General features: G+C 43.2%; 1 protein-coding gene and 1 pseudogene across 2 annotated transcripts; one reads left to right on the forward strand and one right to left on the reverse strand.

Annotated features, from left to right (window-relative positions):
• The first annotated feature begins 12,606 nt into the window (after positions 1-12,606).
• GRIN3A (glutamate ionotropic receptor NMDA type subunit 3A) lies at positions 12,607-98,469 on the forward strand. Its single transcript, XM_005533306.3, has 9 exons — positions 12,607-13,236; positions 37,691-38,295; positions 44,032-45,079; positions 70,868-71,013; positions 72,542-72,657; positions 74,777-74,928; positions 85,723-85,887; positions 86,607-86,680; positions 98,020-98,469. Exons 1-9 carry the CDS (start codon positions 12,622-12,624, stop codon positions 98,354-98,356), a joined length of 3,258 nt encoding a protein of 1,085 aa, XP_005533363.2. The 5' UTR covers positions 12,607-12,621; the 3' UTR covers positions 98,357-98,469.
• Positions 98,470-104,125: 5,656 nt separating this feature from the next.
• Positions 104,126-116,458, reverse strand: LOC102103160 (E3 ubiquitin-protein ligase BRE1A-like; annotated as a pseudogene). The gene is made up of 16 exons (XR_015772389.1): positions 116,285-116,458; positions 115,279-115,446; positions 115,017-115,164; positions 114,682-114,852; positions 113,683-114,158; positions 113,070-113,180; positions 112,741-112,875; positions 111,965-112,086; positions 111,263-111,654; positions 110,582-110,699; positions 109,120-109,269; positions 107,996-108,208; positions 106,558-106,683; positions 105,534-105,674; positions 105,107-105,208; positions 104,126-104,452 (listed from the first exon to the last, which is right to left on the reverse strand). The product of XR_015772389.1 is annotated as an E3 ubiquitin-protein ligase BRE1A-like (transcript).
• Positions 116,459-144,179: the final 27,721 nt, after the last annotated feature.

Below are 144,179 nucleotides of genomic sequence, written 5' to 3' on the forward strand. Positions count from 1 at the left end.
TAAGATTTTATCATTTATCTGATCAGATACTTCTTTTTTTGTTCTTATTTGTTCAGTGGGTAAATTCCTGCCATTTGTCTTCTCCCTTACTTCTACTCCTAGCCAAACCAAGTAGCTATGTATTCCCAGCTTACAGACCCATAAGAGATATCGCCAATGGCTGGGGACTTTGGGACATTTAAGTAACTTGTGTGGCTATATTATAGCTCTGCTGCCATCCTTACATATTTATTCAGGTTTAGTTCATGAACAACTTGTGTGTGTGTGTGTGTGTGTGGGAAACAATTCAGCTTGCAATTGAAGATGCCTCCTCCACACAAAAATGCCTCTGAGAATCTAGAACATCTTTCCCATTCATATTGAAATTCAGCAACTAAAATAATATCTTCCCGAATTATGTTCCCAAGGAGTTTCCTTCTGCCTGCAGAAAAAGTCTGAGGTAGGAGACCCTGAGTACTTAAATCTGATCTACATTCTGAACAGACTCCAAAATTTTTCTTTCTCTTCAGCCTTTGTCAGCTATAAAAATGCTTCTGCCATGAATTTAGGAGCCAATGCCCAGGTGGCCAGCTGTTAATGTCACTGACAGACTGCTTGCTCCTGTTGAGTGGTGCCTCACTCCACCCCTGCTGCCCCTGGGGTCAGTTTGCTGGGGGCAAGCAGTGCAAAAATTCAGTAGGATTTGGCCTTCAGTGGGAGTCTGAATCTTTTTATGAAAACTGAGTAAAGGACTCTTCTGGTTTCCTGCCCAACCAAAACTTTTATGTAATGTAGAAAGGGATAAAGGTCCTGCAGCACACATTAAAAAGATGCTGGGGAAAGCAGCCTGGGTTATTCCTGCCTCAGGCAAAGGCAAATCCATCTGTGGAATCCATTTTGCTCAAGGACCTGGTTGCACTTTGTGGGTAATTGGGAAGGATGGTGAATTCTGGTGTGTGCCTCAATGGGGTTGATTCTGGGTGAAAACTGGCTTCCTACACCAGCTTACATCTATCACCAGACCTGGCACCTGGCAGTACCCATCTCTTCTGCTCCACATTTGGGGATCTGAGCCCAACCATGTTGATGAGGAATGAGCTGTGACCAAACTGGACAAGTGCTGCAGCAATGGAATTGGGGCTGACTTCAGCACGTGCCAATACACTACACACCATCTCTCCTGCCCTGAAAGACTGTTTGAGCTTCCTAAGGGGAAGGTCTAAATCACAGAATGTTCTGAGTTAGAACGGACCCACAGGGATCATCAAGGCCAACTCTTGAGTGAATCCCCCACACAGGGATCAAACCCCCTGACTTGGTGTTATCAGCACTTGAGCCAATCTCAACCCATTAGCTTCCTTCCTGAGTAAAAAAAAATTTATTTCTTGCTGTAACAGCTGCCTCAGCCAGAAACAACAGCCTAAGAAGTGCATGGGGGAGGGTTGACTGTGTGAAATGTTTCCATCTCTGAAATGAAATACTGGTTACAATGAGACCCACAGCCAGTTTTAAAATGCCCTTTGTAGGCATATTTTTTACTTTCTGTTCCTTTATTTCTGTATTTGTGGAGATGGAGGACTCAGAACTGCACTAATGGGATGTTTGCATTCACCTTCCCCACTGTGAGTCCTAGTCGCCTTTCCATGCTCCACTCTTCCTGCGACCCCCACGTACTACCCAAAATCAGCCTTCTCCCACATGGTGGTGGGACCTGTTGGGTCACAACCTGGCCAAGAGAACCCCAGGTCTGGGGTTTTTAATGTGTTTTGTGAGTCTCTCTGCACACATTTTAAATTAATTTTAAACTAAATTAAATGCCCACTATGGTACAGCTTAAATTGGAAAACATGGAGCAGCCTAGCCTTGCCTCCTGTAATTTTGTCTTGGTACTGTACTGCAGAAAAAATCCTGTGTTCTTTTTTTTTTAGCTTTAAAACCAAAATAACCAAGACACCCATAACCTTTGTGCTTGGGGAATATCACAGAAATGGGCACTGGTAGATTTGAGGGCTGTTGAAGATGAGAAGGATTTAACAATTACACCAAGTGAAGTAATAAAATACTGGGTTTTTTTTTTACTGTGCTTTCTTAATTGTGCCTATGTCACTGTCAAGCTAAAACTGCACACTGTTCTGGGCATAAAGGAGGATTTTAAAAATAATTGGAAATCTGTATAAGTTCATTGCTGTGGCTAATAAGAGTTGTGAAAGTGTTGCCTTAGCCTGGAAAGCTAAAAATTTCATCTAATCTCCATATTGCATATATTTAAACCCAGATATATGTCACTTTTTGAGTGATTTACTGTGTTTAGGACTGGTTTTCAGTCTGAAAATTACAAGTTGTTGCATTCAGTCTGCCATAGCTAGACTTTCCCTGATCTGAAAAAAGCGTACTAAGTGTGAATTTTGCTTTGTGTAAAATAGCATGAAATGTGCTATAAACACAAGTTTACACCAAGGAATAACACTAAACTGGGGCCACTAGGAGAAAAAATAAGCCCTTGATTATCCTCTTACTATACAAATTCTGCACCTTACTCTTAGATTTTCAGGCTGGAGAGGCAACATTTTAATTACTCTAGACAGAATAAACATGAATAGGAATTAAATATTCCAGGCATTTTAAAATTAAACTTAGTGGACTTTTATAGGGATGGTCCATAGACAAAGGGAAGGATAGTTGTGAGAAAATCTATCAAAAGATCAGAAATGGTGCATTGGGAAGTGTGAGACCTGGCATGACCTACATGATGCATAAGGGGTGGACACTGTCCTGGTTTCAGTTATTAAATAGTTCTCATCTCAGTCCATGAGGTGTTGGGGTTTTTTTCCCTCCTCTTGCTCTCCTTCCCATAGTACAGGACAAGGAGTGAGCAAGTAGCTATTTGGTACTTAGCTGCTAGATGGAGTTAAAACACATCAAGTACAGACCATAATTTTGCTTCTCTAGAAGTGAGAGAAGCAGCTAAACTCAGGGCTGTAACCAGTATGCTGTAATCTTTTTATTCCTAGAGGCATGTAGCAGATTCCCGCTCTCAGCACAGTTACAGAAGCTGTTCTGCTGTGAAAATGACCAGGAAAACTGTTTTCTTCTGGAGGCCTGGCATCTAAACTGTCCATGGTCTTATCAACCCAACCAACTTCTCACATAAAAATCCTTTTAAAATACAGCGGACAAAAAAGGTGAGCTCATTCAAGAGCCTTATTTAATATTTAGACAATCACAGATTAGTTTGGGTTGGAAAGGACCTTTAAATGTCATGTGGTTCAATCTCCCTGCAGGGAGCAGGGACTGCTTTGTCTTCCTATTCAGTACCTCTAATAAAAAGAAAAAATGAAGGTTTTTCCCATAGCTTTTTGTCAAGGGATAGGAATACCCAAAGCTTCTGACAAACACACACAAAAACGTAAGCTAAATGTGTTATTATTATATCTTCATTTCTGATGCTTTGGGTGTTTCTCAAGAGATTCACACATTAGCATTGCCATCTATAAGAGTTACAGCTGACATTTAGCTTTTCTCCAGGTTTGCAAATAAGAGAGAAAAACCTTGACTTCCTTTTCATCACAGAGCTCTCAGGAACTTAAAGCAACTTGCCAAGAGGATGTTTGATTCAAGGTTCTCTGGTGCTCTGTTTTCTCAGAGGTGTTTAATCCCCAGTGACACTCTGTGATGGGCCAGAGGAGTGCTGCGCTCTGTATTTAACAGCAAGAAATGGAAACTCAGAAAAGACTGTGTAACAGACAGAAAGGAGTGTGTAACAGAGCTGGAAAGCACCATCACAATTTCAAAGCCCAGGATTACATCGTAAAGCCCGAGTTGTCTCTATTCTTTCTTTACACATGATATACCTATCCTCTGCTATCCAGCACCATGTAAAAATACATGAGCTTGCTCCAAGAGAGCACACTTGCACAATGGGAATGATTTGACACCAGCATTTGTACTTGGGAATTCTGTGAGCGTGCTGTTAAAGGGGACTTTTGTTTTCCAAAACAGACTTCATATAGATCAGGCTCCGTTTTCATTGGGCAGATTGTGTAAAAAAATTCTTCAGTTCTAAGGTTGCTTCTGGAGTATGACAAAAACCATTTGTCATATGTACATGTCTGGTTGGACATCATTATTATTATTGCTTCTCCTGCACCACCTTACCAGGAGAGCATCCAGCATCACATTATTTAAAGGCTCCCTGGAACAAAAGCCACATATCCAGTTCATCTATTTCCTCCTAAAACCACAAACCTGGGTGAGTGCCATTCTCACTTGTACTTTATCTCGTGTGTCAGCATTTTACAAACATTTTCCTTCTGCCAGTGTAATCTCCTATGTGAACCTAATCTTACCACGCTTCAGAATTATTTGCCCTTCTAAGACATTTTCTTTGTCACGTATGTTTTTCTGATACCAGTTTTAAGGGAATTTAGTTGTAATCTAGACCACAGCAGAAAAAACAAGTTATCAGAGAGATCAGCAGCCTGCTCCTCAATATTACAACCGTATAGGACTCAATCCACAGGTGTGGGTACCACACTTGGCTGGAGGCTGGAATGGACACACTGGGTTCAAGGAGGTATTTTCTGCTGTTGGGAGGCTGGGAAGGAGCTCTGCATAAGGTTTGAATCCTCACAGGGACTCACATTTCTTTCAGGGTGGCAGCCCTGGCAAGCTGCATTTTCTGCTCTGCAGCTCCAGACAGTGCCCAGAGACATGAGTGAGCCCACAGGCTTTCAAGAATGCAGCTGACTGCTGCCCAAATCCATTTTGCTTGTACCAGAAATCCTCATTAAAGCCAGTAATTTGGGTAAGGTCACCCCATCTGAATTAAGGAAGGGTTTACAAAGTCAGTTTCTGAAGCAGCAAAGAGAAGGGTTAAGCCTATGTTGCCTCTATAAGGGCAGAGGAGATGAGGCAATTTGCAAATTTTGCAGCCCTCAGTAAACTTGACAGAACTGTTTAGCTGGACAAATTGGGTGAATTATTTCTTATATACATGCTGTTGTGGCCTTTCCTGTAGCTTGCTTGTTCAGTCTTTTCCTGCTTTGTTTTTTTTTTTTTTCCACCATTCTTATAATTCAACTCTGATAAGCCCCTGTGATTTCTTACTCTTCCCCCCTGCTACATCCTTTTACCCCCACCACTAAGCAAGAGGGAGCAGGAGGGGATGAACAGTAAGAAGCCTGTGATCCTGCCAGAGTGATGCAGCAGTGGGGTGCCCTCCTAACCTTGTGAAAATTGAAGCCTTTCCCTGAAAGTTAAACAGTCTTTATTCATCTTTATTGAGTGTTTATACCAAGTGGCCTTTTGAAGCCAACTAAAGCAGTGCAAGGGTTGCACACAGCCTGTAATAATTTTATATTTGCCGCAGAATTTGGGGCAGGGGGGAGAGATAATGCAGAGGCACACGATGCCAGCAAAACAGTATTGATATTTTTTTCAAAACTCTGTGTTTGCTCCGTGAGTTGTCTGTCTGACCGCACTACTCAAATGACATTGATGCTGGTAACAATTTTGACACTGTCTTCAAACAGATTTTGGTTTTATTTTTCCTCTTCCCACCTCCCTGAATTTTCACAAGCACTAAAAAAACAGCTTGGAATAAAGAAGCAAAAACATACAGGGAAAGTTGCATTAAATAAAGTCTGGTCTCATGGAATGGCATCATGTTTTCATGAAGGATGTCCTGAGCAGGGCCATAATAGGGGATCTCCCAGTGGAACAAAAATTGGAGAAGCAATTTTTTTTGTGAGCCTGCCTGATAAAAAACATTCAGGTAAAAAAATCAGTGTATTCACAGCAAAGACACACACAAGCACACCACTCCATGAACAAGTTCCATGTTCTGGGTCAGGGTGTGCCAGCTCAGTGTATGAGCAGTGGGGATGGCTTTTCTTCTTCAACAACTCACTGTGGATACTGGGATAGCACTTTTCTGGCATGAAGCTGGTTCTTTTTTGTCTGGGCTCCGGCCTGATCTTTTCTGTACCTTCAGGTCTGGAACATCCAGACAGCTCTTTCCTGTACAGTTGGTTCCACAAGAATTCAAGACCCAAGAGAGAGCCTTTATGTCCAAGCAGGTCCTGGATTCCCAGATCACCAACTGCGTAAGACCACGACCTTCTAAAGGCTCTCTGTGCCATCCATCATGATGCTGTAAACAGTGCTGTGACCAATCCTATCTATTGGAGCTGTTTCCATTACTGTCATGAATAAACAAGACAGAAGATATGACATAATGGAATAGATTTAAAAGTAAAAATAACAAAAGGCACTGACAGTAACTTCACATAAAGGATCAGACGAAACCAGAGTAGAGAACTAAACCAGATCCTTACTAATCAAACAAGTCACTACAGTGGCTTCTCTTCCAGCTGTCCCTCTGCTCAGGATTAATGTACCTCCACGATGAAAACAACAGGGAGTATTAAGAATGACTGGCAAGGAGGAAAATATGACTAAGTGTAAAACTCAAAACACATGGCATGAACAAAATACACAGTAGCTGGGGATCTCAAGAGGGTTTTACAGCTACTTGTTTAGAAAAATATACACTGCTACCTCATATGGGGAGCAATAAAAACAATCGACTGGATCACTCACACTGACAGAACAACCCTGTCACATGCAGCTGAACACTTCCTCCCTCATTCTGGCAGTGGAAACAGGGCTCACAGAGTACATTTGTGTCTCCTTTTAGGCACATTTAGTCAGCCACAGTGGTAGAAAGAAGCTGTGACTGACTACCAGTGACTTTTTTTCTTTTTTCTTTTTTTTTTTTTTTTTTCTATTTATAGGTACTTGGAATGTATTGAGGTCTTCCCGTGGTAGCATTTTTAGGGAGGAGACTACCAAAGCCAGAGAGGGTGGTGGGCTCTGTGCCCCTTCCTGTCAATGTTACAAGGTCTCCTGCTGCTGTTCTATCCAAAAAGGACCACAAAGTGGTTGACTGCCTGTTTTCCTCACTCACTCCTTGAGCATCCTCTGACAGGATCAGTCTGTCTGGATTTATACTGTCAAAAGAAACAAAGTGGAAGTTTTGTTCAGGTAGCAAGAACTGTCTCAGGCTCTCTTGTGAGGCAGTAAAGTAGCACACAGCCTTCACTGATGACAATCTATTTGACTGCAAAGTAGTTGTTTGGATTTGATACCAGGACTGCCCACAGAAGGATATTTGCAGGCATTAAGTGTTAAGTGTAAGAATTTTGGCATAAAATATACTGTCTTGCATGTCAGAGGGGCTGGGTGTGCCTGGGCTTCAGTTCTGAAGAACTGAAGAACCAATTCAGCACCATGAGCCTAGTCACATTCAGTAGGAACAGTCCCAATCACAGTCACAAGTAGTGCAGTCTATTGAAAGAACAGAAATAAGAGATTCAGAATTGCCATGAACACACCAGCTGTGAGAAAACTCTAATAAAAAATAATAAAAAAATATTGTGTTAACCTTAGTAATAGTAATCCTACACAGAAGGTTACCAAGAAGGTGTCCTTCCCTGAGAGAAGGGAGAGCAGAGTAACCAGTCATCTGTCTCCATCTGTTTTTTGGGTCTTCCTCCTACCCAGGTGAAATTTCTACCCTCCTGATATACCGCCCAAACTTAACCTCCCCTCCCTCTTACAAACAGCAGGATCAAGGTGGACAGTTGAGTCATACAGTCATTGTATGTGTTAGCACATGCCTAATTAAGCTTATTAGCATGTCCTTGGAAGCAAACTTCAAAAATACAGGAAAAACTTTTTGGCTGTGCTGTCCTTCAAATTTTCAATCACATGACCTTGTTGCTCACTTCTTCACAGAACCTCCCCTCACAGCCATCTCAGCTGTTGTCAGCCATGCAGATCTCCATCTGCAAAGATAACACAGAATGAACATAGCATGTGCTTGCACACAGTAAGCCTTGGCCCTTCCCTGACTCCTTCAGGGATCACCATCCATCACACAGTAACTCTGGATCAGCCAGTGCACTGAAGATCCACCACAGCAAAGTGAAGGTTTTCAAACATAAACTCAACATCCTTAAAGCAGTTTTAGGTATCTGGAAGTGTTTTCAAATTCATTTTTTTCTGACTGGTAAAAGACTGTGGAGGACAGTAAGCAAGGAACATCCAGATGACTATATTTTTTTCCCTTCAAGTAGCAATTCAAATCAAAAACATAGCATTTTGAAATTTTGGAAACAGCATTTAGAAAAATTGGAGCATCTAAATAGAAACAAAACAGTCCATTCCTAGTAAATGAAAGGATTAACTTTATCTGAACAGTTTCTTTTTCTCTAAGTGTCATTTTCTAAATATGGTTATGAAAAGGGGTGGGGGGGACTCATTCCAGGCTTACCCAAAATAAGTCTCTCACCCACTCCAAGGCTAAAGAGACAGTGTGAGGCATCCTGCATCTCAGCTCGTGACTTGGGCCTTTTAGAAGGCATGAGCAGCTTAAAAAAGCGGCAGATGAACATGAATATAAGTAATACCATGCTTTGCAAGGCCTTGGGGTTTTTTCAGCAATGGGAGCGGAACAACACAGAGCTGGACAGAAGGACTGTGATAACCAATTTTCAAACAAGCCCAGTTGCTCAGAGGAAACAAGCTTTGTAGAAGGTCACTGTGATACACACAGGACAAATGTTCTGCAGTCCAGAAACTAAACAAACCAACCCTACTTCAAAGAAATGACAGTGAGCCAAGCAAGCAGAAAGAGCAGCAAGAGAAATACGAGTGGTGATTTAAACCACATTTCCCTGCTGTATTTTTCATTGCTGAAGGGCTTTTGCCAGCTCTAACTGTGATGCTCAGACATCGATCAAGGATGGATAACTTGTGTGGCCACACTTCGCCAGCAACCAATGCCACCAGCACTGCTCTGCTGGTGGTTACACAGGGTGACAACCAGCTCAGAGGAGATGCATCCACTTGCCTGGGTCTGCCTGGTCTTGTTTCAGTTGAATAACTAACACAAAAAAAGAGCAGAATGGACATTCCTATGGCAGCAACCACTGTGAGAAAGGGAGAAGGAGGGAGGACTGTTGAAGGCAGACAGCCCTTAGCATGAAGTTGAAAAAAGTCAACAACCCCATCAAAAATTATATTCTGTATTTTATTCAGCCCTGCAAGAGGGACTGCAGTATTTCTAAAAAGCAAGCTGCAACTGATAGCAGTCTCCAAGTACTTTTAGACTACAATAATTGTGCTCTTTTGCACATGAATATTTATGAAAAAAAACCAGAAAAATTAATGACACAGCTTTCCAAATATATAAACTTTGGTGGTATTTATATCCTTTCTTAAGGAACTTTCTGGAAATATTCCAGACTTTCACAGAGCAGTACTTAAGGACTACTTAATGTCTTCTTAAAAACAAAGGCTGTGTTCAGGCACTTTGTTATATCATGGATATTGCAGAGAACTTTATTAACAGAAATATTTGAGCAAAAAGTAAAAATAAACACAAATTTCAGAGAAGAGAAATTCATAATTTATTTATTGCTATAAATAATCAAGCTGAAAAGATACTTTCAAGATGTAGAGCCATTTGAGTCAAAAGTATTACAAATGAAAGTTTGACCATTCTGTACAGTTCAGGTTTCTAACAGTGACCACTTGCTATGACTTGCTCAAAACTGAGTGCAGAGCAGGAATTCCTTACAGCCATAATTCTCAGAGCAGCACTGATGACAAAAAATATCACATTGCAATCTGGTCATAAATTATCCACAAATGAAAAACAAACAAGAAAACAAAAACCCCAGTAAAACAAGACAAAACCAAACATAAACAAATTAAAAACTCAGGAAAATCACAAGCAAACAAGGAAAAAAAAGTAGATATTGAATTATTTCACTTTATTAATTGATTTCCAGTGTAATTTTCAGAGCTCTTTCAAGAATAAGGTTAATTATGTTTCCTGAAGCACTTGCTTTTTTAAATTAGTGTCTCCTGTGCCCAAAAGCCAGAAAAATATTTGCTTCTGTAATGAAGCTTTAAATGAATGACAATTTAGGGCTGTGTGTTAAGACACAGAAGAGTCACCATTTCTTATAGAAATAATTCCTACATGAAAACTAGTAATTATCAAACCACAGAGCAGAAAATTTATGTGCTTACCAGTTTTTTTCCAAACCTGACAAAAAGGATGCAGATAAAGACAATACCTCTGTAGCTGTACAAATCTCAAGTGATCCCTTTCTCACTACCTGAAAGGTAACTCCTGTGGTTCAGGGAAAAAGTTTTCTCTGCACTGTGTGAGATTTACTACATCCAAAGCCAGTTCTCCCAGCAGTAATTCCTTACTGCTAACAGAGCAGGCTTGGAACATCTGTGTTAACACAATCTACTCCTTCAAAGAAAGTGAGGAAAAGTGACAGGAAGAAGCCAGGCTGATCAGACAAGAAATAAAAATGTGATTACAAGACTAGAAAAAAAAAGGAAGAAGAAAAGAGGAAATAGGAAATTGTTGCTAACTCTTAGACATACTACTCATGCTCATGCTACTCACCTGTACACACAGAAAATGGTGCGGCCTTGGCCTGCAGACCACTGCTCTGCCATCTGTAGTTTTCCATGTTGGGAACCAATTTTGCAACCTTGTACCAATTTAGAGCAGTGTGAAAGAAACACTAGGTTTGCAGGACACTGGGAAGGTAACAGCAGGCAGGAGAAAAGGACAGACAAGACAGAGGAACTGCAGCATGGCTGCTAAAGACCCGGGTAAGACCTTGCCTTGAAGACTTTGTACACCTCTGGTGACGTTCACACAGGAAGGATGAATTTAAATCAGAAAACACACAGTTAAGACCTTTTGGGAGGCACTGACCTCCTCTTTTATGCAGCATGATGGGAAGTGTTTATTTCTACGCAGATTATGTGCATTCCAATGGAAGAAAAACCAAGGGATGTAAGAAAAGTTTTTTCAGCAAGGGTGGTCAAACATTGTCAGAGTTCATCCAGAGATGCAGTGACTACCCCATCCCTGGGAACAGTCAAGGTCAGGATGAACAGGGCTTTCAGCAACCTGATCTACTTGAAGATGTTCCACTTAATGCCAGGAGGGTTGGAGTAAATGGCCTTTAAAGGTCCTTTAAAACCCCAACCATGATTTTCCTTTTTGACATAAACTTCTCTGAAGATAAACCTCAAAGAAAGGGGAAAGAAGGCTAACATTCAGAGTAGAGCTTAAGTTAAAGGTAAGGGTGAACAGCTGGATGGGTTACCAAAAGACTTCTAAACACTCTAGGAGTGCATGTGTCAAACTATCCTTCCATGCAGGACAGCAGGACTCTGCACTGCACTCAGGACTCAGTCAAGGAGGGAAAGATGACAGGAGTCCCATGGCACAGAATATATCCAGGTGTACTCAAGCAGACAGCCTCCACCTCGCGGCTGGGGAAACCCGTGAGATGATTTTCCCCCGATAACCAGCGTGGCTGCAGAGAGAGATTCCTCTGAGATTCTGGCTATCCACCAAATAATGTGGAGCGTGTCAATGCCCTAATCATATTATTAGAGTCTCAGACCGGGCTCAGCACAGCTCCGACAGCTCAGGTTTAAACCCAACTAGCAAACCTAAGATAAGGACGGGGATTTCCCCTGGTCCTTTCAGACACGCACACAAATGCCCATCTCAGCTCTGCCCTGTTTTCCCTTACGGCTTTTAGGACAGAACACTCTTGTCCTGTTAGGCAGCGCCCCAGGCTTGCGGAATCAGGATCTCAGGTCCCACGTGTCGGAAAAGGGTTGCGTTTGAAGCAACAGCGCATGGGAAGGCATCGGGCTGCTTTCCACAACAAGCAGCAGCGGCAGACACGACTTCCCGGCCATCCGATGAGCTACAGAAGCCCCACCCTAGGCTCGCAGCTCTCGGGACACGGAAAACTGTTCCGCTGCTCGGGCGCGGTGAGGAGGGCTCCATCGGGGCTGTCCCGGGACGCTCCCCCGGCAGCGCAAAGGGGCGGTCCCCCCGAACCCCTTCCTCCCCTGGGCGGCCCGCGGGGGCGATTCCCGGGGGCCGGGGAGGAGCCGAGCGGGGCCGGCGCTCGCCGTCCCTCCAGGGGGGAGCGCGGCGCACCCCGGCGCCCGCCCGCAGGCGCACCGACACCTTTGCCCGGCTCCGGAGCCGGCGGGGAGCGCTCCGAGGGCTGCGAGGGGACGAGGAGAGGGGGCTGGCGCAGGGAGCCGGGCCGGGATTGCAGAGCGGAGACGCTGCAAGGCGGGGAGCGGAGCCGGGAGCGCGGAGCGGCGGCGGGGAGCGGGGCAGAGGCGCACCCGGCGGGCTGGGAGCAGGGAACGGAGCCGTGTAGAGCCCCGCCGGAGCCCGGGTTGCGGCGGAGCGGCCGGGCAGGGGGAGCCGGGCAGGGCAGCATCCCGCTCCGGGCTGGGTATCCGGGCGGAGCGAGTCCCGGGCGGGACTAGCAGCGGGGTCGCAGGGGCTGGTGCAGCCCCGGCCCTGCTGAACCGTGGGGGGCGGTCCGGGGGCTGAGCCTCCCCGCAGCCCGGGGGCGGGGGCGAGGCGGCGGCGGCGGCTCCATGGGCGGTGGCGGGGGCGTCTGCGCGGGGCTCGCCCACCGCGGCTGATGCCGCTGTCGCCTTCCCGCGGGGCGCTTGATGCGGGTGGTGGGACCGGGGGAGGCGGCGGGGGGGCTCCCGGCCATGTGCCGGCCGGGGGTGCGCGGGGTCCTGGGCCGGGCGTGCCTGCTGCTGCTGCCGCCCTGCGCCCTGGTGGTGGCGGCGGAGCCCGGCTTCGCGTCCCACCCGCAGCCCTGCCAGATCCTGCGGCGCAGGGGGCACACGGTGCGAGGGGGGGCCCCCCCCCTGCAGCCCCGGGCCCCCCCCGCCGCCGCCGCCTGGCCCGGAGAGGCTTCGGGCGGGCGCCCCGAGGAGCCGTGGGGCCGGCGGGCGGGGGGCGGCGGGGGACAGCGGCGGCCGCCCCCCTCGCCGCGGGACGCGCTGCTGCTGGCCGTGGCCAACCTGAACGGCGTGTCCGGGCTGCTGCCCTACAACCTGTCCCTGGAGGTGGTGATGGCGATGGAGGCGGGGCTGGGCGACCTGCCCCTCTTCCCCTTCTCTTCAGCTAGCGCATCCTGGAGCAACGACCCCGTCTCCTTCCTGCAGAGTCTTTGCCACACCGTAGTGGTACAGGGGGTCTCCGCCATCCTCGCCTTCCCGCAGAGCCGTGGGGAGATGCTGGAGCTGGACTTCATCTCGGCGGCGCTGCGCATCCCGGTGGTCAGCATCGTGCTGGGCGAGTTCCCCCGGCGGAGCCTGGTAAGGCGCTGGGGGCACAGGGAGGAAGCGGCGGGCAGGGAAGCGCCCTGGGGGCGCTGCCGGGAAGGATCGGGGGACGGGCGTCGGAGCCGGGCAGGGGTCGCGGCGGGAGGACTCTGACCGAGGGAGAAGCGCTCGGACCCCGGGCCGCCGGCGTCGCTCTTCGGTCCCTCCCTCCTTCAGCATCCCGTTTCGCTTTAGCCCCAGAGCCGCCGGGGACAAGCATCCTCTCTGTGCACAGGCAGAGAAGAGCTCGGCGGCACAAGCGAAGTTGTTAGCCCGAAGTCAGTCACTGCGATAAGCTGTAGAGCCGAGAGCAGAAGTGGAATCCAGGACACGCTTTGCATGTCAAGAGAAGGTTGCTAATGGGGGAAGGTAAAAAAAAAAAAAAACAAACGAAAAAAACCCCGGCTTTCAGAGTGTTTATTATTGGTCTTAATGCTGTGGTCTGTGTATGGGCACTGCAGGTTGTTCATCAGGTGACATTTCTTAGGGAAGTTGTCCAGTGTAACTTGACTTCGTATCAAGCTGAGCTAAAGACCCCAGATTTTCTGTAGTTGTTTCACTTGCAGTTCATACACTGACACTAGATGAGATTTTTGCTAATTCGAGTTTCCTAACTCCTCCTAAAGTAGTGGAAATTGCAGCCGATCCTGTTTGTTTGAATGTGTAGCTAAAATAGCAGAAACTGAATTTTTTGTGTTTGACAAAAGTCTTAGGCACAAGTAGAAGTAGCATCAGGAGCTAAACTTTCTATCATACAAAGGTGACAACTTAGTGTTACACACTCTGGAGAAAGGAAATAGGTCCAGTACTTTGAAATCATGTGTTTGATGCCAGGAATCATATTCAAGTAAAAGAGCTAGAAGAAAATGCTCTATTCTGTAAAGTCTGTGCAAGGGAAATAATAAGTTAAATGGTACAAACTGCCTTTTAAGTACAGGATAAATTGTGTATAAAAAGAGGTAGCTCAACTTTGCTCTCAAAATGTAATTAGAAAAAAGATTGCCAGTTGAATTTGCTTTGCAAAACCAAATATAGGCAACAGCCTGGATCTCTTTCTGCGGGCTTGGGGTTTTTTTCAGTTTTTCTGTGTTTGAATTGTGACAGAAGAGGTAGAAGAAGTCTGAGTTAGGTAGCTCCTAGTCTGTAACTGAAGATGTGACTGCTGTATGCTGGTCTGAATGACAGCATGGTTTGGGTCAGAAGGGACCTTAAAGATGATCTCATTACACCCCCTTCCATGGGCAGGGACACCTTCCACCAGACCAGGTTGCTCCAAGCCTCATCCAGCCTTGAGCACCTCCAGGGATGGGGCAGCCACAGCCTCTCTGGGCAACCTGTGCCAGGGCTTCCTCATCCTCATGGTCAAGGATTTCTTCCCAATATCCCTTTTAACCCTGCCCTCTGGTATTTTGAAGCTGCTGCCCCTCCTCCTGTCACTCCTGGTCAAACTGTCCTCTCCTTTGTTGCTCATTTATAGCACTTTTAATTCAGCTGGGCTTCTCTACCTCATCAAAACTCGTGTAACTCAGGTCTCTCTAGATTTAAGCAGAAACTCAGGGGTAATCAGTGCTACTGAATTCAGTAATTGGTGGTACCAGTAACATCTGAGTTTGCTGTTACATCTACCGGCCTTGCAGCTGCAGTCACAATGATGCTGGAGTCAGCAGACAGAGCTCCCCGAGGGCCAAATCCTGAACCCAGGATTTGCTCTGACTCTTAGCATTATTTTATCTTCCATCTCAGAGAAGGGTCTAAGTTCAGCCAAAGCTGCCTGAGTTCACAAGATGTGTTCAACACATGCAGCACAGTGTTAGATTTCATTGCTGCTTTCCACAGACTTCAAAGCTCCTGCTTAACTTTCAAATTGTTCTCAGCGGGGAGTCCAGTGGATCAGTCTGTCCAAATCAGGACTTAAGTCAGACTTTAACTGCCATTGTTTTCAGTGACAGTGAAACCAATGCCTGGCACTGCACCTGTGCTGAACAGACTGTTTTTCCTTCAGACTGTGCTTAAAAAAACTCCTTTTCAAGGACCTGTGGTTTTAAAAAAACAACTCAGTCTTAATCCAAGGCCAGCAGGTGTTGATCTTTCAAGATTGTCTTGGAGGGTCTGACATCTTTCTGAGCACTATTTTTTTCATACTTTCACTAAATACATACAATTTTTAGGCTAACACTGGAAGCAGTGCTTCAGCAGCCTTGCCTTGAATACTTCCTAGAGTTACAGGATCTCCCAGAGCATATTGGACCCAGGAGACCCTGGAGTTGTTGGCCTCAGCAGTCTCTCTTGCAGGCAGGGATTTTGTGTTGCTCACAGTCCCATTCCAGCACTGACATGAAATGAACACACCACAGACCTGTCTCTATAGACCTGGAGCTGCAGATTGGCCTCTTCTGCTGACTGGCTAGGAAGCAGTTGTAAATGACATCATTGTAGACAAGACAGATTTTGCTGATAGGCCCAGGATGCAGATTTCTAAACAAAAGAAGACTGATTTCTTCTGAATAGGCACCCCTGGGGTCACCCTTCCTACTGATGCTTGTACAGAGCATCTTCCCTCCCACAGAACCACTGCAGCATGCCCTTGGGAGTACCTGCAGGTATCTTTCTTCCATACAGGGACAGAAGAAGACCCAAAATTTGTTTGCCCTTGGAGAGCATTTTGCATTGTGTGCATGTGAAGACAGTGGCAAACATAACAAACCCAGTATTCACTAAATGGTGTGTCATACTGCTTCTCCTCAGCATTCAAATATTTTATCAGGGTGGTCTTAAGGAAGTAATGTTTAGTAAAGTCTCATTTTCCACACTACAGCAGGACAGGAACATATATATGCCATGTCTTGTACTGCTGCTGAATGTTAATGTCATTACTTCATGCAGAAATTTTTAACAGGCAAATGTTCACTGTAATTAAAAAACACGTTGAACTTGAAGCAAATCTTCTCTAACATGCCAAAAAGCAATGCTTAGAATGAAAGGGAAGGTAAAGATCCAGAAATTAAATATACTTCAGTAATACTGCCTGTTGTCTCTGTAGTATTTGATGATAGTAATACTTCAGATGTGTAACATGAGAGGAAATCCACAGCATCATAGATGGGCAGCTACAGTCAGGTAAGATACCTAGACTGTGTTTTCAAAAGTTTTGTGGTTGTTGAAGCATATTTAAAAATCTATTTCTCATTAAATTTTACCACACTGAAGATAACAAAAAAAAAAAAAAAGAGAGTAAACAGTCTTTCTCCACGACAAGACAACAGCCATCACAAGATGTGGTACTACATTTGTTCTCCCACAGGCAACGGGTTATTCTGGAGGTGCAGGAGTGTATTGGTTTCAAGGGAGGTCACACAGAGTAAAGTGTGACACACTTTTTTCATTTTATATCTGTGATTTAACTGTTAATGTACATTAACAGTAAATCCAAGTGCTGTTGTAACCCAACAAAATGCTGTTTACTTTTCCCACTTTACTATAATTTCAGTAAATTTTCACACTCAGTAAGCAAAAGTAACAATTTAACACCGTCATTCAGCAAGGAGAAAAAAACCACTGGATTTCTTCACTACTAACACAAATGCAAATTGCAGTGAAGCTTTGACAGCTCATTATTTTGGAGACAGCGGCTCACAAGCACTGATGCCACTGAGGCAAGGCTTGTCACCTTGTGTATGTTTGTATCAAGAAAAGCACTTTATTTTTTGATTCCAAGATTGTCAACATCATTAATAATTTTCCCATGGGATGGAACAGGGAACATGAACCATACATAAATAGAGTTGATGATGTTCTAGTAGTACAGCTCAGAGCTGAGAGTCTGGGAAGAATAGCCTGTAATATCTATTTTGTTGGTGATAGTATCAGAAACACAGAGGAGGTCATGTTTGCAGCGGTGCTCTCTGAATTTAAAGGAGTATTTTTAGTGGGTTTCAGATAAATCAAGGACCTCTGATGTCTGTTAACATGAAAAGGAATCTTCTCAGAACAGCTAAACTGAATAAAGTAAATGCAAATCATCAGTCCGTGCCAGTCTGTGCCTTAAATGGTTTCTTGAGGAACTAAAACTGCAGTGCTACTGATTGTTGCTATGACTTCAAGAAGGGGTCAAAAGAATAAGTAAACCAAATCAGAGTTCCAGGTTAATTTTCCAGTGAAATAGCAAGCTTAGCCTCAGAATACATGCTGTAAAAAGAAACAGCCTATAATAATTTAATTTTTTCATTTGTTTTTAAAGGAATTAAGCTTTTTTTTATTATTCTTTAACAGCTTCGTGATTTATAGCTATATATATCAGACCACCCTGGGTGAGGAATTACAGGTCTTTTTGGAAACAGAAAGGAATACCACTGTGAATACAGTGTCCTCAGAAATCATACTGAGCTGCAAGACACAGACCAGCTTCTGTCCAGCTAAATGCCCAGAGACACTTTGTTCTTTCCTCCTTGGAGCCAGAATTTCATTTTTGCAGAAAAATGGTTTTGATTGGCTGGGGAAAAAAGTTTCAATAACTCCATTTTCCAGGGTGAGAGTGCAGCACACACATATGGCTGCAGGGTTGGGTCATTCAAACTGTCACTGCTAATCTGTCTTAGTCCAGATATTGGAAGGTTGTACTATTTTCTGTGTAGATGAGGAATATGTGTTCAGTCTTTCCCTGTGGCCAGCAACCCTCCTCATCTCACACTGAGTAAACAATGTGATGGCAGTTGCTTTTTGTGTAATTCAGGAGGGTTTATGAGAGGGGCCTTGAGAGGAATCAAGGACAGAAATTGAGAGGATGTGCAAACAAATGCCCAGTTGCTTCTCTTTCAGCCAGAGACCTCAGTGATATTTCCTCTGTCAAAAATCTTTGCATGGAACAAAGAAAGTGGAAAAAAAGCCCAAAGTAGTCTCTTTGTTTGAGTTAGAGAGTTTAAAGAGGATCCAGTTAATCACAGCTGCAGAAAATCCCTTTTCAGAATGCAGAAAAGTGGTGAGAATGTTTTCACTTCAGTTCTCTCCTCTGGTTCCTTAATTTTAAAGTCCCTTGGAGATGGAAAGAGCCAGAAGTCTGTTGGGATAGCACTCATTCAGAGATGGCCAGTAGCAAGATATTCTCATTCCTCGTGCTATGCTGATCCTTTGATGCAGAAAAGCTGAGTTAACATCAAATTCAGTACCATACATGATGTTTGTTTTGGGTTTGGCTCTTTTTTTCTGTTCTGGGTGCTCACAATACAGTGTCTTCCTCGCTGCTAGGTCTTTTATAACGTATTGCACAAACTCCTGTCAGTGATGACTGATTAAAATATGACAGTGTTAAGTCATTGATTATTACTTTGCTGAAGAACAGGCATTATCAGAAGAAAGATCAAAGAATACTTGGCTTAATCCACTAAGTAAAAATTATCATTTTGCCTAGAACAGACAAATTTAAAGACAACGTGCTGTCAGATTCTGTATGAGTACATAAGTTACTGTACTGAACAGATTGTTAACAAAGAAAAGTAAGTTGGAGTATTCAATATAATTTCCCCCAAGAATTTGTCCATGAAAGCAAGTGGAAATAGACATATAGAAGCTAGAAATCAACAAAGGATCTTGTGATGTGTTATTCTAATTATTTCTTGTGATTAAATTCAAAGACTACTTACAAAAGTTCTCATTTAGCGTATATTTAATAAATTATTTACTATTTAAATCCATGAAATATTGAAAACACGTAATGTTCGGACTTTAGGCTGTGCTGCATCCAGTTACAGTTTTAAGCCCTCAAATAAAGTGTTTATATTGTGTTCTATTATTTCCTTCTCTGATTTCCAATTAATTTTTAAATATGAAAGACAACCAGAATAACATGGCTAGAATTTATGTATTTATTGTAATCAGCAGAAAACTGGAAAAAGCAGTTTCTTTTTAAATTTGCTTTCCAACAAAGTCTCATACTATAAATCCATGTTTCTGTATGTCTTACTGAAGGACTTTTAAAGAGTGAAAAAGTTGTCTTCTCAGTTTGAAGGAATGAGAGAATGCATCAGATCTCACTGCAATACAAATAGCTGTGCATTGCAAAGTTTGTTTTGAAGAGCTGAAAGCATCCAGAGAAAAAAGGAGGAAGAAAACAAGAAAAGGAAGCAAGAAAACTGGACACTGTGTCACATGTCAGTGACACAGGGGGAGAGAAGGAGAAAATAAGCTGAATTGAGAAGAGAAAGAAGAGGTGCCCTTCCTTATCTTTGCTTTTTGTGGTACTAGCAGCATAAAACAAGGGAACTGAATTTTGTAGTAAAGCACTGGACAAAGAGCTGGGATCACCAAGCACAGAGAAGAACAGCTTGCCCAAATCAGGGTTGAATCCACAGAGCTGTCTTGATCACTGGGTAAGAACAGTTACTTCCATTGAGCTGATGCTTACCCAAAAAAGCATTTTGCCAACCCCAAAATAAATTGTCTTCCCTGTAGACTTCTCAGGAAACTGATTAGACCATCTAGGAAGCAGTGATGTGAGCAGGGATTATGTCAAAGGTAGATAATGGTTTATTGCTGTTGCCAGAGGGTCTTGTAAAGGGTGTGAGGTCTTGGTGTAGTTGGGTGTGATTAATAGAAGCATTTTTTCAAACTTCATGCTGAGAATTAGGGTCAGAGTCCCTTGTGATGCTGTGGGACCCAGGGTCAGACATTTTCTGGTTAGGATTTCAGAGCACGAGGTTACTGGGATGTATGCAGCATCATACCAGTAGGTACCCAGAAGGGATTTCCTAATAAATGGGAGCAGGTTCAGGCACAGGAACATTAGGATTGAAACTTTGGACAGTGGTGAGTGTTCTTTACTTCTGGTCTGGCCCTGAAAGACTCCTCATTTTCCCCAAAACCCTGTCAGTCAGCCAAATAGGTTCTCACCACCACAGGGAAAGGATGTGCAGATGGTGGAAGTAGCAGGAGAGCTGGGAGAAGGATTTAAGCTTGAGTAGGCAGCACTGATAGATGATTCATATATTAAGGGAGTCACATTCAAGCAAAGCTGCTTGTTGAAGGGCTCCTCATCAGTGTGACTCAGAAGTTCACAGCCTGGCCCCAAGTGCTTTGCAGCTGTCACAGCAAGCTGATAACATTGGTCTTGGGAATTATGGACAACTCCATGAAGAACTCAGACAGATATATCACACCTATTTGTAACATTACATGCTGCCCTTGTGGGGCATTGCAACAAAATTTTTGTGTGCGGCTGGTGTTGAGACTTGGGTTTGACTGCAGAGTTCAAGAGCATCTCTCCATTCAGGCCTGTTGTTCAGCCCTCAGACCTGAGCTCTGTGTGTCATTTCTCTGCAGGGCAGGTCCATGCAGCCACTGGTGAGCATCTTGCATCCCTGGAGCACAGGAATATCCTGCTGGTACAGGCAGAAAGCAGGTGCCACCCCCATGCCAGCCAGTCACCCCTGTGCCTCTGTGAGCTCTGAGTGCCTTGTCAGTGAGTGGGGAGATGATGTTGAGCCTCTGGGATGCTCCCTGCTGCAGGAATGGTGAGCTGGGAGAGCCCTCAGAAGCTGATGGGAAGGTTTCCAGTTCACAGCAGTTTGGAAAGTTCTGGTGTGCAGTGTTAGTGCTGGATAATTAACTTGTATCTGAAATGTTTTGGCCTGGGTGGCTGCAGGCTGCAGAGGGGGGGTGAAGGTGGGCACAGGTGCATCCTCAGCTGACACTGAACCACAGCAAATGGGGAAATTACTGTGATCATTCAATTCTTATTATTCTACAGGAAAAATCAAATGTTGGGGAGCTCAGAAGAAGCAACCACAATTTTTTCCTCTTCTTTCTATGGTATTTTTATTACTCTTTCTTCACCTGCTTTCATCTGTGATGATAGTTTCCAAAGCCTGTTTTACAATGTGGAAAGTATTTGAAGTGGATTATAAAAATCTATGAATGTGCTGCACAGGCATATTTTAAACTCTTAGTATTTCCCTGAAGGCATGCTATCCCACTTCCAGCTTCTTTAAGACTGTGAAGGAAATGATTGCCCATGCCGTTCATATGACATTTTACAAGACTTTCTAACTTGAGACAGAGTTAAAAGACAAGACAGATCTTCAAGCATCAACTGAGATTTTAAAAATGAAGTTTTGCATTTGTTGCAAAGAAAGAGCTTTTAGACATAGCAAATAATAACCGGAAAGAGCAGCTGAATTACACACCAGCTTCTCTCAATGATGCTACTGATAAAGCAGTTGCATTACACTCAATTTAATAGCGTACTCACTCAAACTGGCTTGAAAAGATCTTTTTATTTTACAAATCAGATGAAAAGTCGGTATCATTGAGTTCACAGTTTGATAATTTTCTGGTGCTATTTTAGGTGAAAGCATAATTATTTATCACTTTCTGAGTGTGTTAGGCTCAATCTTATGTAACTGCTTTCTGTAAGACAGCAGTTGTTTTTAAGAATTTTATGTACTCGATATTAAGTATCAAAAGTGGGAAAAACAGATCTGAGGTCTACCTGGAGCTGCCTTCCTTTGAGAGCGTACTGAAAGCATTTTAGCTGTGATTTACATTGTTTTATTGTGCTAATACCATAGAGCTAATTTTACCCCTACCTTGAAAGGGCAACAAGATGAAGGGTTAATGTGCCTGGGTTTCTTCTGCTTAAATTTTTGTGTGTTAGGTGATAAACTACAGAGTTCCAAGGCAAAAAGAAGATACCCACTGACAGCATTGAGGCAAACACAGGTAAATAGTTACAGCAGAAAGCATTGGTATTTTTTGTTTAAGCATCAAGGTGTGAAAATTTCAGACGTCTCATCTTCTGTCCCTGGAAGTGTTGAAAGCCAGGTCAGATGGAGCTCTGAGGAGCCTTGTCTGGTGGAAGGTGTCCCTGCCCATGGCAGAGTGTTGAAATGGAATGGTCTTCAAGGTCACTCCCCACCCAGATCATTCTGTGATTCCATGATCTTTGAAAGTGTCTGCTGCAGAGTTCATAACCAGGGAAATGGTAAAACATGGCACAAGTGTTTCTTCCTCAGAGATAATGGGGAGAAAAAAAACACCTATTAATCACCTCTGTAAAAGTTCCTATCACAATGTTTCAGTATAAAAATATCCTGTATAGGCTGGTATGGTTGACAATACTCCTGTGGCGTCTTATTAGGAATCTTGCATCAGCAGTCAACACAGGGAAGCCAAAATGATGATTATTCAGTCATCCTTATGATCATCTTTTTATACACATGAATTATTTACATAATACAGGGTGCTGACAAGCTTGTTAATTAAAACCTCCTTTTTCACTTCAGTTATACCCCTAAGATTTCTTCAGAGCATGTCATCCTTCTAATGACTTTTATTTCATGTTCATTAAAGCTGTATTTTTTTTTAATGTTTCCTTCCGTTGTCTAAATTGAAAATCCCTTAGTGTGTGGAATACTCTTGGGAAAGGATTCCTTCACACTGAGAGTTTGTTTTAAGAGAGAGGGATGAGTGGTGGGTCTGTTTTGGATATTGATGCCCAGAATCCCCAGGATTATTTTTTCAGATGCTCTATCTACTCTTCCATTTTCAGTGTGGCATGCTCATTTCATCCTTTTTTTATCCTGCCCACTGGTCTTTGTTCTGAGGTCCTGTCTTCCACTGTAGGATACTACAGATCCTGAGCTTACAGAGTCTATAAACTGCAGAAAAAGACTTCAAGGTTCTATTGTGATACAAATGATCAGCAACATAAATTGCTCATCACTCACTGTTCATCTGCACTGAAGAGCACCAAAAATAAGGCACTTATTTATAAATAGCTCAGCCTGCTGGATTCCAGTGAAACACAGTTTTGTATCTTCCCACCATTTTGACAGTGCATATAAATATGTAACATGCAGTTATGTGGAAGTGAGCTGTGCCACGATGTCCACCTGGGGTGTTCACAACCGTTACAGGTTTTTAAGTGGCAAATTTAGACCCATGGTGGGATGCAGCAGTGCCGCATGATTAGCAGAAGAAAGAAGCTCTGTTTGACTGGGAATGGGAGCTTGTTGACCAGCTCATACTGCCCTTGTATTCCTCCCCAGAACTGTACTTTAAGAGGAAAATGAAGTGAGAACTCACAGTGAATAATACACATGATAATCACAGACATTTCTTTTCTCTGCCTGAAAACCACCTGAAATTTCTGGAACAAGCCAGAACAAAGGAATGGTAGCATCCCAGAGCCTTCCAAAACATCTATGGGAGTACTTGCTTTTATTTCATTGGCTTTGAGGAAGGACTGGTTTGAGATATGGTTTTGGTTGTTTAACTAAGCCCATGATATTTTTTCTTCCCCCCCAGTCCAATAAACACAGGAATTGGAGATATACATGGAGTCTGGAACTTGCAAATGTTCTAAGTGTTTGTTTTTGCTATGCATTTTCTATGAGCATTTGTCCTAGTGTAATTTGGTTACTGAAGTGTTCATGAAAAGAGGAGAATGTTCATGTTGAGGAGAGCAAGAACAGCTGAAGCAAATCTTTTCAGTTGTATGAGTGCCTGCATGCTGTTTCTGATGCAATTGACATCATTAAATAGAAGAAAAAAAAAACAAAACAAAAGTATTCAGACTTCATTTAAGTATGGTATTGTTTTGCTTTGAATGAGGAACTAGTCTAATAGGATCTGTGGTTTGTTGCTGTGATACTAAAAATATATTCATAGCAAACCTCAGACTTCTGTCAGCTCTAACCTTTAATATTACCTGAATTTAGCTTATTTTCACCAGGGAGTTCCCACTTTGCCTAAAAACCCATAGAAAGCTATTCACTTACTATGATCAAGAATAATTCAGACAATTAATCTTTTTGTGGATCCATATTATGCCAGCACTATGAGAGCAAATGCATGTCATCCAAGAGTCATACAAATTATTACAATTTTATTGGAGAATAATAAGCAGAAAAATGGCATATTATTGTCAGTAAGAGCAGGAGAAATGAGTCTAAAGTCTGACCCTTGAACAGGGGACTCAAATGGGAAAGTCAGTCCTCTTCAATACAGTTAAAACCAAGGAAAATACACTGGGCTTAGTACTAGAATAGTTGTTGGTCTACCAGTCCAGGCATGAAAAAGTCCAGATGTATTTCTGTGCTTTGTCAGAAGTCTCCTCTAGAAGATTTAAGTTGCCAGGGGATGTCAGACTTACCCATGACATATTGCCTGTCTCTAAACAGTGACTGCCCAGTGTGACAATGACATGCCTGCCACTGAAAACATGTGGTGCTGTGTCATTCTTTAACAGAAGATCCTGATTTCTGTGAGTCTCCCTTTGTTGCTTTTATTCTCACTGCTGCTGACCATTTCACTCCAGTTTGCCAGGTACCTCAAGGAGCACTTCTGGGGCATCAAAGCTTTATTGCAACAAAATTCAATTCAGCTTATAGTTTTTCACCTTCTTTAGTTCTATCCCAGGTCACTGAAGTCTGTGGAACTACAATTCTGTACATTGCTGTAATAACTGCAATACATTCCCCATCCCTGGAAGTGTTCAAGGGCAGGCTGGATGGAGTTCATAGCAAACTGATCTAGTGGATGGTGCCCCTGCCCTTGGCAGCAGGGTAAGTTGGGGTTTTCCAACCCAAACCATTCTAGTATTCTGTATCTTAGACTGACCAAGACTTGCACTCTAGTGCTAACATCATGTAAACAATGAAAACTGAAATATGGAAGGAAATAAAATCCTGATACCCCTCTGTGGGTCTTCAGGGAATACACTTTCTTTTTGTGGCTGTTTTTGCTGGAGGTTCTCTCTCACTGAAGCAGTACCATTTCCTGCAGAGAGAAAGATAGCAGTTTGCATGCTCTTGCCAAACTCTTAGGAGCGGTGATCTGTCATCCCTTCCTCTCAGGTTGTCTGGGGGAATTACATACTCCTCTGCAACACTCCCCCTTGTTTGGAGCGTTAAAAAGAATTGCAGTGCCAGAAATAAACGCGAATTCCTCGTCCCCATGCTTTGGTTCACCAGACTCTGCAGAGTCATCATGGATTATTTGCATGAGGATGGAGAGACGCAAACATCTTGCAGAGATTAGTGAGACATGATGCTCCTGTATTTTGTCGAAGGCACTTATCCGTGTTAAACTCTCAGGGTGAGCCTCATTTTCGCTGGTTCTTACCCTCTCCTTCAGGAGGATACAATCACCCACTCAAGGAGCAGAAATAGTGCATGACTAACTATGTCAGGGAACAAATGATTAACACTAAATAGTTTGTGCAAGCTGTTTGCAAACAATCCACGCGCCGACAATTACGCTGGAGCAATTTTGTGAATACCTAACTCAGTGTGTTTTGCATAACTCAAGACTGGCTCCCAGATCATTAAATTCATAACTTCTGTCTCATTTGCTAAATTCATGAATGTCATTATATCTTCTAGTCTGTAGAACTAGTAGTGTTAAGATTTGACGGTGTTAATTAGTCTTGGTAACACCGGAATGGCAAAGCTGTCGGAAGGATGGTGGCTCTGATGACTGAGGAGCTGTTTAAGAGGAGTCACAGCTGCTGTGTTTTTAGAGTTTCTAAGTCGCTTGCAAGTTAACTTAAAAGTTTTAAAGTGCTGAGTAGGGCAGGCTACACAGGCAGGTGCATTAATACATCTGGTGCTCTCAGATTCTGAGTGATGCAAATAAAGATGCTGTTTGCCCCAGCCGCACCCAGAAGACCCACAAACCCAACCACTTGCTGCCCCAGTGCATCAAAACACTGTTAAGAGTTCACTTCTGAGAGCTGAGAGCCTTTTTGTCAGCTGGAAGAGCTCATTAGCTGACTTCAGGGTCAAAAAGCTGACATGTAAGAGAGTACAGCATCTGTAGGCATCATCCCATGGATCAGGGTGGGGGAGAGCTGAGCCATGAGGAAGAAAGATCTTATACATCTGTAGGAAGCTCAAGCACAGGCTAGAGTTTATTTATTCATTTGGTTCATAATGTTTGGGAGCCTTTTGACTCATAGAAATGTGCAGCCCAAGCAGATGCTAAAGCTCTTAATAGATTAACTGGATGCCTACCGTGCTTGGGTAATTGGTGCTGTGCAATGAGTGTAGTGGCTTTTCAGTTGTCACAGAGTTTTTCAAACACTACATAATTCTAAGGAGGAGGTACACTAATTTTTAAGGGAGATTATAAGATATTATTTTATGATACAAGGATATGGAGGTAGTGAAAATTTAATGGAATTGCATCAAAGAAATAACCAGTATCAAAACTAGATTTTGTAGGCCTTTTTCATAATTTCCATGCTGCAAGGCATTCTTCCCATCACTAACATCCAGGCTATTAAATTGTTGTTGTTACTTTCATTATTTTCTCATAAACAAGGCCTACCCCTTTCAACCTTCCACAACAGTATTTTTTCCTTTCCCCTCAAGCAATGTAATCAGCACTAGTAAGTTTTTACATAAATAGGTAGCATCAAGAACTTTGTTTACAAAGAAGTCCAATTGGTATTTAATTACATCTCAACATTTTGTTCACCTCCTGACTATCTTTTTCTTATGAGTGTATTGATCTTCCCTACTGTGAAAGATCTTGCCTGGTAAGAGCAGTATGCTGAGTTGTTTATGGATGGACACATTGCTTAAAGCCTCAGTCACCACTGCTCCACTGAATCTAAACATGATTTAAAGGAGGGATTAATATGTATGATTCATATTTCATTGTGACTTAAAATTTTGTGCCTTCACTTCATTCTTGGTCCAAATGACTATGATAGGTGCAGAATTAAACCATACTTGTAGCAGTAGTTGTGCAAGTGTTTGTGTGTAGTAGGGAGGTCAAGGCATTTTGTATTTTCTGTCAGGCATTTAGATGAGCCCAGAAGATTGAGTCACAAGTAGGAGCTGTAAATGTTCACTTGATGATCTTGCACATTATGAATCCAACAGTGAGACAGAGATGGGTGACGATTTTTGACACATTCTCCCAAACCTCCCCATAATACTGGTAGTAGATCACTGAGGTACCTACTATAGCAAGGACTTGTTTCATGGCTGTATCCAGGACTCTTTTGGAATACAGTGGACAATTAGTAACTTGCTTATCCCTTAAAACTAATGAGGAAACCACTTTACCAAAATGTCCATAGACATGGGGTCCTGATGAGGGGATTTTCAGTGGGATGTTGGAAGGATATACCAGTGCACCAGAGCAGTGTAATGGTGTGAATACCCAAATCATTTAACAATGCTTGAAATAAATGGCTGTCACTTCCCATAGTTTTTATATATTGGGGCTGTTGTGTCTAGCACAACAAAGAAGTGGAGATTTGGGCCTTAGGTTCTGCATCTGGCAAAGGCTTGATATATTACTTAATCCCTTTTTCCCCACCCCCTTTTCCCTCTGAACCATGCCTGTGTAAAAGGCTGTGAAGTATTTATCTTGCTGTAAGCCTTAGGATGGGTGAGAAGCCTGGCGGTGATGTGTCCTCCTGGTGCACTGTGGAGGGGGTTAGCCCCATTTCACAGTGGGATTTGCCATCACTGAGATGAGGCAGGAATCTCAAACTTGCTCAGCTTCTATTTTCAACAGCCAGCCAGTGCCCCTCCTCCTCCTCTTCCTCCTCCTCCTCTGTGTGCCTGGTAATGGGCTCTGTGCACTCACACACTTTTGTGGGTTGCTGCTGCAATGCTTCATTGGAAACTTGAACGCTTCTGCCTTTGGGGGCAGGGGGTGGGTGCTTCCTCTTCACAGGATCTTGCCTGATTTTGTGGTTTGCGCACTCAGAAAAAGCAATTTCAAAACATGGCCACGGAACTTCTACGCAGTAGCTCATCTTTCATGTTTTTGTTTGTTTGTTTGTTAATGACAATGTTTTAAGTCAGTATTGGGAATTAAAAGTAGGGAGCAGTGGTAAAGGCATTTGCAGTGGGTACAAGGCTTTGGTGCATTTTCAAAAGTTCAGATTCCTGTCTTGTGTTGAAAGGTAGTAAACCTGCAGCTGAGAACCTTACAAACATCATAGCTCCCAGTTTATTTGGGTTTGCCCCTGCTGAGGAAGGGAGCATCACTGCCTGATTAGTGAAAGGTACCCAGCGAGCTGAGGATGCTCATGCAGAATGAGACCCTCTGACCCTGCCCAGCATTTTGGGCTTCAGCTGAGCAGCAAGAGGCATTTCAAGTCCACTCAGGACAGCACATTCCAGTGGCCCATCCTCTTTGTCAGCTGCCTGCATCCCATCACTTGCAGACTGTATTTGTTTTTAAAGGAGATGTTTGATTTTTTTTCCCCTGCTTATCCCCTGGCCTGATAGCAAATTTTAACTCTTTTTTTCTAATTTCCCATCTTTCTAATTAAATCCTTGGTGTATTAAATAAGGAACCTCAAGTGAAGCTGTTTAAATTCTAATCCTGGTTTTAAGCCAAGCCACGTACACCCAAGAATTCACCTTAGAGTCATGTTTTTAATGCCTAGCCTCAGAAAGATGAACTACTAACTTAATCTACCCTGGCCTCATTTAATAGAGTTAAGAGATCAGGCTTTGCAAGCTTAATTCTCAGCTTTCTTTCATACAAAAAAATCAATGTAGAACAAAATGCCTTGTAGCTAAAATTAATCCTGTGAAACATGCCTGGAGCAAGGCCCAGCAGAAGAGGATGCGATGATGAGCTGGTGCTGTCTTTCTGACGAATGGGAGGTGGGTCAGCATTAATTTCCCCTGCTGTATATTGCCATATACAGCTATCATTTCAGGGCTGCCCTGTGGATCACTGCATGAGTATTTCTTCAACAGGCAGAAGAAGAAGTAAACTTCTTTTTGGGGACAGAGCTGCTGAGGTTATGGGGAATGCAAATGCTCAGGAAGGGTTGAAAATACTTTCAAGCCATGCTGTAATTGCACTGGTAAGTGAAGACGGTGCTCCATCAGATTTTATTCCTTGCTGCAGGTGTTAATGGTGAATATAATCTAATTGGATTAAATGCTGTGTGCATACACCAGGTACATCTCAGAGAGGGCAATAGCTGCTTTTGTAAAATGGGATCAGACTCCTTTTACCAACACAGCATGAATCAGCCTTCTCCACACCCTCTCTCCTTTTATTCTACATTTCCTTCCAGAATTAATTTCTTCTTGTTCAGTCACTGTTTCGCTTGTGCCAAAAAAGTTAAGTCATACAGAAGGAATACTCACAGCCTGTTGTGCCTCTGTAAAAGCAGCATTTTCCTGCAATATGCTGCAGCATGTCCATCTTACTGATGGGAAGATGGAAGCTGCTGAAATAAGGCAAAGATGGGAGTGTTGATTCAAGAGCCCTTTATGCTGAGGAGCCTGGCAGGGATGGTGTGCCAAGGAGCCCAGTGTGGAGCAGTGCTTGGCAATGTGCATCATAATTACAGCCCTGGCTGCCAAGTTCCCTATCAGCTCTTGTGCTGTGTTAGCAGTGGTTCTCAAGAGCAAGGCATTGGAGCAAATATTGCACTCAATTAATGTGAGCTTTAGAAACCCTTTCTATGTGCAAAGCCAGGAATTCATTGTTAGCCTAATTGAGGTCTTAGCACTGTTAGCAAAGTGATACTGTTGGTCCCAATGATGCAGGGGAATTATGGAAGTGCCACAGCTCATAATCAGTAACAATGCAGTTCAAAATGTTGTAGTCAGAGTCCCTGTATCTTTGAGATCATCCTCTGGCTTCCCAGATCTTTAGAGACAGAGCATCTGTGCCTGTTTCGCAGGGCTGGGGTTGTGACTGGCAAGTAATCTGTGTTCCAGGATTTCTCAAGGCAGGAGCATTATATTGATTTTGGGAGTTTCTCCCAGGTTTGGTCTCTTCTATATATTCATTAATGCTTCCTGCATGCCTAGTATATTTACTTGTCCATTCCCCATTTGTTTGCAGTCGCACCTTATGACCACATTCGTGGTATGTGGTACGTTTAATACACTCGGGGTAGCTGTCCTTTGTTCTTTGTAAATCCTGTTTTAATCAGCTCACAAGGCTGTAATCTCCTAGTGGCCAGTATCTGACCACTGGTGAGTGGTGATTTTTAGCCCTGGCACCTCTTGGTGCCATTCTGTGCTGGCAGTGCTGTTTTTTGCAGTTACCTTGTGATTTCACTTCTGAGGATCTTCAATATAACCCTGTTTGGTTGGTTTTTTCATCAGCCTTCAAACTCTTATTTCTCAATAGTCCAACTCACATTTTATTCCTGCAGCCTGATCACACCTGTATCTTTGATCTGGGGTTGTTGGTAATCACTCTAAAAAGCTAATGAGAGTTCTTCCATTAGCTGATGCACACACAGAGTGTCCCTGTATCTGCTTTAATAGTTCTCTTCAAATTAAACCAGCAGCCCTGGTGTCTTATTGCGGCAGCGGCCTCAGGGGAGACAAAGAGTTACATTGTCCCACCCCAAACCCCTTGTGAAGGGCGGCCCAGGTGCTCTGATTGGGTTTGAGTCCCTGGGGGTTTCTCCCTTGGTGTGCTTCTACTGGTCCCTGACCCTGAACTCCACCCTCAAAGGTGGGGACCCTTGAGAGTTCTGTCCCTCAAAAACCCCTGCTGTGACTCTGTTCAGGGCTCTCTGTTCTGAACCTGACTTTGTTCCCATGCTGAATAAATGGTTTCATGAACGGAAGCCCGTCTCGTTGGTGTTTGATGCTGGTCCCCAGAATCCTGCTGCTTCCCTGGACGAGATCCTGAGGTTGCTGACTGCAACATTTTACCAAATTTCTTTACAACAATAGAGTCTTCCTCTATCACACCTCAGATGTGAGGAGCAAGGAGACAAATTTCAGAGAGCCCAAAGTACTTGTAGTATCTGTTTCAACGTCCTGCTGCTGTTTCAGCTCTGCTGCTATGAGAAGTTGGATTTCTTGAACCAAAAACTGGGGGGGAAAAAAGCCCCACCCCTGTGCAGTGCCTGAATAACACGTGGGAAAACTAAAGACTGCCTGCTTCAGAACTCTTTGAAATGGATCCCTTTGGACTGATAGTCAGGATGTGCAATGCACCAGTGCTTGTGAGGTGCTTCTCTACAGAAAAGCACTCAGACATCCCTAGACAGTCTGCTGAAGGCCTTTGCTTCAGTAGAATGCTCTTTCTTCTTAAAGGGAGGATTAAACTCTGCTAAACAAAATTATCCAGGCCCATAGTGACAATCAGAAGAAACCCCAAAGATGCTCTTAGTGGAACAGCCACTGTGTTTTGTGTTCTTTATAGGTATGGGAAGACTTGTTCTGGGGCAGCTCCTTCTGGCAAGTCCTCACCCACTTCAGTTGTCCATTCTGACCTCCACACACAGCAGCTCCTGGCAGCTTTTGCTCAAATGTTTGCAAGGACATTTTGGACACTGATGACAATCCTGTGGCATGTGGGTGTGAGCACCACAGACATAGACCCAGCCACCACTTCCTCCCATCCAAATTTTACAGAAATATCATGGAGAATTAGCACAGCTCTCCCTGGTCTATTTGCACAAGTGGCCATGGGCCCTTTTTTAAACTATAAAGGCAAATTTTAGGGAAGGGATAACTATTCTTCTTCTTGGTTTGGTGTGGAATGTTCTTTATTTAATTTTGAATGTTGGTTTTTTTTTTTCTTGCTGGAGCAAAGAACACCTTGAAGTTTTTGAAGTCATATTACTTAGGATAATTTTTAAGTGGCTATTCAGATAAACAGTGGACCCTACTTTCCAAGACCAGCTGAAAGTTCATATTTTACATTGCCTCTTTGACCTTGCAGAGAGCTGTACATATTCAGATTAGTTTGGAGTATTTTTGTGTAGCATTAGAGAAAGTGACCTCAAGTAATGTCTTTCTAGTCTAACAAAAGAAGTAATTTTCAAGACAAACTAAGTCAAGATTTAAATTAAGCTAACTCCTGTGGTATGGTGATTTTTAAAATCAGCAGTCAGTGCATTTTTAGGATTTGCATGTAAGCATTGCCTGGATGGATGCCAGGCTTCTTTGATGCCGGAATCAGGATTACTCTGGCTAGTCTAAGAAAGCTTTTATTTCCAAGCTTTTAAACCCAAAAGAATAGTCTTTAGTGTGGGGACCAAACCAATTTGAAATTATGGTCTTGGTCAAACAAGGGTGTATAAGGAGACAGGTGGACAAGACAAGGAAAAAAGGAATTTTTGGCATCATCTTACTTGTTTTTGGTCCAAAGCAGGTCTGGGATTTTCTTCCCCAGAGAACCAGAAGTCTGCATAGCAGAAGCAGCAAAGTGGTGCGGGCAGAGCAGGTTTTTTGCTGCAGCTGGAGCACACTTCCCCTCTGGAGCAGCCGGTGGGCTGGGCAGGGACTGGGATGTGGCGCAGTGGGGACACCTTGACAGCTGGTCAGGAGAGGGGGCTGGACTTCCCACAGTAGGTCAGCTGCCAGCACAAACTCCTTGAAGGAGTGCCATTTCAGCACAGGCACATTGGAAAGATAAAATAGCATTTCGTAGCACCTTTTCTTATCACATGAAGTGAGGAAGTGCCATAGACTTTAAGGAACTGGACTTTTGGCTCAAATTTTCTGATTTCAACCATGGAAAAAACAGTCTTCCCAGTTTTTGAATCTGTGGCATCAGCTTGCTCAGAGCTGTCGTTGAGCTGTGAGTCCCCACAGTGGCACTGCAAGCCAGGAGGGCTTTTTTCCTTCAGTGGATCTTTCTCTGATGTAATTACATGGTCTGTTTTCTCTTCTGTGTTTCTTATAAAAAATGTATATACTTGTACACACACACATAGGGAGATAGATAGATAGATAGATAGATAGATAGATAGATAGATAGATAGATAGATAGATAGATACATAGATGTAAGCACTGCCTTTGCTCGCAAAAGTCAGAGGGGAATAAAACTTTCTGTGTGTTGTTTATTTTTGCACAGTTAGCAAAACAATGTTCACGTCTATGCTTTTAACTCTGCTAATGAAGCTATTATAATGTCAAATAAAATGTCACTGTGACTATGCCTAATTAGCATTACAAATTCGGATGAATGGATAAATGACCAGATCCTTTGGGTGCAAGTCAGCCCAGCTCCAGGCACTTGTGCTTGCAAGATTTACAAGGATGGGTCTGCAAACTGATAAAATGGAGGCCTGGAAAATACTGCATCAATGAAATGCAAACCATCTTTCAGCTAAATGAACCTGCTCTCTAAGGTGTCACAGGCAATGGGAAAAACCTGTAAAAACCACTCTGGTTGGGATACAAAAAGCAAATCAGTAGTTACAGTGTCTGCTGATGGGCAGGAGAAGAGACACATCAGACCGTGTAAAGCTTAATATAACATGAATGGCTTGGTCCAGAGCCCACTGAAAGTTAATGGAAAGACTGTCAGCATCTGATCCAAAGGCAATTAGTCAGAAATTAAAGATTCGACACCTGTTCTTTACCAAGTAAACAGTGAATTCAGGTGCTCATGGCTGGTTTATAAAAGAGCTGGTGATGTTCAATAAAAAATTAAGCACTCGTGGACATAGAAGATGTTTCTGCTAGTGGCACTATGTAAACACATAGATAGTAAAAATAGATAACAATTAGCACTATTCAAATAAGGCTTAATTGTCTGTTTGTGTAGTTTGGAGAAAAACCAATGCAGATCACCAGTCTTCAATGGCAGCCTAAAGTCAAATTTAGACATTTGAACTGAATTTCCATGTGAGCTTTGTCATTTAAACTGAAATAGTCAAACTCTACTAATTTCAAAGGCAGGTAAAGAAGGAGTTTGCCCTAGAACTTTAATAAGGGTGATGAAATACACAGATGAAATATCATAAATCTCTGTTCCATGATTACTAAAATGTTGTACACATCAAAATTATAATTTCAGTTGTCAGAAGCCTTCACTATGAAATTACACTTTCTCAGCAATTACTACTGAGTGATTTAATAAATAATTTGTATAAGTTGCTCATTAAAAAGCAGTAATTGTTGACTTTAAAGAGAGACAAATCAACAAAAAATCTTTAAAAGCATTAAGAACACTGTAATATCAAAGGCTCCCTACTGAAAAATGGCTTCTGTGTGTTTTTCTTCAACTGCAACCTACATACAAATGGCAAATAAACTTTTCAAAATATAATTAGGAAGGCATTAAATTCAAACATTTCCTTGTTTGGAAGCATTCCCTTCCCTGAGTCCCAGTACAAAGGAAACATTGATTACATTTCCTTCCCAACACCTACAGCAGTGTTCTCATGCTGTGCGGAGACAATTAGCTGAAACTTAAGCAGAAGTAATGCCTGGTGACTAAATTTTATGTATGCCATTGTATCAGAAAGATTCTGAAGACAGGTTTGTAGTCCAGTACTCCTTAAAAGAGAAAAGAGACTCTGCTGCTTTTTCAGGGCTGAATGTTTATCCTTCAAGCACCTTAGGAGGGAATTTAGAAGATAATAAATCACAGTGGTGATAAGTGCTTGTGTCAGTGCATCTGTGGGCTCCTGAAGGTGATGTCTGAAGCACAGATAGTCTCAGTCTGAGGAGCACTTCCACATGCAGGCTCAGTCCAAGACAGGTTATCCCAAATAACGCCTTTGTTGAGTGAGGAGAAGTGTCTCACCCATAATCCTGTGGGTGTGGTTCTGTAGGAGAGTCCAGCCCTGCACCTGAGAACGCCCAGCCAGGTGGAAACTGCCTTCACCTGCATTTCTGGCTAAGATTACATCCATTTCTCTGGCCCTGAGGCAGTTTCAGGTTCGCTGGACCATGTGAGCCTGGGGAGCCCAGGATAATGCCCAGTGATCCTGGGTTTGGACATTCATCAGTTCAAAGTGTTCTAATACAGGAAGAATGGTTTTGTAGAGGAGCAGAAGCAGTCTTGCATTTGTGAAACTGCATGTGTGCTGGCTTTGGCATGAGGACATAGAGGTCTTCAAAGAGCTAAACCTGAGGGTGAGGTGGAGAGCCAGTGCTCACACAATTTTATGCCTACTGCAATATTCCTGGATATTCCTGGATACTCCTTCTCCCCAAATGTGCTGGGATCCTAACATCCAGTGCAGGGTATGAGAGAGCTTATTGTCAGCTACCAAAACCAGACCCAGGACAAGGTAAGCCATACAAAAGCTCCAGTTTGCTTTTTGTTTTCCGGGTGATTTGATGCAGCAGTATGGACACAGCTGTTACTGTAAACATCTGTCACTCTTAGATTGTTTTTCTGCATCTGGTAGATTTCTTTAGTTGATCCCTGAGCCTGTCCCATAATAGCCATAGTACTGTGCTTGGGATGTTACCCTTCTGAAATGCTGAAGTTGTTTGCTCCTCCTTGCATAGATATGGTCAGGTCGTGTGTTGTCCTGTGTATGTTCTGTGTATACTGAAAAACTCATTTCTTCATCACTCATATTAACACTCAAATTAACTAAAGCTTGTAGGGTTTTCCTGATGGGAGGTGGATCATTGTGTAAAAAATATTTGTACTTCTTACTCTTGGACAAAGAGGGCAAGGCTAGTAATTTCTACTCCCATCTATTTGCAGTAAGAGACAAACTGGAGTTAATTTACCTGATTATCTCATAACCTCAGAAAAAAAGTTTGTTGTGATTTAGTTTGCAAGGACTAGTTTATTCAAACCAGCTTCCCAAACCCACTATGCACAGTGCTTTATTTCCCTCCTGAACTAATCATGTGTTTTAATTAGTAGACAATGTTTTCCAGCTCAGAACTCAGAAGTTCTGCACAGGTTATCTCCTTGTGCACTGAGTAACTTGTCCTTTATCAAAGAGTCATCCCTCTTGTGTCTTGCTGGCAGTACATGATGTGCATCGATTGTGGATGGTGATGCATTTAATTAGCTTGTTCTTGTGTCTTGGTAAAATAAAAAAAAAAAAAGGGCCACAGGTACCAAACCCAAGAGAAAACAAAAAGAACTGAGAATATCTTCAATTACAGCATTTTTTTTAAATCAAGCTCTGAATTTAAACTATCTGGAAAACAGGCAGTGAGTTAGTGTAACTGCAAATTAACACAATGAGGGCTTGCTGCTCATAACCAGTACATAGCTCTTCGGGGTTTGGGGTTTTTTTTTTGCCATTTCACCCCTTACATCTGTGTTGGAGAGCTTGGGGTTTTATTTGGTAAAACTACTGTAAATTGACTCATTATTGTATTATTATGAATTCAGAATGCATTTCTAAGATCCATACAAACTGGAGCCTGTTATTATCAGTAAAATATTTTAAAGCAAAATGTCATTTTTTATCGACTTTGAAAAGGTTTGGTCCGTCATGTAGTACACATTAACTACTGAGGATGGACAAGAAGGATGTACAGACCTAAATAGTAGGTTTTACTAGTATAGTTTAGTAAAATATTGGATAAAAAGATAAAATCTAGGTGCCTGTGTAATACAATTTGAGTGGACATGAATTCAGACAAATGCTGACATAAAGTCACAAGGAAGATCTCACGGACCAAAAAATGCACTGGAACAGGCATGGCATTTTTTGGACAGTCTAATGGCTGGAATCAAATGCCAGTGTAAAGTGATACAACTTCTTTAGGAAAGCTGCAGGGAAGACTGTAAAATTCTCAACTAAAAGCAAAAGTTGGAGTAATACATAATATGATAGCTAAAAGCCTGGTAGAAACATTTTTAGTGCAGAGAATTATTTCATAGCAAATGTGAGAAATTTCTTGGATTCTTTAACTTCTTTCCTTTCTCATTAAAACTGTAAATAAAAATTTATTTTTAAGACCAGGGAAAGGAGAGGAATGAGAGTAATGGTAAAGAATGATCAAATAATGAGATCTACTCACCTTAAGAGAACAGAGGAGTTAGCCTCAAATCCTCCCTCCTTTTCTGAAAAAGATAAAATCAAGGCCAATGGTGTTGGGAAAGATAATGGGTTAAGTTCTATAATAGTATCAATGACATGGAAAAAATGAGTAAGGAATGCTTATTTATCAAATATTTTCTACCTCAGAAATCACAGTCTGCATATCTTAGCCTCTTGTGCATTCAGTAACTTGTCCTGTTTCATTGGCAGTACATGATGTGCTTTGATGGTAGATCCATTTTATTAGGTTACTCATATGTCTGTAAAAAATCCCCCAACTACACACACACACAAAAATAGCTATAATAAAAGGAATAGCTATAATAAAAGGTTTTGTGGGTTTTTTTCTTTATTGTTTACTAAAGAACTTTTCAGCATTAGTTTGTAAATAGGTCTGGCTGACCAAGAGCAGTAAGGAAATGTCTTCTCATATCCCTGTTAGGGGTGCAGGTAAATCTTTGCTTTAGAATGCTTCAAAAGGACAAATGGTAGAAAGAAAAACATATTCTCAGAAACAGGCTCATTAATGACTGCTGCAGTTGAGTCAAGCTAGCAGAGGAAGCCTATGAATCACAGTCCATTTAAACTAGGTGGGTATAAATTTTCCTGTTGCACACACAGTTCTACTGATTGGCTGGTGGTTACTTTGAACTAAAGGAGTGTATAAAAATTAATGAGACTCATTAGTTTGTGTCCAGTATACCTCTGATCATTGTCTTTCACTTTTTTAACCACAGAACCCCCTTCACCTGCAGATGAGTTTGGAAGACTCAATGAGTTCTGATGCTGACGTCACTTTCTCTATCCTTGCAATGAACAACTGGTATAATTTCAGCTTGATGCTATGCCAGGAGGAATGGAACATCACAGATTTCCTCTTCCTCACGCAACAAAGCTCCAAATTCCACCTGGGGTCCATTATAAACATAACAGCAAACCTCACTTCAGCCAGTGACCTTCTGAACTACTTGCAGTTTTACTTGGAGAGCATCAAAGACACAACGTCAACCATGGTGATGTTTGGGTGTGACATGGAGAAAACGCGGAGGATTTTTGAGATAACCACACAGTTTGGTGTGATGCTTCCAGAGCTGCACTGGATTATTGGGGATTCACAGAACGTGGAAGAGCTGAGGACAGAAGGTTTGCCCCTTGGTCTCATCGCTCATGGCAAGACAACTCAGTCAGTCTTCGAGCATTATGTGCAGGATGCCATGGAACTGGTAGCCAGGGCTGTGGCAGCAGCCACCATGATCCAGCCTGAACTGGCTCTCATTCCTAGTACAATGAACTGCATGGACACAGATGAAAGGAATATTACTTCAGGCCAGTATTTGTCAAAGTAAGTTTTACCTTTTTCTGGCCCCCTCCCCCCCCCCCGCCTTAGGTAATATTTGCTGTATTGCAAGAAAAATAACTTTCTTCCCCCCTACCCCCACCATTCTCCGTGGGTTAGCTATCATGCTGCTAACCCCACCCCCGTCACAAGCATGTTTCAGTATTTCCTCCTGCTTCTTTACTTCTGGGCAGAGAAAGAAATTTTAACTTTGACACAGTGGGAGAGAAGGCAGAGCTCAGAGATTCTGGTAGAAGAACACACTGTTCCACAGATATAGAGATCACATAGTAAACATAGGCTAGGTTACAGATAGTGCTCTGAAATTTGCATTTATATGTATTAATGTAAGGTGGGCTACTGTCAAATTCTCTGAGATTTTGAGTATACAAAACACTCAATATTCAACAGAGAGTATTTGTACTGTCTAAGCCCTCGGACAGTGTAGTAGCCCTTGATGGTATGCTGCCATGGAAAAAAGAGGAAAAAGATGCACCTTCATCTCTTCAGACGGTTTCTTTTGGTGAGGGCACTCTAAAGTACAAAGTGCTGTCTCAGCTGCATATTACTATATGGAAGTTATTCCCAAAACTACTTGGGTGTTCCTATCAAGTAATATTATCATTTTTAACATATGAGTGGAAAACTTGCATGGTTCTTTTTAAAAACAAGCAAAAATGTCTTGACTAAATACATGAATTCATCATTTAATCTATATCCAGCAACTGTTGCATGTTTTTCCCCCATTACATCTGGTTTCAAACTTAAAGATTTTGTTGGATGGAGTTAGAATAAAAGTTCTTGAGGCTTTTTGTGTTTCACTTTTTTTGAAAAACAAAACTTTTTCTTGGATATGTCTGCACAATAATGTATTAACAGCACTGCTCAAAACACAACCATTTGAGACCCCAACATTTCCTTAGTTCTTTTGTCCATTCAGAATCAAAAACTCTGTTTCCAAAGAGCAAAACAGGGCTTGGGAAATAAACACTGGACCAACTTGCAGTACCCCATTGACTTGTGATGTTTATTTTGCCTCATTATTCTGGATATTTTAACTAGATCATAACTGAAAAGTAAAAGTCAGCAGGAGGCTTTTTAGAGTAACAAGAGGACAGCAGTTTTAGGAATAGGCTTTTGAGGTTTGAAGAAGGATAAAGAAAAAGGAAAACAAAAGCAAAACACTTAAATATATGCATTAAAAATAATTCATCATCACTGCTCTCTATAGAGATCTACTAGATTTTGTTATATTTTAGGAGACAATATGCAATTTCACATCTGCGAAATTTCTTTTCATATTGGTGAAGGCATTGTGGAAGTGAAAGAAAGGATGGTGTGTTTTGCCTTGTTTTTTTCCCTATATGTTTGCTTGCGAACCCTATTAAAGAGAAAATAACAGGTTAGAGAAACCCTTGTCCTAAATCAGTGCAGCTGTTTTTGCAGTGTATGAGTGAGACAGGTACCTGATGGCCAGAACTGATGTATTTGCGTCAGCAGCATAGCTATTAACTCTGAGTGGTGCCATTAATTTCTCAGGTGTGACACACTGATAAGTGGCTTCACTGTGACCAACCTGGCCCATCTCACCAGAGCTTTTAGGCTTTTTTAGCCTCCAAAGATGAAACTTTTGTGCTGGTGCTAAAATGCTTGTTTACTAATGAGTGCATTTTCCTGTCTGAGTGAACTCATCTATCGTGGTGTGAAGCCTTGGAGCTGTCGTGGGTGGGGCTGGAGAAGGGGATGGAGCAGAGGCAGTGCGCAGACTTCCACCTCCCCTCTCTGCAAAGGGTGGATGAACAGCAGCCCCATTCTCTGGCACAGACAGTTTCTCCTGCCAGCACTGATCTCATACCTTGGCTGTGCAGACATTTAAGTGCACCCAGGAGAAGAATAATGAGCTAGTGCATGGCAAAGCATGCTTGTATCTGTGTGGTTATGGGTATAGATGTACAAACCCCTAAAGATTTTAGTGTTGTAAGTCACTGTCCATCATTCCTGTTAAAATGAGATTCCCTTATCTATTCTTGCCTGTTCATAGAAGCATCCTTGTTGATGGAACAAGGCATTAAAATTTCAAAGCCTCATCTTGTCTTATCACTTTAATTAGTCTTACAGCTTTAACTCACCTTCTTGGGTAATTTCATCGGCCTGCTATTTCATAGATCCATAAAATCACAGAATGGTTTGTGTTGGAAGGGACCCTAAGCATCACCTCATTCCATCCCCTCCTATGGATAGGGATACCTTACACTATCCCAAGTTGTTCCCAGTGCTGCCCAACCTGGTCTTGAACACTTCCAGGGATGGGCCAGCCACAGCTTCTCTGGGCAACCTGTGCCAGGGCCTCCCTACCCTCACAGAAAAGAATTTATTCCCAGTATCCCATCTAGCCCTGCTCTCTGGCACTTTGAAGCCATTCCATCTTGTCCTATCAGTAAGAAGTCTCTCCAGCTCTGCTAGAGTCCCTTTAGGTACTGCGAGGCCACTAAAAGTTCTCCCCAGAACCTTTTCTTTTAGCTGCCAATTCTAGTTCTTGCCTCCAGTAAGCTTCCCAAAAAGAGAGGTGGAATGACCCAGCCATCAAGCTTGAGAGAAAGTAATTTCATTGAGTCATTCTTAAATATACTACAAAGATACTGCTGCTGGAGAGTGATAGTACTGCTAAAGATGTAAGGAGCAGTTCTTGTAATGCACATGAGAAACAAAGCTGAAATGAGCAAGTGACACACTTTGGACTCATTGTTTAAACTGAAGTGACTCTGATAAAGCTTTGATACAGTTATCAGAGACTGTCAGTGTGAACATCAGCTCCCATATATTGACATAGCATCAAGAAAATTCATTCGGCTGTCAGATTTGAGGATCTGGCCCTTAACCTTCTGAAATCTGTGCAGGCTGTCTTTCCATACAGATCTGTCAGTAGCCCTTCTGAAACAGCGCTGCACAGATATTACCAGCATGTCTGTGCCATACCCAGCACTTGTAATTCCCAAAGATTCAAACTGGAGATTTCTAGCTTAAGAAGTGTAGACAGAGCCTCTTATCTGTTTCTTAAAGTTATCGAATAAAGTTTTCACTTGAACTTGCTGGCATGAGTTTCACTGGTGCTGCTCACAATGCATGCAAACGCTCAGCAGCCACAGCTGCCTGCATATAAAAAGAAGTGTTGTTAAAATGTTTCTTTAGCATGGTTCCCATCATTAATTTTGATTCATGTTCTGTCATTACAAAAAATACAGAATATGCAAATCAACTGCAAAGGTAAACCACTAACGCGATGATGTGGTGAAGTTCTACATTTAAATGCTGCTGAATCTCTCTCAGGTAGCCGTTCCTAACACAACAACAGGACTGGAACAGAGGGCTCATTCTGCCCTCCTGGGTGTGCTTACTTCTACTCTGACAGTCAGGGAACACTGTGCCTTAATTCCACAAGTCTCATTCCACCTTCAGAAAATGAACGTAATACATTATTCCATAGGTTCAGTTACTCCCAAAGCACCTGCTTTGCAGCATTCTCATGCCCAGGTCATGCGGTATTAGCAACATGGGGCCAAATTCATGAGAACTTTGCAAGCTTAATCCACCTGAGGACTTGTCTCGCTCAGTTTTTGGTATTTTTGTGAACTGCTAATAGTCTTTTCTGCACAACTCCTAAAAAAATTTTCATGCAGGCCCAACTACACACACAAAATTATTTTCCTGTTACTGTCACAATGATGGCTTCAGCCTTTACACCCAGAAAGGCTCATAAAGAAGTTGCACAATTTTTCACAGAGACTGAGGGAGATAAAAGTAAGAGGGAGATAAAACCCAAACAAGTTTATGGGCACATAAACCTTCCTTTAGTGCTAAAGATTGCTTGCTCCCGTAAACTTTGTCTTGATAGTGTTTACATACACAAACAGAGAAGTTACACCATCAGATAGGAAGCATGGATTAGGATGGAAAGAGTGGACAAACAGTGGCAGATACCACTGATTAGTGGAGCCATGGTGTCCTTTTACACTGGACTAAATGGTAAAGGATTTAAAAAATGAAAACTGCATTTATGGTTTATATACATTTATATTTCTAAACACCTGTCTGCCTTTTTAGGCATGATTTCCAGACCCAGGCTAACACATGTATAGATCATCTGCTTTTGAGAGTATTGTCTGTATCATTTCTCCAAACCCAACCTACTCAAAAGAGACTGAGCAAGAGCTGTGAAGCTGTCTCAAAGAACAATATCACACACACAATCACACTCAAATCTAAAGTATTTACTTCCGTAAATTTACCTTTGCAATTTTGATTTGATATGAGCTAAAATTGATATGAGCTTGAAATGTAAACAGTGCAGAGTTTTAACTGCTGAAACCCCATCAAAAGTCATCAAAACAAAGCATAGAGACCAGTCAAAAGTATGCATGTACACACATTTGCGTTTGGTTAATCCTTTTCAAATCAATCTAAGGTTATTTTTTTATCCTCTCTAACTATTGATAAACAGTTAATTCTACTTAAAAGTTTATATCTTCTTTATTGAGGCTGGAATGACAACCTTTATACTTCTTCCAACACTTGCTTTCATCCAATTCTCAGGACTAATGTGAAGTGCTATATTCTCCTACGACAGCTGAGTAGACTCTCCTGAATTCATCTTACTGAAAAAAATGCACATGACTTTCCTTGCACCATATAAGCAGCAATTTAATTCAGTTGTTTTGAATAGAACCGCTCTTGTAAGGCCTGTGCAGCCCTTGCCAGATGCATAGCAGCTTCGCTGTTAGCAGCGTGCAGTTCAGCTGCTCATGGTGCTCACACTAAAAGGATTTTCTACTTCAAACACTTAATTCCTGCTGAGTTCCCAGCTCCTTTATCCATGTCTTTTTTAGCCTCTTTGATGATGTCTTGCCAGAAGCTGAATTCAACAGGCAGGGAGGACAGCTACTAGCAAACACTGCCTTCCAGTACAAAGGAAATACACAACTTTACCATCAGTATCTGTAATAGTAAAAGCCCAGAATTCTCAATGCAAAATGCGAAGTGCAAAACTGGCACACTTCATGAGATCTGCTTCAATGGCAGCATTATGCTTTTAAGAGCATTACTTTTGCACTTTTTTTTTTTTTTTAACTGCTTTTTCGGGTATTTATTTTTGTAAGAATTAAAACTGACTGTCCTAGAGCACCCATCTTTCACTTTCTGCGCTTACTTTATTCTGAAGTGTCTAACAGTGGTTTACCAATGCCAAATCTGCATTTTTGAATCCAGATTGGTTCACTTGAGAATGCTTGAAAGCTGTTGACAGCACTTCAGTAGCCCTCTTATATAAGCTAGATCTTACTGAGATTATAGCATTTTTCTTGGAAGGACATTTCATACATAATTTCCACTCTTCCATTTTCATATGTATTTTTATCTAGGAAAGTGACAGCGGATCTGGTGAGTTCAGCTTAGAACTAACCTGTGTTTTATCAGAGGCAAAGATAACTGAAAAATTACTGTTCCTGTACTCATTTTTTCTAGTAAGTAAAAAAATGCATCTTTCCTGAGGAGTTTTCATTTACATTAGATATGTAGGGGAGTATCCCCATATAATTTAGTCATAAATTATGTGGCTGATTCATTGTGCCATAGGATCTATGTGTTATTAATGGTCCAGGTGCTCAAAAACATCCCATCTACTCTCTTCAACATAAATTCATGGTTCAGCTGTCTGCTTTTGATTACCCTGCTTTCTCCCTCCAACAGGTTTTTAGCCAACACGACTTTTGATGGTCTCAGTGGCCACATTAAGGTGAAGGGTTCATCCATTGTCAGCTCAGAAAATAATTTCTTCATCTGGAATCTGCAGCATGACCCTGTCGGGAACCCAATGTGGACGCGCCTGGGGAGCTGGCAAGAAGGGAAGATCGTCATGGACTATGGGATATGGCCAGAACAGGCACAGAGACATAAAAGTCACATGCAGCACCCCACCCGGCTGCATCTGAGGGTGGTGACTCTGATTGAGCATCCCTTTGTCTTCACAAGGGATGTAGATGATGAAGGTCTTTGCCCAGCAGGGCAGCTGTGCCTGGACCCGCTGACCAATGATGCAGGTGTGCTGGACAACCTGTTTGAAACCCTTCAAGGGGGCAATGACACCGTTCCCATTAAGCTGAAGAAGTGCTGCTATGGCTACTGTATTGACCTGCTGGAGAAGCTGGCTGAGGATATGAATTTTGACTTTGACTTGTACATTGTTGGGGATGGAAAATATGGTGCCTGGAAGAATGGTCACTGGACCGGGCTGGTGGGAGACCTTCTTGCTGGTACAGCTCACATGGCAGTGACATCATTCAGCATCAACACTGCCCGAAGCCAAGTGATTGATTTCACCAGCCCTTTCTTTTCAACCAGTTTGGGGATCCTTGTGAGGACCAAAGACACTGCAGCTCCTATTGGAGCCTTTATGTGGCCACTTCACTGGACTATGTGGCTGGGGATATTTGTTGCTCTTCACATCACAGCTATATTCCTCACTTTGTATGAGTGGAAAAGTCCTTTTGGAATGACCCCTAGGGGAAGGAACAGGAACAAAGTCTTTTCCTTCTCCTCTGCCCTCAATGTCTGCTACGCAATCCTCTTTGGAAGAACAGCTGCTATCAAACCCCCCAAGTGCTGGACTGGAAGATTTTTAATGAATCTCTGGGCTATTTTCTGCTTGTTTTGTCTGTCAACATACACAGCCAACCTAGCTGCTGTCATGGTGGGAGAGAAGATCTATGAGGAACTTTCTGGAATACATGACCCAAAGGTAAAGTATGTCTGTTGTTATTAACTCAGCCTTTCTTCACTCAGAATTCACTGCTGCTTAATTTATGGCTTCTAACAAAATCAGAAAGTGATCTTTGTGGAAAACAGTGTTTGCAATTACTTACAACCTGGTGGCATTTCAGGAAGAAAGTTCAGTGAGATAGGACTTTTAAACACCCTTAAGAGTGCAGGGGGAAGGATATAAAAGATTGACGGTGAGGAGAAATGTGAAGTATTCTGGTGTTCTCCACTGCAGAGAAGAATAGTAATTCTACATGCAGATTAAGGGTTTGAGTTCAGTTCCAAGGTCCCTTTGACAGGAGTTGTTTAACTCAGTTGGATGATTCAGATCATCCTCACATCTAGTCAAACAAAACAACTGCACAGAATAAGACAAAAACATTGGTCCTCTTCAGGTAGGATTTTTCAAGTATTTCACTGGTCATAACATTGCTGGCAAAGACACTGCTGGCAAAATTCCCCATGAAAGCTAAATAAAACACAGCGGAACTGAAATATTTTGAAAAATCCTGCCTTATGCTTCAAAACAGTGGAATTCACTTTACAAGTAGCCAGGTGTTTGATTTGCAGTGTTGTTTCTGCTGGTGAGCCATCATGGGAGGAGATGAGTGGTATTGTAGACAACCCATCTGCAAAGAGCTCAGACTTCCCAGAATTTCCTCCACCTGCTCTCTCCCCCTTCCCACAGGAAATTTAAGTCCAGCCCTTTTATAAGACTACTCTTAATTTATTTACCACTAAGTAGTGATCGGGACAGAATGGCTTGTAGAGACAATAGGTGGCTGCAGCTGACACCAGAGCATCCTCTGCACCAGACAGTCGCTCCAGGGGAAACAATGGCAACAGCAACAGTCCCTTGCTCATGCGGCACTTTCTGCAGTGAAGGTGTGATTGTATTACCCACAGTTTTGTACTCATGACCTAACTGCTGATACAGAAACCATCCACCATGTATTTGTCTCAAGGGACTGAACTGATAGATTATTGTGCCACTTGTAATTTTAATAACATGAGAACAGGGCATACATCTTGCTTTTGTGAACTATGTTAATAAATGTTACATATGTCCCTCCAGATAGCAAAGGCCAGGCTCCGTCTGTTACATTAGTGAAACCTTGCAGGCAGTCTAATGACCAGACAGTTTTGACTTTGTGACTGCAGTGCCTTACTCACTTCCTGCAATGTTAACTAGATGGTTCCTACCAAAAATGTTATAAACAAAGAACAACAGTTTTGTGGCTGACCTGAGGCGCTCTAAAATTGATTTATGGCTTAAAGCAAATCGCTTCTAATAATCTGCCATTTCCCTCCAAGCAAAAAGTATCATAAATATTACATTAACATCTTCATCAATATAAGGCACAAAAGTCCATTATATGTGATTTCTTCAAAGCATTCTGAAGAAGCAGATGAGATCGTTCAGCTGAATTTCCCCAGCTCCAGGGATATCTCTTATATCTCTTACACTCTTGTGTGAAGCCACAATGTCGATTCAAAAATGAGGTTAGCCCTCTACTCTTTGCATGGGCATCTCCTCATCCATCAAATCAAATTCCATCAGATTCCATCTTATTTTTCAGCATTATTATTGTGACCACATTGGGAGTTTTTAAAACAGATATTGGGAAATTCCTACAGCTCCAAAGAAAATTAAATTGTTCTGAAGCTGTGCTGTTGAAGCTTAGTGCAGAACATTGAAGCATGTCAGGTGCTGCAAACACAGATCTTGGTCCAGAACAGAAACACTGATCACTGCTGGTTAGTAACCTCAGTGATTCTATTACATCAGTGGGATTACTAGCCTTTCCTAAAAAAGCACTTCCCTGCTTCATGGAATAAATCTAAGCCTCTGAGTAGTTACCAGTTCCCATTGTGGGAATAAGACAACTCAGATTTTACGAAAGAGACTGCCTGCCATTATATGAGCTGCAGAATAGTTTTGTGTATGTCATTCATGCATTTGCCTCCAAAATCTTAGTCTGAAAGAGTAGTTGTAATAGAAAATGGCAATGGTTTAACCTTTGCTCACACAGGGCCTGAGCTGTGGCTATTCAAAGTTCTCTCTAAGAGTTAAAGCTTTGGTTTAGGAAATGTTTGGGTCACAACAGGTCACACATTTATAGGCAGCACATTTTATTTAGTTACTAAAAGCATTTTTTATGCGACTAAAAGATTTTATGCTTGGGTGTTTCTTCCCAGATATGTTTACCTCTTTCTTTTTAGTGGTGGAGACTGATTTCAAAAAGAAGGGAGGAGGAGGGAGAAATAACCTTTTTAATTTAAATATGCTTCTAAACATCCTTCTGCTGCTTTCAGTGTGCATGTGCCCTTTGTACTGTGCCTTTGAAATTTATTCTAAAAATAAAGCCCAAAATAGAGGAGCAGCCTTTTCGAGGTGATGTAAGACATGTAATTTCTTCAGGCTGTCAGCCATAAATGGCAAATCCCATCTGAGGTTGTGAACAGTCAGGAAGGACAGAATTAGAGCTATCTCAGTTGGACCTTTAAATGCACTAATGATATAGAAGAGAATATAGAAATATCATCAAGCTGCTGAAAGGAGGAGCAGCCAGTGAGACAGGAACCAGAGCAGAAGTATAGCAGTGAGAGGAAGGAGAATTAATTTACTGGACTATGTCTTGAATTTGGGGAACTTGCTATGTATTTTCTGTGTAAGACTCTTAACCAGGGCAGGTCACTAAAGCCACATTCCTGCAGTGTCCATCCAAGGTGGCTGCCCCCTTTCCAAGGATGTACAATAGGAGCCAGTAGGTTGTAGAGATCTTGAAGCAATGTCCTGCCACCTTAAAAGCTAATTCCTCTAAGAGAACAGGCAGTTTTGTGCCACAGATGCCCCTCCCCCCTCATTTTCCAACTGTACAGGTTTTAGACATCATCTCTTGCCAGTGGAAACTGACAAATACAGCTTTTGTGTCCACTGGAGCATGTTCAGCCTCCTGTTTAGCGACAAGGGGGTAGCTACAGGATGAATATGCTGGCTGCCCAGATGGAACATGCATCCATGTTCTAAATCCCTCTTAAGAAGCTCTCTACAATATATGGCAAAGAAGTTTAAAAGCTTGTCCACAGACAGAGGAGATAGAGTAAAAATATTGTATTCATGTCATCTACTTTTATCCCTGCTCTCATCTGAATCACAGAGGCTCATTTCATTTTTCTTCTGATGTCACCTCTTAGGTTGCACAAAATATTGCAATGTTACTCTTTGTCAGGGTGTCTGGCAGCCCAGGTACTCAACCAGAGCTGAGTTCTTTACAAGGTTCAGATATTCATCCTCCAGGCATGCAGACCAGGAGCATGCCTTGGGCATGTTCTGACCACAGAATCACAGAATGGTTTGGGTTGAAGGAGATGTTAAAAACCACCTGGTTCCACCCATCCCTTCATGGGCAGGGATACACTCCAGCAGGTTGCTCAGTTATATATAATTTACTTTTAGGTACAGCCATGCGTAAGTCCTAGGAAAAAAAACCCATTTTACTCTGCAAAACAACTTGTGGCAAATGATTCTGCAGGATCTCCCCAGAGACTGGAGTTTTTAGTGGCAAAGGGGACTTGAAACAGGTACTTGGCTTTCAGGTTTTTCATGCAAGAACACATATTAGAGATGCACCATGAATTCCTGAGTGTGTTGGGTAGTTCAGGTTATTTGAGACAAAAGAATTCTGGAAGCCCATAGGGCAGAAGAAATATTTCAAACATGCCAAGATGGAAGCAAACAGCAACAGAAGGAGAGGAGCTGTGCAGATTTTCCATACAGCAGTCCAACACCTGGCCTTTCTTTCTGCAAAAAGTGTTGTTCTTTCAACAATTTAATGAGCTTTTTGGGTTGTATCTGCCCATTGTGACTTTTGTGACAGCTGTCAGCTTTTCTTTCCTGTCTTTAGTACACACTTGAATAGCCATACCTGTTCCTTTACTCTGGTTATGTTTTTACTCCTCTGCATCACTTTAACTTCAAAAACACCCCTTGGCAATGGCAAAGTTCCTTTCTGCATTATATTTTGACATAAAATATTGAACCTATTTAGCTTCATTTAACAAAAATGGGCTACTCCTGTGGGTTCTATCAACAGCAATTTCACTTCATTGTCCCTCCCAACTTTACATGCCTGCAGTGAAGACATAATATATTATTTACTCAATCTACTATACCTTTACAGTTATAGTTTGTAGAAGCAGGCTGCTGTTAAGGCACTGGCTTCAGGACAAGATCACCTAAACCATTCCTTGGAAGTGCCTCCTTCTCTTTACCATGAATGATGGTGTTTTCAAAATTCACCAAAAAAACCCAAAAAAACCATGTGCCCCAAGGAATACACTGCAGACACCTACAGTTACTCTGGCAAGTTCCACCCAGCAAGTCCTTTAAAGAGCCTTGGTGTGCATAGGAATTAGTCCCCAGAAATCTCTGATCTTCTCCTAGTTCAGTGCCTGAAGTCTTGCTCTTATGAGATACCTATTTTCCTATCACAAAACTAAGGTGCTTTGAGTGATCCAGGCAAAGTATTTCTGAGGTTTTAATAATCAAGAATTCAGTATGTACAACCACCCAGATATTCATATCTAGATATATAAAACAGGAGGGTGCAAGCTCTCACTTCTGATTTATGAGCATCTCAGTTAATTGGGCATCTCAGTTAATTTAGAAGCCTTATGGCCCTTATTATATCTGTTGAATACTTTGTCTTACTTGTATTAAAACTTTCCAGAAATGAAACTGGCAAGTAATTGCAGATGAGCTTTGGCAACACCAAATCATAGAAGAGGAAAGGTCAAGCCACTGTATAGGCCTTTTTCATCCTTAAAGGCATGATTCAAATATTCCTTCTTTTAATGGTATTTTCCATCAAGTTCAGCAATTTTTAGAGTGAAGCCATAACTGTTGTGTGTTTATTGGTAAATTTTCTTGCTGAAAAAGGAATTTTTGTAGGAATTACACTGACAGAAATTACTGCTGTGGTCTTTCACTGCAGCAGCCTGAGATAAATCATTATAAGGGCCACCACTTGAACTGCTATGTGTTAAATAGATAATGAAGTAGCATCTATTTAAGTATGCATTAAATGCATTAAATTCTATACCAAAAAATCAAGTTACAAACTCAGTGGAATTTAAAGAAATCTCACTCCTGTCATGGGGTTTAGCATCTGTACAGGACCACAGGGTTCTTTTTATAATTAAAAGAAGAAACTACAGAGCATGTGTTTCTGTGAGGGAAGTTACTGGGCACAGGAAGGTCATGATTTACAACAGCTTGATAATTAATACATGGTGCTTTTCTGAGTATTAATGAGTCAGTGAAGGATTTGAACTCAAAAGATCATAGTGTCACAGAGAGCAAAGTGAAAATATTCTCAGACAAAGGCAAAATCGAGTATCAATCAATCTCTAGCCAGAATAAAGAATTGCAGAGCTGTCTCATACAGGAATAAAAAGCACCTGCAATTTATGGAGGTGAAATCTTGACTTCTTTAGCTTCCCCATGCAATTTATGGTGGTGAGCACTTGACTTGTTTAGCTTCCCCATCACCTCATTAGAGATTTCTTGTTAAAATTTCAGCTTTGGAGGTTCAGATTCTGTCCATCTCAGATCTGCGTCATTCTGATACCCATTTTATCAGATAATGCACTGCAGTGTTCTGCAAATCAAGTTTCCTTTCCCCACAAAATGTGCTTTTCTATGCCTTCTTGCCAACAATTATCTTTTTGTTATCTTTGCATATTAACCCTTAGTGCTTGAGGCCTTCACCTACACACATTGCTTCATGCTGTCACTGACTGCCCTCTGCCCACTCTTTACCTCCCCTCATTGTTTGATCCAAAGAATTTTGGGGTAGGTGTGGGAGAGAGGAAGTCCTGCTGTCTTCATTCCATGTGGTGCAGGTTGTGAAGGCTGTTCTTCAAGCATCAGAAGGAATTTATGTGTTTTAGGATTTTCGCATTTATGTGTGTGTTAGATTCTTACTCTCCAGCTAAATAACTAAATGCTTAAATGTCATAACATTTTTTGAAAAAAGGAAAGTGAGCCCACCACCAGAAATAGCAACTGCATCATAGGTGGGGCTCAGACCATTGCAAGAAATAATGCAAGTGGAGAATTACAAGAAATTGCTGAAGTAACTGGCAAAAAGTAACAGAGAACAGTGAAGGTGCATAAGCTGGTCCTACCACCTGACAGGTGGAAGGTCATTGTGTATCTGACTTAGCAGCATGGAGAATGTTTATTGTTGTTCACAAAAGTCACAGCCATTGTGATCTACAGAGACCAGAGTGCTAGTCTGGCTCTCCTTCCTGGAGACAGAAGTCCTGCACTGATCCACTGGATTTTAGGGATGAAAAGGGCCTTACTCTGGAAGAAATAGTGGTTTTCACTGAGTGCATTAAGATTTGACTGAACACCAGGTAAAGTCAAATATTAATGTCTGTATTTCACTGTGCAAGAGGCCAGGTTATCCAATATGGCCATAATATTTTGTTTACACTTCATGCTTAACACATTCCTCATTGATTCCGAAAAGGAAAAAAAATCTCTATCTGTTCCTATTTTGGATCTCTTGGTAACACAGGACTCCCTCTGATTTACCTTCATTTGATGCTCATGAACCCGAAGCAAATAGGAAATAACATGTTGAAGAAATGAGGGTTGTGCCAGTAGACAGTTCCACCACCTACAGTTGAAAACCTCTTCATCCTGGTAGCTCATCACCCCTTTACAACACAAACCTATTGTTTGTTCCATTTCTGGAAAGCACAGAGCACTTACGGGTTTGGGCAGAGGACTTTTTTCAGCCCTCGCAGCCAGGAAACAGCCAGGGACTAGGGGTAGGAGGGTAGGAGATGGGAGGACTTGACCTTCAACCAACAACAGCTGGAGCAGAAGAAATCTGTAAAAAAGAGAATTTTAAAGATGATGATTTTGAAGATGGTAAACTACCTACACTGGTGGCTTTCACATTAGGTTTCCTTCTTCAGCCCTCAGGTGCTTATAGAAGTCTGTGGTAGCTTTTCATCCAGAGACCAGAGACTCAGGATGGGAGGACAAGAGGAATTCTCTAACCAGAAATCTTCTTTAGTACTCTTCGGTAGCATGAACATGTTCTCAGTCACACAGCTCTCCTTCGCTTGCTTGTAGTTTGGAAAGGATTTCACCTGCCTGACAGTGCATTAGCCATGTTTTAGAGGGAGCAAGCAGAAGAACATCCTGGATGAAGTGACTTCATCTGGACCATCTTTACAGCTGCTTTGTGCTGCTGAAGTGGAATTGGAAGCAGTGATCTACTGCCTTTTGGGAATTACATCCCTTCTTTTCCCTCAGTCTACCCATTTTTCTTACAATATTTTACACTTTCTACCTTACTGTCCTCAGGTCTCCCAGAATAAATCACAGCTCAAATATCCCTCTGTCCAGAAAACTCAGAATGCTATTAAGAAACAGGGATAAACACACCTGCAAGTTCATATTCTCCAGAGTGCTCTTCCTATGCAATTTTTTACACTTCCCAGCACCAGGCAGCCCTCAGAAATTAACCACAGACCTGAGTCCCCAGTCTCATCCCTGAGCTGAACATCTTTTCCAGCATACAAAGGAGCAGAACAGGTCTTACATTTAGGTATCAGCACTCACACAGAGACCATGAACACTAAGATTCATATTCTTGAGCAGAGACCTAAGTCACAGTTTCCTTTCACTTATTGCAGTGTTGCAGTGAAGAGAGTGAGCTGTCAGCAGTGGACTGTGCACTTGTGTCCAGATTGCAGCTGCTCATTGACTTCATTGCAGCTGTCAGGTTTTATGCCAACTAATGTCCTCTTTGAGTAGGATTCAAAGTGGCAGAATTTTAAGGAAATCTGTCATTATCCTGGCAAGGAAAGAATCAGCTCCACCAACACTTTTCACAACAGAGAAGCAAAAGCGTTGATTCAAATGTATTCTGCAAACACCCTCTCCTGGAGGCCCTGGGAACATCTCGGCTACAGAAGCCTGAACACGTAGGACACTTCCTGATCAAAAGCTTCACTTCCAGAAGTTGAGCTGCGAATTTTCATCTGCTAAAATCTGAAATTCATGTGCTTCACTGTGAATAATTTTCTTTCATCTCCCTCTGCACCCCATAAATATTCACTAGTTAGTTTCATTAGTTAGTTTTCAAAAAACTTCTGATAGGCAATAAGAAGGGAAAGCCCATGAACAGTTTTATATTGGTTTGTGGTTGAGATTTTTTATTATAATTCTTATTTAATTTGTTTTGTTAATTTTCCCCTGTAATTTTGCTTAGCACTTCCAATTGCTTATATTTTCTCACTGGGCTATGGGAAATCTATTGGTGGCTGGGAAACTACCTGAATGCGTGGGTTACATTAGGCAAAGTAAAATACTGTTGCTCTATGTACAAGGGACACAAATGTCATTGTAAAACAGCAGATTTCTAAAACCACATCAGTTCTTCACCTAATGCTACCCTTCTCCAGTGATTAGCAGCTGAAACTGAGCAGATTTTCAAGATTCTGCAGCAATTGCCTGGCAGAGATCATGCTGGCAATTCTGCTGATACACAAGGTGCCCATTAAACACTGCACTTGTACCAGGTAACCAGCACTGTTGCGAAAGTGAGCCACTGAAACCTTTTGCACCATAGTTTTTCCTCAGAAGTTGTTGTAGAAGTTAGGAAAGTGTTTTCAGCTATGTTCCTCCTTACTATACTCTATTTAAATTAAAAGGAACCTTTATAGATTGTGGTAAAAGCTAAATCCACGTTAGCTCTGTCACTGAAGTGAGTGGTCATTGGCACTGCTCTCAGCTACACAGTGTGTTGCCTTTTTCTCATTTCTCTCAAAAAATAGTTCAATGGAGTTGAATTTGAGCACTGAAGAGGCCAACAGAATGAATGATGAAATGCTTCTTGTGAGTTGAGAGCATGATTAGAAATGGAGTTCCCAAAGCATTTTTCCTCCAGTCCGATTTCACAGTTCTGCTTCTGACCCAGACTCAGTGAGGCAGCTGCTGTACCCCATCAATCTGGGAAGGCATTTCCTAGATTTCAGTTATATCATTGCTTGTAGAAAATAGCCAAAATTTCCCTTCCCAATATAATTTTCCCTTCCAAGCTCTGTTCAGATGTTCTTTGTCTCATCACAGGTCCTAGCAAGCTCAAAGGTCCATGGGATCAGAAGGGAACATTGTATTGCCTACTTCTGTGGACCTGAGACCATAATTCTTCTGTACCTGAGGTTCTTACTGCAAAAATGGCAACTGAATTGGATGCAAACCTCAAAATGATACTAAACTAAACCAGGGCATTAAGGGGGGGGAGGGTTGGGGGGGCGAGGGGAAGTCCTTGAGACAAGTCATTTGGCTATGCAGCACTGAAACATCCTACAAAAGCCAGAACCTACTAGAAAGTCTTCAAAACCCCACAGTCACACAGCCTGGAGTGTGCCAAGGTCAACTGCTGCATTTTCACTTTTAAATCCTAACTGGTACTGGATATTTCTGGGCCTGTTTCATTTCAAGTTGGCATCTAGGTGTCATCCCCAGCTGACAGCATTGAGTGCAATGGCAGTGCATAAAATGGAATGTGCCAAGTTATGCAAAACCCCTGTCATTCAGGACTGTGTTTTCTTCTTTCTGCTGCTGGGGTTTCATCACATTGGTATTTATCACTGTGGTATTTTTATGCATAATTGGCACCCCAAGCCAGAGATGTATGCAGATGCCCAATTCATCTCAACATCTTCCCATATAAAACAAGTTCTCCACTTCCCACTAAGCAGATGTTTTAACAACATCAGACAGAAACCATGGAGATCTGGAAGCAAGGGGCCGAGGGAGCTGGTAGCTGCTGTGTTTGCTTTCAGCAGCAAGAAGCACAAACATCATTTGTCTGGGAGCACAATGTTATGCAAGGCACAGAAGACTCTCAGGAGTCCCAAAGCTTTTTCTGGCACTGTCAGAGAAGTTGGATGTAGAGCTCTTGTGTTTTCTTAAAAACTGCATGGCCTCCCTGCCTCAGGGCTCAAGTGACCCAACAGCCATTTCACCTCCTCAGCGCTTGGCAGCATTCATATTTCCCTTTGCTTCCTTACACAGTGCAAGAAAGCATTGCCTCTTGTTTGTTTCCTTGCCCATGGTATGTTTTCTTCAACAGTGAGACTCGTTCTTGGAAATGCTGGCCACAGTCCATGTGTCCTATGGTAGATACTGTTCTGAGAGGTCATAGGGACAGTGGTGTTCACAAGGGACGCCACTTCCAGAAACCAAGTCTCTTTAGCCTTTCTCCTGCACCTTCATCCTCTACTTCCCAGCAGCATATCCTAGTCCTTCCTCCCAAGATTACTGCCTTCACAGAATGTGGGACATCCTTCTGAGCCATCCATCCCTGTCCTGTGCAGCAAGATCTTCTGGTCATGGCATTCCACAGCCCTGAACCTGTGAAATCCAAGCACTCAGTGCACAAGACAGGTGCTCAGGCCCCTCTGGCTGCATGTCCCACTCATCTCTTGAGTCTGCCCCAAACACTAAACCAGGTCTAAATGGGGTATCACCATGTGCATCATCACAACTTCATGTGGAGGAGCTTCTTCACAGTAGAGTGTGGAGCTGGTTTGAAAACTGCAGGGTGCACCTAAAGAATGGCCTCATGGTATACACCATTGCTTCAGTTATGAGACTCAGTTCACTAATGTGAAATCCATGATCTCCAGTATTTGAGATGCAAAAACAATGCTGTTAGCTGCTAGAGCTGAGACCCTTTTTAGCAGAGCCACTAACCACAGCACTAAATAGGTTTTTAACCCCTTTTAGCTTTTAACAAATAAAATAATAAAATACATTGGCAGTTAATAGCTTTTAACATAGCTGCTCAATTGATATGTTCATACCCTTGCTGTTGGACTGCCCAGGCTGTTGGTGCTTCCCTGCTCAAGCTCACAGCCAGCTGCAGTTGGCTGTAGTGGCCTTGCCAGAGAACACTCAAAGGGCTGTTTGCTTGATAAATGCTTGTCTTGGTTCTAGAAGACAGGTGTCTGCTAGGGAGAGCAGGAGCCTCCCTTGGGATGAAAGAATGTAGACCCCCTCCCTCCGAATTATTATAATTTTGAAATCAAGGGGCTTTCAGGCAGAGATCTGGGGATAGGAATAACAGTTCTTTACTAGTATAACCAGGCAAACAAACAAACAATAACTACAGCAATAACAACAAAACAGAACCAGGGACCCCGGGACAGCTCTCTCAGCTGAGATGGGATGGAGGAGAGGTTTTGTTTTTCACAAACCCCTCGGGCAGTCAGTCCCGGTGCTCCTGCAGGGCTCCGAGGAACAGTCGGCTGGAAACAGCAGGGATGAGCTGAGATCCTGGGCCGGTGGATGAGGTGGATCAGCAGCTCCGCGGCGGTGCCTGGCACTGCCACACGTCCCGGCAGGGCAGGGGGTGCGAGGCCACCAGCCAAGAGGGGAGAAGGAGAAGAAGCAACTGCTCCGTCTGGGTGATGGCGAAATTCCCTTCTCTCCACCGCAGCAGCTCCGCGACCCAGCACACGAACGTCCTTCCCCGAAGCCGAAGAAAAGCCAGCTAAAAACTGTCCCCACCCTCCTTTTCTGCCCCCTTCCCCTCCCCCCTGGGCCCGGCTACTCTTTGTCCGTTGTCAATCACCCCTAAGTACCGGTAGTTAGGTTGCCCCAGCACATAATGGGTAAAAATTCCCCGGGCAGGCCAGAACGACAAAACAAAAAAAAAAGGACACCTAACCCTCAACAATGCTAAGGAGGCTTCAGAAGAGAGATCCAGGGAAAGTTTCTTCACCATAAGGGTTGACTGGCATTGGAACAGGCCCAGGGAAGTGACAAAGTCACAATCCCTAGAGAGGTTTAAAACCTGTAGATGTGGCTCTTGGGGACATAGTGATAGATTCAGCAGCGTTGGATTAATGGCTGGGGTCTGATCTTTAGGGTCTTTTAAGCCTAAATAATTCTGTGATTCAATGATCTGATAGTTAAAAAAATTCAAATCTTTGTATTTGACATACTGCTATTTTGCAATATCCATACCCAAGACAACCTTCACATCTTGTTCGTTGAATTGTCAAGCCAGGACAATTGTGGTGATGATTTTCTTGGGACAGAAAGTGCATAAACCCCACTTCACTGTTACCTCAGAGCCTTCCTCCAGGTCTGAACAAACCTTGTTCTTTCCACTTCTTACAACCATAGATGTCCAATTTTGGAGGCACTTTGTAAGGCTATCTAAGCCAAGTACCAAGAAAACTCATGTCTGGAAATGGATCTGCAGCTATTGCATTAATTTATTTTTAATTGTACTTCAGTCACCAGAAAACCTCCAGGTGTTCTGGATACAAAAAGTGTCAACATTTCCTAGTGCTCTAAACCTGCTTTGTGGTGGTTATTCACCTCTGACAGTGAGTGTTGAATGAAGAAACACAGTATATACACAGAAGCAGAGAATCCACATAGTAGAAATTATTCTAATTTCAACAGCTGTTTCTTCCAGTAAGCTGGTCTTTATATTTGCTGGCATATTAGTTTTTACTAATTACAATTGTAATTTTACAATTACAATTACTGGCATAAAAGTAAGTAACTGTGTCCCATGAATTATGAGTTTAAAAAAAAAAAAAATACCTTCTTGAGATACATTCAAGAATCCATTCTTAATGCTTCAAATGCTGATTTTTCAGACTTGATGATTTCTCTGAAGCCCTAGGCATTAACACTCCATTGTTGGTTTGTAGAAAACAGAAAGAACCTTTCAGTATAGGACTTTCAAAACATAAGAAACACAAAAGATTAGGGAAAAAAAAAAAAGGACAACTAATAGGGCAAGATTCACAGCAAGACTATGGCATTTACCTATCCTGTGAGGACACAGATATTTGTGGTTTCCATCTTGTCACATAATCTTGCCAGGAAAGGACTACAGAAGGTAAGAAAGCAGCGATGACAAGTGATGAGTCTTGTTTCCATCCTGAAGTTTTTATCTGCTGTTGAAGCAAGTTACCCTTAGCAATCAGCAAATCATCAGTGAAGAGCTTTTGGCAGTATTTTGTACTGTCAATCCACAGAGCTGCAAGCCGACTTTTTCCTCCCTGTGGATAAGCAGGAATAAGAAGAAAACAGAAGTCTTTGAAAGACACAGAGGATTAAAACAACTGTTAACATTTATTCTTCATAAAAGGAGTTGATCAAATACAAAGTTGAAAACACATAATGATGCTTAAGAAAAAGCAGTTTTAAAGAGCACTGGATACAAGGGATAGCTGAACAACTCCCTTATACAGACTTCCCAAGGCTTCCCACCAGACATAAGGGGTTGCTAGAGACAAGATATTAAGCCAGATGGACTTCTGATCTAATAAACATTCCAATGTTGTCATCATTTGGGGTGAAATTTGACAGCATGCCCAACACAAAGGCAAGTGTGAACAGTCCTCAGTAAAGGATTTAGGATATAAAATTGCATGGATGTGCAGTTTACTGTTTTTGTACCAGCCTTTCTCATTCAGGCTTAAAAGTTTAGCCAAATGCAGACATTGGTGAGAGTCTGAGTGAGAGATGCTTTCCAGTGAAGTCAGACTTTATCTGCAGATCAGATGTTGCACTGCAGTTGGCATCACTAGGTGGGCCACAAACTTCACAAGCAACACCTAAGCTGACTTGGAAGATGCCAGTGTGGTTCAGTGTTGGGTCTTAATGGGGTTTTTGGTCTCTTCACTGAAACTGCCAAGAAATAAAACCTAAAAAAAGCGGTCCTGACTGTGGTGATGATTTTCTTGGGACAGAGAGCGCATGAACCTCACTCCACTTCTTTTAGCAGGTTGTCTGCAGTGTCTCAAGATTGGGGCTGGCAGCATTGTGCTGGAAGTCTCCATGATGTATTGTCACAGCCCAACTCCTGTTATTTATGTCTTCTGGCACTTGAGTGCTGCTCCCACACTCCTAGGCCAGAACATTTCCCTCTGTGCCCACAGTCCTTCTGGCACAGCACTATGGCCAGCTCCAGATAGAGACACACCCTGCATTGCTTGTCCCACAGCCATCTACACCAGAACACATTAAAATTTTTTTTCCAGGACTCCCTCCATTCCCACAGACTTGGATTAGCTGCAGGTCTCATTCCTGGGTTGCAACACAGAGACCGGATCAGCAGATCACAAGGTGGTCACCACCTGCCCACTTCCATTTTCAATTTCAGGTAAAAAAATTACGAGAAATACAGAATGTTCATAGCCTCCATGACATCAGAAACACCATCCAAAGGACCTTTTTCTGTTCCTTTTCAGACTGAACTGGATAACAGTGAATTTACACCCTACCTTTGCCATTCTTAACTACAAACAGTCTTTTATCCATGGAGGTGTTGAAGAGAAGACTGGGAAAGGTCTTTTTATAGCTTTGTGCTGTCCTGCACTCTGTTTGCTTAGATGATAATGCAGAGGCCAGATGGACTGGCAGAATTCTTCTCTTCTTGGTCTTCGCCAAGCAGAGAATGGCTGTGGTGAGATCATCTTTGCATGCTGCTGTGATGTCCATGAGCTTCCTGGGAAGCAAATACAGCATGCCTGCTTCAGCCTTAGCTCTGTTTGGCTTCCTGTGTTCTGAAAACTTGGCCTGTTAGAGGCTGGTGGGTTACTGAAGGCTTTTTAATTAGTGTGGCTTGGCAGCACCTGGCCAGCTCAAGGAAGTCTCTGGCACAGTGGAAGATGCTGCCTGACTCCTCCATGGCAGCTTGAGACTTCCCAGGAGTCACTAAATGCTCCAAAGGCAAACAGAAGCTTCAGAAAGATGGGTCTGTGAAACCTGAGCTGGGCTCCTTAAGGCTGCAGACTGTGGGTCAGTTCAGGGAAGGGGCAGGGCACCGAACTGCAAAAAGACTCTGTGTGTGTATATCCATGGCTGTAGCCTGGGCCATGCAGAAGGGAATGCTCCCTCCTTCTCACTGCTGGAGGAGACTTCTTGGTGACTTTTCAGTTCTCAGTTTGTCTGTGGGGAGTGGCAGCAAAGACTCTGATATGGTGTCTAGACTTCTAGAAATGAGCTGGAGGTGCTACCCTTCTGCAGAAGGCTAAATTTCATCCCTAAGGATGAAGTAAAACATTGTGCCAAAACAAATCTAGGCTGTGTGTTCTTTCCTGGGTACCCAGAGCCCCAGAAAGTGGATTTAGCCAGCCCAGAGGCTTCTCATAAATAATGTTTCATAAAGGGGCTTCTCATAAAGTTCAGTTTCAGGAACTGAAACATTATTCTAGAAATAAATAATCCAAATAAACACCTTCATTTGGGTGTTCAGGGTTGTTATAAATGCAAAGGCAAATTTAGGTTAAATAAAAGAACAGTTTATTATAAAATAATTTTTATAATAAAAATAAACAACGAGGAAAAACCACAATAAAATAAACAGCGCAGCGCTGGGTGGACAGGGGTCTATACCCAAAGGTATAGGTGTTCCCAAATCCACGAAGGAGGTAGACTGTCCGGGGTTTTTATAGGGATTTTGTGTCCTGAGGCCAAAACTCTGAGCAGTTACTGTTCAACAAAGAGTTTAGATGGCTGGTTGAATGAATTTCCTGGAACCGTGGAACTGAATCAATAGACGACTGGGCAGAGTCCTCTCGCATGTGAAAGGTTCTGAGTGCTTCTTGATTGTATCTTCGGTTGGGCTCTCAGAGTGAAGTGTTCAAGTCCGGTGTGGAGTCGATGGATATCTCGGTTGGGCTTCCACTTATTGTCTGGCCTGATTGCATCTTCAGTCGGGGCTTGCAGGGAGGGGTGCCCAGGTGCGGTGTGGAGTCGATGGGCATCTCAGCCTGGCTCCTTTCTTTGTTTGGCTTAATTGTTCATGTCCTGCTTTTTCTTTCAGGCTGATGAACGTCGCCTAGGGTCGTTACCGCCTGAATGGGTAGTTACTGCTGGGTTTGGGGAAATTCTTCGGCCACACTATATTTTATATACTTTTTACATTGTTACAAATCCAGTTATATACTTATTTATTCTTTCATGAATTTTTTTTATCCAAGGTTACATTTATCACAGTCCCCCGCCTAATAATTTATCACATTTAAAATTCGTGTTATTTCATTCATTTCTAGTGAGGGAGAACTGTGTAGTTTTAACTATATTTGTCTTATTCCCAGTCTGTAAGTGAATTCTCACAGTATTCTTGAGAAGGGTTGTTTTTATTTTCAAATTTCTTTAAGGCTTCAACTGCCTTCTGGTTCTCTCTTTTCTCCTCTAACTTCATTAGTTTAGAGAAAAGAGTGGGTTTCCCTGGTGCTTTTTCTGGGTCAATTGGAAGAGTGGCAATTTGCATTCCTTGCACAACAGAATGAATCAACCTGATGAAGCAATGAGTCAAACACGGGAGAAAGATGATTCCGGCAATTGAACAAGATATAAAGAACACTAACTTTTTCCACCAAGCCCCCTGTCCAAATATCTGGTCCCACCAGGAGGCTTGCAGAATTGAGTTCCATTTTTGAACGGGCACATGTGCTACCTTTTTTATTTCGGCAGCTAGTCCTTTTATTGTCTCTCCATAATCATCTATTTCCGTGCAACACTCGGATTCATTGTATTTACCGCATACTCCTCCTTCCTCGGCTAACAAATAATTGAGAGCTAGTCTGTTTTGGTACACAAAAGCTCTCATTTGTGAATGTTGCTTTGCTAGGAGTTCTAGGCCCTCTGAGGTGTGGTTGGAAACCACTTCTACTACTGCTTGTAACCTGATAAGTCTGTTGAGAAGGTAAATGGGAGTCCTGTAACCCCAACTGCCATCGTTTGCCCAAGTGGCAGGCCCATAATACTTAATGATCCTTTCGGCAGGCCATTCTTCTTCTTTCCATTTCTGACTGCCTCCTGCCATGGGTAGTTCCCGTTTTAATTCCCTCTTTTGTCTATTTAATGTTTCAAAGAGGGGAGCTCCCAGCAATTTACTTTCTGTTCTGGGTAGAGTAAAGAAAAAGGGTCTAATTATTCCGAGAGTGCAAGACCCCTTCCATTTCTTAGGTAGTTCACTATATGCTTTTTTGCCACATAACCAGTAAATGCCATCGGGAGCTTCCCAGCCTTTGTTTGTTCTTGCCGGATCATCCCAATATTCTTTCAGGCCTTCTAGTGCTTGGAAGGGATTGGCCCCGGAGCTTTTGTACCAACATAGTTCAATTATTTCAACCCATTCGCAGTGATTACCCCGGGTGTGACTCCAATAGCCCGCGGGTGGTTCAGGTTGCCAAGTTTTTGATTTACTGTCAGAATTCATTGTGAGTGTGCTTACACACGGGGTATAGCTTACTAAATCAGTGAATTATTTTCCTTCTCTGCTAATGCAGATGGTACCAATTATCCTTTGGTCTATAACCCATCCCTCTGGTCTTCGTTTTGTTTTTGACATTTTAGAGCCTTCCCATTTTAGGAGTTGCTCTGGGGTGAGTCCCTCTCCCTTCCAAGGCCACCTTTCAGCCAACTTTAAACCGCCACAGATCCAACAGTTAGATAGACCTAATTCTGTGGCTATTTCTTGCATTAGGTCTATGAAAAGATTCTGGTTGGGGGCTGGCAATCCCCAATTGCTGTATTGTCTCTCTAATTGCTCATAGTGCTCACTAAGAGAGTTAAGCCTCTCTTGTTCTAGTCTCTTTTTCCGAATTTCCACTTCTCGCCTCTTTAATTCTAGGGTTAGTTGTTTTATTTTGTTTTCAGGGTCCATCCCTTCCTCATCTCTGGAGAAGCAGAACACTTGGTCGAATTGCAAACATACTCGGTCATCATCACTTTTTAACAAATCAAGAATTATCGGTTCATTACTAAAGGAGGCTTTCTCTTCATGTTTTAAATTTTTACCTTCTCAATACACTTTCCCCCCTATGGTACACATTTTTAAGTTTGCTTTATTGTAACACAAAGGGTTGACTTTATAATATGCTAAAAAGGTGGATTGTCTTTTTCCTCCTATCCAGACAGTTCTGTTACATTGGCTGCAGATTGGAATTGGAGGAAGCATTCCCACTTCTCTCCTATACCTGAAGTGGGTAGCTTTGGTTTTTCTTCTCATAGGAGTTTTAGACTGCCCATCCTTAAAACTTGCCCTTGAGTGATAACACCAGACCTCCCACTTTAGTTCACAGAGATTATACCGAGTGCCGTTGGATAAACAAAACCCCTTTTGTTGTTCTGGAGGACAGTCAATTATTCGTCCGGCATCTGTGGCAGTCTGACACTGCTCACACTTCCCCAGGGGACGCTCCCCCAGAGGTACCTCGGGACTCATTCCTTCGGTCAAGCACATGGCTAGATTCAGGACAGTCAGGATTCCCCACCGGTGTATCCCTCTGCCTTGCCCTTCGCCCATATAAAAATATACGGTGGGGATTACCATCTTCTCGGCAGCAAGGATATTCTTCAGGGGCCCTTGTAGTCCTTATGGCGTACCTTCTCTTGAAAACAGCCCACCGAGACGACTTAATTGTGTCTGTCCTGCACGGTACCTTTACTGTCTTTCGGCACTCGATTTCCAAAGCTTCTGCCTTGGAGTCTAGCTTCCCCCTTATCCCTTTTTGAAAAAGTAGGAACCACTCAGGAGAGTCAAGTTCTAACAACCCCGCCCTGGTGGCAAGTATTAAGAGACGGCTAGTCAAATCCTGTTCTTTTTCTAGACACTTTGTACACAATCCCTTAGGCTTGTACCCTCCCCAACAGTGAGTTACCCAAATCTGGTTACAATAAGCGCACTTAAAATGTATAAACGGAAAACAATCACACTCAGGGTTGATACAACTTATCTGGTCGTCACTGGTCATTTGTGGTGACTCTGAAGCCTAATTTTCAGTTCTCCCGGAGGGGTGGTGACTTTCCACTTGGAGGTGTCGTATTCCTTTACTTTTTTTACTCGAGATGAGTGTGTCCAACCTCTTTCTGCGGTCCAGACAGCTGTGTCTGTGGTCAGGAGAACCAGGAAAGGTCCTTCCCAATGGGGGGTGAGGGGAAGCTCCTTCCAAGCTTTGACGAGGACTTTATCCCCAGGCTGTATCTGGTGTATTGCGAATCCCAGAGTGGCGCTTTGGGGGATCAGTCCTCGTTTTCGCAATTCCTGTAAATTTTTGTTGATAGCAATGAGGTATGGTTGTATTTGCACATCCTCCACTTAAGGGTGTCCTACTGGCATTCCATGTTTGTATGGCATCCCATACAACATTTCAAAAGGGGACAGACCCGTTTCAGAATGGGGCATTGTTCTAATATTTAGCAAAGCAAGGGGGAGACACTTAATCCATGACATTTTCGTCTCTATCATGAGTTTAGACAATTGGGATTTAAGTGTTTGGTTCATTCTTTCCACTTGCCCTGAACTCTGAGGATGCCAGGGGGTGTGGTATTGCCACCTAATACCCAGAGCCTCTGAAATTTGTTTTATAATTTTTGAAGTGAAATGAGTTCCTTGATCCGAATCAATACAATCCACTATCCCATACCTAGGGATGATTTCTTCTAATAGAATTTTTGATACTCTTTGGGCTGTAGCCCTTGCTCTGGGAAAGGCTTCTACCCAGTGCGTTAGTTTGTCAACTATTACTAATAAGAATTTATATCTACCGATTTTTGGTAATTCGGTGAAGTCCACCTGGATCCTCTCAAATGGTCTGTATGAGAGAGGACACCCTCCCCAAACAGTTTGTTTGGACCTGGATCTATTCACTTTTTGGCAAACCACACACCCCTGTACCTCTTGTTTGGCAATTTCAAAAATCTCCTTGCACCCGAAAAATTTCAGGAACTGATCGGCCAGTGCCCGAGTTCCCCAATGGGTCTGTTTGTGTAGTCTTTGTAATACTCTCCTTGCCGCTCCCTTCGGGATTAGTTCCCTCCCATCAGGTAACCACCATTTTCCCTGTTTCATGACTCCCCCTATTTTCTTGAATTCTTCAATCTCTTTCTCTGAAGGGAGCACGGGGATTTCAGGTGATTCCTCCGGAGTCACCTCGGGAATACTTACGGTGAGCAGAGCTGCTCGTTTTGCCTCTTTATCGGCTAGGTTGTTACCTCGGGTTTGAAACTGCAACCCTGTCTGGTGTCCTTTTACATGGACAACTGATATTTCTTTCGGTTCTCGGACAGCCTCTAGAATCTGTCGGATTATTTCCCCATGAATTAGGTCTTTTCCTTTAGTATTTAGCAGACCTCTTTCTTCCCAAATTTTCCCAAAAGTGTGTACCACACCGAAAGCATACCGTGAATCTGTGTATATGGTCCCTCTCCTTCCTTTCAACCTCCAGAGGGCTCTTAGGAGAGCATAGAGCTCGCAAGCTTGTGCAGACCAGCTTGCTTTCAAAGGACCAGATTCTACAACCTCCCCGGATGCACCATTTATTATCGCATATCCTGATTTTCTTTTTCCCTCAATAATTTTCGAAGATCCATCTACAAACCACTTCTCTCCCCCTTCCAACTCCTGATCCTCTAAGTCCGGTCTTATTCTGGTTTGCAGCTCCACGATCTCAGAACAATCATGTACTAATTTCTCTAGAGGTTCACCGAATAAAAACTGAGCAGGATTTTGTGCAGAAGTGGTTTTCAATTCCAAACCGGGTGAGCTGATTAAGATGGCTTCATATTTTAGAAGCCTGGAATCAGTCAGCCACTTCTCTGCTTTTTGCTGCAATATGTTTCTCACGTCGTGGGGAGTGTAAACTACCAGGGGAGCCCCAAAAGTTATTTTCTTCGCTTCTCCCACTAACAGAGCCACTGCTACAATTGCTTGTAAACACGTAGGCCAACCCCGACTGACTGGATCTAAGATTTTTGAAAGAAACCCTATAGGCTTCCTTTTGCCTGCCCATTCCTGAGTCAGGACTCCCTGTGCTGTTTGTCCACTCACATCCACAAACAACTGGAATTTTTTATTCGTATCTGGTAGAGTTAGTACCGGGGCAGTCATAAGAACAGTTTTCAATTTCTGGAAATTAGACTCATCCTGTTCAGTCCACTTCAGCCTGTCAGTGTTTAATCTTTCATACAAAAACTTCACTTTTTCACTGAAACCCTCAATCCACTGCCTGCAATATCCCAAGAGCCCTAGAATTTGTCTAATTTGCCTTTTTGTTTTTGGTGCAGGCAATGCAAGGATGCCTGCTACCCTCTCTGGGTCCAATTTTTTTTTTCCCTTGAGATATCCAATGTCCGAGGTATTTTATTTCAGGCTCTGTGAATTGCAGCTTGGATTTTGAGACTTTCAAACCTTTCTTTCCTAGAAAGTTTAACAAGGCAATCGTGCTTTTCCTCACGCTCTCTTCAGTCAGTCCAGCTATTAGCAAGTCATCTACATACTGCAAAAGCTTTGTCCTGTCCTCAAGAGCAAATTGGGTTAACATTTGTTCTAAAGCTTGTCCGAAAAGGTTCAGAGACTCCACGAACCCCTGGGGGAGGACCGTCCACCTTAGCTGTTGCTTTCGGTTTGTATCTGGGTCTTCCCACTGAAATGCAAAATAATCTCTACTCCTTTCATCCAGAGGGCAAGTCCAAAAAGCATCTTTCAAATCAATCACACTATACCACACATCTTCTGGTGAGAGTCTATTTAGTAAAGTATAGGGGTTGGCCACCACCGGGAATCTAGTCCGGGTCCTAGCGTTTACCGCTCGTAGGTCCTGGACCAATCGGAAGCTGCCATCCGTCTTCTTTACAGCCAGGATGGGGGTGTTGTGTTGAGACATTCAAGGTTCTAAAGTACCCCCTTTTAGGAGGTCATCAACTATTTGTTTCAACCCCCTTCTCCCCTCCATCGGGATGGGATATTGTTTAACCCTTATAGGGTCCTCAGAGTTCTCAATTTCTATTTTGATAGGTTTGATATCTAGCTTTCCTACCTCTCCCTTTGAATTCCATACTTCAGGGTTTATTTTCTCCTCATCTTTAGGAGTCAACTTAAATATTTTCACCACCAATTCAGAATTTTTAATCATGATATTAATTCTTAAAGCGACAATCATGTCCCTTCCCAACAAATTGTAATCTGCTTCTTCCACTAATAGTAAATTCCCTAAGCAAATTTTATTTTCAGATTCTATTTCCACATCTTTTATTACAGGCACTTCAAAGGGGTCTCCCTTTGCACCGATTACAAAAACTTTTTCTCTGCTAGCCACACATCCGTATGGCAATTTCTGCAGGGTACTTCTCTCTGCCCCAGTATCCACAAGAAAACTTACCTCCTGTCGTTGGGGTCCCACTTTTAATTTTATCAAGGGCTCCTTGGATGTTCTGGTCCCCAAATTAAAGAGCCCCTGACACCCCTAATCTTCCTGAAAAATTTTCTCATCTTTTATTCTTTGTTTACAATTCCACTGAACGTGTCCTACCTTTTTACAGTAGTAGCATTCAGGGGGTTCTCTCCGTGGGGCCGGGGCTGCCCGGTGAGAACCTCGACCTTTCCCGGGTAGTGTTTTAAACTTACCCTGCATCTGCTCTTGTTTCTGGACCTCTTTCACTGCAGTTACTAAAACCTTAGCCTGCAATTTCTGCTTCTCATCTTCTCTCCTCATGTATACTTTTTGAGCTTCCCTTAGGAGCTCCTGGAGGCTTTTATCTTGCCACCCCTCGATCTTTTCTAATTTTCTCCTAATGTCTTCCCAAGATTTAGCAACAAATTGTATTTTTAACAGAACCTCCCCCACAGGAGAGTTCGGGTCAGTCCCAGAGTAAATCTGTAAACTTCGCCGTAATCTCTCGATCCATTCAGTGGGTGGTTCCTCTTTCCCTTGACACTCTCCGAAAACTTTGCTAATATTCTGGCCCCTAGGGACCGCTTCTCTTATACTTTGTACAATTATGCTCCTTAAATCCGTCATGTTCCGTCTGCCTTCCTCCATCTGTGCATTCCAGCTCGGGCTTACGCTAGGCCATTTCTGGTTACCTGGCGTCCCCTGTGGATTGCGTCTGTCCCAGTCTCTGATACCGGCTTGTTTAATCATCTCTCTTTCCTCCTGAGTAAACAATGATCTCAGGATTGCCATAAGATCGTCAAAGGTATAAATACTGCTCCCTAAAAATTCGTCTAACCTCTCAGCCACACCAAAAGGATCATCCAACAACCGCCCCATCTCTTTCTTAAATGCCCTTACATCTCCAGAGTTAAGGGGTACATTCACAAAACCGATCACTCCCGGGGCCATCGGTACTTCCCTAAGAGGGAACAACCGGTGCCCCTCTTCACTCTCTCCCCATTCATTATCCATCATTCTCGCTCTCAAACGGGTTCTACTTGCGGGAGGGGAGTTGGTGATTGTGGGTTGCCTCCCCGTTATCAATTGTGGGAACTCCGCCGCCACCCGGTTGACGGGAGGGATCCCCTCCGTTATATGGGAGGGTCCCGGTTGTGGCGGCTGGACCGGCAAGGACGGATAGGGTGATCCCCAGCCTTGTGCAGGAGAAACCTCCGAAGAGGCTGCTGTGGCTACGGTGTTTGCAGGTGGGGAAAGGGGAAGGGCTGCCGGCATCGCTGCCGGCACCGAGTCTCCCGCTTGAGACACATGCATCTCAGTGGGTTGGTCTCGGGGGCCCAAGGGTGCTGAAGGCACCACTTGATCTACAGAGGAAGATCCCGCCGGTCCATGATATGGGGGTAGTAAGTGGTCGAGGGGTTTCCAGGATTCAGCTCTTGACTCACGTTTTTCTTTTTGTTTCATTGGGAATAGCCCTACTCTGACGTTTACCCAGAGCTTAGCATATTCCCTCTCCTCAGGATCTGAGGGGACCTTGTTCTCCACATAGGAGAATAACTTATTACACGTCCATTTTTCAAATGTGCCTAACACTGGCCAAGTGAGGTGACTTCTCAACTCCTGTCCTCCCCAAACCTCCATACAATAATGTATCAATTTTGCCTTTGATTTCTCCTTCCTCTGGGGACAATCTTCCCAGTGTTTTAGCATCCACCCCAAGGGACTTTCCAGCGGGATGTCTGGTGATTCCTCCCCCCGATCGGAGGAATTTTTCCCTGTGCTTCTTCTTTGAAGCTTACTCTTTTTCTGCCCCATACTTCGCAAATATATAATTTCTTACCTGTCTTCGACTTCTCCGTGAGTCGATATCAGTTTCTGCATTGTGTACTTACTCTAGGAATCAAAATTTTGCCGATACTCACCCTTCAGCGAGCTGAGCTGAGGTCTCTTGTAATGGGTACTTTTGATCCTCTTCCGGACCTCTACCTGGGTCCGTTAACTAAAAGGGTTTACCAGTTCCCGAGCTCGACAGGACGTATCCTTCCCCTTTTAGTTCCTTGCGATCAGTCCCCCGAGACACCCTTTGGCCTCAGGTTTTTAGAAGTGTGTGTCGAGAAAAAAAGCTTTCACTCTGGATCGCTTCCTTCGCGGCCGGCCAATTCCCTCGCGGGAGGATGGAAACGCGGCCTTGAAGTCCACACTCGCCCTGTGATCAGATCACGTCTCACACACTCGCCCGATCGCCCACTCAACCAGCAGTACTTACAGCTATTTTCCTGCGTGGGTGTCTTTGTGCACAACAGACGTTTTACGAGCAAAACAAGCTGCAGCTTCCCGAAGGCTCCATGCCTTCCCAAGCTCTCCGATCCGGATCCTTTTCCTTTTTATTGTGGTTTTTATCTCAGCCTAAATTTGGTTCAGACGTCGGAACGAGCTACGGGGACTCTCAACTCACCAGGCCGCCGAAATCAGCGGGGGTACCCGTCCTGGGCAGCGAGATTCCCCGCAGTTTCTCCGATCCGAGTCACAGCACCAATCTGTTATAAATGCAAAGGCAAATTTAGGTTAAATAAAAGAACAGTTTATTATAAAACAATTTTATAATAAAAATAAACAACGAGGAAAAACCACAATAAAATAAACAGCGCAGCGCTGGGTGGACAGGGGTCTATACCCAAAGGTATAGGTGTCCCAAATCCACGAAGGAGGGTAGACTGTCCAGGGTTTTTATAGGGATTTTGTGTCCTGAGGCCAAAACTCTGAGCAGTTACTATTCACCAAAGAGTTTAGATGGCTGGTTGAATGAATTTCCTGGAACCGTGGAACTGAATCAATAGACGACTGGGCAGAGTCCTCTTGTATGTAAAAAGTTCTGAGTGCTTCTTGATTGTATCTTCGGCTCTCAGAGTGAAGTATCCAAGTCCGGTGTGGAGTCGACAGATATCTCGGCTGGGCTTCCACTTATTGTCTGGCCTGATTGCATCTTCAGTCGGGGTTTGCAGGAAGGGGTGCCCAGGTGCGGTGTGGAGTCGATGGGCATCTCAGCCTGGCTCCTTTCTTTGTTTGGCTTAATTGTTCGTGTCCTGCTTTTTCTTTCAGGCTGATGAACGTCGCCTAGGGTCGTTACCGCCTGAATGGGTAGTTACTGCTGGGTTTGGGGAAATTCTTCGGCCACACTATATTTTATATAATTTTTACATTGTTACAAATCTAGTTATATACTTATTTATTCTTTCACGAATTTTTTTTATCCAAGGTTACATTTATCACAGGGTGTTACATGGGGATTGTTTTCAACACTGAAGAAAAATCTGAGAGTACACAGATAGGCTATTTAGTCACCTGGTAAGCCTTTCCAGGCTTTTCCTATGGTGTGGGAAGCTGTCTGCAGGAAAACACCCAAAGAGGCAGGTCCATAAACACTGAAGACATCCCAGGAACTGTTGGCACACTAGGGCTGAGATACCAGATGTGATGGGAGGCAAATGACTCTGCTAATCCTCTCCTGTCCTCCCCTCAGCTCCACCATCCATCCCAAGGGTTCCGGTTCGGCACGGTGCGGGAAAGCAGTGCAGAGGACTACGTGAGGCAGAGCTTCCCCGAGATGCACGAGTACATGCGGCGCTACAACGTCCCTGCCACCACAGACGGGGTGGCCTACCTGAAGTGAGCCCCTGCATGCAGCACCACACCTGTCCCCCTGGCCAGTTGTTATGATCTGGTTGTTAAAATTGTTACGAGAGATTAAGGTGAAAATGAGGCCAAAGTCAATAGTACAGATTTTATTTAATAGTAAGTGCAAGAGAGAGAGAGATAGAGAGAGAGAGAGAGAGAGAGAGAGAGGGAGAGAGAGAGAGAGAGAGAGAGAGGTGGTGGTGATGATGATGGTGGTGGGAAAGATAGTGACAGACAGACAGACAGATGTAGTAGCAAATATCACCACTCCATGGATACCATATCCCATTGATCCTCTCCACCCCAGTTCTGAGTGTCTCACAAAACATGGGAGTTCAATAGATTAATGCCCATTTAGGCCAGGTGGGAATGCCCAGCTGGGTGGGAGGGTGCCATCAGGCAAGGGCAATGTATAAACTCCTGGCAGGTTGCTGAGCTTGGGAGCCCTTCATCAGGCAGTGAGAAACATTCAGAAAAAATCATCCAGTCCAGGCAAAAGTTGCCAATGAGGTTCCTCAGTGTGCTGGGAGGAAAGAAGGTTCTCAGAAACCTTAATTTATTATTAAAATGTATAAAAGAAGCACTAGACTGGTAAAAAGTAATAAAAGCCTTGTTGCTTTACAGAATCATGGGGTCAGTGTGCCTCAGAGACATTTGTGCTTTACAGTCTGGGGGTCACAACTCTTCTAAGGAAGAGGGGAGGTGGTAATAAGTCTGAAATCATTCATTCATTTGATCTTAGAAGCTGACTGGCAGATAGCCTGAGAACTTTTCGCCAGAAGTTTTTTCCTGTGGTTTCCTGTTTATATATTTTTCCCCAGACCCACCCTGTTGATAATTAAGACACATGGCATTTCTTTGAGTCAAATGGAATCAATGGATTGAAATCAATGAAGTAATCACAAGAGAACACCCAGACTTTTAAGGGGAAGCCCTGGGATCAGATGAGAACAGGCACTGCAGCTGTTCTCTTGTATCATTATTTTATCCAAACATGCAGTTCAGAAATGATTATTTTCGTAAAATTCAATCATTCTGTTCATGAAGACAACATAAGGAAAATATAAATTGGGTGAAGGAAATAATTTATCTCATACCCAAGAAGAAAGGAGGAGAAATGCCTTTGAATAAGTTACCCTTCTGTATTCTTGTTCTAGTATCTCCCAGTCTGACATCACAAACCAAGACAGCAATTTTTGATGTCCTTAACTAAAGCCTTGTGCTTACTTTCAATTGAGTCAAAGTCCAGCATTTTATAGTGATTGTTGTCATTCAGGACAATAGTATTTTGTGGGAGCAAAATAAGTCCTAAACTTCTTTTAATGCCTAAAGTTTGCATTTCATGCACAATTCTCTCCTTCAAAATATAAATCAGTTTTCATTTTAAGTGCAGATGTGCAAAAAGCAGTCCCTGGTCCCTGTTTTCATACAGTAATCTTCCAGAAAACTGCTTAGACAAATGTTTAGTGTCACTTGGACTGTGAAGTGATTGTGTTTCTGACTTTGATGTTGAATACAGGCATGATCCAGAGAAACTCGATGCTTTCATCATGGATAAAGCACTCTTAGATTATGAAGTGTCAATAGATGCAGACTGTAAGCTCCTAACTGTGGGAAAACCCTTTGCCATTGAAGGTAATAACCAATTTTATAACACATTGCTCTGTTCCTCATGCGCTGAATTTGCTTTGTTGTGTTGTAGTATTCTCAGTGAAAATACAGAGGTGAAACTGAGGACCCCTTGCGGATTGTTCTGCTCAATCCTCAGTGATTGAGAAGAACAAAAGCTTCAGCCTTTTCTTGTGCGTTTTCCTTTTGAGATCTCATATCACTTTTACCACCTGTTTCACGGTCAGGTGGAGCTTTGAGCATCTTGGTCTAGTGGAAGATCCCCCATGGCAGGCATTGGGAAGAAATGATCTTTAAGGTTCCTTCCAGCCCAAGAGGCTGATTGCCCCTATGATCTGTTGCCATGCTCTATATATAAATTATTTCAAATGCTCAGACATTTGTATGTCTCCAGACAAGTAGGGGGCAGAGTCCATTGCCCTGCTCACTATGAAATAAAGAGGCCCCTGAAATGAGGCTTCTCTTCTGCCAGCTCTCTTTGTTGACATGCATTCAAAACACAGTTCAAACATGCTCAAAATGCAGTTCTGCAGTTTCACTCTCATGTAAAGCAGACAAATACTGTTCCCATTTTAAAGGTCAGCTCAAGATTCCCACTGAATCTGTAGTTAATTGAGAAGGGAACCTGCCCTGGTGCTTGGCCTCCTGCAGCCTTGCAAAATTAGCAAGGACAGCTCAGAAGGCAGCCTGGAAGTAAGGCTGGTGTGAAGCTGCTTCATGGATGAACACATGGGCAACAGACTTCAGAAACTTTTTTTGTGATAGATGGCCAGTGAAAAGGACTGGTGCTTCCACTTTCCTCCCCTCCAAGGGCAATTGCTCCAGCTGCTCCCATCTCACAGTAAAACAACCTCCTTCAGAAACCTGATAAATCACTTTCAGAAAGGTCAGCTCTGCTGAAATAAAACCAGAAGTTTCCACAACTTTAAATCAGATAAAAGTAGATAAGATTTCAATATAGAAAAAGAAACAAACAAATAGACCCCAAACTATATGATTCTGTATGACTGGACTTCCTATCACCTAATTACAAAAAAAACTATGCTGAAAATGTGGTATTTATGAGTCCTAGCTGTGCCAACTCTGAAACAAATCCTTTGACATGTGCAAATTTATTCAGATGTAATTACAGGCACACTGTAAAAAACTCAGCAGCAAGAGAGACTGTTGCATTGTAAGAACACTTACAATCACTCACTGGAAAGTCAGCCACTGTCCTGGCAAATTCAGCACTTGTCTGTTTGAAAGGGTTTTTTTCTTTCTTCCTGTGTTGCTGTAGCTTTTTTTAAGGAGACAGTCTGAAATTCTGAATTCTGAACTGAAAAACAAAAATCCACAGTGGACTAGAAATGAATCTCTGCAGGAAATTGGCATGCAACTGCATGTCTTCAAGGGATCAGTTGTATTTGTTTAGAATTTCTGAAGTCAAACCCCAGATTCTGCAAATAGAAATACCACATTCAGAGTTACTGAATTAATTTTCACTTACAGTAAGTCCTTTACCAGCACTTTAACATGGTGAAAGAAAACACAGTGGCTAAAAACTGCATTTATTAGTATCTGAAAGTCCCTGTCAGTGCCAGTGCAGAAGTGCACAAACTGAAAGCACAGCCCTTGGGTTTTAAATTGCCATGTGATGACAATGAAGATGTGGTATATATTTACATGCATACAGCTCCTCATCAGAAAATGTGTAGGAAGAAAATGTCACATCTAACACTACAGTCACATCCACTGCTCTGACAATGCAAGGGGATCACAGAATGGTTTATGTGACACTGAGGCCCTTTTGCATTGCTGAAAGAATCCATGGGAAGGGCATGAAAAGGTCTGATTTTTCTAGAGAAAATATCTGTTCATCCATTGCCTTCATCTTAAGTTTTTGAACCTCCAGTTTTATGCATTTCATGTGTGGCCATAATAATTTTGAATTTGTTTACTCTGTTTATGTTGGGTGACCTTATTTTGCACAAAAAAGGCCTTGTCTCAGCATTCTCAGACCACAGTAAGCCAGGTCTGACTGGCTGAAACAGAGTGCCAGCTTGCTCTTCCATGCTGAAATGAACATACTTCAGCAAGAACCAAACAAGAAAGAGAGAGATGATTATACTGTTCTCCCTTCTAGGATATGGCATTGGCCTTCCCCCCAACTCTCCACTCACCTCAAACATCTCTGACCTGATAAGCCAGTATAAATCCCATGGCTTCATGGATGTTCTGCATGACAAGTGGTACAAGGTTGTTCCCTGTGGAAAACGAAGCTTCGCCGTCACGGAGGTAAGCAATGAACTCGTGTCCTCTAAATGAGGCTTTGTGCAAGCTGACAATTATTTCCCCTCCTCTCTAAAGACATGCTGCCATGGCAGGGATGGCTGGCAGCTGAAGGGAAGGAGGACGCTTCGAAGGCAAGAGCTGCTGGCTTGGGCATCATCCAGACCAGAGCAGGAGGAGCACATCAGTGGGACTGTGCTGGTGACTGAGGCACCAGAGGGTTCCTCTGGACACAAGGCAGGGCATGAAAAGGGCAGCAAAAATCCTGATCTGGCACAGTGCATAGCAAAGCTGTCTGATTCTACTCAATTGTGTGTGTATCACCATCCACAGAGAGAGGGGGAGCTCAGGATATCCCAAATTTTTAATACACCCTGACCACTTCCCAACATGGGAGGCAGCTACCTGTACCAAAGATAGGATTTCAGACTAGGAATTGTCTGCTAAGACACCATGCCAAGAAGAGAGGGGAGGTAGGTCTCACTTCCACATAAATCTATGAGAAATAGAAGTAAATCTTAATGGATGTACATCCAAGTACCAGATCGGAGGAGTTACGCCAGCTCATGGCAGCTGAAGAGGTAGGCCATTATTTATGAGAAAAAGATGAGTCTTAGCAGAATAGCAGTTTTTCCTCAGGTTCCCCTGAGACTGTCAAGTGAAAAAATAAGATAGAGTATTGAGAAATCAAAAGCACCAGCAATGTCTGAAGCTTATAGCCTACTCTTTTAGCTCAAGGTCCTCCAGGAGGGATAGATTATGTATTCTCACAGATAGAAAACAGAATTCTGCTGTCTCCTTCTCAGAGTGCTCAGCCAAATGTCAAACACACACTCAGTGTTCCCCAAAGAAGTGGCAGCATTCTCCTATCAAATAAAAGCTCCGTTTCCTGGGTTCTGACTCCCACTTTTCAATGGTCACCTGCAAATATCTGGTTCCTGACTAAATCACTAGAAAGTTAGCATTTTTTAGAGATACAACAAAGCAAATCTTTATTTGCGATTTTTAATACATAATTTGTTGGGGTATTTCTACATGTCTTACTACCTTTTTTACTTTTGCATTATGCTTGTGTCAATAGGAAATAAATTTTATTTTAACATCAGACATTCACAGAAGAAAATTCAGTTTACTTTCATCCAACTTACTCATTTCTTCTTTCTTTTTTATGTGATTAATTCAACACAAGAAAACGAACAAACAGAAGTGTGTATTCACTGTTCTTTCTGATTTAGCTTATCTGAAGATTGTATTATCAAGTAAAAATTGTCTTTTTAAAATAGCACTGCCTTCTATGACTGCTTGTTAATCTACATTTTAACAAGTCTTTTAAATTAAATCTCAGGAAAATTACAAGGTATAAATTAATGAGGTAATGGCATAAATTACCTCAATGTTGTTTAATACTCAAAATTCTGACAGCAGAGAAAACTTACCTTCCTAATAATTCTCTAGTGATGTGACAAAAGGATCTTCCTCTGGTCATGTCTCACCCCACAGCATTCATTTGGGGCTGTATGCTCTCTATTTTTAGCCATAGAATAAATTCCAGTTAAAAGTACAATTTTAATTAGTACTGCTTTTCTCCCAGAACATATGGTTGAGCTTCAGACTTAAAGAGCTTCTTTAAGTCTGTAGAGTGAGGTGCTTAGATCCCCTGGGAGGAGCATAAGATGATCCATTGGGTGCCGGAGTAAAGTATGAGAACCTGAGTAATACCTACCTATAAAAATTGTAAACAGATGTACATAAATGGGAGTCCTTGCTCAAAACATTACCAATAGAGGTGGATGATCAACACAAGACTCCTCAAGGCCTACCAACAAAGGGAGAGGAGGTGGGACACAAATCTGCTCCAGTCTTAAAAGGATAATTCAGATTTTGCCCTGTAGATAGTCCCATGGAATTCCCTTTTTTTTTTTTTTTTTTTGCTATTGAGTAGGTTTTAACCACAGGCTTTAAGGGAGGCCTTAAGCATATGGTCATTATGACCTTAAGCATAGGTCATAGCTGGAGGACATGTTATGCTTTACCATAATTAAGTCTTCTGAGTATAACCTCTGTGTGAAGTCCAGAAAGAAAGGCAGGTGTAGCTGCTTCTTCCAGGCAGGTTGTCTGACCATAGTCTTTATTCAATTATCAGCTGCACTAATTCAACATGCACAACTAAGTTTTCTGTTCAGAGACTGAAGTCCAACAAGGCAGTTCAGGTGTCTGAACTGAAGGACTCAGTTCATGCAGTCCAACAAGGCCTAGTGCAAGGTCCTGCACCTGGGTTGGGGCAATGCCAAGTACAGACACAGGCAGGGCACAAACACAGAACAGACTGAGAGCAGCCCTGGGGAGAAGGACTTGGGGCTTTGGTGGAGTAGAAGCTCAAGATGACCTGGTAGTGTGCTGTGGCAGCCCAGAAAGCCAAAGACATCCTGGGCTGCATCAGTAACAGTGTGGGCAGCAGGTCAAGGGAGGTGATTGTGCACCTCTGCTCGCTCTGGTGAGACCCCCACCTGCAGAGCTGCATCCAGCTCCAGCATCCTCAGAATAAAAAGGATGTGGTGCTTTTGGAGGAAATCCAGAGACCAAAAAGATGATCAGAGGGCCTCTCTGCTCTGGAGCCAGGCTGGGAGAACTGCGGGTGTTCACCTGTAGAAGAGAAGGCTACAGGGAGACCTTAGAGCCCCTAGTGCCTAACTGGGATCCAAGAGAGCTGGAGAAGGACTTGGACAAGGGATGGAGTGACAAGATAAGGGGGGAAGGCTTTAAGATGCAAGAGGTAGATTTAGGTGAAATATAAGGAAGAATTTAAACATTTAGGTGGTGAGGCCCTGACAGAGGTTGCCTAAAGAAGCTGTGGCTGCCCCACCCCTGGAAGTGTCCAAGGCCAGGTGGGACAGGGCTTGGAGGAACCTGGTCTGGTGATTGTCCCCCATGGCAGGGGGTTGAAACTAGATGTCTATAAGGTCTCTTCAAAGCCATACTATTCTAGGATTCTGTGTATCTAAAAAGTCGCTCAAAGGTCCTTATGCAATCAGAAGGTGAGCAAAAGCAGAATACCACTTGCAAGTCTGTGCTATTTGTGGGGTAAGCTCTGCTATGTCCAGATCTTCATTTTCCTGAGTTGCCTCACTTTTAATGCATCTCCTACATGCATCCCCTCTTCTTCATCCATTCCTTTTGGCCAAGAACTTGATGATTTTAGAACATGCAATTTCTTATTTGGGAGAAATTTACTAAACAGCCAAGCAGCAAACACTCTCCAAAGCACAGATTCCCCACTATTACAGCAAGAAGCATGGGAATTAGTCTTGGACTTACCTTTATGTTGGTTTGTATCCTTGACTCCTATACAGCCCAGAAATCTCCATAACTTAAATCACTGCACTCAGTCGCAGTAGTATTCTACAGATTCACTGAAGTGTGGACAATGCTCAACGCAGAAGCAGATGATTCTTTTTTTTAAAATGTCTCACCTTCTCAGTTAGTAGTCATTCACATGGATTATATACCAAAGTGAGACCCAGCAATTGACTTTTCATAGCAAGAGTAAGGCTTTATACTCTTTTATGTCTTTTTGATAAATTTGGTCTGTGACATGCTGCACCTGTTGACCAAGAGTAATGACCCCAAAATGGGAATATATGTAGGTGATATACTGATCAGTATAGTCTTCAAACTGGTGAGATATCCATCATCCTTTTTTGTCATTACCTCTTTAGCTGTACCTGATTCTTATCCACCTGCCACTCCTGCCCAGCGAAGTTAATTTTTCTACAGATTTGTTTTGAGATCCATCTTCCTACTCACAGTTTTTTACTGATCTTACACTGGGAAATTATATTTCATGTGGCAGAACTCACTGATAGCTCTTCCCATCTCTGTCTGGCAGTGAACTTTGCTCATTCTAAATTGCATTTCAAAACAAAGTTCTCCTGGAAAGAAATTATTCAGCCTGGAGCTAGAGGGTTTGCAGTGATTCTTCAAGCTGGGAAACCAATAAAGATGGTTTCTTTTCTGCAAGTGCAGAGATCAGGTGCGCTTGACTCCATGGTTTTGTATGAACCTCTCCAGCAAAGCCACTTACCCAAGGCATCTTACCCTGGCAAGCATCCATTTATAGGGGATGCAGCTAACTCAGGCTTGGAAAGAACACTGCAGTGAATTGCACTTTATCCTCTCCACGGCAGGTAATTGTGGGTGGCAGTGGTTGTTCTTGGTGAATGCTAGCCTCTAGCAATATTGCTTGAGTACTGTTGGTTTAAAATTGTCATATTCTAGTTTCAAAGGAATGCCTTTGCAGAAAAATTGCTGAGTTCCCTACTTAGGGTGAAACGTGGTGCAGGAGGGATGAGGGGTTGACAGTTACATTTGCACATCATATCTGGACATAATCAATGTCATTTGTTTTTATTTTGCATACAGTACACTCAGCCCTTCCTCTACCCTACTGTTATTCTCACTAATGCCTCTTCAGAGGGAGCCAGGCTCTTGGGACTTGCCTTCCCATCCCATTAGCTCCACCCAAGCTCAGAAGAGACTGCAGAGAGAAGGTTTCTGCAAAGAGGGTGGAAAATTACTAGTGGATGTTTCCTAGAGGGGTGTGGATGCCCCATTCCTGAAAGTGTTCAACCACCCCTGGAAGCATCCAAGGCTCCAGAGCAAGCTGCTATAACTGAATATGGCCCTGCTCATTGTGGGGCAGTTGGATCAAGTGGCCTTGAAAGATCCCTTTCAACACAAACCAGTCTGATTCTGTGATTTTCGGGAACCAAAAGCTTTGCAGTTTTCTGGTCCTGGCAGCAAAGCAGTTCTGGAACTCAGCCAGCAGGGTAGCAGGCAGGGGTATTCCTGATTGGCAAAATGCCTGCAGTCAGTGGGTTTGGCTGCTCGGGCCAGACAGTGATAACCAGGGCAGTATAAAAAAGAAGAGCCCTTCCTGGTCCATGCTTTGGGAAAAGTTAACTAATTGAGTGTACACACACTTTCATAGCCTTTTAGCTATGTTTTAAAAAATGATACTGTTGAAACTGTATCTTCTGTTTTACTTGAAAGGCTTATATATTATCCCTTTTATACTCCCAATGGTCACAGGGCAGCTGGAACTCTGACTGGCAATTCAGTCAGATAACAACCAACATATGGAATAAAAAATCATTATATTGCCACATACCATTATCCTAGCTATTAATATCAAGAACTTGCTGATGCTTCACACAAATGGTATCTAACCTGACATTGAAAATAATAATATATGAAAGCACATAGACCCTGTCAGCCCAAACTGACCCTGTCACTGAAGTCCCACTGCTTTCCACAGTGGTCATGCTGGGGAATGGGCAGAGTGCTGTGAACTTCCTCCCAGTGCCTGAGGGACAGGTTTATGCTAGCAGTGGGGACTGGTCCTTGACCACAGCCTTCCATTTGATCCAGCCCAGCCACACTGCAAAAATAAAATCCTTTCATCTTAGAATAGTGAAATAATTTAGATTGGCAAAGACCTTTACAATCAGTGAGTCCAACCATTAATTCAGCACTGCCAAGTACACCACTAAATTGTGTCCCCAAGTTCCACACCTGTAGGTCTTTTAAATCCCTTCAGGGATGGTGACTAATCCTCTCTTCATCTCCCATATGGATTTTGTCTCAAATCTCTGAAGGAACTTGCTTAGACTCACTGTGTCTTGTGCCTGAATTTATGATCTTTGACCTCAACATCACTCAAGAGGTGTAATCAGACAGTGCCTCATTCATCTTGCCATTATTTCACCCAGTTGTCATCTAGAAAACTGTGCCTTTCTGCTCTTTTTCCTAGTCCCCTTAAAGGTCAATCAAGTTTCTTTTTTGTTACACCCATTACCTGACAACTCAATGGTGACTTGTCCAACCTTGAAACTCTGGTTTATGTTTGTCCATGGTGCACTGCAGGTGTCAAGGGAAGGCCATGCAGACACTTCCAAAAAGGAAACAAACTGCCCTGTGCTCATACATAGCAGCTGCCCATCAGTCACCTTTCACAGCACCTTGCTGCCAGAGCATGGCAAACAAACACAAAGAACAGGGAAAAAAGGTTCTGCTGTACCAAGACAATTTTCTCAGTCTGCACTTATGCTGTATAGGAAGGAAAAATCACCCCTGCCTATAGGAGGAACTGGGAATGTTACCAAAAATGGTCTCACAAAGTGACAGATGTTGCACTGAAAAGTGGTCATCTCAGTGTGGGAAGAAACAGTGGGTTCTGGACTTGTACTGTGTTAAAAAATACTTTTCACATCAGCCCTGCAGAAAGAGAGTATTGACTCTGTCAACAGAGTCAGGAGATGTCTCCTGCAAATGAGTAAAAGATTTAGATTCATCCATTGAAACTGAAAACAAACAAAAGAAAAAGGTGACTGTCTAAAGAGGTACTGACAGGGCTTGGAAAATTGATGAGTAGAAAATAAAGCATTTATTACAAATCTGTTTTTCCAGCTCTGTGCAAAAGTCCTCACAACAAGCAGGGAAAGAAATTTGTCTTGCCAATGGGAGACAATATTTAGAGTATCTTGAAATTTGTCACTTGAAACCTTAAAGCCATGGTCACCAGTCTTTGCTAAGAATAATCCCCCTGAAGAGATTAAATATGTATTATTTTTAAGCTGCCACTTCTTTGAGAGCACAGAAAACCATAAGAATGAAAATCAAGTGTAAAAATAAGTCTCTCTGCAACTATGAGAAATGCCACAATATGGAGAGGGGACATGTTTAAATACCACTTAACTGACTAAGTAAAAGCATCAGTATCAGTAGGATTTTTCAAGTCTACTGAGATGCGTAAATGAGTTTAGAATTCTGCCCTTCATAACCATTTAGCCCTACTAATTTCTTCTCAACACAGGTGCTGCAAAATTTAACTTCCAAATATCAGCAGACCTTTTTAAAATCCTTACAGGGAAAATGCAATCAAGAAAATACAGCTTATTGTTATAGTTACACATGATACCCATGTTTAGTGTTTGGGTTCAGCAGTGTGTAGCACCAATATCTGTGCTGTGCTGCCAGCCTGCAGATTATCCACAAGAATCTTTACAAGCTTCTAAGTCAGACCACAGGGGTATTTGATGACTTAGTGCAGCAAGGGAGAGTAAAGCATTTACAGCCTCCTGTAGTAGGGAGTAACACAGGAGTTCTTCCCATGAAAAAAAATGCTGAAGTCACTACATGCTGTTTTTGTCTCTGCTCCCTGCTCCAAAGTGAACACAAATGTCTGACTGTCTTCTCTATATCCCTTTGCTTCTATTCGGGGTTTAAAAAAAAACCAAAAAAAACCCCATATAACTACAGTGGAAACCACAGGAAGTATTTAGATAGCAATTGCATATATGGGTTGATAAACTGGAAAAGTCTCTCCAAGGATATATACAAAAAAATGCACATACCTCATCTTGTATTTGTTGATGTCCAGAAAATGCCAATTTCCCAATTTGCCAGTGGGAAACAACAAGGCTGTTGCAACTGTTGTGCTTAGCACCCATTAGCAGTAATTATCACAAGACTGACTACATTGTTTATTGCTCCAGAACTATTACATGGCCATAATTGAGATCTTTCTCCTAAAATGCAAGGGGCTACCTCCTGGATTTATGATTACAAACTTGGAGCAAGAACTGTATTTTTATCCTGGCTTAATACAAAATATGCTACATGGTGAGCTTTTATCGCTTAAAAAAAAAGTAAAAGGAGACTAAAATAAGATATTGCAGTAGAGAAATACGTCAGTTTGTTTTCTCTTGCCAGAACACTCCCAACCCACATACCTACTCCCCTGGCCCCTACCCCATGAGCAGAGAGGAAGGCAGTGATGCAGAAAAAAAACAGGGTTTTTCTGCTCTTTCCACTATGCACCTAAAAATACATAAAGGAGCAACAAAGTATTAGGGTTTGCTTCTCTAATCAGCATGAAGCAAAATGAAAGGAGCCATTATTAAGTGGTTTCCTTTACTATTTAACATGTGTGTCTCTACAGTAATTATGGACAGCTGATGAATAGCCATTTTACAATGGTTCGTGAATGTGCTGATACTGCTATGTGTAATCACTCCATACACTCCACACTGTTAATTATTTCTCCCTTACCTTGTTTTCCTCCCTTAATTTAATCTCAAATATTTGCTTCTACTGTGCAGCTTTTATCAGGCAGCTCTTCCAATGCATTACCTTCTTTATTGCTAGATGAAATATTATTGATGCTTTGTTTTGCCACTTCCTTTCCTAGGAAAAGATGTCTTGTTTGGGACAATTTCAAAAGCCATCCATTACAGGTGAAAAACTCATCCAGCATGACAGTGCTGGAATTTCTTTCACCTGTTTCCAGGGAAGGTAGAAAACAATTCTACAGAGCTGACAGGACACAGAGCCAGACCCTCATCAGCATAAATCAGAGAGGCTTTGCTGAAGACAAAGGATTACTTTTTATTTAAGGAGCTGGCCAAGTGTACTCTCTGCAGCAGTGCTGGAGTGGCACCAAACACTGACCCCAGGATGGAGAAGACATCCCAGCATGCAGAAACCCCCACTGCAATAGGGCTTTTTATTATTGTTTTGAATGTCTAGAGTTTTATGATATTACATTAAACCTAGTTCCCATGGCAAGAACCACCCACAGGCTGTTACTCTCTGTGACATTCAACAGCTGGAGCCTGGGAGCATCAGTAGATATGTGTATTCATCAGATGACTGAGCAAATACATTCCCTTTTAATTATTGTTCTGATTGTTCTTATGTTTACTGTTAGCTCTGCATCTCTAAGTAAGTTGCTGCATACTTTCCTTTGAACACCCTTTCTGGGAAGGGAGTGATTTGCATTAGAGCCTCCTGGAAAACTCACATAAGCACCTTTAAACAGTATGTTCAGCTATTTGGGATAGCAGGATTTTTTGCTTCTTACAGATACTTACAGATGTGCCGTATTCAAAGATGGGCCATACTGAGGTCTTACTGTGAGACCTCAGAAAAAGGTCAGACATGGGACCTCATTCTGATTTTATTCCACCTAGGTTAAAAGTTGGGCTTCACTGCTGGTTAAAAGAAACAGGTCACACAGATCTACAGTCAAACACTTTGGTTGTTGAGAAGTGTAAAGCATTGCCACCTGTCACCCTCCTGTGCCCCTAAATGGAAGGACAAACTATGGGACAGCAGGTTCTCATCAATAAGAAATTGTGGAGAGGCAAGTTTTGCATTGAGGTTGAGTTGATGCGGTCTCCACATCAAAAAGCCCTTGTGTCAAAACTCTGACACACTTCTACTCCAGAGCCACTTTGCTATGGGTTTTTTATGGTTTCCAGGCTGCAGTGAGTTTCTTTAGAAATTGCTTTTACACCTCCATTATACCCTTTAACACCCTTGAAGTGTTTATTCACTGGTACAAAAATTCTCGTCCTGAAAGTTCTGTTCAGTGTGCTTCGGTACAAGGAGGTTGATTTTGGCAGAGGATCCCCAAAACAAGAGAACACTGCCAGTGCCAGCATGGGAAAGTTCTCACTCTTCTAGATTGCTGAAGCTCTTTTCTTGTAAAAAACCCACAATATGCTCTGTCGTACCATTGTGTTATAAAGAAATAAAGTATGCAAACCAGAATAGAGAAATACAGCTCATAGTCACCCAACAAAAGTACACAATGAAACTTCCAAACCCTCACCTGTGGTGGACTCATCAGTTACCAATTTGGTGGCTTAAAATTGGTAACTGATGAGTCCACAAGACTTCACAAATATTCTGTGATGTATCTTTTGACTAATTCCAATTCCTTTTTCCAGCTTATAAAAATAGTTATAATAAAGCACAATCCCCACCCATGGAGCAAATGAGCACAAGGAACACAACAAGTCCAGGGTAGCATCATCACAGGTGACACACAACCCTACCCAAACTCTTTTTTTTTCTTCTTTTTTTTTTTTCTTTTTTTTTCTTTTTTTTTCTTATTTACTTGGGGAATAACATGGTTTAATAGAAAGACACAAATGGAATTTGTATTACTGGAAATATTTCCTTAGTAATCTGTGGGCAGTAATTTTTTACAAGGGATTTTAGTTATTGGTGGAGGCCTGAGAGTAAAGGTACTCCATGCATACTTCACCCATACATTGCACTGCAGGTATCTGTGGTACAGATTTCTGCTCTACACAGTTTCTTGGTGTTCAAATATGATTAATGCCAATAAGACAAATTAATTAAGGGCTTTGTGCACTACATGAAAAGGGTGGGTTGGTAAAAAAGGTGGGAGTGTTCCTGTTTTCCACAGATGCAGTCAGAGTTCCTAACAAACACACTATCAGTCCTGTTAATGTAGGGAGTGGATGGGTGCCATGTTTGTGCTACTTATTTCACATTTTCTCCATCAAGGGTAAAGCACAAAAAGGGAAAGTTAACAATCAATTCCCAGAAAATATGAACACTAGCTCCCTGCTGATGGAGGACTTGCTTTATAGCTCATTAACTACATTCTGTCAAGCAGTACTTGCTTTTACAAATGCAAGGACATTGCAAACACTGGGTTCTTGTACATGCTTAACACTCCATCTCATTAGGGGAATAGCACCAAATTCCCTGGTGTTTGGCTGATTCTCTTCCCATGACAGATCCTTTGCTCTGACTAAACACCAAGCAGCACACAAAGGCTTTGCTGTGAATTGTATTCAGACTGTTCTGCATTATTTCACCACTGTGTATTCAGTCAGACCACATTTCCACATGAGAAAACAAGGCATCTGCTTCAGCACACTGACAGCCTCCTGCATTAACTTTCCCTTTTTATTTTTTTCACAGACACTGCAGATGGGGATAAAGCATTTCTCAGGGCTCTTCGTGATGTTGTGCATTGGCTTTGGTTTGTCCATTCTCACCACTATTGGGGAACACATTGTGTACAGACTGGTCCTGCCACGAATCAAGAAGAAATCCAAGATGAAGTACTGGCTCCATACCAGTCAGGTATGTGTTCTGAAGGGACCCTGTGAAAGTTGTGTGTCTGACTAAGAAAGCCTGGGACAAGAAGAAAGTATAAAATGTTGTAAGAGCACTGACAGTTGGAATTTGAAAGGTGACAGCTGCTTCTGGATCTAGAAGAGGTTGACCGAAGGATGGAACAGGAAACACAAGCAATTTAAATATTCAGTTGCAAAGCTTGTGGACGGACCTTTGCATTTGCACTTGCAGCCTCACAGCTCAGCTCTTTTGGATGACAGAAGCAACTGTGTTATCCTGTACTGGCAAACCAGAACACTTCATCTCAATGTTACAGGTTTCCAAAGCTGTGAGGCATGCAGGAAATGCTGGGTAACCTCCCTCATTATACTAATGGGACAGAACTGATCTGGGTGTTTGCTCTAAAGGAAGAAGTTACAGCAAAATTTACAAAAAGAAAGAACTTCCTTTGCTTTAAAGCAGCACAGTGGAAGAAATCTTTTAAAACTAATTTAACACCAAAGATTATTCCCAAACTATTCATCAACCTTTCAGCTTGCCCTTCTTTGGGAAAGTACGGGAAAATAAATCTGTTGTCATGACAAAGCACAGAAAATTGCTTGTATCCTTCAATGTGCAAAATAATTTATGCTCAAGTCCATCAGACAAAGCCCAGATTGTTTACCTATTTGTGGAGCCATTTTTAATCTTGCTTTTACTAATTTATGTTCCTCTTTTCTCTCTAGAGATTACATCGTGCTCTGAACAGTTCATTTATTGAGGAAAAATGTCAGTCTAAGAAAAAGCGAGTAGAAAAGAGGTAGGAAGTTCTCCATGCCTTAATACACAAACTGTAAAAATTACCTTGAAATTAAATATCTTGTGTCTGGATATGTAGTTATGTATCTAATACACCCCAAAGTTAATAGAATAAAAAAAAGAAAAAAGGAAACAAGATAGAAGTGACAAATGAGGGCAGCAGAAATTAATTCTTTTTTCTAGTATTAAATCTAGAAATCTTGTTCTTTCATGATTTTGCATACAGCTAATAAAAACCTCCCCTTGCAAATAGAGGCTTTGCAGTTGAAGTCCGCTGCCCTCTTGTTTAGGGTATTAATGACTCCCATGCCAAAGTACAGCAGGTGTAACCAGGGCTCCATGAGGCAGAGCCTGTAGAGGGAAAGAGAGGTCAGGCACTTACGTGCCTGAAACTCCTTCAGCTCTCTTCTTTTGTAGAATGAGAAATAAGCTGAGGAGAGGCAAATGCCATCCTTTCAGAAAACATTCTCTCTAGCAAGTGTTGTTGGAGAAAAAAGGAGGCAACAACCTTGCCTTGTTTTCATAGCCTGTGTCTTCTGCAGTGGAGACAACAGAATGTACAGCTTCCAGGAACACAAGGCATTGCATGAACTGTGCACTCAACCCTACTGCTGCACTTTGTAAGGACATAGACAGCAACACGGCTTTTCTACAGAGAAGTTCAGGCACAGAGTACAGAATAAAAAAACTCTTCCAGGATGTTACTGGATGTTTGGCCTGACTGAAACCTACAGATGTCAATGTATGTTGTGTTTCTTTGATATTCCTCTGCTAAAGTCAGAAAATATAAACAAGTAAGCATCTATAAGTTCCTAAGCTACCTTTATACACACAAGTGTCTAGAAATGCCTGCACTTGATCTCTGTTCATTCCTTCATCTTATCAAACACCATGTATGGCACCTCCTTGTACACACAGCCACTCCTGACTTTTGATGTGTGAGCAGGAGGAGAGGCAATGAGTATTGCAAAATGTTTCCTCCTGCTCCACCCTCCTTGCTGGGTGGAACAAGATGAGAAGGTCCATAAGCCCCCCAGGCAATGGCTTAGAAAAAGATCCATGAAAATAATCTTTCAACGTGGGAGAGTGAAGATGTACCACTGTTCAAAACCTTCTGCCTACACAGCAGTCAGACCACAGGTGTGTACATGCACACCCACTACTGTCCTTGCTCTTCTCACCATCTCAGGGCTGCTGTTTGCACAGAATTGGGATGAATTTAACTCGGCAGACCAACAGGTGGGGTGTCCAGCTTGTCATGAACACTGATATGGCAAGGCACAGCACAGCTTTCAAATCACTTACATTTATCACACATAGTTTCATTCCTGCTGGACACTGAGGAACTCTTAAAAGCACCAAAGATACAGAAAAGAGGTGCAAAGAATTGGCACCATACTACTGCTGGTATCCTCATGGAGGAAAACCTATTTGGTTTTTTAAGGTCATAATTTTCCAAAAACTAGGAAAGCTGCTCAGCATCAGTAGCCCAATTGTGAATGGTTTTATTGACCTGGTGAAGCTGGAGTACTAACTGTGGACTCTGGCATCTGTTAAAATCAACTGCCCAGACTTGAGAGTCTTCCCATCTTTTATTTTGAAATATGAGAAAATAGCTGATCTGCACAAAAATAGACAACTCTACATACACATCCCTGCTGGGATTCCTTGAGCTCTCTGGAGCATGATTCAGGCAGGGGTTGCTGCTCCTGTCTGAAACCTCCCCTCTTGCCTCTCTTCCAGCGCATCTCTTGGAGAACACTCCCAGATGCCACGTCCTTGAACAAAATTTACACTTTCCAAGTTTCTTTACTGCAGGCAGGTGAGAAAAGTATCCATCCTGCAAAGCAACTGTTTTCAGCAGTGACAGCCCTAAAATATCAACCTTCTTCCTTACCCTGCCCACTAGGAGCTCACACAGAGAAGCCTTCTGTCCAAGAATACCCACAGAAGAGCTCAAGCATAGAGCAACTTGAAATGCAGCCCCTTCAGAATTTAAACCTCCCTTTATTGAATGAACACACACCAACTTGTCCCAAAGGGAAAGCAGGCAGGAAGGAGAAGCTCTTCTCCCACAACACCAGACTCCTGGTTTCCTTAGTGTTATAAATGCAAAGGCAGATTTGGGTTAAATAAAAACAATTTATTATAAAACAATTTTTATAAAAAAATAAACAATGAGGGAAAACCACAATAAAACAAACAGCGCAGCGCTGGGTGGACAGGGGTCTATACCCAAAGGTATAGGTGTTCCCAAATCCACGAAGGAGGGTAAACTGTCCGGGGTTTTTATAGGGATTTTTAGCCTTGAGGCTAAATTCCAGGCAGGCACTATTCATCAACAGTCCTTGATTGTCGTATGAATTGATTTCCTGGCATTGGAGAATAGAGTCGAATGGACGTCCGGACCGAGTCTCCTCATATGTAAAGAAATTCTGAGTGGCTCTTTTGGTTCAGGCCATCCGGATGGGATGGCTGGATCCGGGTTGGAGCCGATGGATATTTCGGCTGGATTTTTCCTTTTGTTTACTTGATGGCTTCCCCCAACGGTAGCCCGCAAGGCGAGGTGTTCAGGTCCGGTGATGAATATCTCGTCGGAGCCTCTCCGTTTTGGCTTGATGTTTCGTGTCCTGTCTATTCTTCCCTGTTGATGGTCACCGAGCCTGTCCTTGTCAGTTTGAGGAGTTTTTTTTTTTTCCTGTCAGCTTGATGGGCCGCGTCCTGTCTATTCTTTTTGTTGATGGGCGCCGGCTAGGATCGTTATCCTTTGAGTGGGAATTCGTGGCTAGATCTGGGAAGGGCTTGTGTGTCATACTGTACTTTATATTTTATATCATTATTGTTATATACATTTATTTAGATTTCTACGAATTTTTACAAGTTCATTTCTCACAGTCCCCCGCCTAATAATCCATTACATTAAAAATTCGTGTTATTTTATCTAATTCTGCAGGGGAGGACTATAATAATTTTTTTACTCACATTCATTTTTTTCTCAGTCCGTTAACGAATTCTCACTATATGCTTGTGCCAGGTTATATTTATTTTCAAAATTTTTTTAAGGCTTTAATCACATTTTCGTTTTCTTTTTCCTCCTCTAATTTCATTAGTTTAGAGAGAGGAGTAGGTCTCCTTTGTGCTTTCTCAGGATCGATTGGAAGTGTGGCAATCTGCATTCCTTGCACAACAGAGTGAATTAGTCTGATGAAGCAAGGAATTAAGCAGGGAAGGAAAATGATTCCGGCAACTGAACAAGTGATGAAAAATACTAGTTTCTTCCACCAAGCCCCTTGCCCGAATATCTGGTCCCACCAGGAGGCTTGTAGGATTGAATTCCATTTTTGGACTGGCACATGAGCTACTTTTTTAATTTCAGCAGCTAATCCTTTTATTGTTTCTCCGTAATCGTCTATTTCCATACAACACTCGGATTCGTTGTATCTGCCACACACTCCTCCCTTCTCAGCTAGCAAATAATCGAGAGCTAGTCTGTTTTGGTACACAAAAGCTCTCATTTGTGAATGTTGTTTGGCTAGGAGTTCTAGGGCTTCTGAAGTGTGGTTAGAAACTATCTCTACCACCGCTTGTAATCTGATAAGTCTGTTGAGGAGATAAATGGGGGTTCTGTACCCCCAGCTGCTATCGTTTGCCCAAGTAGCGGGCCCGTAATATTGAATGATCCTTTTGGCAGGTCATTCTTCCTCGTTCTACTTCTGGTTGCCTCCCGCTATTGGTAGTTTCCGTTTTAATTCCCTCCTTTGTCTGTTTAATGTCTCAAAGAGAGGGGCTCAATGATTTACTCTCTGTTTTAGGTAGAGTAAAGAAAAAGGGCCGAATTATTCCAAGTGTGCAGGATCCTTTCCATTTTCTGGGTAGCTCGCTGTATGCCTTTTTCCACATATCCAATATATACTATTAGGAGCTTCCCAACCCTTGTTCAACTTTGCCGGATCATCCCAATATTCCTTCAATCTTATTAGCTTATGGAAGGGATTGGCCCCAGAGTTTTTGTACCAGTAAAGTTCAATTATTTCCATCTATTCACAGTTATTCCCCCGGGAGCGACTCCAATAGCCCGCGGGTGGTTCAGGTTGCCAGGTTTTTGTTTTGCTTTCCGAATTCACCGTGAGTGTACTTACACACGGGGTATAGCCTACTAAATCAGTGAATTCTTTTCCCTCTGGTCTTTGTTTTGTTTTTGATATTTTAGAGCCTTCTCATTTTTAGAAGTTACTCTGGGGTTAGTTCCTCTCCCTTCCAAGGCTATCTTTCAGCTGATTTTAAACCGCCACAGATCCAACAGTTAGATAGACCTAATTCTGTGGCTATTTCTTGCATTAGATCTATGAAAAGATTCTGGTTGGGGTTTGGCAACCCCCAATTGCTGTATTGTTTCTCTAATTGCTCATAATGTTCACTAAGAGAGTTAAGCCTCTCTTGTTCTAGCCTCTTTTTCCGAGCTTCTGCTTCTTGCCTCTTTAACTTTAGGGTTAGTTGTTTTATTTTGTTTTCAGGGTCCACCCCTTCCTCATCCCTGGAGAAGCAGAATACTTGGTTGAATTGCAAACATACCCGGTCATCACTACTTTTTAACAAATCAAGGATTATCGGTTCATTATTAAAAAAAGCCTTTTTTTTTTTTTTTCATGTTTTAAATTTCTACTTTTCCAATATACCTTCCCTCCCATGGTACACATTTTTAAATTCGCTTTATTGTAACATAAAGGGTTAACCGCATAATATGTCAAAAAGGTGGATTGTCTTTTCCCCCCTATCTAGACCGTTTTGTTACATTGACTGCAGATTGGAATTGGGGGAATCATTCCCACTTCTCTCCTATACCTGAAATGGGAAGTTTCAGTCTTTCTTTTCATAGGAGTTTTAGACTGCCCGTTCTTAAGCCTTGCCCCTGAGTGGTAACACTAGACCTTCCCCTTTAATTCACAAAGATTATACTGAGTGCTGTTAGACAAACAACGTTCCGGAGGACAGTAGTTAACTATTCGTCTGGTATCTGTGGCAGTCTGACACTGCTCACACTTCCCCAGGAGACGCTCCCCCGGAGGTACTTCGGGGATCATTCTCTCGGCTAAGCACACGGCTAGACTCAGGACAGTCAGGATTCCCCACCGGTGTATCCCTCTGCCTTGCCCTTCGCCCGTATAGAAATATACGGCGGGGATTACCATCTTCTCGGCAGCAAGGATATTCTTCAGGGGCCCTTGTAGTCCTAATGGCGTACCTTCTCTTGAAAGCAGCCCACCGAGACAACTTAATTGTGTCTGTCCTGCTCGGTACTTTGACTGTCTTTTGGCACTCAATTTTTTTTGCTTTGGAGTCTAGTTTACCTCTAATCCCCTTTTGAAAAAGCAGGTACCACTCAGGAGAGTCAAGTTCTAAAAACCCCGCCCGGGTGACAAGTATTAAGAAACGGCTAGTCAGCTCCTGTTCTTTAGTCAGACAATTGGTACACAGTCTCTTAGGTTTGTACTCTCTTCAACAGTGGGTTACTCAAATTTGTTTACAACAAGCACATTTAAAATGTATAAATGGAAAACAATCACAGTTTGCGTTGATGTAACTTATCTGGTCTGCAGCTCTACGATTTTAGAACAATCATATACTAATTTTTCTGAATAGAAACTGAGCAGGATTTTTTGTGCAGTGGTTTTCAATTCTAAACCGGGTGAGCTGATTAAGATGGCTTCATATTTTAGAAGCCTGGAATCAGTCAGCCACTTCTCTGCTTTTTGCTGCAATATGTTTCTCACATCGTGGGGAGTGTAAACTACTAGGGGAGGAAAAGTTATTTTCCTTGCTTCTCTTATTAACAGAGCCACTGTTACAATTGCTGGTAAACACGTAGGCCAACCCCGACTGACTGGATCTAAGATCTTTGAAGCCTATAGGCTTTCTTTTGTCTGCCCATTCCTGAGTCAGGTTTCCCTGTGTTGTTTGTTTACTCACATTCACAAACGACTGGAATTCTTTATTCGTATCTGGTAGAGTTAGTACCGGGGCAGTCATAAGAACAGTTTTTAATTTCTGGAAATTAGACTCATTCTGTTCAGTCTACTTCAGCCTGTCAGTGTTTAATCTTTTATACAAAAACTTCACTTTTTCACTGAAATCCTCAATCCACTGCCTGCAATATCCCAAGAGCCCTAGAATTTGTTTAATTTGCCTTTTTGTTTTTGGTGCAGGCAATGCAAGGATGCCTGCTACCCTCTCCGGGTCTAATTTTTTCCTTGAGATATCTAATGTCTGAGGTATTTTATTTTTTATTTCAGGCTCTGTGAATTGCAGTTTGGATTTTGATACTTTCAAACTTTTCTTTCTTAGAAAGTTTAACAAGGCAATCGTGCTTTTCTTCACACTCTCTTCAGTCGGTCCAGCTATTAGCAAGTCATCTACATACTGTGAAAGCTTTGTCCTGTCCTCAAGAGCAAATTGGGTTAACATTTGTTTTAAAGCTTGTCCGAAAAGGTTCGGAGACTCTACAAACTCCTGGGGGAGGACCGTCCACCTTAGCTGTTGCTTCCGGTTTGTATCTGGGTCCTCCCACTGAAATGCAAAATAATCTCTACTCTTTTCATCCAGAGGGCAAGTCTAAAAAGCATCTTTCAAATTAATCACACTATACCACACATCTTCTAGTGTGAGTCTATTTAGTAAAGTATAGGGGTTGGCCACCACCGGGAATCTAGTCTGGGTCCTAGCGTTTACCGCTCGTCGGTCCTGGACTAATCGGACGCTATCATCCGTCTTTTTTTTTTTTTTTTTTTTTTTCAGCCAGGATGGGGGTGTTGTGTTGAGACATGCAAGGCTCTAAAGTACCCTCGTTTAGGAGGTCATCAATTATTTGTTTCAACTCTTTTCTCTCTTTGAATGCTATACTTCAGGGTTTATTTTCTCTTCATTTTTAGGAGTCAACTTAAATATTTTCACCACTAATTCAGAATTTTTAATCAAGATATTAATTCTTAAAGCAACAATCATGTCCCTTCCCAGTAAATTGTAATCTGCTTCTTCTACTAATAGCAAATTCCCTAAGCAAATTTTATTTTCAGATTCTATTTCCACATCTTTTATTATAGGTACTTCAAAGGGGTCTCCCTTTGCACCGATTACAACAATTCTCTGCTAGCCACACATCTGTATGGCAATTTCTGCAGGGTATTTTTCTCTGCCCCAGTATCTACAAGAAAACTTACTTCTTGTCGTTAGGGGCCCACTTTTAATTTTATCAAGGGCTTCTTGGATGTTCTGGTCTCTAAATTAAAGAGCCCCTGACACCCCTAGTCTTCCTGAAAAATTTTCTCATCTTTTAATTTTTGTTTACATTTTCGCTGAATGTGTCCTACCTTTTTACAGTAGTAGCATTCAGGGGGTTTTTTCCATGGGGCCGGGGCTGCCCGGTGAGAATCTCGACCTTTCCCGGGTAGTGATTTAAACTTACCCTGCATCTGTTCTTGTTTCTGGACTTCTTTTACTGCTGTTACTAAAATTCTAGCTTGCGATTTCTGCTTCTCATCTTCTCTTCTCATGTACACTTTTTGAGCTTCCCTTAGGAGCTCTTGAAGACTTTTATCTTGCCACCCCTCAATCTTTTCTAATTCCCTCCTAATATCTTCCCAAGATTTAGCAACAAATTGTGTTTTTAACAGAACCTCCCCCACAGGAGAGTTCGGGTCAGTTCCAGAATAAATCTGTAAACTTCGCCGTAATCTCTCGATCTATTCAGTGGGTGGTTCCTTTTTTCCTTGACACTCTTTGAAAACTTTGCTAATGTTCTGGCCCCTAGGGACCGCTTCTCTTATACCTTGTACAATCATGCTCCTTAAATCCATTATGTTCCGTCTGCCTTCCTCCGTCTGTATATTCCAGCTCGGGCTTGCGCTAGGCCATTTCTGGTTACCTGGCGTCCCCTGTGGATTGCGTCTGTCCCAGTCTCTGATCCCGGCTTGTTTAATCATTTCCCTTTCCTCCGGATTAAACAGTGATCTCAGGATTGCCATAAGATCGTCAAAGGTATAAATGCTACTCCCTAAAAATTCATCTAACCTCTCAGCCACTCCGAGAGGGTCATCTAACAACCGCCCCATCTCTTTTTAAATGCTCTTACATCTCCAGAGTTAAGGGGGACATTCACAAAACCGATCACTCCCGGGGCCGTCGGTACTTCCCTAAGAGGGAGCAACCGGTGCCCCTCTTCACTCTCTCCCCATTCATTATCTATCATTCTTGCTCTTAAACGGGTTCTACTTGCGGGAGGGGAATTGGTGATTGTGTGTTGCCTCCCTGTTATTAATTGTGGGAATTCTGCCGCCACCCGGTTGAAGGGAGGAGCCCCCTCCGTTGTATGGGAGGGTCCCGGTTGTGGCGGCTGGACCGGCAGGGACGGATAGGGTGTTCCCCAGCTTTGCGCAGAAAAAACCTCCGAGGAGGTTGCTGTGGTTACGGTGTTTACAGGCGGGGAAAGGGGAAGGGCTGCCGGCATTGCTGCTGGCCCCGACTCTCCCGCTTGAGACACACGTATCTCAGTGGGTTGGTCTCGGGGGCCCAAGGGTGCTGTGGGCATTACTTGATCTGCAGAGGAAGGTCCCGCCGGTCCTCGATACGGGGGTGGTAAGTGATCGAGGGGTTCCCAGGACTCAGCTCTCGACTCACGTTTTTCTTTTTGCTTTATTGGAAATAGCCCTACTCTGACATTTACCCAGAGCTTAGCGTATTCCTTCTCCTCAGGATCTGAGGGGACTTTGTTCTCCACATAGGAGAACAACTTGTTACACGTCCATTTTTCAAATGTGCCTAACACTGGCCAAGTGAGGTGACTTCTCAACTCCTGTCCTCCCCAAACCTCTATACAATAATGTATTAATTTTTCCTTTGATTTCCCCTTCCTCTGGGGACAATCTTCTCAGTGTTTTATCATCCACCCCAAGGGACTTTCCAGTGGGATGTCTGGTGATTCCTCCCCCTGATCGGAGGAATCTTTTCCTGTGCTTCTTCTTTGAAGCTTACTCTTTTTCTGCCCCATACTTCGCAAATATATTCTTACCTTTCTTCGACTTCTCCGTGAGTCGATATCAGTTTCTGCGTTGTGTACTTAGGAATCAAAATTTGCCGATACTCACCTTTCAGCGAGCTGAGCTGAGGTCTCTTGTAATCGGAACTTTTGATTCTTCCCTGGACCTCTCCCTGGGTCCGTTACTAAGAGGGTTTACCAGCCTCGAGCTCGACAAGACGTCCCTTCCCCTCCAAGTACCTTGCGATCAGTTCCCGAGACACCCTTTGGTCTCAGGTTTTACGAGTGTATGTCGAGGGAAAAAAAAACTTTCACTCTGTATCGCTTCCTTCGCGGCCGGCCAATTCCCTCGCGGGAGGATGGAAACGCGACCTTGAAGTCCACACTCGCTTCGTGATCAGATCACGTCTCACACACTCGCCCGATCGCCCGCTCAACCAGCAGTACTTACAGCTATTTTCCTGCGTGGGTGTCCCTTGTGCGCACTAGACGTTTTACGAGCAAAGTAAGCCGCGGCTTCCGAAGGCTCCGTGCCTTCCGAGCTCTCCGATCCGGATTTATCCTTTTTATTGTGGTTTTTACCTCTGCCTAAATTTGGTTCGGATATCGGAATGAACTACGGGGGTTCTCAACTCACCAGGCCGCCAAAATCAGCGGGGGTACCCGTCCTGGGCAGCGAGATTCCCCGCAGTTTCTTCAATCCGAGTCACGGCACCAATCTGTTATAAATGCAAAGGCAGATTTGGGTTAAATAAAAACAATTTATTATAAAACAATTTTTATAAAAAAATAAACAATGAGGGAAAACCACAATAAAACAAACAGCGCAGCGCTGGGTGGACAGGGGTCTATACCCAAAGGTATAGGTGTTCCCAAATCCACGAAGGAGGGTAAACTGTCCGGGGTTTTTATAGGGATTTTTAGCCTTGAGGCCAAATTCCAGGCAGGCACCATTCATCAACAGTCCTTGATTGTCGTATGAATTGATTTCCTGGCATTGGAGAATAGAGTCGAATGGACGTCCGGACCGAGTCTCCTCATATGTAAAGAAATTCTGAGTGGCTCTTGTGGTTCAGGCCATCCGGATGGGATGGCTGGATCCGGGTTGGAGCCGATGGATATTTCGGCTGGATTTTTCCTTTTGTTTACTTGATGGCTTCCCCCAACGGTAGCCCGCAAGGCGAGGTGTTCGGGTCCGGTGATGAATATCTCGTCGGTGCCTCTCCGTTTTGGCTTGATGTTTCGTGTCCTGTCTATTCTTCCCTGTTGATGGTCACCGAGCCTGTCCTTGTCAGTTTGAGGAGTTTTTTTTTTTTCCTGTCAGCTTGATGGGCCGCGTCCTGTCTATTCTTTTTGTTGATGGGCGCCGGCTAGGATCGTTATCCTTTGAGTGGGAATTCGTGGCTAGATCTGGGAAGGGCTTGTGTGTCATACTGTACTTTATATTTTATATCATTATTGTTATATACATTTATTTAGATTTCTACGAATTTTTACAAGTTCATTTCTCACACTTAGGTTCTAGTCAGAGGATGGGCTACTCCTCAGTTTGGGAAAAAAACCCCGGAAAATGGCCTGATTTGGGAAGGCACCACAGGGAACTTCCCCAGAGAGAAGGAGAATGTTTTCTGGAATCAAAATATTATGGAAATATTTCTGCAGGAGAAAAAATTGAAGCATTTGAAAAGTTTCCCAGATGGGAATTTGCGCCCCAGTACAACAATCTCTTAAGTCTCTGTGGTCTATCAGGAAGCTCAGGAATGAACCTGCAAGGCTTGTATACACATCATTTGTTTCCATCCCCCAAAGCACGAGCAGCTCCCCAACAAGACTTCAATAAAGGACAAAGCTTCCCCCTGCACCTCTCCACAGCATCTTAGGGAGTCTCTTTCCTTCTCCATGAGAGCAAATGCCCGAGCCACAACAATGTAGTAACACGCAAAGGACTAATACTGTAATAAACATGCACATTGTGACCACAAAAGCTTTCAGAAGTCTTTGAAGGACTCAGATTTTCCTAAGCTGCAGCTGAGTAATATATAACAGAAAAAAACAAAAAAAAAAAAAAAGGTTTTGGGGAAGATAACATTAAGAGTTCTGTTCTAGCCTCTGCTATGGTTAAATCACAAAAATTTTGTCATTTAGATTCATGATTTGTGCTTTGCAAGAAAATTCCAGGGATAAAGGAATAATATTTCTATGTAATATGTAACAGCAGCCTTATAATTTTTCCAGTAGGATGGCTCACAGGGGAGGTCTGCATACACACAAGAGCAGGCTTTGATGTGGTGTTAACTCTTCTCTCTGTTCAGGGCCCACGGGGGGAACAGCCAGCATGCAGTGTGGAACACAGCCAACCTGGGCAACTGCCAGCGAAAAAAATACATCTGTACCGATGAGGGGCAAAATGAGGTGACAATCCATGAGCATCAGGACATCCCCCTGCCACAGGGGAGGAGAGGCACTCCGCCTTCCTTAACTACCAATGGGAAAGCGGAGTCACTCAACGCTGCGAAGACCACAGTGCTGCAAGAGCTGACAGAGCTGGAGAAGCAGATCAAAATCATCAAGCAGGAGCTGCAACTTGCCATGGACAGGAAATCAGAGCTGGAAGAGTATGCAAGGACAAACAGAACTGCAGAGCCCTAGGCTAGCATACCTGGGCCCTTCCCCTTTTCTTCCTTTCCCCCCTTCCTCTGTAAAATTTGTAACACACTTTTGTAATGCCAGAAAGGGGTGCAAAAATAAAGCAGGCAATAAGCTCTTTGGAGAGCAGAATTGCATCAGCCCACAGCCACTGCCACCCTCCTGGGTCCTCCTCCTTTCACAACAAGTTTCTTACTCTCCTGGAAAACAGCAGCCATTCCCAAGGACTGGAGAGACAAGGAGCATCCCAGTGAGAGTTCCTTGTTTCTCCACCTGACAGTACAGTGAGGTTCCACTTTTTTAGCCCTTTCTGTGCATTAATTCAAAAAAAGATACCAAAAAACAGCTTCAACTGTTCATAGGGAGTGTGTCCCTTTGTTGGTACATTTTTGTTGTGTTCTGTATGGGTCTAGTTTCTGTTCATGTGAAGGCTCCTCACGGATGCCTCTTTATAGCAGATGCTGTTCTGTGTTGGCAGTCCCTTCCCTCCTGTCACAGGCTCACGAGACAAATTCCTGTGTGGCAAACAACACACTATTCCCTCAGCCCTATCAGCACAAATAGAGGTGTGGCTGCTCTGAGGGGAAGGAACTCAACCAGCTTAAAATAACTTGGCAAAAACCAAACCACCACTTCTGTCTGCCTGTGAGCTTAGGCTGGGCTTCCACTCCCTCCCAGAGAGAATCCGTGCAAACACTGCACTAGCAGGTGAAGGGATGGGTTCACAGTGGCACAGGGCAAGGAGGACAACGCAGAGGGGGCACTACTGTACATCATTATTTACCTCAAAAAGTGAAATATTTGCCACTGTGAAACTACTCCCTTAATACTCTCTGTCTTAAGAGGGGACAGTAACATCCTTTCTCACAGATGAGGTGACTAAAGGGGCTCTGGGCCATTATTTATTCAGATGCCAAGGTCCCATCAGAACCAAAAGGAGTCACCTTCGTGAGTGGATGAAGAATGAGAATTGTGGTTTCAGAGGCAATGTACTGAATGGAGCTTGTTCCCTCCTGGGTGATGATGGGAAGGAAGGGTAAGCTGTTCAGCATCTGAATAAACACTGCATCAACCTAACTGACTGTGTTTTTTAAATAGGGTTTCTAACAATTTTTAAAAAGCACTTCCCAACACATCCCATATTACAGAGAAAAGGAAAGTTTGTAACACTGTATCTTAACTCTGGTCTCCCAGATAAGTCACCAAAAGTAGTTTTTACCCTCCTGTTTTTACCCTCCTGTTATGTCCAGCCACCTGCAAGAATGTTGCCCGGGGTGTTCTTGTTAGCTGTTGTTCAAAGGCTGCAGGCAGACTGATGAAGATGTTCTACCTCTTTGTACCTCTAACCTTTGAAAAACCCTTTGCAGATGAAAAGCTCTGCATCTGCACTAAAAGCTGGTCACATCAAGACCCAGTCTAATTAGCCTCATCGAGAGCTGATTTTCTGTTCCCTGCTCAGGGCTTCTCTGCTTTTGTGTGTCTGCTCCTTCCAATGCATAACACGGGGATGAGAAATTAGGACATAAAACATGGAAATGGGATCCACAGGCCTGCACCTTGGTAGGTCTAATAGATCTGGGATGTCAGGATTCCTGACAAACTTGATAGGCAAAGTTACTTCTGTTGTTTTCCCTTCCCCTCCTCCCTGCTTTAGATAATTACCTTTTTAGAAAAAAAGGGGTTTTTTTGTGTAGCATCTGATGCCTCAACCTCACACATCACATGGTTAGAACAGATGAATATTGCTCTTTTCATTAAAATACTAGAAAAGTATTTCAGTCCAGTTTTATAAGTATTTTTATCATGGCTTTTATGTCTTTATTGCTATACACATGAGCCCAGAAATAGATTTTTTAAAAAAAGGTAATTGAAAATGTTAATCATATCTTAAACAAAAATATTTTGCTTCAAAGCTACAAACACCAAATCCTTCAACAAATCAGACTTCATTTAAAAGCAAAAGTATAAACGGAAAAATATCAACCACCTAAGGTTAGGTGGTTGCTTACTGTTAAGCAAGTGTTACTTCTGGTAGTTGTCTGAGGAACTTCTCCCATGTCAAATGCAGAATAGAGATTCCTCTGAATTGCTGCAGCACCAAATATGCCTTTTCAGAAAAGACCCCCAAGTTACTGCTGCCCAACAGAGACATACTTTGACATGTTATTTTCTTGTTCAGCCACTGCTGCACCCTGGTCCCCTGGGGACAGAAAATTTTAGATTGTGGCAGAGGGGAGGATCTGCTGTAACAGAAGGTGCACAGGAGACTGGAGACGAGGCTTTTTCTTTCTTGTCTAAGACACTGAATTTAGCAAACCTGTTCATAAAGAATACCTGTCACCCCTTTACTTTCTTTTACCCCAATATTTACTAGTCCTGATAAATTTTAATTATTTTCATACATTATGTTTCTCGGTGGTTTAATTAAAAGCAGAGAGAAACTCAGTAATTTCCAAAATTAATTTGAAAGAAGCTATTATTTTGAAACAAAACCAAGACATTTTTCTTACTAAGGGAGAACAGGAGTTTCCAAAACTCCTGTTTGAAAGCCATGCTCCTATGTGTGACTCATGCAGATTGTTTGAAGTATCCATTTCCTGCCATGAGCTGGGGGAAGCCAACCTGAGCAGTGTGCACACAAAGCTTAATTTCAATAGAAAGGTGATACAAGAGTGACTGGGGAAGGACAGAGTGGCTTTGCAGCTCTGCTGGGGCTGTTCAGTTTAAATTGCTCTTCACTGATGGAAAAGGAACTCTTGCTGCTGTAACAAAGCTGTTTGAAGATGCAGACAGTTTGTTCATAAGCCAAGTCCTGGTTGTGATGAACAAGCATTTGTACCCCAAAATCCACTGGCAGCATTAACAGACCATTCTTTAGACAACTTGCTGTCAGAACCTGTAATCCCAGGAGCAACTTTCAGTGAAAGGCGAAAGGCTTCTACTCTCATTCCTTCTAACAGCTCTTACACCTCTTCACAGCACTTGCAGAAATCCTCAGCATCCCAAGTTCCCCCTGGAAAGCAGGATGCTGTGTTCCTTCTCACTTTTCAAGATTCCTCATCATTTGCAAGGCTTTATTTATATATTCTGAATGTTTTCACCAAGATAATAATGAATAGTGTAAGAGCCTGTGATGTACTCCTTCCACTTTGTATCTGGTACTTCCTGCAGGGAGGGGATACAGGAAGGCAGTAGAGATTCCATGCTTCAGGAAAGGTCCACCCATGAGACAGACCTCTGACAGGTGCACCTTCGATGCACATTCAGTTTACAGGGAAAACACTACACCCTAGGAAGAAATGTGGAAAGGCAACAACTTCCCATTTTGATTTTAGGAGCAGACTTCAAATGCAGCCTCCAAGTACAGGGAGCACTGGGATTCTAAGCCACACCACATCCCTGTGAAAACTTCCAGCAGCCATGGCAAAATGACTGCAGAAATAATGCAGAATCCTGGCCCTGCTGTTGTATCAGGAATAAGGTACTGGGGATAGAGCCAAAGAGACAATAGTTGAGCATATTTTGGGAGGGAGGGAGGGATTGTCTGTACTGTAGAAGTTTCAAGCTTGTGAGAAATGTTTCCAAGAACTGGACAAAGGATGGGAGAACAGACAGATAGTACCAGAGGCAAGAGAACCAGAAAAATAAACCAAACAACAGTTTTAATAAGAATTTCTGCATATAGTAGTTTAGATTCGCCAATCTGAGTTTCATGGCCAATGCACCAAATAATGTAATGGGTTCTAGTGCTGGCTAAAGTCACCAGGGTACGTACCCATTTGTTGCTCTGAGATATGGATTACAAGAAGGGAAAAACAGGCTTAAAACTTAAAAGGTATAATGAAACTTTATTAAGGTCCTTATTATTAAAGAAACTTTATTAAGGTCAGGACTACAAGAATAAGAAGAATCAGAATAAAACCTCCAGAACACCTTTCCTCCCCCTGCCCAACTTTTTCCTTTCCTAACTGACCACATAGAGACAAAACCTGGGATATTCAAACAGTACCAATTATACAATAGTCTTTCATCACTTCTTGTAGGGAGAGGAGTTTTCTCTTGTCATGCCATGGAGACTTCTCCACAAGAAACAGTTCTCTCGTGGCTTTTCATTTCCACAAATAGCAGCCACCCAGGCAAAATTTCTGCATCATGACATTCCTCCCATTTCCACAGCCCTCTAAGAGGTGTGTCCATGGACCATGAACTCATGGGGTATTATTTTAAGGATGAGTTGTTCAAACGCAAAGGTTCTCTTCATCTGTTTCTTCTTCTCTCCCTGGGGGCAAAGGGTCTTCCTCACTCTCATCTCTCTCCCTGTTCAAGCTTCTCATGGGATCACAGCTACTCCAATCTGCTTGACTTCATCAATGGATGCCTCTGCTCAGATCTGCAGTTTGAATACTTCATCCCCCCCATACTCAAGAATTAAAGGAGATATTTCAGTATATCATTGTCCATCTCCATGGTACTACCAAAAGGATTTTCAGCTGCATTAGGGCATCTTTGCATTCACCTTCCATCCGAGGCTTGACTCCTTCTTTTACTGACTTTGGTGTTTTCTTTCCATGTGTCATCACTTTTTTTCTCTCCCTTGATAGAAGATCAAGGTCTGCAGGTCTCATCTATGTAGTGAAAGGGTTAATAACTTTCTCAGGTCACAGCAGTCATGGTGTTGGATTTCAGGCTGTGCTGGGCCCCTCTCTCTGCCCAGCAGTTGGCAGTCGCTGGGAGGGGAGGCTCAGCCTGGAGCCATTGGTGCGTGCCAGGGAGAGGGTTTAGTGTCGGCAAGATGTCAGCAGCTGTGGCCAGGCCCAGCCTGGGGTCGGGCCCACAGCCTCCATCTCCTGCCTGGGAGCTGTTGGGGTCCGGCCTGGCGTCCCCCAGGCCGCACAGGCTGTGGGTGAGCAGGGCTGGCCTCACCAGAGCTCCGGTACCTTCTGGGTCCAGAAGAAAAGAGAGAGAGAGAGAGAGAGAGAAAGAGGGAGAGAGAGAGAGAGAGAATTCCCGGGTTTGTGGTTTTAAGATGCGGAATTCACAGAGGCAGATCTATGTAAATAGTTCAAAATGCTGCTGTTAGGTCTCAGAACTAGCCAGGTGTTGGCCTGTCTCAGGCACAGAGGAAACTCCCAGCAGCTTCTCTTAAAGAAATTACTTTAGTGGGTGTTTCTTACTTCTTTCCCCAAATATCAATCAATGTGAAACCACCACAGTGGATAACAAGATTAATATTTGTGGTAAAGTTGAAGCAAAGGAGCCGCTAGAAGTCCTTTTCTGAGGACAATGGCAGCAATGCCTCAGCCTAGGGGAAGGTAAGTACATTAACCAGAGTTCATCAGTGACGTGCTATTTTCTAAGAGTCTCCAAGATATCTCCTTTCTCCTCTTCTAGATATTTAGATGTGTTTGTTAGAGGCTAGGGAGGATGTTTCTTAGTGCACCAGCCCTCAGGAGTTCTTGCCCTGACTCAGGAAGATACACAGGTACATAAGGAGCTGCTCCACTCAGTCTACAGATTCAGTTCCTTGGCTTCTGTTTGGTCTGCTAATTGGGAAACCCTTCCCTCCCAGGAGCAGTGCCATCCCTTGATGTGATTTAATTAGCATCCAAAGCAGAACCCTCACATAAAACTCTCACTAATCTCTGCTGCAGCTCAGCTTCCATCCCACCAAGGCAGTACCTCAGTTGCCGGTTCCCACCTTGGCAGTGTGAAAGCAACGTATGAGAAATTTCCACTCAGGCACAAAGAGCACACAAAAATGGAGGGCAAGACCAAAAGGAAAAGGGCCAAGAAAGGAAGCAAGATCCAGAGTGCATTTCTTTTGAGACCCTGAATGCACCTCCAGAAGACACTACAGCTCAGGTGGCAGAAGCTGACAGAGGGAGGGAGGCAGCTCACACAAGCAGAGGCTCTGTGAGGGCCTCAGCCGATGTAGATCCTGTGGAAGTCATTGGCCCCAAAGGCGGCGTTGCACTTGGGGCACTTGCGCTGCCGGGTGTCATAGCGCGTCTTCACGCACTCAAAGCAGAAGACGTGGAAGCACTTGGTGAGCACCGCATCCTTCTTACGCATGTTGCAGCATGGGCATGTCAGACGGGCCTGAAACACACACACAAACAGAGCTGTGAGGGGCCCTGCAGCCCAGCTGCTGTGCTCAGAGATGTCTCAAGGTGAAGGTGCTTTGATTTCTCAGAAGGACAATGTGGTTTCTTCAGTGCCAAAGTACAGATGAGAGATGTCAGATACTGAAAGTGTGCCTACACACCTTCTGCCTAAAGTGAAAAGGGAACCTGATAGTGTTAGCATTCAGGATCACACATAATCACGAATGATTATATGAAGGTGCTTTATTGAAGAGCTCTGGGTGTCGGGGGTACACATACCCAAATCTGACCTGACTTGGTTTTGAGTTGAACATGTTTTTATATAACTTACATATTAATTATTAAACTTATATTTTTCTATTGTATGCATTGTTTTTACCCAAGCATGGATTTCTCGTGATCCCCCCTCAAACCCCTAACATTGTTCCTCATGTTCTTTAAACAATAATTATATCTAATCACATCTAACAATTGTGTAATTTATCATATATTGATTACACAGGTGCAGTTTGACCTGATCTTTAGCAAGCACAAGGCCTAACATTTCTCAGGGCCTATTTTTCCCAGGGCTTGACAAGCCTAACCTTCTTTCTAAGCCCCCAAATTTTCTATGATTTTAGAACTTTTTACTATCAATAGACACAGATACATTGTAATCCTTGATTTCCTCCATCAGGATCTCATCACAGTTGGGAACCATGTCAGGCTTCTTTGTGGTCTCCAGCTTCCTGCGCAACCTATAAATATCTTCCTGCATAAAAACAGGAGACCAAGTGAAGGAGCAGTACTTTTTCTGTCACGGCTTCTCAAGGACCAAAGAGAATATCACCTGGGTAAGTAATGCCACCCATAGTTTCATCCCCTATAATCCAAGGGACAACACAATCATCTGATGCCACAAGAACTTGTCAGTTATCAGCAGAAAAAACCTGAAAGAGCCAAGACCTGATGAAGCCAAAGATAAAGTGAAACTGGACACCAAGAGCAGTTAAGCTGAAACCCTCTGCAAGCTCAGTGTACAAGGAGAAGGACACTAAAGCAGACAGACCTTGAAGGATTGTGCATAGGATATATACCTCAGCCCTTTTGAAGCTGAACATCTCTTTCTCTCTAGTTACTCTGTTTTCCACAATCTCCTCCTGAAAATCACGTAACTTCTTCTGAGCCAGCTCTAGCTGGGCCTTCAGATCATCTGCAAGCTGGGCTGCATCCATAGCCTGAGAAGGAAACCAGTATAGAAGGACCAAACACAGAAAAACAGCTCTCATGATTTCTAGTCCCTTGTTATTACTTTATTCTTAACAAGTTCTAATCATTTAGCTACAAGATTCCTTTGGGCAGAGCCAAACCTTGGCACACTGCAAAGCACATCACTTAGAAAAACACTAATGATCATCCAATTCTCAATGTATTTTCAGTCTTCCAGCTTCCAGATTTTCTCTATTAAATTGTTTAGAGGCAGTTCTACAGCTGAACTAGACAGAACTGTGAGATACCTATTTCTAACAATCTTCTCTCTTCACTTTTCTCTGCTAACTTGATAACCAAATGCCCTTAATACCATGAATTGTCGTATTAAGACAGGTGACTCTTGATGAATTTTCCGCAGCCCCTCTTTACAATGATATTCCTGCTTTCCTTTCTGCCTATTTTAGTGTAATTTCTGTATTTCTACTAAAACCTAACAACAAAGGCAGCATCAACAACAAGACTAAGTCTTATTCTACTGGTAACACACCTACTTTTTTGATCTTAGGCATTTGTTAGAAGTGTTCCCATTCCCCAGCTCTATTCTCCTTTTGCTTATCCCATCTTTCCTACAAAAGCTTTGACCCCAGTTAACCTAATCTAGCTGCTGTCTCTTTCTTCACCATAGGTTTCACAGAAACACATATGACCTGCTTCTCCTTACCAAAGGAAAACCACTCTGTAGCACTTTAATCATAGTTCTCTGCAGGACTCCTCAGCCTTCTGATATACTCATCCAAAACCAGGGAATATCAGGTTCTGTAATGCCAATGAGAGCTCAGAGCCTTCTATGCCTCCCACAAGGCAGCAGCTCCACCTCACAAACCAAGAAGAAACAAAGGCATCACTCACCTTGCGTTTGTTCATTTCCAAGGCCTGTGTTTGCAGACCCAATTCCTTCTCTCCTGTTCCAATACTGCTCTGCAGTAAGTGTTCCTTCTCCTCCAGCTTTCATACAACCTGCAGCTGGGCATCCACCTTGGAAAGGGAGACAGAAGGAACAGAGCGAATGAATGCATGCTCTGGTTGGGTCTTCAGAGCTGTCACTCAAGCTGCAGGCTAAAACCACCTCTTCTTCCCCATCACCAAGGAGCACACCTTCAGCTTGCCTTTTCCTCCCTGAACAGCCGTGCCTGTATCCAAAGAGCCCTAGCCAGATCTCTCTGGTCAACACTTTAAAACCTAGCAGTCAAATATTTGCAACAAAGATGTCTTAATTTTTGGACAGTGGCTTAAAGACTTGTTGGAAGGCTATGAACAGTTCCAGTGTGGTTCCAAGTATGACAGAATACAGAGTCATAGAATGGCCTGTATGGATGCTAAAAGCAGGCAGGGAGAACAGAGCCTCTGTGAAACTTAGTCACACAGGCCTCTCATTGTGGCCTGAGAAAGCATGAGAAAGAATCCAAACAGTCCTTGGTAAAGGACAATAATTTGCAGGTGTTGTTTAGTCAAGGGGTGGTGTTCCACTTATGGTGATGTGTACCCTTAATGACCAATGAGAGTTTTACCTCTCAGACCTTCTCAAACATGTATAAAAGAAGATTAAGAATAATAAACTTTGCTCTCCTGGACAATGCAGCTAAGAGAGTCAGTGTCATACTCCTCGCCATTCCTAATATGGTGTGACAGGCCTGGATTGGAAGGGACCTTAAAGATCACCTAGTCCCAGCCTCCCTGGGGTAACCTCCACTAGGCCACATTTGTCAAAGCCCCATCCAAGCCTGCCCTTGAACACTTCCAAGTACACTGCCAGTAACACGGCACTGTTTTAGCTTTTGCTGAGCAGAACTTACACAGCATCAAGACCTTCTGTGTCTCATGCTGCTCACCAGCAGGTTGGCTGAGGGTGCCCAAGAAGCTGGGATGCCACACAACCAGGACAGCTGATCCAGCTGACCCAAGGGGTGTTCCGTACCCTACAATGTTGTGCTCAGCAGTAACAGCTGGGGAAAAGGAGGAAATGGGAGGATGTTCAGAGCTGCAGTGTTTATTAAGTAACAATAAAGCATGATGAAGCCCTGCCTTCCTGGAGATGCCTGAACTCCTGCCTGCCACAGGAAGTAATCAATTAGTTATTGTTTTGCTTGTATGGACATCTTTGCTTTAACTGTTAAACTGCTTTTATTTCATCTCACCTGTTTTCTCACTTTGTCTCTTCTGATTCTTTCCCCTTCCCCTCAGCAGGGGAGCACGCAAATGCCTGTGTGCAGCTTCCTAAAACAAATAACCCACAACACTTCCACCTTCCCCACCAGCTCTCTTGTCTTCTCTCCTTTTTCCATATTACCTGTGTTTTCTGTGTCAGAACCTGGTTTGCCAGCTCCTCCTTTTCTTCTTTCAGCAGCTTATGGATCTGGTTGGACTTGATACATTCTGACATCAGCCTGAAGTTGGCATCATCCTTCTCCCTCAGCTGCTGCATCAGGCGGATGTTCTGCTCTTGCATGTCTTCAAAGGTTTGGCCTGTCACATCCATTTCCAAAATCAGGGCCTCCTCCTCCTGCAAAAGAATCACAGGCTCTGGCCAAACTGTGCCCTGGACCCCCTACAGTGAGCCTGAACATTATATTCAGAGACACCAAACCTAGTGAAGATGAAGAAAGATAACAGCAACCACAAAAACGTACTCCCTACAAGTCTGTGCCACAGCAGAGATACTCAGAATTTGAAGGTGCAGAGGAAAGATGGTCACCTGTCACTTGTCTGGCAGAATCAGTTTTGACATAGTCATTGCCAGAGCTGGGAAGAAACCAACTCCCAATTCCCAGAAGCTGAACAGCTGTCAGATACAGCAGGCCAAAAACTCTACATGTGGACAGCTTGACAGCTTCCAACTAACAGGCTGCCAAGCCCCTTAAACTCACTTTGGCCACTTCAGCATTGACAAAGTATTGACAAGAGCAGGTCTGTTCTATAAGAATCTGAATTCTAAAAACATACACATCAATTCACTGGCTTCCCTCTTACCCTGCTGAGGTGGTCCTGCTCTTTCATTGCATTAAGCCCTTTTTAGGAGAAGGTATGTATTAGTTCTATGCAAACATATTCACTAGATGAACTGAGGAGATAATAACTCTTAAAAAGAAATTGTAATCTCTTCCCCAATGGCTGATAAAGCCAATTCTCCTCTGTGTGCTTTACCAAGGCCACATTTTTAATTGTTTATTTCATGTTAATTGTTATTAAACAATTCCCACCATGGCCTGCCTGTAATACCCCAGAGTTGAGGGTTGAATGGGTTAATTTGTTGGTGGTTCTTCTGCTTGTTTTCTTTCCTTTTTGTAAACAAGGACCAAACTCCCATCTTTGGCCCATCCAGATATAAATTCCTTCTCTCTTCCTGGAGGTAACCTGAAGGCAGCTCCTTCACAGTTGCCCCAGCCAAAAGAGAACTCATCAGAAACTTCTCACCTGCTTAGCGATAGCAAGTTTCTTCTATAAATATTCAATCTGTTCCTCCACTGCTCGGATCTTGCGGAGGGCATCCTCATCAGCCATCTTTTTACTCTCCTTTCGTTCTTTTTCTTCCAATTCTTTCACCTTCTGCCGCAGTTCTTCAAGCTACAAGAACCAAGCAGAAATGGCAGAAAATATTAGGATGTGCCCTGAGCATTGTTAAGAGCCTATTTTCCCCAAAATTCTCTGAAACATTCAGGACTGCCTTCAAAGCATGGCAAAAAAAAAACAAACAAAGCCATGTCATTTTGGTTTTGGACAGAGTACTGACATCTCAGGCAGATGTGCCACTGAGATGGGCTGTAAGCCCAAGACCTTGACTTCCACACCTTTGAAAATTTCACAGCGTCTTTTATCAGAGTAGGAACATCAATCTCCTGCAATAGAACATGAATGGATATGTGGACAGAGAGCAACTGCTCCTTTAAGGGCATCTGGTCAAGAACCTTTTTCCATACAAGAAGGAGACAATAGGAAAAGGAGGTGGTAAAATAAAACATATAGAGACATAAACTTGTCAGACAAATGGAAAGGGAGAATGTGATGAGAATGAAACCTGGTCAGTCACACTAAATAATGAAAGCACATCAGAGTGTGAAAATGTTTATTCCATCAAGGTTATCTGAGTGTGGAAGAAGGAGAAAACCAGAAACAAAATATACAGAGACACAAACCTGACAACATAAACACAGAGACAAAGAGAGGAAGAAAACCACTCCAGTCACAACAGCTGATAGGATTCCAAGAAAGCACAGGAACCACTTCCAGAAAGATCAGCTTGGACTTTGTAACTGATGACACTGTAAAGCAGGAATGGCTCCTGAACTGGGAGGGCTGTGGGAATCAAGAGCTGTTCAAATCCAGAAGCAATATGCAGGGAAATGGAGATCAAGGATGAACAAACTGGGGTTAGACAGAGAAGGGTATAAAAGGGGCCAGTCCCATGGAAAATATGGGCAGTCAGTACACATTTGTCTGGCTCAGCCTTGCACATGATCATCGCAGCCTGTCCTGATCTATCTTCTTTTTATTACACATTTTCTTAAGTATCCCCACGTAACCTAACTCTTTACCCCATGTATGTGGGCTACACAGAGTAAGTGCTGCCTATAGGTGATTATGCTTGTGAAGAAGGTAAGAGGGGCTTGGAACCACAGGGGTCCCAAACAGAGGGACATGCTGGTACTTAAGGGATCTGCAAATGGGTCTGTGCTTATGAACTAGAGATTGTTGTGTGTGTGTGTGCCTGCACTAGCAACCAGTCCCTGTTTATTCCAGACCATTCCAATCTCTAAGTGACAAAGCTGAGAAGACAAACAATCCTCAGATCTGAGGAGAGAAACAACACAGTTCTGCTGCAGAGCATCTGAAAAAAAAGTTTAAGCAAAAAGTAAAAAGGAAAAGTAACTAGAAATACCTCAGCTTTTGCCTTCTTCTCAGCTGCCATCAGCTGCACTTTGTCCCTCTGCTCTTTGGGGGCTGATCGGTACATATCTAGCAACAGTTTCATCTCCTTCTGGCTCTCCTGGGCCTTCCTGGAGAAAGGGAGACAGACCACTGTGAGAACACAGCAGCAAAGCCACACAGCCAGCATGAGAGCCTGGCAATATTCTTTCCATCGCCCACATGGATACGGAGTCATCCTTGGCTCATCTTATGCTGGTAACATAAAACAGCAGCTGAGTACAGGCTGGAAAAAAAAATATTCAGGCACATGGGCTAAAAGGCATTAAGTGGGGTGGAGATGAAATATGTGTCCTAACAATAAGCTACAACCTATCCAACTCTGCTTTGGGAACCATCAAGGAGTGGGAACACTCCTGTGTGAATTTCTATGTTATTGTTATGACAGCAACAAATAAACATTAATTGACCTACACTTCTGATACCACGAAGTATCTGGTTTGGCAATTCATGCTCTAGGCTATTGTAGGAAAAACACTTCTACATTGACCACATCACAATCAGATACAGAAGGCGTCAAGAAACTCTCTTGGCTCCAAACTTCAATGATGCTGATCCCGTAACAACAAGAACATGCAAACACCCCAGGCTTGGGCACTGCTCCCACAGGAAAAGGAGAGACAACAACTCTTACTTGAGCTCAGCCTTCAGCTGTTTGATCACTTCAGCCTCCTTCTTTCTTCCCTCTTCATGCTTCCCTTTCTTCTTCTCTTTCAATTATCTCTCCTTCTCTGATTCCTTCTGCTTCTGCTTTTCCTGCTCTCATTCCATTTCCTTCTCTTTCTCTTTTTCTCGTTCTCTCTCTTTCTCCTTCTCTCGTTCCCTCTCCCTTTCCCGTCTCTCCCACTCCCGTTACTCTTTGTCTCACCTGGCCTTCATTTCATTAATATTTTCAGTAGCAGCCTTGGGAACAGACACTTGGGCAGAAGGATCATCAGGCTCCTGCTTGATCTCTGCAGGTTCCTCCTTTGTGTCTTCAGTGCTGGACTGGGTCTGGAGGAGAGCACTGCCACTGCGAGAGTGGATCTGGCGTGGAACAGCAAGAGAGATGACCAAGAAAACAAACATTTAAGTTCTTAGCCAGGAGTCTTCTTTACACCCTTCTCCCTTGTCTTCCCAGACCTATGCTTCCATGCCCCTTTTCATGGAACACAACATAGCTACAAAGGAAGAATATTCCTTTGGTCAAAGGCAGCAGCGAAGTGCAGAGCTCCACAGAAAATTTCACTGCATCCTGCACAGTGTATCAGAAAGGCTGATATTGCTGGCAAGGGTGACAGCATTCCCCCTTCTCCTAAGCACTTTCCCCTCTTTTCTGGCATTCCTGCTGTGTTACCTTGCTCAGGTCAGACTGGGCCTCTCTCAGTTTGTGCTTGTATCTCAACACCTCTCCCTTCAGCTGGTGGTTGTGATTCTGGAGGCTGCTGATGAGGTGACGCATCTCCCGATTAATTGGGCCTGCAAAAACAGAAATACCTCTGTAACAAACCATACTTCTGTCCACGTTCTTGGGGACTTTAATGAAAATGGAAAACAAGGTGACAATAACAAAGGACAAAATAAGATTGTTATCATTCTGCAACACAACAGAGCAGCAGACAATACCTGCAGAAAAAAAGTCACGCCAGTTTTATACACAACCATAAATCCTTGCAAATTCACAGTCCTAAGTTCCCACTTAACATTATTTTTATACCCATAATCCCATGGGAAACCTGTTGTGTTACAATAGAAGTCTGATTTAAATGCTACTTTGGAAGTAATTTATTTCCTCTGATAAAACTTAAGAATTACTGATTTGCTATCTAGCTTATCCTTACTTGGAAATGAATCCTCCCCCCACAAGTAATTTTTAATAATGTAAAATATCCTGTCATAAACCAAAATGTTAGCAAAGTCTATCTATTATGCAGCATCGAGAAAGTAGTCAGACAACATGGAACTGGCCTCCCAATAAAACAGGTGAAGCGCTTTGTTTTTTGAGATGAAGAGATCTGCCAGAAAAAGTATTTAACAGTAACAAAGAATCCAGCCAGGTGTTCTAGTGCACTGCAGCCCCTAATGGGCATTGGTGGGCAGGTGGTGTTTGTCTTTAGGCACAGCACAACATACCTGCTTGCTCATTGGCAGCAAGTGTCTGTTCAAACTCTATCCTCAACATCTCATATTCTTTGCGGACTTGTGCCAGGTGTCCTCCAGCTGAATCACCTCAGTGCGTAGCTTCTTGTGAAGGCTGACCTCATCCCTCTGAGGAACAAAAGGCAACAGAACTTGGTGCTTTGAACCTCGAGTATCTCTCACCTCATCAATATAAGGTACCACAAGAGCCTGAATTATTGCCAGAAACATAAATTTCCTGAGCACCCGCAGAGGCACACAGATCCAGCAGTGACGGTCAGTGGCACGACAGAGTTCCCAGGCTGATGAAGCAGAGGTGTTACCTCGATCAGTTCAACCTGGCGCTGGTGTGTGGCACGGGTGCTGTGGAGCAGTGTGCGGGCCTCGTCAAGGTGCACCTTCAGCTGGAGACTCTCGTTATACAAAACAGAAAACTGGGAGATATATACATGCATTCAGCTTACAAGTAATTAGGGGGAAAAGGAAAAAGTTGTAATCTAAACACTATTTCTCTCTAAACAAATTCATGTGGATAAACAGAATTCAGAGCTAACTCAAGACAGTTCCCACCATCAGAGCTCTGAAATTTAGGTTCTCTAGACAGACACTTATAATAATTGGCACTGACCACTAAGACAACATCTGATTGTTTCTGTTCTCTGGTTGCACTTGCCCAGGGTGTGGGCAAGGTGGAAGAGGGATCACTACTTGTAAAGATGTGAAAACAGTTTTAACTAGATATGGTCAAAAAGGAATGAAAGATCGGGACACGGGCAGGAAACCATCACAATTTCCAACGGTGGCCACACGGTGTCACACACTGAACAGCAAGTGGAGCCACAGACAGGCTTACTGAATTGTACACTGGACCAAACTGTAACACAGCTAAAGATCAGGTTCAGAACAGGCACTGCTAATGAGCTTTCCTGCAGATACAGCACTGCAAAGCTGAGGGCAATTCAGAACACCTTCATCCTCACATAGCTACAGATGTCTCACCTTGAGCTTTTCATTTTGTGTTGTTACCTCCTCAAGATCCTGACGTAGTTCCTCCACTTCATTAAGGCAATTCCCAGCAAGCTCTTTATTCTCTTCCAGCTCTGCATTCATCTCCTCAAACTGTTGGGATAAACTGCTTGTAAATCCCACTGTTAATGTTTCTCCAGAGTGTCCTTTCAAACCATGTTTCTCCTGTGCGTCTCCAAGGAAGTAAGCTGCTTTCCAAACTATAGTAACAAAAAATTATGCTGAGCAAAATCCCAATGCAGATTTCTTCCTTTCTCCTCTTTATACCTCCTGAGACATGACTCTGTGCTTCTCCTGAAGAACATCAACCAGTTCCTGCAGCCGTCCATTCTCATGTGACAGGTAGGAATGCGGCTCCATTACTGCTTCTTCCATCAGTGATATATCTGAAAGGTACACGAAGAAAAGAAATTAATGGAAATCACGGAACACTGATTTTAATTCCTGAACAGCAAAGACAGAAATAAGAAAATAGAAAAGGAGATTTCTGGGTCTAACTTCAGTTTACCCTACCTCTCCCACAGATGCTTCCTGAAGGTCTGATCTCCATCCACAGAGAGCTTTGACTTGCACTCCCTAATTTTGCTTAGGCTCTTTAAGACTCTGCAGTTTAACAGTGCTGCACATTTCTGACATGAACACAGTACTGGCAGAAACAAGATGCTTCTTAGCCAAACACGCTGAGTAGAGTCCTCAGCATTCAAGTACAGAGGTAGCTACAATACACTTATGGCACATGATCCTTTAGTAGAGGTTTTGGTAACAAGAGTTTGGAAAGCCAAACAAATTCATTTTGGAAAACAAATGCACATGAGAAAGACTAGACTTTAATGTCTACAATGCAGGATCAGGTCTGGGGGGGGGGGGAGGGGCAGATAAGCACTCTTGAATACCTGCCACTGGTCATACCTCCACTATTCAGCACATCCATCTTCTCCTGCAGCTTGTCATACATTGTCACAATCTGGGCAACAGCTCGGCGGGAGGACTCTACATGCTCCTGCAGCTGAGATTCTATCTCCTCACTGGTACTGCTGGCTAGAGTGGCCAGGAAGGAGAGTGCTGGCTCCAGTCCTTCCACTGGAAACATAAAGAGGTGAAAAGAAGTAAATGTGTTCTCGAAGGTAGCATATCATCAATCTTTACAATCACAATAAAAGTCTTCATCTGCCTTTTGAAATGGACCTCAGCATTGTCCACAGCAGAAATCCATCTTTCCCACTGTCCCCAGACAGGTGCCTCACCTCGTTCTCTCTCATCTTTGCACTCCTGATTACTGTCAGAGTCTGGTTCAGGTTCTGGCACCACCAGTGCTTTTCTTTCAGACAAAAGGTCTCCAAGACCTTGGTCCAGGTTGAAGAGTTTAAGGATGATGCGGATATTTTCATCAAACTGAATGATGGGACAGGCAATGCAAGAGAAAGAATGGATGTGAACAAAGGAAGTGCAGTGGTACAGCAGAGACAAAAAAACAGTGAATATTAAGGAACAAAAGCTGTTACCAACCTGATTCCAGTATTGGTTGATGATCAGCAGAGAGGCATCATCAGTGGCCTGCCAACGCTCCAGCTTCTCAATGTGCTCCCGCAGCTCATCTTCGATGGCCTGGCGCTGGTCGAGCATCTCTGCGAGCTTCCGGTTCTTGGTCTGCAGGGTCCGGATGTCCAGCTCCTCCTGGACATAGGCACACGGGACACACAGGCCAGGTCTGTCCTAGTTTAGGGTAAATTAGGGAGGAAAACTCCAAATGGGGATTTCCTCAGGGAAATGCCCCCTCCCCACCCCTGGTCCGGAAAAGGGAAGAAAAAAAACCAAAAAAAAAAAATTTCTTGGAGAGAAGTGGAAAAAACTGTTTATTTAACAGATATTGAATAATATTAAATAATAAAACCTCTCGCTGTTCAATGGGATGGCAAGTCTAGGAAGAAAAGTCCTTTTCATGTGGTGTAGCTCGGCTTGCTCAGGTTCTTATCAGTCCTTTCGGCGCTGGAAAGTGCCGAGGCCCAGGCCCCGGTGGGCCACAGGCGTGAGCTCCCGGGGTTTGGCTGGGTGTTCAGTCCAGAGCAGGCTTGTATAGATCCAAGAGGAAAAAAAGGAGGGAAAAAAAAACAAAGGTCCAGGGAACTCCTCTACCTCAGCTAGCTAGAACTAACTAAACGCCAGAGAGAAGCTCTGTCTCGCTGTCTGACTGTGCTGCAGACACCACAGTCCAGGAGCAGGATGTGTGGGAGTGATGTTTTTCCTTAACACACTGCGTGCTTCTTCTTCCCCCTCTCTTGCTCTCAAAGCCAGTCTTAAAGGTGCAGATATAATATATAATATTATATAACATATTATATATATATATTATATAACTTAATATATAACATAAACCAGACAATTGGGTATATCAGTATCATAAAGTCACCCCAGGACACAGGTCACAGAAGGGCTCATACTGACCCCAGAGACATTTTTGCCTCCAGATGAAAAATAACAAAAGGTGGAGTGGGGGTATGCAAGGAAGACATACCGTTGATGAAACACCACCAAGTTTAATGGTCTCCACAGTGGTTCCCGAATCTTCAACCCCTGCCTTCTCCTCTGGAGGTGCAGAAGGTCCAGGCTCTCCAGCCGCCCGTTTATTACCAATTCCAGATATGGTGGCTGAAGCGTACAGACTCTCACCTTCTCCAAGTTCTTCCATTACATTAAAGAACACTATTAAAACATTAAAGAACACTATTAAAAGAAATGCCAACTACACATCCACACAGTCAATTTGATTTGGGGTTTTTAACATGCTGACCCATCACAGTAACAAGATGCCCAAAACAGAGCAGATCATGGAAGTCAAAATATTTTGAAAAATATCTGTTGGGAGGAATGGATTAAAAGTGGAAGACTGGTAAGGAGGACTGTAAATCACTCAAGTGACCTTGCAGCTGGTACCTTGATAAGCCAGTGATCCTCTGGCTGGGCCTGAGTTTAAGAGTGCCCACATCTCTCATACTGCACCCCTGCCCAGGTGTTGCTTTGGGGATCCAACAAGTAGCAAGATAATGGAAACAAATCTACTCCTTGTGTTCTAACTCGGACTTTGTGCCAGCCTGTGCTGACTCACACATGCTGTCCAACATTAAGCTGTAAAAGACACCAGCAGGATCAGCACTGCAAGCACAAAGCTGATGGGGAAAATATCCACTGTTTTGTAATGTTAAAATGGAAGCACTGTACCTTAACACGCTCTTTGCAAAAAAATCTTCACCCGGGTTCAGTTGAAACAGAGAAATTAAGAGTTAGAAATCAAGCATAAAGAAATGCTTTGACAAAAAGAGGGGGGGTGCTGATTAAACCATATGAAATGCTTTCTCCTCCCACAAGAGCCAGAAGAGAGCAAGACTGCAAGAGTAGAGCTAGAATGCACAAACAGAATGCAAGGACAAAGGCGCCACAGGATAAAGGGATTCTTTGGACCCCTAAGCTAGGAAAAATGGTATCAAAGTCCAAAAGATGGTAAAAGGACTAAAAAGAGCATGCAGCTGTTGTAAATGAGGCCAATCACTTTTTCTTTAAAAAGTAAACTCGTTTATTAAAAAAAAGCAAGAGCAGCTGAAAGCGAGGCCCTAGAAGCCTGCACCAACAAATCGGATAACAGGCAGCCTGGTACAGCCCGCACACCACCGCAGCTGGATGTTCCTCAGGACTTGAGTTCCGTCAGAAGATCTGGGCGCTCGGCACTCCGGAGGTTTTTAAGTCTCTCAGAGTGTCAGATTGGTGTGTTTTTCAATCTGCAGTTTCATTGGTCTAAATACAGTCCATTGATTGGTCTTTAAGATCATGCAACCTTCACCAATCATTTTTGAAACTCGACACTCCATTGGTCCGTTCCTTCAGCCAATGAGGATCCGCAATGTCATCTGAGGTTCTGACTTCATTGTCCCAGAACGTTCCATTCTGTTCTGCCTTCATTACCCTCTCATACCTCTGTCTCTTGTTCAAAACTGGCTACCACATTTCTGTACATCCGTACAATCACACACAACAAACAAACATCATTATAACTTTAACTTTCTTAACCAACTAGAGAATTGCATTATTTATAACAAGGTGAAAAGTTCAGCTGAGAGGAAGATCACTTACTTCATCCCAAAGACCCCCAGACGACCACCAGAGTGAACAACAAGGAGCAGTGGGCAGTTGCAAAGAGGAGTGGAGCTAATTTTAATATGAAACAGGGACAGCAGGTTAGGAAATGAATATGTATTAGGCATATTGTGTAATCCCAGTTTGTAGAGAATAAAAAGACAGGGACAAGTCTCCAGGGTGTGCATGTCTTTGGAGGAGCTATTCCCCATGCACCTCAGTGCAAATAAATATATACCTACTCTTCTAACTTACTCTGTGGATTATAGAGTTTTCTTTCTACATATCATTTTGTTGAGTCAGCCAGGAGAATCTCTGTCTGGCTGTGGGAGCAGCCGAGGAGCAGATTCCCTGGAGTGCCCCAGAGCCTTCCCAGGAAGGACCCCGAACCTTGGTTCACTCACCATGGAGACAGACAAAAGTATGAATTAAATATCAAGGAAAGGGCTGCTGGTAAGTCATGGCGAGATGTCTGACACACAGCACAGTCTCGGCAGGCTTGCAAGCAGCCGGCCTGGAGGTGGCTGGAGACAGAGGGAGAGGGATCGATCCCTGGCTAATGGAGCAGCCCATAGAGGGGTTTCACTGAGCTGATAGAGCAGCCCACTAGCAACTCTGGGGGTGAGTCGAGTGAACCCTTGTTTTGCTGCTATTTTGTGTGAATGCTAAGTCCAGACACGTTGAGTCACTGAGTGTGTTTGGTGTGTGAATGAGTGAGACACACCAGAGGTGCGGAGCAAGTGTGGAGCTCCATCTGCGGTTCTGACCTCAGGCAACTTAGCCGGCCAGAGAAAGGCAAACCCGAATGTGAATGAGGAATGTTGTGCTTGAATGCAGAGTGGTTAGCATTTGTTTTAACAAATGGATAAACAAATTGAAGGAGTGTCTCCTCAGCAGTGGTTTGGACTTGATCCCTGGGAATCGACTGATCCAGTGAATCAGTGGATAGAAAGAAGGAATGAATGGGTCTACCTAGGAGGAATATATGAAACCTCTGCAGGGAGGTTGGTGGCTTTGGATTGGTAATAACCTGCAGCACAGACCCTGAGTATTCCAGGGGAGGCAAATGGGATAGCTTGTCTTTGTGGGAGATTTAGAGCTGTCAGAGGATCAAGAGATTGGCATCTGGCATGGGTTTTATTGCAGTGTAGAGATTGTGGAAGATGTTGGTATTGTTGCTCTAATAACCAGCAAGGTGTATGCCCCACAAGTGAAGTGAAAAATCATCCTAATCAAGTTGATGTTGAACCTATAATTCTGAGGTTGGTATGTGTAAAGTCACATTGCGTGCCTGCAAATTGGGATTGTGTGTGGGAAGAATACAGGGAAGAGACCGTGAAATTATGTGAGGAAAAGTTTGGGTGGAAACAGGACAGAACAAGAAGGAGGAGATAATGTGAACTGGACAAAGTAAAGAGATCCCTAAAGCAAGGCCACTAGACTGTATTATTGCACATTGGGAAGACATGTCTGGACATGGGGGAACTGAGAACAAGAGAGATTTTATCGGGTTCTGCAAGGACTGGTGGCCACTGTACGAATTGGCTGATGGAGCGAGGTGGCCACCTAGTGGAATTTTGGATTATAACATGGTATTGCAACTCGTGCTCTTTCTTCAGAGGGAAGGGAAGTGGACAGAGGTATCACATGCCAATGTTTTTCTCCCTTTGAAATCACCCAGAATGGCAGAGGAATTGTGGGATCAGGATTCCATCTGACCCTCTGGTATTGGCCCTGGAGAAGGAGAGTAAGACTAAGAGAGGAAGGCTTAAGTGGTGTTGCTTGGAGTGTAGCATAGGACAACAATGCACAAAATGAGATGAGGTTTACCAGACTGTGGCCCAGGAACAAGATCTGGCAGACGATTTGCTTAAGCCTCCCCACATAAGACAAGAAAGAGATGAGGATGAGGATGTAGACTCAGGGGATGCAGACACCCTTCCGATCACGCAGCAGACTAGACAATAGACACACATATTACAGGCACTTCTGTGAGAGGCAGTGGGACCAGAAGGAGTGGTATAAGTTAAAGTTCCCTTCTCCACAATTGATTTGGAGGCATGGGAAAAGGCTGCTACCTTACAGCAACCCAGTTAACACAGCTAAACCTCTGTGATATATAATAAAACAACATAATCCAGACTGGAGTGATATGCAATTATTATTGGATGCACTGACCAAGACAGAAAACAATTAATTATAAAAATGGCAGGGGATCTGGCAGAAAATTATTATAAACCCAACAATTGGATGTGAAAGATTATTTCCCACTCCAAAATCCACAGTGGGATCCAAACAGATTATCAGAATTGACAACGTTGGAAAGCTATCAGGAGTGGATTGCAAAAGGGATGGAAAGAGCCATTCCCAAAACAATAAATTGGTCAGCTTTATATGCAGTCAAGCAGTGGCCCTCTGAGTCGCCATCCGAATTCCTTGAAAAATTAAGAGATGCCACATCACACATCACTGGACCCTGGGTCTGAAGTAGGAATACAGCAGCTAGTTAATTTATTCCTGGGGCAGTCTACAGGTGACATAAGACTTAAACTCCAAAAGCTTCGGGAGGCAGATGGGAGGAATTTAGAGATTTTGTTGGATGAGGCATGGTTCTTTAGGAACCAGGAAGAAGTATATAAACAAGGAATGAGAAAGTTTGTAGCTGTTGTGAGAGAGACAGAGAGGAAGACACAGACAGGGAACCAGCAAGCAAGGCCCATCCCAGCTGGGCAGAGACCAGGGTACAGTCTGTAAGGAATATGGTCACTGGAAAAATCAATGCCCAGAACAAAGATGGGGTGGCCTTCCCGAAAAGAGAGACCGGGAAAAGGGAAAAGTGACTGCACATGTGAAAGAAGACTGAGGAGGACTGGTAGATCTCACCCCAGAAGATCCACTGGTTATAAAATTGAAACTGGGGGGAAAACGGAAAGAAGTGGAATTTCTGGTTGACACGGGGGCAACATAGTTGGCCTTGAATAACAGTTTGGCACCAGTGAGGAAGAACTATGTTACAGTAATAGGAGCAACTGGCCAACCTGAAAAAGCATATTTTTGCAAACCATTAAAATATAGGCTTGGAAGGCAATAGGGCATTCATAAATTCTCATATATGCCCAGCTCCCCAAGACATCTTTTGGGGAGAGACTTGTTAGAACAATTACAAGTAACCATTAAATTTAAAAATGGGAAGGTTATTCTGGAGGTGAATAATGAACAGTACACAGAGGTATTACGTTTAATGTTAACAGCCATTCAAATGGCAGGAGAAATAAGCAAAGAAATAATAAATCAATTATTTCCTGGAGTATGGGCCTCCAGTGTACCAGGGAGAGCGAAAAATGCACTTCCTATATTAATCAAACTTAAGGAAGGAAAACAACCGGTTGGAATTAAACAGCACCCCTTGAAAAAGGAAGATAGGGAAGGAATTAGTCCCATAGTTGAAAAACTTTTGTAATTAGGGTTGTTAAAAGAGTGCCTGTCCGAGTTCAACACTCACATTTTGTCAGTCCAGAAACCTGATGGGTCATATCGGACAGTACAAGATCTAAGAGCTGTTAACAAAATAACCAAGGATCTCTATCCTGCAGTCGCAAACCCATACATTCTGCTAATGTGCCTGACACCTGAGCTAACTTGGTTTACTGTTTTAGACTAGAAAGATGCCTTCTTTTGCCTCCCTATCCATGAAGACAGCCAGAAAATTTTCACATTTGAATGAGAAAACCCCAAAAGTGGGTGCAAATCCCAGGTCACATGGACAGTATTGCCTCTGGGATTCAAAAACTCTACTCTATTTAGGGAACAACTTGTCAGAGATCTAGAATCCTAGGAGGCTCCCCCAGAAGGAGGCAAGCTACTGCAGTATGTAGGTGATATCCTCATAGCCACCCGGATGAAAGAGGCATGTGTAGCCTGGACAGTGAGACTCCTAAACTTTCTGGGACTTCAGGGATACAGGGTATCAAAGAAAAAGGCCCAGGTAGTGAAGCAAAAGGTGATTTATCTGGGCTATGAAATCAGTACTGGACAACGGACTCTAGGGCAAGATCGCAAAGAAGCAATATGCCAAACCCCAAAACCTCAAACAGTAAAGGAGTTGTGAACATTCTTAGGAATGTCAGGATGGTGTAGGCTGTGGGTACACAGCTACGGGTTGCTTGTGAAACCTCTGTATGCACTCATTACAAATGGGAACAGAAACCTCCAGTGGACAAAGGAGGACACACAAGCCTTTCCCCAGGTGAAGAATGCTCTAATGTCAACCCCAGCTCTCAGACTCCTGAATGTAGTAAATCCTTCTTCCTGTTTTCTCATGAGAAGCAGGGAATTGCCCTGAGGATACTGGCCCAGGACCTGGGTCCGTACCAGAGAGCAGTTGCTTACTTCTCCAACCAACTAGATGTAACAGCCAAGGGATGGCCGAGATGCCTCAGAGCTGTTGTAGCCGTGGTAAGTATTCAAGAGGCATGCAAATTCACCTTAGGCCAGAAAATTACTTTATTGGTGTCTCACACAGTGCCTGCAGTCCTAGAAGTAAAAGGCAGGCACTGGGTCTCCCCACAAAGGTTCCTGAAGTACCAAGCCATCATGGTAGAACAAAACAATGTACAGATAGCTGTAACTAACATTATCAACCCAGCTTCTTTTCTTACTGGGAATCAAGGGGAGCCGGTGCACCACAACTACCTGGAGACTATTGAAGCCTCCTATTCCAGCCACCCAGATCTGAAAGACACGCCTCTGGATGATGCAGTAACCTGGTTCACTGATGGGAGCAGCTATATCATCAGTGGAAAGGGACGTGCTGGGTATGAAGTTACCACCTGCAGAGAGGTAACAGAATCTGGACCCTTGCCAACAGATACTACAAAAAGTGGAGATCATCGCTATAACCCACACCCTGGAGATTGTGAAGGGAAAGAAAATAAACATTTATACAGACTTGAGATATGCATTTGGGGTTGTACATGCACATGGAACTATCTGGAAAGAAAGTGGACTTAATGGAAGCAAAAAACATCAAACATGCACAGGAAATATTGCAGCTACTGGAAGCAATCCAGCTATCTGAGCAGGTAGCAATTATGCACATTAAGGCACACCAGAAGGTGAGCTCAGAATTGGAGGAAGGAAATGAGCTGGCAGACAGAGAAGCAAAGGAAGCAGCAAAAGGTGAGATAACGATTGAGGGAGCTTTAATTCCTGATGGACAGATCTCTCTTGAAGGTAAGCCAGTATATACCAGAAAAGATAGAAAACTAATTCAGAATCAAGGAGGAAAGTATAACCAAGAGGGATGGGCTATTACTGCAGAAGGGACAATAGTCATCCCTTCTCATTTGTTACGGTCACTAGTAAGAGAAGAGCACCAGAAAACACACTGGAGAATAGATGCCCTGTATAACTATCTAATTGAAAATATCACTGCCAGAAATTTATACTCTACTGTCATTCAGTGACGCTACCTGGTCTTCACGGCCTCTCATGCTCTGGCTAGCTCAGGACTCTCTGGCCGTTGGCAACGCCAAGAGTGGGGAACCGTGCGAGTTTAAGCTGTCTCAGCACGGAAACTCCAGAGCTCCACGCAATCAGGCTCTGTAAATCCCAGTGGTCGTAGGTCGCAGCGAAAGGAGAGAGAGGACTCAGTCTCTTCCAACTTCCCAGGAACAAGTTTTATTGTAAGGGCAAGGGAGCGATGACAAAGGGAAGGGCTGGGACTGCAGGGAAGAAGTCTGAGCCGAGACCCCCAGCACCTCTGTGCGTCGGGTTTTAAAGGCAAGGGGCGGTGAAAGTACTAACCAATGGGGATACATCAGAGGAGTGGTCGTAGGAGGGGATTACAGTGTTCAGAACCAATGGTAAAGACACGGGGGAGGGACGGCAGCAAGACAATCAATGGGGCTTCGAGGAAGGGATAAAGGGCAGGGAAAGAGCTAGAATAAAGGGTTGGGCTTACATGGACAGACAGGGGTTGAGGGCAGGATAAGGGTGATGGATGGGGAATTCTCTGGAAATAAGGGATGGGTTTACAGTGGTGGAAAACTGGGAACAGACCATTCCGGCTAACAGGGGAGCAACTGGGGCAAACTAATTCGAGCTTAACAAAGGTAAACAAACCGGCGGCAACAATTCAGTTAACCTGGCAGTGTGACATTTGCCTCCAGACTAAACCCAAGAATACCCCCAAACCAAAACCTGGTTTGGAATTATTGGAAAAGGCCACAAGCTGGGACAACAGTGGCAAATTAACTTCTCAGAACTCCCAAGAAAAGGGGGGATATCAATATCTGCAGGTTTTAACAGCTACCTTTTCAGGGTGGCCAGGTTCCTACCAGAACTGCCAAAGCCCGGGAGGTAACCAAGGTGTTGTTACAAGAAGTAATACCACACTTCAGAGTTCACACAATATCTTCAGATGGGGAGCCATACTTTATCTCAAAATTAGTACAACCAATCAGTCATCACCTGGGCATAGACTGGGAGCTCCATACCCCTTATCGTCCTCAGTCAAATGGGCAAGTTGTTGCCTCAGATGAGGCGTAGTGACCCAGTTTGTGAGTGACACGACGGCTAACTTACAGGCCTGTCGGGCTAATCACACATGAACACCAATGTGGTGGACGGTGAAGAGCGCTTATTTCCGGTAAGCACGGCTTTATATGACCTAGTTATGCTTACGTCATCACCATATTATTATGGGTTAGAGAACTTTGAAGAAAAAGGGGCCCTATCTTCCCATACATCGCGAGATCTTCCGATTGGCTTTTCCCTATCTAACCACATCAGCAAGTAGAGAAAATGAATCATTGAATCAAGCAGCAAATCATGAGGCTAAGACAAGAAGCTAACTTACCCTGGCCTCAACCTCTCCCAGTGGCATTGATGTGGATCTGAACCAAGCCTAGAGCCAAAGAAAAACTAAGTCACTTTGAAATGCTTTATGGGAGACTGTAATGGAGTGCAAAAGGAAATGTCTGCCCAAGTGGGGGAAGAGAGGCTGACTGCCTATATGATAGTCTTAGGCAAGCAGCTGAGATCAACTGAGAAACTTGTGGCTGGAACCCAGAGCAGAGGGCTGGATGGGCCAGTGCATGACATACAACCTGGAGATTATGTGTATGTTAAATCTCTTACAGAAAAAACTCTGGAGCCACAGTGGGAAGGACCGTTCCAGGTGCTCCTCACCACCTTCACCACAGTTAAGACTGAAGAAGAGAGTGCCTGGATTCACCATTCTCAAGTAAAGAAGGCTCCAAAAACCCCTTAGAAAGTAACACTGAGTGACAATGAACTTAGTTTCAACTTTAGTTTCAAACTAAAACTTACTCAAGCAAAATGAGTATGTTGCAGTTGGGAATATGCCATGATTTAGCTTGCAGGAACCTAATAAATAGAATTGCTTTGTTTGTTTTACTTGTAGCTATAAGTGTAATCCAAGAATCGGAAAGCACCTCTAGCCACAAAAATGCTGAATGGCCTTGGTCCCAAGCTTTCATTCAGTACACTGGATCCATGGGAAAATACTCTGATATAAAAGACCTGTCAACTGTGATTATGCATGAAAACCAGGTATATGAAAAGAAAGAACGGCAAAGGCAAAGGTTGTGGTCCCTTCAAGGGACTATAGGAAAAGTAATCAGAGTAGGATGCTGGATGATTAACAGGACTAATCATGAAAAAGCAATCCAAATTAGCGTTTGAACTTATCCCACAAGCAACACCAAGAAATTTGTAATCGTCTAAGTGAATTAGATTGTTGGTATAATTTTACATTAGTACAGATGGTAGATGTGGTCTGCCTTTGGAGTTGTGGTGCTACTGGGCTCTCATTCAAATTTAAAATAAAAACCATGCCTATTGCAATAACTAAATCAACTGTAACCTATGTTGGTTCCCAAGACCAGACCACACCACCTAAAATTGAACCTAAAATTTATGAAGTTGGCCCCTATGTAATAAGGAATACAGGACAACAACAACAACTGTTACTTAACCCAGAGTGGTCTCTCAAGACTACTGAATTACTAATGCAAACTAACATCTCTGAGATTCAGCCAGCCTGCTCCTCTTTCCTAAAGACATCATCTGAGGGCTGGGCAACATGGTTACAAAAGCAAGTACGCTTCAGGGGCAGAAGGCAAAAAGATTTAACTGGAATATTAGGAACAAAATTAGGAGTCTTAAATGGAACTGATTCAGAAATATTAATGAATAAATTAGCCACTGCAGTGAGTGATTTGACAAAACTAAAACAGTCCAACTAATCCTCGCTATTAGCACTAAGAACTAGCCAATGGCAAATTTCCGAAGTGGGAAGAAGCTGAAGACCAAGACCACAAGCTAATAATGAATGCATTTACTATGGCCCAGGACAATGTGTCATAAGCCCTCAGCTGCATACAAGCACAATTATAAATATAATCAATACTTGCTTTAGTAATAAGGAAGTGAAGGTGCTTTTCCAATTGAAATTTGCAAAATTGTCTGAGATGATGCAAGCAATTTAGAAAGGAAATTTCAGTCTCGGTAGACTCTAGTAGATTTTACCTATGACCCTACCACCAAAGTAGCTACTGCTTTCATACTGACTATATGCAATGCCGCGATTTACAATATCCACCCTATTATTGCATTAAGATTAAATCATGAAAAGATAGTGCTCTACCCCTCAGCGCATACAGCATGGGCCCGGATGATGAATGAAAAATGGCAAACTGTAAATTTAGACTCTTGTATTATCCGGGAGCAACAAGGGTTTATTTGTGAGACCAACACAATTGATGCACAAGGCATGTCTGGACACTTAGCAAAGCATTTGCCACTCTGAGATTCATCCAGATACTAGTCAAAAGACTCTGTACATATTGGCCTAGGCTGTGTATGTTTAAGAACTGCGTGTGTTTCTGTAGAAATGGATTATAACAATGTAGCCTTACAGCTATAAAAATCTACTACAAAAATAATTCTAATTTTTGTATTTGTAACTTTATTAAGATTGTAGGGTGTGATTTTTCATATTGGCACTGGTTACATCCCACCAGTTGATGAGATCTAACTACACAATTTATAATAAATTATTACCTACATCCATTAGAATGAACCTCTACATTAGTAAGACAGCTAATGAACCACCAAGACCTAGCAAAAATCCTGAAAGACATTCAAGAAAATGGGCAAAATACTCTGGTTACTGTCTATCATAATATAAAAGAGATAAGCAAAATATTACAAAGGGTAAACCAAGACACAAATCATCACTGGTGGTATGCACTCTTTCAAGGGTCGCCAGCTGCAACTGGAATTCTGAACACACTTTGCCACCCTATTACTGTCATACTAACATTAGTAGGTGTAAGTCTGGTGCTATCTATTGCAATGCTTGTTTGGATTTGGAGGGTGTTAAAACGGATGGCAGTACTGATTTCCCTAGCAGCCGCTTATGGTAATGCAATGAGGGATACATACTGAGGAGGGTGAGCTGCAGAGGTGGACTCGTAAGGAGAAAGGCATCAGGATTGCTAAATAAGAGGAATTACTGATTTTATAGAAAAGGAGGAACTGAAACAGAGAAATTAAGAATTAAGAAATGCTTACTGCTCCCACAAGAACAGTAAGAGAGCAGGACTACAAAATAAGATAAAAAGTTAGAATGCACAAACAGAATGCAAGAACAAAGGCAACACAAAAGAAAGAGATTCTTTGGACCCCTAAACCAGGAAAAATGGTGTCAAAGTCCAAAAGATAGTCAAAAAAGAGCATGTGCAAAGAGACAAGGTGAAAAGTTCAGCTGAGAGGAAGATCACTTACTTCATCCCAAAGACCCCCAGATGACCACCAGAGTGAACAACAAGGAGCAGTGGGCAGTTGCAAAGAGGAGTGGAGCTAATTTTAATATGAAACAGGGACAGCAGGGTTAGGAAATGAATATGTATTAGGCATCTTGTGTAATCCCAGTTTGTAGAGAATAAGAAGACAGAGACAAGTCTCCAGGGTGCGCATGTCTTTGGAAGAGCTATTCCTGATGCACCTCAGCGCTGAATAAATACATACCTACTCTTATTTGCAAAATAGTGTAAAGAAGCTCAGGAGCGCTTCCCAGAGGGAACAATGTTTTGCTGCTTCTGCCAAAAGACGCTCAGCTCATGCGGTTACCTTCTCAGAGCTCCAGAGCCCTGTATTCTGCATCTCTTCCTCTGAATCCAAGTGGAAAGCTTTCTCTCTGCGTCTGGAAAGAAGAAGCTGCCAGGACAAGAGATCTATCAGGAGTTTGCCCCTGCAACTTGTACAAACATGTAATTGCAACACATTCAAGCAGCACAGCTCTTTCTTGCACAGCTTGCAAACTGCTGTCAGATGGCTGTGCTCCTTGTCAGCTCAAAGGGCCAGCACATACATTCAAGCTTCACAAGGACTAAAGAGTCACATAGGCATGTGGCACAGAAAAATGGGCCAGGAAGAAGCATTTGCTTCATATGCCTCTGTCGTCACCCAGCTTGTGGTGCTGTGTTGAAAGTCTTGGCCACAGAAGGACTAATGCAGCAAAAAGGCTTCTCTCCTGGCTTGTTTCACTACGTAAGAGCTACACAAATGAGTTGCATACTGCAAAGCAGAAGAAGTGTCTTTGTAGCCCGAGCTGAGGAAGAAGCATGCACAAGATGCATTGGCTGTGTGCAGTACATGCCTTGAAAAGCGGCAAAGCTGAATGCCACCTCTAATCAAGTGGCAGAGTGTCAGGCTTGCGTGAGCAGTGTAGAAAATTGCAAAATACAGCAAGAGCTTCTTCTCAATCAGACACAGCTGGGAATGCCCTTACTGCTTGAAAATGGCACACGCGGCCATGGGACTTGATCACAAAACATGCAGATAAGCATTTCTTACACATTCAGTGTGGCAGGCTTCTGTGGACCACAAGGCGTTCTTCAAGGCGAGCTTTCTCTGAACAGCCTGGCAAGAGCACACAACACTGTATGGCTCTGCACTCTCCTTCTCGGATAGAGGTGCTGTCCCATTCTTCACTGTCAAAATGCTCTTGGCCACTTTCAGCAGCTGCTCCTGTAGCAAAAAGGCTGTAGAAGTGGAAGCTAGTGCAGGGCTGCAGCTTTCCCCTTGCGGCACATTAAGTACATCCAACTCAGTAATAAACTCCTCTCACCCAGACACTACATCTGGGAAATGGTGAAAATCGACAGTTAGTGTTTCCCACACTTAATGTGATATGTTACTAAAGCTTCTCAGTATTCTTCTTAGGAAAAAATGAAAGTGCCCATCCCTGTTTGCATAAGCAGTGAGTTATACTAGACTCAGGTAATAAGAAGAAAAATTAATGGGGTCCCGGAAGCATGTTCTGGTAGTGTACATTCACTATCAAAGTCCCAGTGTATCCTCATAATCTGGAATCGTCAATAGAAAAGCATTCTACCCAAAGATGTTATACCATAGACATAGCCATAAACATCAATACTAATAGGATTTAATGATAATATCTGAAATTCTGGTGTATATTATATCTGTAGGTAAAGAGTGGCGTGACTGGTGTTATTATCTCTTTTTCTGGTGGCATGCTTATGAGAATGTTATTTACCTTCCTAAAGTTTATGCAAGTAGATTTAAGGTGGCCATATCTATTTTTTGCTGCATTCTATCTATTAAAAAGAGGAAAGATATTGGCCGTAAGACTTGGCTGATAAAAGAGTTTTCTTGCACTGTAATGCCTGGTGTAAATTTCTGTGCAGCAAGACATTCTTGCACATACGATGAAATTCTGTTGCAATTCCTGCTTTAGCTTCCGAGTATCTCATCACCAATTTAGGAAATCACTGGCTTTAATATCACCTAGAATAACTGTCATCTTTCCTCTGTGGAAGTGCATTGACAGGAATAATGATGCACAGTAAGTGGGAAATTCTTTAATGAAATATTTTTTGGTTGAGGATTATAACTAGAAAACTCTGCTTCAGTGAAGTAATCATATCCATCCTTGGATGTCCTCAACATGCACTACAAAGTTTCAGAATACAGAGCAGAAGAATTAAATTTAGAAAATTTCCACTTTTATCTCCTCCCTGGCAGGCAATGAACTGAAATGTAATTAACTGTTGCGGTGTGGTTTTGCTCACTATATTTGATTCAATTACACTCTGTGTTAAGTTGTACCCCCCACTTTGTTAATAGTTTAGTCCCAGCTGTGCCCTCCTACCCAGTTCCCAATCTTCCCTGATTCTTGCCCCTTGTTCCTGAATGTTCCCTGTTCCCACTCCCATTAAGTTGTCAATCCTCCCTTGTGCCATCCCTTGCCTGGACCTCCACTTTGGAATTCCCCTATTCCTCCAAGCCCCATTGGCCCATGTGATCTGCTCTCCTCCCCTTGTCTTCCCCATTGGTTTATGTATTTTGTAACCCCGCCTTGTGCTCCTCCCCAGTCTTTCCCTTATTGGTTCATGATTTGTACCCTCCCCTTAATCCTCCCCCATAAATAAGTTACTGTACTGTTGTGTTTGTGTCTTTTGTCCCTGGAACCTTCAATGCAATAAACACTTCTGGAAACCACACAGAAGACCTCTCTCCCTTTGCCTTGCTCCTGCCCTTGATGCTTGACAGCCTGTGCCATAGAGCTTAAGCCCTAAGGCTGTATCCCAGACTACACTGCTTTCTGGGAACAGCCCACTCTTGGCCCAGTGCCTGGAGCTGCCTGAGGAAAACCTGGCACCACGTCAATTAACCCTTTCATTGTGTTACATCTGTGTGCTGAGTACACAATACAGAATATTCACATGGTGGACACTTCTCTGAGCCCTCTTGTATTTGACAAAATTTAGAGAGGAAACAAAAGCAGTTGCACATACTCTAAAACTTATTTTTATGGCTAAATTCCTACATTACTCATAAACTGGAAGCTGAAAACACATTAAAATTCTAACATTTATGCTTAGTTTTCAATATAATAGTTATATATTTCATCTTTACTGCAGCAATCTGCAAAAAATAATTCTTAGATATGACTGAAGGATCTATTTTCCCTGTTGAATGTGAATCTGGTTTAACTTGTTCAAAACAGCCCTGTCTTTGTGCACCATTCTTCAAACACATTTTACTTCCTCTAATAAGGTGTTTGGAGTTCGTATTTTTATTTGGAACTCTGATATATCAGCCACCATGCACTTTATATATGTTTATTGATCTATTGAAAATATCAATGCTGTTCTGTTTATGGTCTGTAGACCATACTTACTAATGTCAAGAATATTTGAATGAGGTCATGTGAATTCAACCATCAGTATTTATAATCCTTCCTACTGAAAGAAATTGGCCAGGAGACAAGACCCCCGTTTGATGCCTTTATTAGGATTCAGCTCTTGGGGTGGGGGGCCCCAGGGGTTGCTTGCACCATGGCCATTCCCACACTGGCAGCTCCAAGAAGGAGGCACAATTCAGCTTTGCAGCACACACTGCAGAGCTGGGGCTTCCATCCTCATGAGAGTAGTCAGGAGGCCTGTTGCTCTGGTTCATTGTCTAGGGGGTGTCAGTCCTTTCCAGTCCTCTTTAGGTCATGGTGATGCAGGAAGATGGTTTCTAAGCAGGCTTAGGTGATGCAGGGAGATGATCTTTCATCATAGCTTGCTAGAATATGTTTCCTTGTCCATTTATTCCTCTGTTAGCTCCTTGTTTTGGTGTCCTGCATGCCTTAGTTTGCATATTATTCGGTTGCACAGTTTCATGGGACTTTCTTTGTTCTAGTGTGGCACAGAGTCCCTGGGCCCAGCTTCTGTGGCATACCTTTCTAATGGGTTGCTTTTGTTAGTGTGACCCGGCCCCCATGGGAGCAGCTTTGTTACATAGTAGCAAAGAAGAGAAAGGAATCGAGGAATGTCTCATAAGAACCTTTAAAACACTTCAGAAAGCAGTAAGTAATTGTGATAAATGTAACCTTGGATAAAAATTCGTGAAAGAATAAATAAGTATATAACTGGATTTGTAACAATGTAAAAAGTATATAAAATATAGTGTGGCCTAAGAATTTCCCCAAACCCAGCAGTAACTACCCATTCAGGTGGTAACGACCCTAGGCGACGTTCATCAGCCTGAAAGAAAGAGCAGGACACAAACAATTAAGCTAAACAAAGAAAGGAGCCAGGCCGAGATGCCCATCGACTCCACACCGCACCGGGGCACCCCTCCCTGCAAGCCCCGACTGAAGATGCGATCAGGCCAAACAATAAGAGGAGCCCAGCCGATATATCCGTGGACTCCGCACCGGACCTGGACACTTCACCCTGAGAGTCCAACCGAAGATACAATCAAGAAGCACTCAGAACCTTTCACATGCAAACGGACTCTACCCAGTCATCTATTGATTCAGTTCCACAGTTCCAGGAAATTCATTCAACCAGCCATCTAAACTCTTTGTTGAACAGTAACTACTTGGAGTTTTGGCCTCAGGACACAAAATCCCTATAAAAACCCCAGACAGTCTACCCTCCTTCGTGGATTTGGGTAAATCTGTACCTCTGGGTATAGACGTCTCCCTGTCCACCCAGCGCTGCGCTGATTTATTGTGGCTTTTTTCTCTCGTTGTTTGTGATTAAAATTGTTTTATAATAAATCGCTTTTTGTATTAACCCTATTTTGCCATTGCATTTATAACAGATTGGTGCCGTGACTCGGATCGGAGAAACTGCGGGGAATCTCGCTGCCCAGGACGGGTACCCCCGCTGCTTTTGGCGGCCTGGTGAGTTGAGAACCCTCGTAGCTTGTTCCGACGTCCGAACCAAATTTAGGCTGAGATAAAACGACAATAAAAAGGAAAAGGATCCGGATCAGAGAGATTGGGAAGGCATGGAGCCTTCGGGAAGCCGCAGCTTGTTTTGCTCGTAAAACGTCTGTTGTGCACAAAGACATCCACGCAGGAAAATAGCTGTAAGTACTGCTGGTTGAGTGGGCGATCGGGCGAGTGTGTGAGACGTGATCTGATCACGGGGCGAGTGTGGACTTCAAGGCCGCGTTTCCATCCTCCCGCGAGGGAATTGGCCGGCCGCGAAGGAAGCGATCCAGAGTGAAAGCTTTTTTTCTCGACACACACTTCTAAAAACCTGAGGCCAAAGGGTGTCTCGGGGGACTGATCGCAAGGAACTAAAAGGGGAAGGATACATCCTGTCGAGCTCAGGAACTGGTAAACCCTTTTAGTTAACGGACCCAGGTAGAGGTCCGGAAGAGGATCAAAAGTACCCATTACAAGAGACCTCAGCTCAGCTCGCTGAAGGGTGAGTATCGGCAAAATTTTGATTCCTAGAGTAAGTACACAATGCAGAAACTGATACCGACTCACGGAGAAGTCGAAGACAGGTAAGAAATTATATATTTGCGAAGTATAAGGCAGAAAAAAAGTAAGCTTCAAAGAAGAAGCACAGGGAAAAATTCCTCCGATCAGGGGGAGGAATCACCAGACATCCCGCTGGAAAGTCCCTTGGGGTGGATGCTAAAACACTGGGAAGAGTGTCCCCAGAGGAAGGGGAAATCAAAGGCAAAATTGATACATTATTGTATGGAGGTTTGGGAAGGACAAGAGTTAAGAAGTCATCTCACTTGGCCAGTGTTAGGCACATTTGAAAAATGGACGTGTATTAAGTTATTCTCCTATGTGGAAAACAAGGTCCTCTCAGATCCTGAGGAGAAGGAATATGCTAAGCTCTGGGTAAACATCAGAGTAGGGCTATTCCCAATGAAACAAAAAGAAAAACGTGAGTCGAGAGCTGAGTCCTGGGAACCCCTCGACCACTTACCACCCCCATATCATGGACCGGCTGGACCTTCCTCTGCAGAGCAAGTGGTGCCTTCAGCACCCTTGGGCCCCCGAGACCAACCCACTGAGATGCATGTGTCTCAAGCAGGAGACTCGGGGCCGGCAGCGATGTCGGCAGCCCTTCCCCTTTCCCCGCCTGCAAACACCGTAGCCACAGTAGCCTCTTCGGAGGTTTCTCCTGCACAAGGCTGGGGATCACCCTATCCGTCCTTGCCGGTCCAGCCGCCACCACCGGGACCCTCCCATATAACGGAGGGGATCCCTCCCGTCAACCGGGTGGCGGCGGAGTTCCCACAATTGATAACGGGGAGACAACCCACAATCACCAACTCCCCTCCCGCAAGTAGAACCCGTTTGAGAGCGAGAATGACGGATAATGAATGGGGAGAGAGTGAAGAAGGGCACCGGTTGTTCCCTCTTAGGGAAGTACCGACGGCCCCGGGAGTGATCGGTTTTGTGAATGTACCCCTTAACTCTGGAGATGTAAGGGCGTTTAAGAAACAGATGGGGCGGTTGTTGGATGATCCTTTTGGTGTGGCTGAGAGGTTAGACGAATTTTTAGGGAGTAGTATTTATACCTTTGACGATCTTATGGCAATCCTAAGATCATTGTTTAATCAGGAGGAAAGAGAGATGATTAAACAAGCCGGTATCAGAGGCTGGGACAGATGCAATCCACAGGGGACGCCAGGTAACCAGAAATGGCCTAGCGTAAGCCCGAGCTGGAATGCACAGACGGAGGAAGGCAGACGGAACATGAAGGATTTAAGGAGCATAATTGTACAAGGTATAAGAGAAGCGGTCCCTAGGGGCCAGAATATTAGCAAAGTTTTTGGAGAGTGTCAAGGGAAAGAGGAACCACCCACTGAATGGATCGAGAGATTACGGCGAAGTTTACAGGTTTACTCTGGGACTGACCCGAACTCTCCTGTGGGGGAGGTTCTGTTAAAAACACAATTCGTTGCTAAATCTTGGGAAGACATTAGGAGAAAATTAGAAAAGATCGAGGGGTGGCAAGATAAAAGCCTCCAGGAGCTCCTAAGGGAAGCTCAAAAAGTATACATGAGGAGAGAAGATGAGAAGCAGAAATTGCAAGCTAAGGTTTTAGTAACTGCAGTGAAAGAGATCCAGAAACAAGAGCAGATACAGGGTAAGTTTAAAACACTACCTGGAAAAGGTCAAGGTTCTCACCGGGCAGCCCCGGCCCCACGGAGAGAACCCCCTGAATGCTACTACTGTAAAAAGGTAGGACATGTTCAGCGGAATTGTAAACAAAGAATAAAAGACGAGAAAATTTTTCAGGAAGATTAGGGGTGTCAGGGGCTCTTTAATTTGGGGACCGGAACATCCAAGGAGCCCTTGATAAAATTAAAAGTGGGACCCCAACGACAGGAGGTAAGTTTTCTTGTGGATACTAGGGCAGAGAGAAGTACCCTGCAGAAATTGCCATATGGATGTGTGGCTAGCAGAGAAAAAGTTATTGTAATCGGTGCAAAGGGAGACCCCTTTGAAGTGCCTGTAATAAAAGATGTGGAAATAGAATCTGAAAATAAAATTTGCTCAGGGAATTTACTATTAGTGGAAGAAGCAGATTACAGTTTGTTGGGAAGGGACATGATTGTCGCTTTAAGAATTAATATCATGATTAAAAATTCTGAATTGGTGGTGAAAATATTTAAGTTGACTTCTAAAGATGAGGAGAAAATAAACCCTGAAGTATGGCATTCAAAGGGAGAGGTAGGAAAGCTAGATATCAAACCTATCAAAATAGAAATTGAGAACTCTGAGGACCCTATAAGGGTTAAACAATATCCCATCCCGATGGAGGGGAGAAGGGGATTGAAACAAGTAATTGATGACCTCTTAAAAGGAGGTACTTTAGAGCCTTGCATGTCTCAACACAACACCCCCATCCTGGCTGTAAGGAAGACGGACGGCAGTTTCCGATTGGTCCAGGACCTAAGAGCGGTAAATGCTAGGACCCGGACTAGATTCCCGGTGGTGGCCAACCCCTATACTTTACTAAATAGACTCTCACCAGAAGATGTGTGGTACAGTGTGATTGATTTGAAAGATGCTTTTTGGACCTGCCCTCTGGATGAAAGGAGTAGAGATTATTTTACATTTCAGTGGGAGGACCCAGATACAAACCGTAAGCAACAGCTAAGGTGGACGGTCCTCCCCCACGGGTTCGTGGAGTCTCCGAACCTTTTCGGGCAAGCTTTAGAACAATTGTTAACCCAATTTGTTCTTGAGGACAGGACAAAGCTTTTGCAGTATGTAGATGACTTGCTAATAGCTGGACCGACTGAGGAGAGCGTGAGAAAAAGCACTATTGCCTTGTTGAACTTTCTAGGAAAGAAGGGTTTGAAAGTCTCAAAATCCAAGCTGCAATTCACAGAGCCCAAAATAAAATACCTTGGACATTGGATATCTCAAGGGAAAAAAAAAAAAAAATTGGACCCAGAGAGGGTAGCAGGCATCCTTGCATTGCCTGCACCAAAAACAAAAAGGCAAATTAGACAAATTCTAGGGCTCTTGGGATATTGCAGGCAGTGGATTGAGGGTTTCAGTGAAAAAGTGAAGTTTTTGTATGAAAGATTAAACACTGACAGGCTGAAGTAGACTGAACAGGATGAGTCTAATTTCCAGAAATTGAAAACTGTTCTTATGACTGCCCCGGTACTAACTCTACCAGATACGAATAAAAAATTCCAGTTGTTTGTGGATGTGAGTGGACAAACAGCACAGGGAGTCCTGACTCAGGAATGGGCAGGCAAAAGGAAGCCTATAGGGTTTCTTTCAAAAATCTTAGATCCTGTTAGTCGGGGTTGGCCTACGTGTTTACAAGCAATTGTAGCAGTGGCTCTGTTGGTGGGAGAAGTGAAGAAAATAACTTTTGGGGCTCCCCTGGTAGTTTACACTCCCCACGATGTGAGAAACATATTGCAGCAAAAAGCAGAGAAATGGCTGACTGATTCCAGGCTTCTAAAATACGAAGCCATCTTAATCAGCTCACCCGGTTTGGAATTGAAAACCACTTCTGCACAAAATCCTGCTCAGTTTTTATTCGGTGAACCTCTAGAGAAATTAGTACATGATTGTTCTGAGATCATGGAGCTGCAGACCAGAATAAGACCGGACTTAGAGGATCAGGAGTTAGAAGGGGGAGAGAAGTGGTTTGTAGATGGATCTTCGAAAATTATTGAGGGAAAAAGAAAATCAGGATATGCGATAATAAATGGTGCATCTGGGGAAGTTGTAGAATCTGGTCCTTTGAAAGCAAGCTGGTCTGCACAAGCTTGTGAGCTCTATGCTCTCCTGAGAGCCCTCCGGAGGCTGAAAGGAAGGAGAGGGACCATATACACAGATTCACGGTATGCTTTCGGTGTGGTACACACTTTTGGGAAGATTTGGGAAGAAAGAAGACTGATAAATACTAAGGGAAAAGACCTAATTCATGGGGAAATAATCCGACAGATTCTAGAGGCTGTCCGAGAACCGAAAGAAATATCAGTTGTCCATGTAAAAGGACACCAGACAGGGTTGCAGTTTCAAACCCGAGGTAACAACCTAGCCGATAAAGAGGCAAAACGAGCAGCTCTTCTCACCATAAGTATTCCCAAGGTGACTCCGGAGGAATCACCTGAAATCCCCGTGCTCCCTTCAGAGAGGGAGATTGAAGAATTCAAGAAAATAGGGGGAGTCGTGAAACGGGGAAAATGGTGGTTACCTGATGGGAGGGAACTAATCCCGAAGGGAGCGGCAAGGAGAGTATTACAAAGACTACACAAACAGACCCATTGTGGAACTCGGGCGCTGGCTGATCAGTTCCTGAAATTTTTCGGGTGCAAGGGGATTTTTGAAATTGCCAAGCAAGAGGTACAGGGGTGTGTGGTTTGCCAAAAAGTGAATAGATCCAGGTCCAAACAAACTGTTTGGGGAGGGTGTCCTCTCTCATACAGACCATTTGAGAGGATCCAGGTGGACTTCACCGAATTACCAAAAATCGGTAGATATAAATTCTTATTAGTAATGGTTGACAAACTAACGCACTGGGTAGAAGCCTTTCCCGGGGCAAGGGCTACAGCCCAAACAGTATCAAAAATTCTATTAGAAGAAATCATCCCTAGGTATGGGATAGTAGATTGTATTGATTCGGATCAAGGAACTCATTTCACTTCAAAAATTATAAAACAAATTTCAGAGGCTCTGGGTATTAGGTGGCAATACCACACTCCCTGGCATCCTCAGAGTTTGGGGCAGGTGGAAAGAATTAACCAAACACTTAAATCCCAATTGTCTAAACTCATGATAGAGATGAAAATGTAATGGATTAAGTGTCTCCCCCTTGCTTTGCTAAATATTAGAACAATGCCCCATTCTGAAACGGGTCTGTCCCCTTTTGAAATGTTGTATGGGATGCCATACAACATTTCAAAAAATTTCAAAAACATGGAATGCCGGTGGGACACCCCCAAGTGGAGGATGTGCAAATACAACCATATCTCATTGCTATCAACAAAAATTTATAGGACTTGCGAAAACAAGGACTGATCCCCCAAAGCGCCACTCTGGGATTCGCAATACACCAGATACAGCCTGGGGATAAAGTCCTCGTCAAAGCTTGGAAGGAGCTTCCCCTCACCCCCCATTGGGAAAGACCTTTCCTTGTTCTCCTGACCACAGACAAAGCTGTCCGGACCGCAGAAAGAGGCTGGACACACTCATCTCAAGTAAAAAAAGTAAAAGATTACGACACCTCCGAGTGGAAAGTCACCAACCCTCCGGGAGAACTGAAAATTAGGCTTCAGAGTGTGAGAAATGAACTTGTAAAAATTCGTAGAAATCTAAATAAATGTATATAACAATAATATAAAGTACAGTATGACACACAAGCCCTTCCCAGATCTAGCCACGAATTCCCACTCAAAGGATAACGATCCTAGCCGGCGCCCATCAACGAAAAAGAATAGACAGGACACGGCTCATCAAGCTGACAGGACAAAAACTCATCAAGCTGACAGGGACAGGCTCGGTGCCCATCAACGGGAAAGAATAGACAGGACACGAAACATCAAGCCAACAAGGAGAGGCTCCGACGAGATACTCATCACCGGACCTGAACACCCCGCCTTGCAGGCTACCGTTGGGGGAAGCCATCAGGTAAACAAAAGGAAAAATCCAGCCGAGATATCCATCGGCTCCAACCCGGATCCAACCATCCCATCCAGATGGCCTGAACCACAATGAAATCAAAAACCACCCAGAACTTCTTTACATATGAGGAGACTCTGTCCGGACGTCCATTTGACTCTATTCTCCAACGCCAGGAAATCAATTCATACGACAATCAAGGACTGTTGATGAATGGTGCCTGCCTGGAATTTGGCCTCAAGGCTAAAAATCCCTATAAAAACCCCGGACAGTCTACCCTCCTTCGTGGATTTGGGAACACCTATACCTTTGGGTATAGACCCCTGTCCACCCAGCGCTGCGCTGTTTGTTTTATTGTGGTTTTTCCTCATTGTTTATTTTTTTATAGAAATTGTTTTATAATAAATTGTTTTTATTTAACCCAAATCTGCCTTTGCATTTATAACAGATTGGTGCCGTGACTCGGATCGGAGAAACTGCGGGGAATCTCGCTGCCCAGGACGGGTACCCCCGCTGATTTTGGCGGCCTGGTGAGTTGAGAACCCCCGTAGTTCATTCCGATATCCGAACCAAATTTAGGCAGAGGTAAAAACCACAATAAAAAGGAAAAATCCGGATCGGAGAGCTCGGAAGGCACGGAGCCTTCGGGAAGCCGCGGCTTACTTTGCTCGTAAAACGTCTAGTGCGCACAAGGACACCCACGCAGGAAAATAGCTGTAAGTACTGCTGGTTGAGCGGGCGATCGGGCGAGTGTGTGAGACGTGATCTGATCACGAAGCGAGTGTGGACTTCAAGGTCGCGTTTCCATCCTCCCGCGAGGGAATTGGCCGGCCGCGAAGGAAGCGATACAGAGTGAAAGTTTTTTTTTCCCTCGACACACACTCGTAAAACCTGAGGCCAAAGGGTGTGTCCGGAAATGATCGCAAGGTACTAAGAGGGGAAGGGACGTCTTGTCGAGCTCGAGGCTGGTAAACCCTCTTAGTAACGGACCCAGGGAGAGGTCCAGGGAAGAATCAAAAGTTCCGATTACAAGAGACCTCAGCTCAGCTCGCTGAAAGGTGAGTATCGGTAAATTTTGATTCCTAAGTACACAACGCAGAAACTGATATCGACTCCCGGAGAAGTCGAAGAAAGGTAAGAATATATTTGCGAAGTATGAGGCAGAAAAAGAGTAAGCTTCAAGGAAGAAGCACAGGAAAAGATTCCTCCGATCAGGGGGAGGAATCACCAGACATCCCACTGGAAAGTCCCTTGGGGTGGATGCTAAAACACTGGGAAGATTGTCCCCAGAGGAAGGGGAAATCAAAGGAAAAATTAATACATTATTGTATGGAGGTTTGGGGAAGACAGGAGTTGAGAAGTCACCTCAATTGGCCAGTGTTAGGCACATTTGAAAAATGGACGTGTAACAAGTTGTTCTCCTATGTGGAGAACAAAGTCCCCTCAGATCCTGAGGAGAGGGAATACGCTAAGCTCTGGGTAAATGTCAGAGTAGGGCTATTTCCAATAAAGCAAAAAGAAAAACGTGAGTCGAGAGCTGAGTCCTGGGAACCCCTCGATCACTTACCACCCCCGTATCGAGGACCAGCGGGACCTTCCTCTGCAGATCAAGTAGTGCCCACAGCACCCTTGGGCCCCCGAGACCAACCCACTGAGATACGTGTGTCTCAAGCGGGAGAGTCGGGGCCAGCAGCAATGCCGGCAGCCCTTCCCCTTTCCCCGCCTGTAAACACCGTAACCGCAGCAACCTCCTCGGAGGTTTTTTTCTGCACAAGGCTGGGGAACACCCTATCCGTCCCTGCCGGTCCAGCCGCCACTACCGGGACCCTCCCATACAACGGAGGGGACTCCTCCCTTCAACCGGGTGGCGGCAGAATTCCCACAATTGATAACAGGGAGGCAACCCACAATCACCAATTCCCCTCCCGCAAGTAGAACCCGTTTAAGAGCGAGAATGATAGATAATGAATGGGGTGAGAGCGAAGAGGGGCACCGGTTGCTCCCTCTTAGGGAAGTACCGACGGCCCCGGGAGTGATCGGTTTTGTGAATGTACCCCTTAACTCTGGAGATGTAAGAGCTTTTAAAAAGAGATGGGGCGGTTGTTAGATGACCCTTTTGGGGTGGCTGAGAGGTTAAATGAATTTTTAGGGAGTAGTATTTATACCTTTGATGATCTTATGGCAATCCTGAGATCATTGTTTAATCAGGGAGAAAGAGAGATGATTAAACAAACCGGTATCAGAGACTGGGACAGACGCAATCCACAGGGGATGCCAGGTAACCAGAAATGGCCTAGTGTAAGCCCGAGCTGGAATGCACAGACGGAGGAAGGCAGACGGAACATGATGGATTTAAGGAGCATGATTGTACAAGGTATAAGAGAAGCGGTCCCTAGGGGCCAGAATGTTAGCAAAATTTTTAGAGAATGTCAAGGAAAAGAGGAACCACCCACTGAATAGATCGAGAGATTACGGCGAAGTTTACAGGTTTACTCTGGGACTGACCCGAACTCTCCTGTGGGGGAGGTTCTGTTAAAAACACAATTAGTTGCTAAATCTTGGGAGGACATTAAGAGAAAATTAGAAAAGATCGAGGAGTGGCAAGATAAAAGCCTCCAGGAGCTCCTAAGGGAAGCTCAAAAAGTATACATGAGGAGAGAAGATGAGAAGCAGAAATTGCAGGCTAAGGTTTTAGTAACTGCGGTAAAAGAGATCCAGAAACAAGAACAGATGCAGGGTAAGTTTAAAACACTACCCGGAAAAAGTCGAGGTTCTCACTGGGCAGCCCCGGCCCCACGGAGAGAACCCCCGGAATGCTACTACTGTAAAAAGGTAGGACACGTTCAGCGGAATTGTAAACAAAGAATAAAAGATGAGAAAATTTTTCAAGAGGATTAGGAGTGTCAGGGGCTCTTTAATTTGGGGACCAGAACATCCAAGAAGCCCTTGATAAAATTAAAAGTGGGCCCCTAACGACAGGAAGTAAGTTTTCTTGTAGATACTGGAGCAGAGAGAAGTACCCTGCAGAAATTGCCATACGGATGTGTGGCTAGCAGAGAAAAAGTTTTTGTAATCGGTGCAGAGAGAGACCCCTTTGAAGTGCCTGTAATAAAAAATGTGGAAATAGAATCTGAAAATAAAATTTGCTTAGAGAATTTACTATTAGTAGAAGAAGCAGATTACAATTTGTTGGGGAGGGACATGATTGTCGCTTTAAGAATTAATATCATGATTAAAAATTCTGAATTGGTGGTGAAAATATTTAAGTTGACTCCTAAAAATAAAGAGAAAATAAACCCTGAAGTATAGCATTCAAAGGGAGAAGGGAGTTGAAACAAATAATTGATGACCTCCTAAACGGGGGTACTTTAGAGCCTTGCATGTCTCAACACAACACCCCCATCCTGGCTGTAAAAAAGACGGATGGCAGCTTCCGATTAGTCCAGGACCGACGAGCGGTAAATGCTAGGACCCGGACTAGATTCCCGGTGGTGGCCAATCCCTATACTTTACTAAATAGACTCACACCAGAAGATGTGTGGTATAGTGTGATTAATTTGAAAGATGCTTTTTGGACTTGCCCTCTAGATGAAAGGAGTAGAGATTATTTTGCATTTCAGTGGGAGGACCCAGATACAAACCGTAAGCAACAGCTAAGGTGGACGGTCCTCCCCCAGGGGTTTGTGGAGTCTCCGAACCTTTTCGGACAAGCTTTAGAACAAATGTTAACCCAATTTGCTCTTGAGGACAAGACAAAGCTTTCACAGTATGTAGATGACTTGCTAATAGCTGGACCGACTGAAGAGAGTGTGAAGAAAAGCACGATTGCCTTGTTAAACTTTCTAAGAAAGAAAAGTTTGAAAGTATCAAAATCCAAGCTGCAATTCACAGAGCCTGAAATAAAAAATAAAATACCTCAGACATTGGATATCTCAAGGAAAAAAATTAGACCCGGAGAGGGTAGCAGGCATCCTTGCATTGCCTGCACCAAAAACAAAAAGGCAAATTAGACAAATTCTAGGGCTCTTGGGATATTGCAGGCAGTGGATTGAGGGTTTCAGTGAAAAAGTGAAGTTTTTGTATGAAAGATTAAACACTGACAGGCTGAAGTAGACTGAACAGGATGAGTCTAATTTCCAGAAATTAAAAACTGTTCTTATGACTGCCCCGGTACTAACTCTACCAGATACGAATAAAGAATTCCAGTTGTTTGTGAATGTGAGTAAACAAACAACACAGGGAGTCCTGACTCAGGAATGGGCAGACAAAAGAAAGCCTATAGGCTTCAAAGATCTTAGATCCAATCAGTCGGGGTTGGCCTACGTGTTTACCAGCAATTGTAACAGTGGCTCTGTTAATAAGAGAAGCAAGGAAAATAACTTTTCCTCCCCTGGTAGTTTACACTCCCCACGACGTGAGAAACATATTGCAGCAAAAAGCAGAAAAGTGACTGACTGATTCCAGGCTTCTAAAATATGAAGCCATCTTAATCAGCTCACCTGGTTTAGAATTGAAAACCACTGCACAAAAATCCTGCTCAGTTTCTATTCAGAAAAATTAGTACATGATTGTTCTAAAATCGTAGAGCTGCAGACCAGATAAGTTACATCAACGCAAACTGTAATTGTTTTCCATTTATACATTTTAAATGTGCTTATTGTAAACAAATTTGAGTAACCCACTGTTGAGGAGAGTACAAACCTAAGAGACTGTGTACCAATTGTCTGACTAAAGAACAGGAGCTGACTAGCCGTTTCTTAATACTTGTCACCCGAGCGGGGTTTTTAGAACTTAACTCTCCTGAGTGGTACCTGCTTTTTCAAAAAGGGATTAGAGGTAAACTAGACTCCAAGGCAGAAACTTTAAAAATTGAGTGCCAAAAGACAGTCAAGGTACCGAGCAGGACAGACACAATTAAGTCGTCTCGGTGGGCTGCTTTCAAAAGAAGGTACGCCATAAGGACTACAAGGGCCCCTGAAGAATATCCTTGCTGCCGAGAAGATAGTAATCCCCGCCGTATATTTCTATACGGGCGAAGGGCAAGGCAGAGGGATACACCGGTGGGGAATCCTGACTGTCCTGAGTCTAGCCGTGTGCTTGGCCGAGAGAATGATTCCCGAAGTACCTCCGGGAGAGCGTCTCCTGGGGAAGTGTGAGCAGTGTCAGACTGCCACAGATACCAGACAAATAGTTAACTACTGTCCTCCGGAACGTTGTTTGTCTAACAGCACTCAGTATAATCTTTGTGAATTAAAGGGGGAGGTCTAGTGTTACCACTCAGGGGCAAGTTTTAAGGACGGGCAGTCTAAGACTCCTATGAGAA

The sequence above is a fragment of the Pseudopodoces humilis genome, chromosome 4, assembly GCF_049639895.1.
Source record: "Pseudopodoces humilis isolate 2021_Gansu_Grassland_sample_001 chromosome 4, ASM4963989v1, whole genome shotgun sequence".
NCBI lineage: Eukaryota > Metazoa > Chordata > Aves > Passeriformes > Paridae > Pseudopodoces > Pseudopodoces humilis.

Coding starts and splice junctions, on each gene's coding strand:
- GRIN3A (XM_005533306.3), top strand. CDS start 12,622: ATGTGCCGGCCGGGGGTGCGCGGGGTCCTGGGCCGGGCGTGCCTGCTG. Junction 13,237..37,690: donor AGTTCCCCCGGCGGAGCCTG/GTAAGGCGCTGG, acceptor TTTTAACCACAG/AACCCCCTTCACCTGCAGAT. Junction 74,929..85,722: donor GAAGCTTCGCCGTCACGGAG/GTAAGCAATGAA, acceptor TTTTTTTCACAG/ACACTGCAGATGGGGATAAA.